This window comes from Grampus griseus, assembly GCF_964374135.1.
Source record: "Grampus griseus genome assembly, chromosome: X".
Lineage (NCBI taxonomy): Eukaryota > Metazoa > Chordata > Mammalia > Artiodactyla > Delphinidae > Grampus > Grampus griseus.
Genome location: NC_138999.1, coordinates 88,144,942 through 88,289,120, shown reverse-complemented (window position 1 = coordinate 88,289,120; position 144,179 = coordinate 88,144,942). Strand labels below are relative to the sequence as shown.

Sequence of the window (144,179 nt, the reverse complement as noted above, 5' to 3'; positions counted from 1 at the left end):
TACCCATTCTCATACCTGCACTGTTGTGGTGAAATTTTCCTCTCCTTGCTTTGTTCCAGTGGTGTTAAGCCTTAAGCAAACAGCAGGCCATCCTATGGATAAGTAAACATACAGGAGAAATTAAGTCTGAGTGCTTGGTTGACAGGCAGACACCCTGATCCCTGATGCAAATATCTCTTTCTGTTTAAGTGTCTAATTTGTCTGATGTTTCCTGTCGCTTGATTCCTGCTCTCAGGTCTTCTCCGCCCATTCACAGCCCAATCCACACCTACCCCAATAGTCCTAATACTCCTGCAGGAAATGAGAAACGGGTTCTGCAGCAGTGTGCAAATCAGAAAGAGAGTAAGACATGTGAATCAAAGACACCCAACTGGATCAAAAACACCTGTCAATCTTCCTCTGTAGCTGCCCCTTGCATTGCCCCACTTTGCACAAACCTCCAGAGATTTAAGGCAGTCTTTTCCTTCTTTCCTTCTTTGCAAAAGTAACCAGCCTTAAAGCAGACCTATGGACCAAAGATAAAAAGGTTAAGACAATCAGAAGACCATGATAGCAACTAAGCGCTTGATGGACAGACCAATATCAAGGATAGGACTCCATATACTGTCTTTCAATATTCAGAGTCCTCTTAGTAGAATATTCTCATTTTATCTTGGCCCTCTATTTCAGCATTCCAGATAACAAACATCTCTTGACGTCATATTTTTCGCATTGCTCCCTTCTCCAATTCTGAGGATTCACCACTAGGTGCACCACATCCTTTGCCTTGCGCATTATAAATTGGGGGAAGGGCGCCCGCATATTCTAGAAAACAGGTTGTGCAGTGGTACTTGTATTTATAATTTGTCCCACCCTCACCTCCCAGTCCATCTTTTCCACCCCCAATTTTGGATGGAGGTGAGGGAGGAAGGCCAGGAAGTGTGGAGAAACCGGGTGGACAGGAGAATTTTAAGAGGCATTCCTGGATGCCTGACCTGCTCTGGTCGCAGTCACCCCATCCCAATTCGGGTGTCCAGTCACTGGTTGCTGCCCACCCTCACCCCCCATCCCCACACAACTTCAGAAATATAGGCCGTTTTCCCGTCCCTAGTTTTTCTCAAGCCTCTCCTGTACAGATGCACCCTGTGGCCTGAAATCGCCAGACCTACCGCGCACACAGGACATTCTGGCATCAAAGAGGCGCCTGTGGGAAGGGACAGCACCCGGCACGCGGGGTCCCACAGACCCCTTTCCAGAATCAGGGCCCGGGCGGGCGGCCCCCCGCGCCCTCCCGCTTGTCAGCCGGCTCCGACCGCCACCCCCGGCGGCCTCCCCAACGCCCCCAACCCGGCTCCCCTCCGCCATTTCGCCCGCAGCAGCCTCCCCCACAGCCCTCTCCTGGCACAGGCACCGTCGACGGCGGGGCGCGGGCGCCCAGAAAGCCCGCCGGGGAGCGGCCGCGCCGTTCGCCTCCCCAGGATCCGAGGGAAACCCTGTGGCCAAGACTTCGCGCCCCAGGACCGGTCCCCGCCGGTCGCCGCCCCCTCAGCGCCAGGGGTCCCCCAACGATGCGCACCTCTCTCAGGGACCCGCTACGACCCGGTTGCCTCCCCCTCGTCAGGCTGTCAGGGTCCGCGGGGCAGGGTGTGAGCCGCTCGTCGCCCCCAAGACACCCCCACTTGCCTTCGCAGGCGCAGGGTCCCGATGGTCGGCCTCCCCGTCCTGTCGCAGCTCCTCACTCGGATTCCCACCGCTCGCCGTGCGGGCAGAATGGCAAAGAGGCGTCCTGCCCCCCGCGCGGCTGCGCCAAACCCGGCAGGGGCTACGAAAGCTGCGGCACCAACCGCTCGCGGCGAGGGTGTCGGGAAGGGGGCGGAGGGATACTGCACGAATGGGCTCGACGCCCCCTCCCAGACCCACCGTAGTTCCGACCCAGAAAGGGGCGGGGCCTGGAGGAGTCCCGGCCTCAGGGGCGGGGCCACGCCGGCCCTCCACCGCCCCCCGTCGGGCGACCACCCTTCCCATCCCGCACACTTCTGGCACCGCAGCGTGTGGGGCCAGTGGGCGGTGGGCAGTGGGGGCCGGGGTTGGGAGGGTAGGGAGGGGCCGCGCTGGAGGGAGCAGCGGATGGATACAGATCGTCCCGGGGTGTGTGTGTGTGTGTGTGTGTTGTGTGTGTGTCTCTGTGTGTGTCTGTGTGTGTACCGGCCTGATCGGAGTCCGCCCCCCTACCCTCCCCCATCGCGCGTGCCATCCTCCCTGGGCGCCAGCGGCAGAGGAGCTGTGAGGACGGCCCTGCCTGGGTCTGCTTTCCACCTTCTGGGGCCGCGGGCGGGAGGAAGGTGGGAGGCGGCGCCCGTGGAGGCCGAGCCACTGCCCCTCTTCTAAGGGAAGGCAGCCCTAGATAGACCTCTGGCCTGAGGAAACAAACCACCTGTCTGCGCCAGTGTCGTCATCCTGTCTGCCACACTGCCATTTTCTCAGTCGCAGTGGTAGCACGGTAGCACACTTTGCCATTTCGCCGCCCCCGCAGTTGCCCAGGAAAGAGGGCCTTTCCCTCTCAGGACACGCACCGGCTCAGACAGTCCTCCCTGTCTCTCATCCCATAGCCAGGTGTCAGGCACCAGGTAGGGCCGGTCCTGGCTTCTCTCCCCGGGTTCTGTCAGGTCTTCTCCTGCAGTTGCCTCCAAGCGCTCATCATCTTTGGCAGGGTGGGAATGTGGCAGGGATTAGAACCAACTGGGATCTCACACACTTGCCATACACACCAGTCTACTTTCCCCAGCCATTCTTTGGAGGACGACCCACCAGGCACCCACTTCCCTAAGACAGAAACCTGCTGGCCCTTGAATCCTCTGATTCCTGCACTCCTATATCCTTCCTGTAGTCTCCAGCCCCTCCTTTCTGTGCTCCATGGGGCAAACAGCAACCCTGGTTAAGCACACCTGTGGTTGAGCACAAACCTGCTGGCACTGTTGCCCGTTTTAAAACCCACCTAAATGGCACCCTCGCTGTTGTAAGCTGAATAAAGGTCCCCCAAAGATGTTCATGTCCTGTTCTCCTGAACCTGTAAATATGTGATGTTACATGGCAAAGGAGAATTAAGGTTGCAGATGGAATTAAGATTGCTAATCAGCTGAATGTAAAGTAAGATTACACTTCTGTATCTTGGCCAATGCCATGGCAAGGCTACTTTAAATGTGGAAGAGGTAGGCAGAAGAGTCAGTGTCACAGTGAAGTTGCATGAGAAAGACGCCACAAGTGGACGGGATATCACTAGTTTTGAACATGGAAGGAAACTAGAGGCCAAGGACTGCAGGCAGACCCAGAAGTTGGAAAAGGCAAGGAGACAGATTCTTCCTAGAACCCCTCGGAAGAATGAAGTCCTCCTATCACCTTTATTTCAGACCAGAGAGACCCTTTTCCTATTTCCAACCTTCAGGACTGTAAGATAATATTTTATTGTTTTTGTTTTTTTAAGCCAGCAAGATTGTGGTAATTTGTTACAGCAGCAGTGGGAACCGAATTCACTCACCATTCTGATAAAGTCCATTCCCCTTCACTTTCTTGAATTGGGCTTCAGCCCCTGGGAGGATCAATCTGGGCGCTCATCTCTCACCACTATAACCACCCTCTTAAGCGCCTTCTCTCTTTTCTAAAGAAGAGAGATTTTGCAATCATCTTTGAGGTTCGTCTTGGAGAGAGTCCCTATTTACTGAATATCATGGATGCTTACCAGGATGAAAAGGGAACCTTATTCTTACCATGAATTTTCATATCAGCTTTTACTTGTTATTAGATATTTATTATAACTGTACAATATTTAGGTGATAGAGAAAAAACCTAGAGATGATTCTATACTATATCTAGAGACAACAGATGTCAGTTTTCAGAGGAAAGTCTTTCACTGTGCTCTTTCAATGGCCTTAGCTGAATTGTGGATTTTCTTTGTTCCAAAGTATACTCTCTTGGGTGAATGCCAGGGTGGAAGAAGGGAGTCTGAGCTCTTCTGGGATCTGTGCGTGTGCATGAATCTCTTTGCCTCTCTGAACTGTTCTTTCCGCATCTGAAAGTGTCTGGTGCCTTTTTTTCCTCTGGTGCCTTTTATTTGTTCAACAAATATATATGAATATGTACTTTGTCATAGGCACAAACAAAAAAGAAAGAAATCTCTGTTCTCGTGGAGGTGACATTTATTTGTAATTTCATTCTTATTAATTTCTTGTCTAAAAATTTACAGATTTATCCAAAGTCATACCAGCAAGCTTATCTGACAATTCTGGATATTGTGAAATCTTGATTCCAAGATACTTTCTGACAGAAGAGTGAATCTACCACTAGCTGACAGATTATACTGTGAGATTTTGAAATACCTGTTGGACAATTTATTGTTAATTCATTTAGAGAACAAACACTACGACTCATTAACATTTATTGAACTGAGAAAAGTCCTATTTTAAGCTCTTTATGTGTATTAGCTCACAAAACTATTGGACATTATGGACTACTATCAAAATAATCTGTTACCTTCATGTAACAGGGAAGGAAACCAGCTCGGATGAGTTGTTTCATCTTTAAAGTCAGAGGGAAAAATAAAAGAGTAAAATATTAAAAGGATGCTGACCTATGTCTGTCTGACTGGTAGGCACTATTTACTTCATTCTAAAATGGATTCCAGTCTAATAGATTCTGATGGCCAAGGTTCCACTCCCCTGTGTCTCCAACAGACCTGTGTAACCCTGACTTACCCCTGAAATCTAAATCTCAGAACCAAATAACCCCCAAGCATTAAGCCCAGGATACAGATGCAGCTGTGTTATATCATACCTACAGCTCTGCCCCTCACCCCACCCCACCTCCTACATACTTATGCACGTGAACTTTCACACTAGCATATTCCTTGCCTATGCAACACACATGATCTACTCCTCTTCCCTCTTAATCACCATGGACACAGACCTGTTTTTGTCTATTAAGCTTAACTTGGCTATATTCTGTTGTTTTAATTTGCAATTCCATAATGACATAGAATGTTGAGCATCTTTTCATATACTTATTTGCCATCTGTATATCTTTTTTGGTCAATTATCTGTTCAGATCATTGACCTTTTTTTAAAACGAGATTGACTGTTTTCTTATTGTTAAATTTTAAGGGTTCTTTGTATATTTTGGATACCAGTCTTCTATCAGATGTTTTGCAAAGTTTTCTTCTCAATCTCCACTTGTCTTTTCATTCTATTAATAGAGTATTTTGCAGAGAAGGTTTATTTTTAATGAAGTCCAACTTACCAATATTTTCTTTCTTGGATCACACTTTTGATGTTGTATCTACAAAGTCCTTGCCAAACACAAAATTACCTAGATCTTTTACTATGTTGTCTTCTAGGAGTTTTATAGTTTTGCCTTTTACATGTAAGTCTATAATTCATTTTAAGTTAGTATTACTGAAAGATGTAATGTACGAGTCTAGATTTTCTTTGCATGTAGACGACCAGTCGTTCTAGCATCATCTGTTGAAATGATTATCCTTTCTCCATTGAATTACCTTTGCTCTTCTATCAACAACTGGTTGAATATATTTGTGTGGGTCTCTTTCTGGTCTCTCTCTTTTGTTGCATTGATCTATTTGTCTTTTCTTTTGCCAGTACCACACTGTCTGGATTACTGTGGCTTTATGGAAAATATTGAATTTGGGTAATGTCAGTCCTCTGACGTTCTTCTCCTTCAATGTTTGCTATTCTTGGTCTTTTGCCTTTCAAGATAAACTTTATAATCTGTTTGCTGATATCCATAAGATAACTTGCAGGGATTTTGATTGGGATTGCATGGAACCTATAAGTTGGGAAGAACTGACATCTTGACAATATTGAGTTTTCCTATACTTGCACATGAAAAAGCTCCACATTTATTTAGATCTTTGATTTCTTTCATCAGTGTTTTGTAGTTTTCCTCATATAAGCATTGTACATAATTTGTTAGATTTTGCCTAAATATTTCATTTTTTGGTGCTAATATAAATGGTATTATTTTTAATGTCAAATTCCATTTTTTCAATGCTGGTATATAAGAAAATTTGAATTTTGTATATTAAGCTCGTATCTGGCAACAGTGCTATAATTGCTTATTAGTTCCAGGGTTTTTTTGGTTGATTCTTTGAGATTCCTACAGATATGATCATGTCATCTTTGAACAAGTAGTTTTAATTCTTCCTTCCCCATCTGTACATTTTTATTTATTTTTCTTCTCTTATTGCAACAGCTAGGACATCCTGTGTGATATTAAACAGGAATGATGAGTGGGGACATCCTCTCCTTGTTCCTAATCTTAGCAGAAAAGCATCTAGTTGCTCAGCCTTGTGATGTTAGCTGTAGGTTTTTTTGTAGATGTTCTTCATTAAGTTTAAGGAGTTTCCTCTATTCCTAGTTTTCTCACTTTTTATCATGAATGGGTGTTCAATTTTTCCAAATGCTTTTTCTGCTCTAAATGATCATAGTTTTCTTTGTTAGCCTTTGATGAGATGGATTACATTAATTGATTTTCAAAATTTGAACCAGCATTGTATACTTGGAATAAATTCCACTAGGTTGTGGTGTCTAATTCTTTTTATACATTGTTGGGTTTTATTGGCTAACATTTTGTGAGGATTTTTATACCTATGTGCATGAAAGAAACTGGCCTGCAATTTTTCCTTTTTGTAATGTATGTGCTTGGTTTGGGTACTAGGTTAATGCTGTTCTCATAGAATTTGGGGGGGGGAATTATTCCCTCAACTTCTATTTTCTTTAAGTGATTGTGTAAAGTTGGTATAATTTCTTCATTAAATGTTTGATATAATTCACCAGTGAACCTGAGTCTGGTGTTTCCTCTTTTGTAAGGTTAATCATTGATTCAATTTCTTTAATAGTTATAGGTATATGCAGAGTACCTATTTATCCTTGTGTCAATTTTGGTAGATGTGTCTTTCAAGAAATTGTAATTCTTCTAGGTTGTCAATGTTTTGGGACAAAGTTGTTCATAATATTCCATTATTATCCTTTTAAGGTCCATGGGAACATTTCTGGTGTTAGCAATTTGTGTCTTTTCTCCCTTTTCTTAGTTAACTTGGCTAGAGGCATATAAATTTTATTAATCTTTCAAAGAACCAACTTTTGGTTTTATTGAATTCCTCTACTGGTTTCCTGTTTTTAATAGCACTGATTTCTGCTCTAATTTTTAAAATCTCTTTCCTTCTGGTTACTTTGGATTTAATTTGCTCTTCTTTCTCTAGTGGCTAAGGTGGAAAATTCAGTTATTAATTTTAGATTGTTTTTCCTTTCTAATACATTCATTCAATGCTATAAATTTCCCTCTAAACATCCCACAACTTTGATAAATTTTCACAATTTTTTTTAGAATATTTAAAAATTTCTCTTGAGAGTTCTTTGACCCACGTACTATTTAGAAGTGTGTTGGTTAATCTCCAAGTGTTTTAGGGTTTCCAGTTATTCTTCTGTAATTAATGTTTAGTTTAATTTCATTGTGAACTGAGAGCATGGTTTGAATGATGTCTATTCTTTAAAAAATTTTAAGGTATGTTTTATATCCCAGGATGTGGTCTATCTTGCTGAATGTTCCATGTGAGCTTGAGAAGAATCTGTATTCTGCTGCTTTGGATGAACAAAACAGAATACACAAAAATTTATAAATATTAACTACGTACTGTTGATTGATGGTGCTGTTCAATTCAAGTTTGTTTTTACTGATTTTTCTACCTTCTGAGTCTGTCAATTACTGATAGTGTGGTGTTGAAGTCTCCCACTATAATAGTGGATTTGTCTTTTTTCCTTCAATTCTGTCCGTTTTTGCCCTATGTATTTCTGTACTTTTTTGTCAGGTGCATACACATTAAGGATTGTTATGTCTTCTTTGAGAACTGGGCCACTTATCAGTATGTAATTCCCCCTTTCTCCTGGTAATGTTCCATGCTCTGCATCCTGTTTTATCTGAAATTAATAGAGCTACTCTGGCTTTCACTTGTTTAATGTAAATTCATTTAATGGTATTTCTTTCTCCATCCCTTTATTTTTAATCTATTGGTGTCTTTATATTTCAAGTAGGTTTCTTTTAGACTACATGTAGCTGGATCTTATTTATTTAATCCACCCTGACAGTCTATCTTTTTTGATTGGTGTTAAACCATTGACATCTATGATCATTGATACAGCTGGATAAATACCTACCATATTTGTCACTGTTTTCCATACGTTGCCCTTTTTCTGTTTTTGTCTTATCTTTTTCTGCCTTCTCTGTTTTAAATTGTACATTTTATATGATATCATTTCTCTCTTCTCTTAGCATATAAATGATACTTCTAATTTTACTTTTCTAGTGGTTGCCCTAGAGTTTGCAATATTCAAGGCCACTTTCAAATAACACCATACTGTTTCACAGGTAGTGCAAGTACTTTACAACAGAGTATTTCTAATTCCTCCCTCTTATCCCTTATAACATTACGTGTCATTCATTTCACTTATCTATAAGCTGTAGTCACCACATACACTGTTGATATGCTTATTTTGAACAAACTGTAATCTGTTAAATCAACTATGAATAAAAAGACTTCATTTCACCTTCATTTATTCCTTCTCTAACACTCTTCCTTTTTTCAATAGATATGAATTTTTGATCTATATACATTTCCTTCTCTCTGAAGAATTTTGTTTAACATCCCCTGCAGGACAAGTCTACTGGGGACAAATTCTCTCAATTTTTGTTTGACTTAGAATGTCTTTATTTCTCCTTCACTTTCAAAGAATAACTTTACCTGAATACAGAATTCTAGATTGGTATTTTTTTTCCTTCAACACTTAAACATTTCTCTCCACTCTCTTCTTGCTTCTATGGTCTCTGAAGAGAAATCTGATATAATTCTTGCTCCTGCTCCTCTATAGGTAATGTGGTAGGTTTCTCTGGTTTTTTTCAACATTTTCTCTTTGACTTTGATATTCTCCCATCTGAATATAATAGCCTAGGTATAGATATTCTGGGTTTTATCCTGCTTCATGTTCTCTGAGCTTCCTAGATCTATGGTTTGAAGTGTGTCATTAATTTTGGAAACTTCTCAGCCATCATTACTCAAATATTTCATCTGTTTCTCTCTTTTCTGTCTTTGTGGTATTTCTATTACATGTATGTTACACCTTTTGTAACTGTCCCACAATTTGTGGATATTTTGTTCAGTCTTTTTCACTCTTCTATCGCTTTGTATTCTCTTTTGGAAGTTTCTACTGACATTTCTTCAAGCTCATTGACTTATTCTCAGCCATGTTCAGTCTATTGAGGAGCCCATCAAAAACATTCTTCATTTCTTTTACACTGTTTTTGATTTCTAGCATTTACTTTTTGATTCTTTCTTAGGGTTTATAGCTCTGTGTTTATACTACCATCTGTTTTTGCATGTTGTCCACTTTTTCCATTAGAGCATTTAGCATATTAACCATAGTTGTTTTAAATTCCTGGTCTAATTCCAAAATTTCTGCCATATCTGGATCTGTTTCTGATGCTTGCTCTGTCTCTTGATACTGGTGTGCTGGGGTTTTTTCTTTGTTCATTTGTTTTGTTTTTGTGAGATTTTTTGGCTTTTAGTATGCCTTGTAATTTTTTGTTAAAAGGTAGACAGTATGGGTTAAAGAAACTGAGGTAAATAGGCTGTTAGCATGAGGTTTTATGTTTATCTGGCTAGGAGTTAGGCTGTGTATACTGTTTGCTATAGCTCTATGTGTCAGAGGCTAAATATTCTGTTGTCCTTGTTTTAGTTTCTCCTGTTGTCTTTGGGTTTCCCTAGAGACTTTTTAAAACAGAAATGTGACCTTGCCGAGGCTGGGGAGGCATCTTGGTACTGTATGTGATACAAATGATGCCCTTACAAGGATATCACATCTAGCTTTTATCTTAATATTTAGAAAGGAATATGCAAACATCACAGAACCATGTTTCCCAAATATTATTCCATTGAACATGAGGCCATCAGGATGTTAAGTGGCATTCCATTTTTTAACGTGGTCTAATGAAACTGGGAAATGTTATAGAAGACCCTGAAATATTTTGATTAAAATGATGTGAAAGACCTGTGAATAGAGTTTAAAAAAGAAGAGATTTTTTAGGAGTAAAATAAAGCTGAGGGGAAATGTAAGTAGTTGGAGGGTTATTATAAGCTAGATATACCACAGCTGCCTTATCTGCATAAAGTCTTAAATTGACATACTGCAGCAAGAGAGAGATGGGTCAGAAATGGACTGCATAGTGAGGTTGTGAGAGAAAAATATTAACTTATTATTGTAAGAGAGCATATCATCTTCAACTCTGGACACATGATAGGAAAGGCAAAAAACCATTTAAGGATGATTTATGTGTCTTGCTGCCTGAAGCTGCCAGGAAGGTAACTCTGAATTTCTTTCTCACTCCAGAATTCCATGACCCTAGTCCTGTAGATCCTAGGATGCGGGGTAGAGACGTTTTCTTAAAGAAGGTCTGAGATGTACACTTCCTTCAGCTTTAATCTGCTCTTATTAGACATGAGCCTTATTGATGTGGTTGGAAGGTGTGGGGGGAATGGGAAACATTCTATGGTTCTATTATTTGGTCTCAGTGTTTCAGTGAGCCTTTGTCCCTGGTTTGTGACATTCACAAGTGCTTCTCAGTTTTTTTCTTTTTTAGGTGAGACAGGAGGTCTATAGGGGGCTAGTGTTGTGTATTTTCCTCTAGTCTGTGAACTCACAAGTGTTTCTTACCATTTTTTTCCCCTCAAGGCAAGATAAGAAATGCTAGATGGGGCTGGAATTGAAAAAAAAAGCCTTTCCCCTAGTGGGATAAGGCTCTAGTAGTTTTTTTCCCATTCAGAGCAGGCAGTTGTCATGGCGAATGCTCTGAGTGTATTTCAAAATGTTTGCTCTTCCCATCCTCCTGCTGTATCCATGAGGGAATACTTCTTGGCTCTTCATCATGAGAACTGAGTGGTTTTCCTGGAGGTCAAATCCACAAAAGCTCCTGTAAGACTGTGACACACAGAATTTCTCACTCCCTTGATGGTCCACACTCAGCCTCCAGCAATTTATCAAAATTACCATTTAAGTGTTCCTACCAGTTTTGGTTCCAGTGGATTCTACTCCAGGTAAGCAGATCTCAACTATGACTCTGAATTTGTCTGTTTCTCCAGATTTTGTAGTGGTGGTTTGGTCTATGATCTTAGTTATCTGATGGGTCCAAGAAAAGCCAGGTATTTTCAGTGTTTTCAGATTTTTCTTGTTGTGACTTTGGGAGTCACGACTTCCAGGCTCTTTATATATTGCAACTGAAACCAAAATTTTGGATGGAAGACTTAACTTATGCTGTTTGAAGATGTGTTGACAGCTATTTCCCCTCAAGTCTCTGTATACCCTTTAACTCATTCCTCTTCCTTATTCAAGTACTTACTCAAATTGACCACTGAATAAGTGTTATTTGCACCACCATAAAGGAAGTGACAGAAGGTGATAGTAATTTTTTATTTTACAACTAAGAGTTATTTAACAGAAATTATTTGAACCAGGAATTCTACTTCTAGGAGTATGCCCTAAAGAAATAGTTAAGGATGTGCAAGCCAGTTTAGCTACCAGTGTATCAGTCCTCTGCTATCCCTTCAACTATGGGATGATTGTAGAGAAGAAAAATATCACAGAGGGAGTGCACTGAAGGCATAGATGGAAACAGAAAAACTGAGATAAGTGGTCTAGACAGCAGCAAACACAAACACCTACACGATCCACAGATCTGTTTTTCAAGATCTGTTCTCAGTATTCTGGAATTCATCCAGGTGATCATGTGGGGTATAAAAGGGCAAAAACAATAACTTGACTGAAATAAATAAAAACAAACAGGTGAAATGTACCATTTAGTGACAGAAATTTACTATAGGAATGTTCAACACAGAATTGTTTTTAATAGGAAAAAATAGAGATAACCTAAATATATGAGTATAGGAAATTTGTTAATTGTGGCAAGCTTGGTAGATGGGATTCTATGCCAACAATAAATGGAAGTGTCTGTTTCAGAAACACCTTGTCAGCATTGGGCTTTATCCAACTTTTATTTTTGTCAATATGCTGGGTAAAAAATGGAATACTATTATTTTGATTTGTATTTCTACGATTGTGCAGAAGCATATCAGGGCATACTACATTAAGGTAGCAGTAACAAATGACCCTCAAATCTCAGTAACTTAAAGCAACAAAAATGTATTTCTGTTCATACTACGTACCCAACACAGGTTGGTTGGGGCTACACTTACTAAGATTAAAGTGATGGAACAGTCACTATATGGAACATTGCTGGTTACCATGGAATAGGAAAAGACAGATCATGACAAATCACACAGTGGCTATTAAAATTTTACCCCCAGAACTGACAAAAATTTTTCTGTTATGTTCCACTAATTAAAGCAAGTTATATGGCCATAGCTGTGTTCAAAAGGAATGGGGAAGTGCAAGACTAAGTGTCTGAAAATTACACAGAAGGAAATCTTGGTTAGATTGCCATATATGTTCTAACTAGTGTTTCTAGTATATTCTATCTTTTCACTTGCTTATGGTAATTTACAACAGCTTTATTGAGATACAGTCTACTTACCATACAATTCACCAATTTAAAGTGTACGATTCAATGGCATTTAATATATTCAGAATTGTGAATGCATCATCAAAATCAATTTTGGAACATTTTCATTAGCCCAAGAATATACCCTGTAGCCCTTAGCTATCAGACTCCTTGCCCCTATTCCTAAACCAGAGACAACAACGAATCTGCTTTCTGTCTCTGTAAATTGGCCTTTTCTGGACATTTCATATAAATGGAATCATGTGATATGTGGTCCTTACTAGCTTCTTTCACTTATCACTTGTAACATGTATCAGTACATCATTGTTTTATTGCTGAAAATTATCCCATGATATAAGCAGGCCACATTTTATTTATCCATTTATCAGCGATGTATATTTGGGTTGTTTCCACTTATTGACTATTATGAATAATGCTGTTATGAACACTTGTGTTCAACATTTTGTTTGGACATATGTTTTCATTTCTCTTAGCTGTATACCCAGGAGTAGAATTGATGGAACGTATGGTCACCTTTTGAAGTTACTGTTTCCCAAAACAACCACACCACTTTACATTCCCACCAGCAGTGTATGAGGATTCCAGTATCTCCCTATACTTTCTAGCACCTTTTATTATCTGTCTTTAGTATTATAGTCATCCTAGTGGGCGTGAAATGGTACCTAACTGTGGTTTTGATTTTCCTAATGGCTGATGATGTTGAGCATCTTTTCATGTGCTTATTGGCCACTTTTATATCTTCTTTGGATAAACGTCTATCCAGGTCCTTTGACCATTTAAAAATTGGACTATCTTTTTATTATTGATTTGTACCTTTATTATTGAGTTGGAACCGTTTTTTATACATTTTAGATCCAAGTCCCTTACCAAATGTATGATTTGCAAAATTCTCTCCAATTTTGTGGGTTGGTGTTTCATTTACAATCTTGATTGTGCCTTTTGAAGCACAAAAGTTTTTAATTTTGATGATGTCCAGTTTGTCTATTTTTCCTTCTGTTGCTTGTGCTTTTCATGTCATATGTTTGAAACTACTACTTAATCCAAGGTCACATAAATTTATACCTATGTTTTATAGTTTTAGGTCTTACATTTAGGACGTTGATCAATTTTGAGTTTTAAAATATGGTGTGAGGTAGGGATCCAAATTCATTCTTTTGCATGTGCCTATCCAGTTGTGTCAGCATCATTTGTTGAAAAGACAATTCTTACCCCATTGTATGGTCCTCGAATCCTTGTCAAAACTCAATAAATATAAAGATTTATTTCTGGACTCTCAATTCTATTCCACTGATATGTGTGTGTGTGTGTATGTGTCTGTGTATATATATATATGTCTACCCTATGTCAGTACTGCACAATCCTGATTATTGTAGCTTTGTAATAAGTATTGAAATCTCACAGTGTAAATCCTCCAACTTTGTTCTTTTTAAAGATTATTTTGGCTATTCTGGATCCCTTGCACTTACACATAAGTTTTAGGAACAGCTTGTGAATGCCTGAAAAAAAACAGAGCTGTAATGTGGTAAGGATTGCATTTAATCCATAGATCAATTTGGTCAGTATTGGTACCTTAACAATACTAAGTTTTCCAATCCATGAACACAGGATGTCCTTCCATTTCTTTAGTTCTTTAATTTCTTTCAACAATCGTTTGTAGGTTTTCAGTGTACAAATCTTACACTTTTTTGGTTAAATTTATTGCTAAGTTTTTTATTCTTTTTAATGGTATTGTAGTTGTTTTTAAAATTTTATTGGTTTGCTCATTACTACTGTATAAAAATACAACTGTGTTTTGTATGTTGATATTTTATGTGAATTTGCTCAACTTATTGGTTTTAATGGTTTCTTAGTGGATTTCCTAGGATTTTCTAAATATAAGATTAATTCACCTGCAAATGTTTTGGTATTATGAATCATGTCAACATTATCAGTTAACTTTATCAATCTTTTTTTTAATGCCCCCATTGATTTCTATCTAACCAGCCATGGCATTTTCTCTCACCAAGAATTTAAGTAAAAAAAATTCTCCTGGTACTTTTATGTTTCAATATTTGCATTTAAATATTTGAACTAATTGCAGTTTATTGTGGTGTAATGTATTTTATGTTATTTATCTCCAAATAGGTTGCCACTCTACCAAATTGTGGTAAAATATACATGACATAATATTTATTACTTTAGTCATTTGTAAGTGTATAATTCAATGGCATTAAATACATTCACAATGTTGTATAATCATCACTACTATTTATACCAAAACATTTTCATCATTCCCAACAGAAACACTATACCAAATAAAAAATAACTCCTCTTTTTCTCCTCCCCTAAGCTCCTGGTAAACACTATTCTACTTTATGTCTCTATAGATATGCCTATTCTAGGTACCTTACACAAGTGGAATACTATAATATTTGTGCTTCTGTGTCTGCCATATTTCACTAAGTATAATGTCTTCAAGGCCAATCCATGGTTTAGTACATACCAAAATTTCATTCCTTCCTATGGTTAAATAAAATTCCATTTTATGTATATACCATATTTTGTGTAACCATTCATCCACCAATGGGCTCTTAGGTTGTTTCCACCTTTGGCTATTGTGAATAATAATGGTAGAACACTGGTGTATACATATTCCAAGTTACTGCTTTCAATTATTTTGGGTATATAGCCAGGTGTGGGATTGCTGGGTCATATGATAGTTCTATGTTTAACCTTGTAAGAAGCTGACAAACTGTTTTCCACTGCAGCCATGCTATTTTACATTCCACCAGCAATGCACAAGTGTTCTAGTTTCTCCACATCCTTGCCAATGCTTGCTACTTTAGTTTAAAAAAATTATAGGTATCCTAGTAGGTGTAAACTGGTATCTCGTGGTTTTGATTTGCATTTTACTCATGACTAATGATGCTGAACATTTTTTCACATGCTTATTGGCCATTTGTTATGTTCTCTGGAGACACGTTTTAAGTCCTTTGCCCATTTTTAAATTGGGTTGTTTGCTTTTTTGTTGTTTAGTTTTAGGAGTTCTTTATATATTATGGATATGAATCACTTTTAAGATATACCATTTCCAAATATTTTCTCCCATTCAGTAGGCTGTCTATCCACTTCCTTGATAGTGTCTTTTGATGTACAAACGTTCTTAATTTTGATGAAGTCCAATTTATGTATTTTTGTTGTTGTTGTTGCCTGTGCTGTTTGATGTCATATCCATGAAATTGTTGTCAAATCTAGTATCATTAAATTTTCTCAAATGTTTCTTCTGAGAGTTTTACAAGTTTAGCTCTTAAGTTTAGGTCATGGATTCATTCTGAGTTATTTTTTGTATATGGTGTAATATAAGGGTCCAACTTAATTGTTCTGTATGTGGATGTCCAGTTTCCCTGCACCATTTATTCAAAAGACTGTCCCTTCTCAATGGAAGGGTCTTGGCATCCCTTGTAGAAAACCAATTGACTACTGATTTTCCGTTTATATCTGGGGTCTCTATTCTATTCCATTGGTCTATGTGTCTGTCCTTATGCAACTACCATACTGTTTTTTTTTTAAATTTATTTTTGGCTGCATTGGGTCTTCATTGCTGCACATGGGCTTTCCATACTGTTTTAATTACCATAGCTTTGTAGTAAGTTTCAAAGTTGGGAAGTATGAGTCCTCAATTTATTTTTATTTTTCAAGACAGTCATGGCTATTCAAGGCCCCTTCCAATTCCATATGAATCTGAAGATCAGCTTTCACATTTCTGCAAAAAAAAGGCTCTTTGAATTTTTACTGCTTTGAATCTGTAGATCACTTTGGAAAGCACTGACATCTTAACAATGTTATGTCTTCCTATCATGAACACAGACTCTCTATCCATTTATTTAGGTCTTCTTTAATTCTTTCAGGAATGTTTTGTAGCTTTCAGCAAGCAAGTCTTTCAGCTCCTTGGTTAAATTATTACAAAGTATTTAATTATTTTAGATGCTATTGTAAAAGGAATTCTTTCTTAATTTCCTTTTTGGATAGTTCATTGCTTCTGTATAGAAACACAAGTGATTTTTTTGAGTGTGTTTTGTACCCTACAACTTTGCTGAGTTGGGATTGTTAGCTCTAATAGCTTTCTTGTGGATTATTTGGGATTTTCTGTATAAAAGATCATATCAGGGGCTTCCCTGGTGGCGCAGTGGTTGAGAGTCCGCCTGCCAATGCAGGGGATACGGGTTCGTGCCCGGTCTGGGAAGATCCCACATGCCACGGAGCGGCTGGGCCCCTGAGCCATGGCCGCTGAGCCTGCGTGTCAGGAGCCTGTGCTCCGCAACGGGAGAGGCCACAACAGTGAGAGGCCCGCGTACCATTAAAAAAAAAAAAAAAGATCATATCAGCAGTGAATATTGATAGTTTTACCTCTTCTTTTCCAATTTGTATGTCTTTTCTTTTTCTTGTCTAATAGCTCAGGCTAGAATTTCTAGTACAATGTTGACTTGCAGCAATGAAAGTGGGCAATCATGTCTTATTCTTGATTTTAGGGGAAAATCCTTTAGACTTTCACCATTGAGTATGATGTTAGCTGTGGAATTTTCATAAATACTTGTTATCATGTTGAGAAAATCTCCCTCTATTCCTAGTTTTCTGAGTGTCTTTATTATGAAAGGGTATTGGATTTTGTCAAATGCTTTTTCTATATCAATTGAGATGATCATTTTGTCTTCATTTATATTAGTGTGATGTATTACATTGGTTGATTTACTTATGTTGAAACACCCTTGAATTCCCGGGATAAATCCCATTTGGTTATGCTGAATAATCCTTTTAATATGCTGTTGGATTTGCTTTGCTAATATTTTGTTGAGAATATTGGTATTATAGTTATAAAGGATATTAGTTTGTAATTTTATTTTCTTGTGGTATCTTTATCTGGCTGTGGTATCAGGGTAATGCTGGCCTCACAGAAAGAGTTTTAGGAAGTGTTCCCTTCTCTTCAGTTATTTTGGAAGAAGTTGCAAAGGACTGGTGTTAATTCTTCATTAAATATGTAATAGAATTCACTGGTGAAAGTAACTGGTCCAGGACTTTTATTTGGGGGAGGTTTTTGACTACTGATTCAATCTCTTTATTTGTTTTAGGTATACTGAGTTTTTTTTATTATGGTAAAACCCACATAACATAAAATTTAACATCTTAACCATTTTTCAGTGTACAGTTGAATAGGGTTAAGTATATTCACATTATTGTACAAAAGATCTCCAGAACTTTTTCATCTTTCAAACCTGAAACTCTACCCATTAAACAGTTCCTCTTTTCCCCTTCCCCTAGCTCATGGAAACCATTATTCTATTTTCTGCAGCTATGCTTTGACTACTTTAGAGACATCATATAAGTGGAATCATATAGTATTTGTCTTTATGTGACTGGCTAATTTCACTTAGCATAATGTCATTAAGGCTATTTCCATATTGAAGCATGTGACAGGATTTCCTTCCTTTTTAGTGCTGAATAAAATTCCATTGTATGCATATACATATTTTGTTTATCCACTCATCCTTCAATGGACATTTTGGTTGCTTCCACCTCTTGGCTATAGTGAATAGTGCTGAATTCGTTCATTGGTTCTATCAGTGTTTGTGTGTATGTAATTTTTAGCATTTTCTACATATAAGATCAAGCCATCTACAGAGAGAATTTTACTTCTTGCTTTCCAAATTGAATGCCTTTTATTTCTTTTTCTTGCCTAATTCCTCTGGCTAGGACTTCCAATACTATGTTGAATAGAAGTGGTGAGAGTGGGTATCCTTGCCTTGTTGCTGATTTTAGAGGAAAAGCTGTCAGGCTTTCACCACTGAGTGCAATGATAGTTGTAGGCTTTTCACATACGACCTTTATTATGTTGAGGAAGTTTCCTTCTATTTTTAGCTTATTGAGTGTCTTTGTCATGAAAAGGAGTTGAATATTTTAAAATTCTTTTTCTGCATCGATTGATATGATCATGTGGTTTGCTTTATAGTTCTATTTTTAACTTATCATGAAATCATCTAATTATTGCAGTTTCATGATAAACACCTATTTTAAATTCAATTTCACATTTTGAATTTAAGGTCTGTTTAAGGTAGTATTACACTAGAAAAGGAATGAAATAATAAAAGATACTAGTGAAATTCATGGTACACTCTAGTTTTCATGATCACTACCAAATTATGTCTGTGCATTTTGTCACTTTAACCTAGTGCCTTGCATGGTGCTAATCACAGTGTCACTACTTGATAGAAGATGAGAATTCCTGGGCAGAATCTCTTAGATAGCAGTTCTTCACGCATGGAAGTAATGTCCTCAGTTGCCTAGAAGGGTACACACTCTGAGTACACTTTCTTCTTAACAGTTTTTGCCTTCCCTTTCAGAGTCTAATGACAGCAGCTGATAGGAGAACCTAACCCTTTGCCTTCTTGGTATGATGCAGTCTAGGTTTAGAGAATGTGAGGCAATTCTTGTGACATTTATAAAATTATCCAGAAAGGAGGAAAGCAATTGATATCTAACATTTGGATATGAGCCTTATTAGGTGGACACACTGTCCCTTCTCATCAGCATCTGCATTTCCCTTTAAAAGCTCCCAGAGCTCCCCATTATTGGTGGTTTAGATGCTACCTATAGCACTTATTAGTGCTACCAGAAAGCTAAACTGTCACTCACTTTTAAAATATTAATATGGAAAAATAAACAGAGGCTAATGTATTAAGCTGTGATAACCAACCCATAGACATATTTTATCTTGTCACACTTGTCTACCTAATTTCCTAATGAGGGATTTCTAAAAGTGAAAGTGCTGAGGCCAAAAGTTTGGGCCTCCTCTGTTCATTGATACTTACCACAAATTACTCCTGATTAAAATTCATACAATATTACAGTCCTTACAGCAAGGTATTGGCATGCCTGTAAAATTAAAATTCCTCTAATTTTATGTACTCAATAATTTAAATGAAAAACCTTACCACTGTGAACCTCACCAATAGATGAAAATCAGTATGTTTCTTTTATTACATGTGAATTTAAAGATACTTTTAATACTTTATTTGGCAATCTTTATTTCTTGTTTTGTGACAAATCTCTTCATGGTCTTTACTCATTTTGAGACAGGAGGTAGATGGGTCCCCCCAGGGTAAGGAATTGGAGATTCGTTCCCTGTGGACCGATACTCCAAGATGAGTATAGCAGGACAATCGAGAGAGGAGGCTAGAAGATAAGGGACCACATATTTCTCATCCTTGAAGTCAAGGAGACCTTCCCGACTAGAAAGCTCCTTGGAGGTCAAAAGGCAAGTGATGCTAAGCTACCCATAGGCCTCTTTGGTGGAATCCATCTTGGCTGAGAGATGCATGTGCACACATGGGAGGATCCTGAGATATACCAAATACGTACTCTAAACCAGGCAAATCAAAATGATTGGCCAAAGGAAACATGGAAGAAATGCCCCATATAAGTGATTTAAACTACCATGAGGGCATGACTCTCTGAGTCTGTCTGTGCGTCTATCTACACATACTGTACACTTTTTCCTCCTAATAAACACTTTACCTGTGTCACTGCTTTCCATCTCTGTGGGAATTCTTTTCTGCAAAGCTGAAGGGCCAGGGCCTTGTCACCGACCAGTGGTCTAGCGGTTAGGGTTTGGCACTTTCGCCATTGTGGCCTGGATTGGATTGCCGGTGTGGGAACCAAAACCCTGCTTCAAGCTGCTGAAGGCCGAGGCCACCAGAGATCATATTTGTTGCCGAAACCTGGGACTTCAAGGTAAACTGTGGGCTTCACCCAGCTGAGGCTTGAGGGCTCTGACTTTTGCACTTGCTTTCTTTCTTTCACTCTCCGCTTTGCATTCTTTTCAAGACCTGCAGGGCATAACCTCTGTCTGCCTGCAGTGTTATGGCTTCCTCCAACATTGGGGGTGGCAGGGGGATTCCCCAGGCTGTGCAGATTAAAATAACGCTTGGGTGACAGCTGACGCTGTCCTTTGGGACCTGGTGGAAATGTGATTTCCGACCGTGCAGGAGCCCCAGGGGTCTCTCTCTCTTTCTCTCACTCTCCCTCTCTCACTGCCCCGTATGGAACACTCCATTATGCTTTTCCTTCCCACTTTACTCACACAAGAAGGTCTCTTTCTCACTTCATATCTCTGTGCCCTTTTAGGGAAGGATTTCCTGGATATCATTCTTAAATGATTCCTGGGCCCTACCACTGCCAAACCCAGTGCTGCTGTGTCAGACAAAATTGTCAGACAATTCCCAATTCTATCTTAGCTGCCAGACAGGACAAAGGATTTGGGGTTCTTCTGCTGTCTAGTCTCTCACCTCACTCAACACCTGGAAATTTACTATGAGAATTTCTCCATCTCCTGCCCTTCAAGCCTTAAACCCCATGCCACCTTCCATAGCACTCAACTCCAATTTCTCCAAGGGTTCTTCTTCGCATCTATTGGACCCCCTTTAGTCCAGGCCTTGGCAGCATACACACTGCTACGGACAGCCTATTGGGCTGGCCGCCATCCAGAAGCCCGAATTATAAATTTTGTAGATGCTCAGTCATGAGGAATACACCCCAGCATAGGAAGACATCATAGGATATAAGCTCTATAGCCATGGGATCTCTCCTAAGGAAAGTCCTGGCAACCGGTCTGCATTAGTTCAAATGTCCTCCCCTGGTTACGTGGGGAGACACCTTGGGCAAGGTACCACGGAAGACCAGAGACGTCTAGTCAGAAATCGATGAGGAGTAGAGGATGCTTGAAACCCCATCAGGTTCAAAGGGAATTTGGGGGATGCCCTGAACCCCTTCAGGTTAAAGCCTCCTGGTAAATGTTTCTGGGACGCCGGATTCCATTTCTAGGAGCGCTCTCTTGTAGGTTACTCAACAAGCTCTCTTGTAGGTTACTACAACCTCTCTTGTAGGTTACTCAACAGGGCAGGATCCACCTCCAAGCCAGAAGGAATACCTCTGGAGTGTATCCTTAAGAATTGGAATTTTTTTTTGGGGGGGCCCTGCATTGGGTCTTTGTTGCTGTGCGTGGGCTACTCTTTGTTGTGGTGTGTGGGCTTCTCATTGCAGTGGCTTCCCTGTGGAGCATGGGCTCTAGGTGCGCAGGCTTCAGCAGTTGTAGCGTGTCGGCTCAGTAGTTGTGGCACACAGGCGCCAGAATGTGCAGGCTTCGGTAGTTGTGGCACGTGGGCTCAGTCGTTGCGGTGCGTGGGTTCTAGGGCATTCAGGCTTCAGTAGTTGTGGCATGCAGGCTCATTAGTTGTGGCTCATGGGCTCGAGAGCTCAGGCTCAGTAGTTGTGGCACATGGGCTTAGTTGCTCCATGGCATGTGGGATCTTCATGGACCAGGTATTGAACCTGTGTCCCCTGCATTGGCAGGCAGACTCCTAACTAATGCACCACCAGGGAAGTCCTAGAAATGGAATTTTTTTAAAATAGAGGGCTAAGAAAGGAAAAACTTAAGTTCTACTGTAACAGTGCCTGGCCTTTGTATAAGTTGGGGAATGGAGAAAAATGGCCTGAAAATGGGTCTCTAAATTATAATATTGTTCTACAATTAGGTCTTTATTGCCACAGGATGGGAAAGTGGACTGAGGGTTCCCTATATTCAGGCTTTCACGGTCCTTTACCAAAATCCCGCCCTATACAGCTCTTGTAATTCAAAACCTGGGGAACCAGAACTCTCCTGACATTTTAGACGATCCCCTTCTAAGCTCTCCCGTCTCTCAGGGGGGAAACCTAGCTCCTCCTAAGGCTGATAATATCCCTACTTCTCCGGAGCCACCTACTTCTCTCGGTCCCTCTGACTGATCCCCAAATCCACCTCCCTATATCCCTCCATACCCTGTGTTAGTCAGGAAGGTCTCATTGACTTCGAGAATGAGAAATATGTGGTCTCTTATATTCTATCTGGGCAGGGCCCAGCCTCCTCTCTCGATTGTCCTGCTATTCTCATCTTGGAGTATCAGCCCACAGGGAATGAATGTCCAGTTGCTTACCCTGGGGAGACCCATCTACCTCTTGCCTCAATTTTGCTTTAAATATCCTCATATGTTCCTTAAGATTTGTGCTTCCCCCTCCTGGTGCTGAGATGGATACCTAGGTTGGTTAAATCCAAGCATTGTGGTCTTCTCATTGTTACTGCAAAGCTGCTTCAGGAGGCACTTGTGCATAAGCTCTTGTCAATTACTAATCACTAGTAAGTCAACTAACTGTGGCTAAAGCCTGAAAGATGGTCCTTGACAAAAACTAGTGCCCATCCTTTGTGAAATAATGTCAGGATGGCTACATTCTTCACTCCCCCATGCCTTATTATTCAATTGCAATTTATGTCCTGTAAATTGGTAGTTTTCTTGGTGCCACTTATGAAATTGAATTAAATTGGGACATTCTATTTAAGTCAGCATTTCCAGTTATAAAAATTTATCCTAATGAAACAGTAAAGGATGTTCAAAACTAATTAAAATTGTCATCTTTGAAAATCACCAGCTTAATTCATCTGTTATAACCCAGAATTTAGAAATGGCAGGGGCAGGGCAGCAATAAAGTTGCAAGGGGAAAGAGAAATTCTTTAGACATCACCAGATATGCAATGTGCGCACACATGCACGTGCACACACACACACACACACAATCATACATACACACATATATACACAGTTCTGTAGGTTCTGTTACTAAAATCATAAATTTGGGGACAGAAGAAAGAGGGCAAATTTCTTAATTCTTTGGTAAGTTGAGTCAAATGATATATATGAAAAATATACTTTAAGAAATAAAAATAACTAAAAGGATGTTAGTATTAGTTTTCTATTGCTCATGTAACAAATTACCACAGACTGGGTGGCTGAGAACAACAGATATTTATTCTCTCCCAATTCTGGAGGGCAGAAATCCCAAATAAGTATAACCAAGCTAAAATCAAGGTGTTGGCAGAACTGTGCCAGAGGCTCTCAGGAACAATCTCTTTCTTGCCTCTTCCAGCATCTGGTGGCTGCCAGCATTCCTTGGCATGCCCCAATCTCTGCCTCTATAGTCACATTGCCTTCTCCTCTTCTGTGTCTGTCTTCTCCTCTTTTGTGTGAAATATCCCTCTGCATCTCTCTTAAAAAGACATTCTGATTGCACTTAGAGCCATCTCTACTAATCCAGGATAATCTCCCCATCTCAATTTCCTTATTCAAATCCCAAAATAACCTTTTTTTTTTTTTTTTGCCATGTAAGATAACATTCACAGGTTCCAGGAATTAAGACATGGATAACTTTCAGGGGGCAACTTTTAGCCTACCACAATGTTCACTGCTGTATATTTTATTATAGGGAAAATGATAAACATCCTAGATGGTCAACAATATGAATTGGTTCAATCATGTCACAGTCATAGGATAGAATGCTACATGAGCATTAAAATTAGTTATATTATTAAAATGTAAAATATAAAATAAGTTATATTGCTAACTGAAAAATTTTTCTATCAAACTCCACAAAAATTAAAAATACAAAGAACAGCCCATGCTTGCAAAGGTGTGAGGAACTAGACACTAATACATTTTTGGCAGGAATATATTTACAATGTTTGGAAGATTTATTTGAAATAAATAATATACAATTTTCAGGCTTTTTGGTAAAAGTTTTAGGTCTAGGACATCATGTAGATATACTCCCTCCTCAAGTTGCAAATTGTATGGGGAAAGTTGATTACTGTAGCTAGTTTGTAAAAATCAGAAAGAAGCACAATGTCCCTCACCCAGAAACAAATGGAAAACTAGGCAATCTTTAAAAAGAAGAGATTAGATTTGTAACTGCAATAGACTGGCATGATATATTAAGTGAAAAAGCATGGAAAGATAGACTAGATGTATTGTTAATCCAAAAATCAGCCCAAGATATTTTGTATAGAGAGGTAGAAGGAGAGAAGACACAGGGGATGTATGCATCTGTGTTGCTGGAATTAATTTACAACAAATGTTTAACACTTTTGTAGCCAGAAAGAAGTGATTGAGTTAAAAACCTGAAAATATGAGTAATATTGTGATGTATATTGACAAGGCTAGATCTCACCCTCCTGAAGATAGTTTCCTTGTCTACAAAATGGAAAATCTCATAACATTTTCCTGAAGATGTAATGACATAATGTGTTTGTTAGGGTCAACCCAATGCAAATTTGATCCCAAGACGTTAATGAAGTTGTGGTAAAATATGTTTATTACTGTTCGGTTGTAAATATTTTATAACCTCCATATTGACCTCTTTAATCCATTGATTATTTTGAAGTGTGCCTAAATTTCAAAACACTTTTTGTTGTTGTTTCTAGTTGTCATTTTGCTATTGATTTCTAACTTCTTTGTATTATGGTCAAAGAACATAATCTATAGAACAACTCTTTGAAATTTGTTGAGATTTGATTTGTAAACTTTTGTGTGGTCAGTTTCAGTAAATGTTCTAGTTTTGTTCTAAAGAATGTATATTCTGGCAATTGCTAACAATTGCAGTGTTTTATATGCATGCTTTAAATTAAGCTTATTGTATTGTTGAAACTTCTGTGTCACTTGTTTTTTTTTTGTTCCGTAATCTAACACTTAAAATCTTTAAATCTTCCACCATGGTGATGGACATATCTATTTCTCCATGTAATTCATTGAATATTTATTTATATATTTTGAAATTGTTATTAAGTGATTACAGAATGTAATTGTTATGCATTCCTGATGAATTAGATATTTTATCATTATGAAGTTACCATTTTTTTTTTTTTTTTGCGGTACGCGGGCCTCTCACTGCTGCGGCCTCTCCCATTGCGGAGCACAGGCTCCGGACGCGCAGGCCCAGCGGCCATGGCTCACGGGCCCAGCCGCTCTGCGGCACGTGGGATCCCCCTGGACCGGGGCACGAATCCGTGTCCCCTGCATCGGCAGGCGGACTCTCAACGACTGTGCCACCAGGGAAGCCTCTGAAGCTACCATTTTGATGAAGTTCTATTTTTCAGAGTTTAATAAAGCTACACCAGAAATTTTTGATTAGCTAGCACGACATGTAATTTTTTATACTCTTAGTTTCAATCATTCTGTACCCTAGTTTTAGATATGTTTCTTGCAAACAGGATATGATTAGATTCTTTTTGTATCCAGTCTGAAAAATCTTTGTCCTTTGAGTGTTAATCTTGTTACATTTTTGTAACAAATGACCTATTTAAATGTATCTTCCGTTTTATTTTGTGCTTTCTACCTTTCTAACCTCATCTACTTTTCTCCCCTCTGTCTTATGAATTGACTTGAGTATTTTTCCTCATTCCATGTTTTAAGAATCTGCTACTTCAAAAGTTACATACTCGATTTCTACTATGTTAGTGGTTACCCTACACATTTTTATTAAAAAATAAAATAAAATGAAGAACTCTTAATGTTCCTCCCAAACTCAAAACATTTTAAACTCTAATCACCTCCTCCCAACTCACAATCTTGTATTGTCATTTATTTAATACTTTACTATGTTCTCATCTTGCAAGATATTCTTTTTAAGCCAATGTTTCTTTAGATTTACACATATTTACCACTTCTGCTGCTTTTCATTCTTACTGCATCTCAAAACATCATCCTTTCTGCCCAAAATACAATTTTAAAATTTCTTTTTGTGAACTTACTTTTGGAAAATATCTCTATTATTATTTATCAGAAATGCCTTTATTTCAACCTCATTCTTTTCATTAAATTTTTAATGAACATTTAGAACATACATAAAGATAGAATAAGAAAATAAACACCTATATACAGACCTCGGTTCAATAAATAAATATTTTCTTTTACAGTTTTGTCTAAACCTTTCAAAGTAAATTATACCATGTCAACCTAAATAATTTACCATGCATCTTCATACTATAAGAACATTCTCCTACATAATCAAAATACCATCATTGCTATAATAAGATTAACTATAATTCCCCGTATCTGATCCCCTCCATATTTAAATTTTCCCAGTTGTTCCAAAATGTGGTATACAGCAGTTTTACAAACCAGGTTCCAATCAAGGATCACATACTCTATTAGTTGCTGTTACATTTCTTAAATCTCATTTATCTACAACAGTTTGTCCTGTTGAACTTTTTTCATGACACTGACCTTTTGAAGAGACTGGGCTGTTTTTTTTTTTTTCGGTACATGGGCCTCTCACTGCTGTGGCCTCTCCCATTGCAGAGCACAGGCTCTGGACGCGCAGGCTCAGCGGCCATGGCTCACGGGCCCAGCCGCTCCGCGGCATGTGGGATCCTCCCGGACCGGGGCACGAACCCTCATTCCCTGCATCGGCAGGCGGACTCTCAACCACTGCGCCACCAGGGAAGCCCTGGGCTGATTGTTTTAAATAAGGTCCTACATTCAGAATTTGTCTCACTGAATATTTATGACATTGTTTCACTTGTTTTCTATGCCCTATATTTCCTGTTACCTATGAGTTAGCTCCAATGCCTAACATCATGTAACTTTTTCCTCTAATTCTCTAAGCACTCTAGATTGACAGTTTTGTTTCTTTCATTATTGCTATTGAGAATTAGCTGCATGTATAATTGGTATTTCTTTGAAGGAAATTTATTTTTATGTAGCTCCTATTAATATTTTCTGTATGAGTTTAACGTATACAACTTTACTATGATGTGTTTAGGTATGTATATCTTTCTCTTAAGTTGCTTTAAATTTACTGGGATTTCTGAAGACGTGGTTTCTATTTTTCATCAATTCTGAAAAATTTTGAGTCACTGTCATTCCTTCTTTCCCTTCTATATGACGTGTTCTGTCTCTTAATGCTAACTGTAGAAAAATGTATTCAAAAACCTCCCAACAAATAAAAGTCTAGGACCAGACAGCTTCACTAGTGAATTCTACCAAACATTCAAAGAAGAATTAATACTAGTCCTTCTCAAACATTTCCAAAAAATACGAGGAGGGACTCTTCCAAGCTCATGTTCTGAGGCCAGTATTCTCCTGATAACAAAACCTGACGGGGCACCACAAGAAAAGAAAATTAGAGGCCAATATCCCTGATGACTATAGATGCAAAAATCCTCAACAAAATATTAGCAAACCAGATTCAACAATACATTAAAAGGATCATACACTATGATCAAGAGGGATTTATTCCAGGAATGACAGAGTGGTTCAACATCTGCAAATCAGTCACTGTGATATACCACATTAACAAAATGAAGGATAAAAATTATATCATCACCCTAATAGACACAGAGAGAGCACTTGACAAAATTCAACATCCGTTTATTGTAAAAAACTCTCAGCAAAGTCAGTATAGAGGGAATGTACAGCAACATAATAAATGCCATATATGACAAGCCCACAGCTAACATCATAATGGTAAAAAGCTGAAAACCTTTCCTCTAAGATCAGGAACAAGACAAGGATGCGCACTCTCACCACTTCTACTCAACACGGTATTGGAAGTCCTAGCCAGAGCAATTAGGCAAGAAAAAGAAATAAAAGGCATCCAAATTGGAAAGGAAGAAGTAAAATTATCACTATTTGAATTTAACATAATATTATATATAGAAAACCCTAAAAACTCAATCAAAAAACTGTTAGAACAAATAAATTCAGTAAAGTGGCAGGATAAAAAAATCAACACACAAAAATCTATTGCATTTCTACACACTAATAATGAACTATCAGAAAGAGAAATTAAAAAAAAAATCCCAGTTACAACTGCATCAAAAAGAACAAAATACCTAGGAATAAATTTAATCCAGTAGATGAAAGACCTGTATATTGGAAACTACAAGACATTAATGAAAGAAACTGAAGAAGATACAAACAAATGGAAAGACATTCCATACTCATGAATTGGAAGAATCAATATTGTTAAAATGTCTATACTACCCAAAGTAACCTACAAATTCAATCAAAGCCCTGTCAAAATTCCCATGGCATTTTTCAGAGAAATAAAACAAATAATCCTAAAATTTGTATGGAACCACAAAAACCAAATAGCCAAAGGATCTTGAGAAAGAAGGGCAAAGCTGGAGGCATCACACTCTCTGACTTCAAACTATATTACAAAGCTATAGTAGTTTAAACAGTATGGTATTGGCATAAAAACAAGACACATAGATCAATGGAACAGAATAGAGAGCCCCAAAATAAACCCATGCATATATGGTCAATTAATTTATGACAAACAAGCCAAGAATATACAATGGTGAAAGGTGTTGGGAAAACTGGACAGCCACATGCAAAAGAATAAAACACAACCACTATTTTACACCATACACAAAAAGGAACTCAAAATGGATTAAAGACAAATTTAAGACCTGAAACCATAAAACTCCTAGAAAAAGCCATAGGCAGTTATGGTCTTTGACATCAATCCTAGCAATATTTTTCTGGATATGTCTCCTCAGGCAAGGGAGACAAAAGCAAAAATAAGCAAATAGGACTTCATCAAACTAAAAAGCTTCTAGACAGCAAATTAAACCATCAACAAAATTAAAAGGAAGCCTACAGAATGAGAGAAAATATTTGCAAATCATATATCCAATAAGGAGTTAATACACAAGATACATAAAGAACACATACAATTCAATACCAAAAATGAAACAATCTGATTTAAAGATCTGAGTACACATTTTTCCAAAGCAAACATACAGATGGCCAAAAGGTACATGAAAAGATGCTCAACATCGTTAATCATCAGGGAAATGTAAATGAAAACCACAATAGACATCACCTCACACCTGTTAGAATGGCTTTTCTCAAAAATACAAGAGATAAGAAATGTTGACGAGGATGTGGAGAAAAAGGAAGCCTTGTGCACTGTTGGTAGAATTGTAAGTTGGTGCAGCCAGTATGGAAAATAGTATGGACATTCCTCAAATTACTACAAATAGCACTACCATATGATCTAGCAATTCCACGTCTGGGTATTTATCTGAAGAAAATGAAAACGCTAACTCAAAAAGATATATGCCCACCCATGTTCAGTGAAGCATTATTTATAATAGCCAAGATATGGAAACAACCTAAGTGTCCATTAGTGGATGAACGAATAAAAATTATGGTAAATATATATACACAATGGACTATTATTCAGCCATAAAAATAATGAAATATTGCCATTTACAATAAAATGGATGGACCTCGGGCATTATGCTAAGTGAAATAAGACAGAACGATAAAGACAAATACTATATGATCTCTCTTATATGTGGAATCTAAAAGGGAAAAAAAACCCCAAGCTCATTGATATGCAGATCAGTTTGGTGGTTGCCAAAGACTGAGGGTGGGGAGTGGGAGAAATGGGGAAACGGGGTATACATTTATTTTAAAATTTCAAAATAGTGATATTAAAACAAGATCACTCAGAAAATTCACCTGAAAATTATCTTAAAATAAATTGTGAAAAATTTAAATTTACAAAAAAGTAGAGAAAAGTTGTAAAATTATATATCAAATACCATGTGTACCATATATTTGCTATGACACATATGTAATAATTCTTTCATATATTTTTAAGGTAATAACATTTATGGATACAATCAGGGACTCACCCCCATCCTTCCCCCTTTCTTACTTCCTCCTTCCTCAGAGGTAACCACTATACCGAGTGTGTGTATATTACTCATTTGCATGTTTATACATTACTACATACGTATTATTTATAAATATATAGCATTACTTTTAATTTATATATATATTCTTGTTTGAAATTTATCCATATTGATTGTCAAAACGATCCTAAAATTCCAAAATCTGAAGTTCCTGGGAGTTTTGACAAGTTAGAACACTTGGTCCTTGAACATAACTTCCTAATGTGTGTTTGATGATTTTTCACTGTGAGGTTCATATTTTATTTGAAGCTTCATCTGTGGAAATTCTTTAAGACCTAAGGAAAATGTAGTTTTCCCCAGGGATTTGTTTGAGCAATGTACCTGGGTTCACTCTGCTTTGGGGACCTCAGAATTGTCTACATGGTATTTACTAGACCACCCAAATACTTTGACATAGAACTTCAAATCTCTGTGTGAGTTGGCTTAAGAGTAAAATTTCTCATGGTAGTGATGTCACTGAAAATGGTGGAGCAGGAAACTTCAAAACTTTATCCCTCCATCAAAGGAAGAATTAAGGTGGCAAAAATTGTCAGAATCAACTGTTTTAGAACACTGTAATCTAATAAAAAATTATAATAACCAAGGGAACATTTAATGAGTAAAAAAGTTGCTAACTTTCAGGAAGAAATTGTTGTGGCATTTTAACTTACCACCTACCATCCTACACTAAGTAGCTCAGAGGCAGCCATATGGATGGCTGCCTGTGTTTCTGGTGAAACTTTCTGGAGCCAGAGGGCAATATAGAACTTATTCTCAAATAAATTTATTTTTGTGATTTGACCCATCTGGAGGTTTCCAGAGGGGCTGTCTAAGGAGTTGCCTTTTTTTGCCTGATGTGGAACTTTCTCAAGGAAGAAGTGGCCAATCAGGCAACACTTGAAATCATTTATAGGTAGACCTACTGCTGCAGTCTCCTGGGACAAGAGATAACAGAAGGGGTAAGCAACAGACAGACCAAAAAGCCTGGAAAGGAGACACATGGGAGAATAAGTACTTTTAAAAGCACCCACATATAATAGAGAATCTATAAAGCCACACACATGTTCAGGGAGAGATGCATACTCAGAAAATACTGATAAGATTCTAAGATTTCATCTCCAGCTGATCTTTTGGTTCATGCAAGCAGGAAGTGAAGGATGAAGCAAAATGTAAATTGCAGATCTAAGCACTGAAAGAGTGCCCCAATACAGCCAATCTGTAAGGACTTGGTGAGTGTCTTTTAAAGTTTTTTTGGCCCCAGATATTTAAGAAAGTATCTGGAAAATCACTAGTTGGCCACTAAGATTACAGAACAGAGATGTTAGTGACCAAAAATTTTTAAAAACTACAGTTTCTAAAAATAGTTTTGAAGAGTCACTAAACAAACAAAACTTACAACACACAACAAAGTGCACCAACAAACTCTGGAGAGGGGAATGAACCTGATTTATAGAGTTACCACGTAATGATATTCCAAATATCTAGTTTTCAACAGAAAATGAGGAATACAAAGAAATAAGAAAGTATGGCTCATTTACAGGAAAAAAAAATAATATAAACAGTCTCTGAGTAAGCCAAGACATTGGACTTACTGAAGAAAGACTTACTTTTTTTTTTTTTTGCGGTATGCGGGCCTCTCACAGCTGTGGCCTCTCCCGTTGCGGAGCACAGGCTCTGGACGCGCAGGCTCAGCGGCCATGGCTCACGGGCCCAGCCGCTCCGCGGCACGTGGGATCCTCCCATACCGGGGCACGAACCCGTGTCCCCTGCATTGGCAGGTGGACTCTCAACCACTGCGCCAGCAGGGAAGCCCAAAGACTTATTTTTTAATGTCTGAAACATTTATATTAACATATTTCCATACAAACAACCCAAAGAAAGTTCAGTATTAGTTGTTTTTGTTTGTTTGTTTTTTTATACTGTAGGATCTTATCAGTCATCAATTTTACACACATCAGTGTATACATGTCAATCCCAATCGCCCAATTCAGCACACTAAACAAAGACTTTAAAGCAACTATTTTAAGTATGCTCAAAGAGCTAAAGGAAACTATGAGAAAAGAACTAAAGGAAATCGAGAGAATGATGTCTCAACAAATAGAGAATATCAATAAAGAGATAGAAATTATAAGAAGGGAACATAAAAATTCTGGAACAAAAAGAACAATACTCAGAATTAAAAGTTCATAAGAAGGTTTTAAGAGCAAATTTGAGCAGGCAGAAGAAAAAAATCAGCAAACTTGAAGATAGTTCAACTGAGATTATTCAGTCTGAGAAGAAAGTAAACAGAATTTTAAAAAATGAACACAACCTAAGATGCCTGTAGGAGACCTTGAAGCACACCAACATACACAGAGTGGGAGTCACAGGTAACAAGAGAGAAAAAGGAACAGAAATAATATTTGAAAAAAATGGCTGAAAATTTCCCACATTTTGACACTTGACATCAATCTACACATTTAAGAAGCTCAATGAACTCCAAGTAGGAAAAACTAAAGATATCCTCACCTAGACATATTATAATTAAACTGCCAAAATGCAAAGACAAAGAAAATCTTAAAAGTAGCAGCAAAGTAGAAGGAATTCTCAATGAGAAAAATACTCAATTTCTCATAAGAAATATGGAGGCCAGAAGGCAGTCATATTTAAAGTGCTGAAAGAAAATACTGTCAAAAGTTATAAACGTGTCAAACTATACTTCAAAGAGAAGGAGATAGGGCTTCCCTGGTGGTGCAGTGGTTGAGAGTCCACCTGCCGATGCAGGGGACATGGGATTGTGCCCTGGTCCGGGAAGATACCACATGCCGTGGAGCGGCTGGGCCTGTGAGCCATGGCCGCTGAGTCTGCGCGTCCGGAGCCTGTGCTCCGCAACGGGAGAGGCCACAACAGTGAGAGGCCCGCATACTGCAAAAAAAAAAAAAAAAAAAAAAAAAAAAGGAGACATTAAGATATTTCCAGATAAACAGAAACTAAAAGCTTTTGTTGTTAGTAGATCTGCCCTACAGGAAATGCTAAAGAGAACACTTCATGTTGAAATGAAATAACACTAGAAAGTAAGTATATAGGTAAACATGAAAGGCATTACAAAGGTATTACAATATTTTTGGTTTGTAACTCCTATTTTGATTTAAAATACAGAAAAAAAATCATAAAAATATGTTAATGGACTCATGAGGTATACAGATATAATTTGTAACAATGACAACATAAGGGGGGGTTACAGCTGTATAGGAATAGAAACTTTGTATATTATTGAAACTGAGCATTAATTCAAACTAGACTGTTATAAATTTAGGACATTAATTGTAATCCCCAAGTTAACCAATAAGACAATAACTAAAATATATATAGAAAAGTAAATAAGAGAGAAATCAAAATGGTAGACAAGAAAAAGTTCAAATATAAAGAAGGCAGTAATGGCGGAAGTGAAGAACAAGAAACATATGACATACTGAAAACAAAAAGCAAAGTAGTAGAAGTTAAGTCCTTCATTTGTAATTGCATTCAATACAAATAGATTAAACTCTCCAATAAAAAGGCAGACATGGCAAAATGGATTTTAAAGAAAGGAAACATGATCCAACTATATTTTGTCTACAAGAGACTTCCTTAGATCCAAAGACATAAATAGGTTGAAAGTGAGAGAACAGAAAAAGGTTATTTCATGCAAAGTTATTAAAAGAGACCTGAGGTGGCTATGCTAATATCAGAAAATATAGGCTTTAAGACAAAAATTGTTACCAGAGACAATGAAGACATTATATATTGGTAAAAGTTTTAATCCATCACAAGATGTAAACAATATAAACACATATACACCTAAAACAGAACTCCAGAATATATGAAGCAAAAGTTGACCAAATTGAAGGTAGAAATAGACAGCTCTGCAATAAGTTACAGAGACTACTATGAACAACTATATGCCAATAAAATGGACAACATAAGAGAAACAGACAAATTCCTAGAAACATACAATCTTCCAAGACTGAACTAGGAAGAAATAGAAAATATGAACAGGCTGATAACCAGTAATGAAACTGAATCAGTAATAAAAAAAAATTCCCAACAAACATAAATCCAGGACCAGATGGCTTCACAGGTGAGTTCTATCAAACATTTAGAGAAAAGTTAACACCTATCCTTCTCAAACTATTCCCAAAAAACTGCACAGGAAGGAAAGCCTCCAAACTCATTCTACTGATACAAGGCCAGCATCACCCCAATACAAAAACCAGGAAAAGATATCACCAAAAAAATTACAGGTCAGGGACTTCCCTCGTGGCCCAGTGGTTAAGAATCTGCATTCCAATGCAGGGGATGCAGGTTTGATCCCTTGTCTGTGAACTAAGAGCTCACAGGCTGTGGGGCAACTAAGCCCATGCCCGCAACTACAGAGCCCACGTGCTCTGGAGTCTGTGCACCACAACTACAGAGCCCATGCACTCTGGAGCCCATGTGCCACAACTAGAGAGAAGCCCATGCACCACAACTAGAGAGAAGCCCATGCACCACTACAGAGAAGCCTGCATGCTAAAATGAAGAGCTCACGTGCCACAATGAAAGATCTCACATGCTGCAACTAAGACCCGACTAAGCCAAAAATAAGTAAATAAAATAATAATTAAAAAAACTACAGCTCAGTATTACTGATGAACATAGATGCAAAAATCCTCAACAAAATATTAGCAAACCAAATCCAACAATATATTAAAAGAATGATACATCATGATCAAGTGAGATTTATCCCTGGGATACAAGGATGGTTCAATATCTGCAAATCAATCAATGTGATACATCATGTTAACAAATTGAGGAATAAAAGCCATATGATCATCTCAATAGATGCAGAAAAAGCTTTTGATAAAATGCAACATACATGTATGATAAAAACTCTCCAGAAAGTGGGCATAGAGGGAATATACTTCAACATAATAAAGGCCATATATGACAAACGCACAGCTAACATCATACTCAATGATGAAAAGCTGAAAGCATTTCCTCTAAGATCAGTAATAAGACACGGATGCCCACTGTTGCCACTTTTATTCAACATAGTTTTGGAAGTCCTAACCACAGCAATCAGACAAGAAAAATAAATAAAGGAATCCAGATTGGAAAAGAAGAAGTAAAACTGTCACTGATTGCAGATGACATGATACTATACATAGAAAACCCTAAAGATGCCATCAAGAAACTATTAAAGCTCATTGATGAATTTAGTTAAGTTGCAGGATACAAGATTAATATACAGAAACTCTGTTGTATTTCTATACATTAACAATGAACTATCAGAAAGAGAAATTAAGGAAAAATACCATTTACAATTGCATGAAAAAGAAGAAAATACCTGGGAATAAACTTACCTAAGGAGGTAAAACATCTGTACTTGGAAAACTATAAGACACTGATGAAAGAAATTGAAAATGACCCAAACAGAAGGAAATATATACTATGTTCATGGATTGGAAGAATTAATATTCTTAAAATAACCATATTACCCCAGGCAATCTACAAATTCAATGCAATCCCTAACAAAATACCAATGGCATATTTCATAGAACTAGAACAAATAATTTTAAAATTTGTATGGATTCACAAAAGACCCTGAATAGCCAAAAGAATCTTGACAAATAAGAACACTTCTCAACTTATTTTATGAGGTCAGAATCACTATAATAGCAAAACTGGACAAAGACATCAAAAGAGAAAGAAACCACAGGCCAATATTCCTGATTAACATGGATGCAAAAATTCTCAACAAAACATTAACAAACCAAGTTCAACATCACATTAAAAGGACCATACACCCTGACCCTGACCAAGTGGGATTTTTCCCTGGGATGCAAGGATGTTTAATATATATACAAATGAATTAATATGATATACCACATTAACAGAATGAAGGATAAAAATCACATGATTATCTCAATAGATGCAGAAAAAGCATATGACAAAATTCAACATCTTTTCAAGGTAAAACAATTAATTAGGTATAGAAGAAACTTACCTCACCACAATAAAGTATATATATGACAAGTCCACAGCTGACATCACACCCAGTTGTGAATGGTTGAAAGTTTTGCCTCTATGATCAGAAACAAGACAGGAGTGCCCACTCTCACCATTCCTATTCAGCACAGTACTGAACATCCTTGCCAGAGCAATTTGGTGAGAAAAAGAAATAGAAATAATCCAATTTGGAAAGGAAGATATGAATTGTCTCTGTTTGCAGATGACAAGATCTTATATGTGGAAAACCCTATTGCCTTCCCAAACAATCTGTTAAAACTAAAAAATAAATTCAGCAAAGTTGCTGGATACAAAATTAATACACATTTCTCAAAAAATCAGTTACATTTCTCTATACTAACAATCAACTATCTAAAAAGAAAATTAAGAAACCAATTCCATTTACGACAGTATCAAAAAGAATAAATTATTTCAGAATAAACTTACCCAAGGAGGTGAAATACTTGCACACTGTAAACTATAAAACACAAAGGAAAGAAGTGAAAGCAAACACAAAAATGTAAAGACATCCTAAGTTCATGGACTGGAAGAATTAATATTGTTAAAATGTCCATGCTCTCCAAAGTGATCTACAGATTTAATACCATTCCCATCAAAATACCAGTGGCATTTTTTCCCTACAAAAAAAGATAAAACAATCTTAAAATTCAAATGGAACCACGAACGACTCCAATATAGCCAAATCAATTTTGGGCAAGCAGAAAAAAGATGAAGGATTCACACTTCTTGATTTCAAAATATATTACAAAACTACAGTAATCAAAACGTTATATTAGCATAAATACAAAAAGACCAATGAAAAAGAAAAAACAGATGAGAGTAAACATAAACATATCTGGCCAATTGATCCTTGACATGGGTACCATGAATAATACAGTGGGGAAAGGATAGTCTCTTTAATAAATGATGTTGAGAAAACTGGGTATCTATATGCAAAAGAATGAAATTGGACCCTTATCTCACACCATACATAAAAATCAACTCAAATTGGGTTAAAAACTTAAACATAAGACCTGAAACTGTAAAACTCATAGGAGGAAACAGGGGGACAGCTTCTTGACACTGGCCTTGGCAATGATTTTTTTAGATATGAAACAAAGAATACAGGAACTAAAAGCAAAACACACAAGTGGAATTACATCAAACCAAAAAGCTACTGAACAGCAAAGAACCAATTACCAAAATGAAAAGGTAACTTATGGAATGGGAGAAAATATTTGCAAATGATATATCTGACACTAGCTTAATCTCTAAAATATATAAGGAAATTCTACAACTCAATAGCAAAAACCCCCAAATAACCCAATTAAAAGTTGGGCTAAGGATTTGAATAGACATTTCTCCAAAGAAGATATAGAAATGTTCAACAGATTTCTGTATATTATTCTTGTATCCTGCTACCTTGCAGAATTCATTTATTAATTCGAATAGCTTTTGTGTGGAAAATATAAGGTTCTTTATATAGAGTATTATGCCATCTGCAGTAGTGATAATTTTACTTCTTCCCCTCCAATTTTGATAAATTTTATTTCATTTTCTTGTCTGACTGCTGTGGCTAGGACTTCCAATACTATGCTGAATAGAAGTAGTGATGGCAGGTGTCCTTGTTTTGTTCCTAAATTTAGCAGGAAGTCTTTCAGCTTTTCACTGTTGAGTATGATGTTGGCTGTGGGTTTGTCATAAATGGCTTTTATTATGTTGAGATATGTTCCTTCTATACCCACTTAGCTGAGAGCTTTTATCATGAATAGATGTTGAATTTCATCAAATGATTTTTCTGTGTCTATTGAGATGATCAAACAACCCAATCAAAAAAATGGGCTGAAGACCTAAATAGGCATTTCTCCAAAGAAGACATACAGATGGCCAACAGGCACATGAAAATATGCTCAACGTTGCTAATTATTAGAGAAATGCAAATCAAAACTACAATGAAGTATCACCTCACACCAGTCAGAATGGCTATCATCAAAAGTCTGCAAATAATAAATGCTGGAGAGGGTGTGGAGAAAAGGGAACCCTTGTACACTGTTGGTGGGAAGGTAAATTGGTACAGCCACTATGGAAAACAGTATGAATCTTCCTTAAAAAACTAAAAATAGAGCTACCGTATGATCCAGCAATCCCACTCCTGGATATATATATCTGGGAAAAAATGAAAACTCTAATTAGAAAAGATACACGCACCCTAATGTTCATAGCATCACTCTTTACAATAGCTAAGACATAGAAACAACCCAAGTGCCCATCAACAGACAACTGCCTTAAGAAGATGTGGGGTGTGTGTATGTATACACAATAGAATGTTACTCAGCCATAAAAAAAGAATGAAATATTGCCATTTGCAGCAACATGGATGGACCTAGAGAATATTATACTTAGTGAAGCAAGACAGAGAAAGACAAATATATCACTTACATATGGAATCTAAAAAAATAATAGGAATGAATCAATATACAAAACAGAAACAGATTCACAGAGATAGAATACAAACTTATGCTTACCAAATGGGAGAGGGAGGGAAGGAGGGACAAATTTGGAGTATGGAATTAACAGGTACAAACTATCATACTTAAAATAGATAAGCAACAAGGATTTACTGTATAGCACAGGGAATTATATTCATTATCTTATAATAACCCATTATGAAAAATAATCTGAAAAAAGTATACATATATAAGTGAATCCATTTTCTGTACACCTGAAACAAACACAATATTGTAAATCAACTATATTTCAATAATTAAAAAAAATGGCCAACAGGTAATATGAAAAGGTGCTCAAAATCACTAATCATGAGGGAAATGCAAATCAAAATCACAAAGAAATACCACCTCACACCTGTTAAGAGGGCTATAATTTAAAAAAAAGATAACATTTGTGAGGATATGGAGAAAAGGGAACTCTTGTACACTGTTGATGGAAATGTCGATTAGTGCAGCCACTATGGAAAATAGTATGGAGTTTCTTCAAAAAATTAAAAATAGAACTGCCATAGAATCCAACAATCTCACTTCTGTGTACACGTCCAAAGGAAATGAAATCAGGGTCTCAAAGAGATATCTGTACTCCCAAGTTCATCACAGCGTTATTCATAGTAGCCAAGACATGGAAGCAACCTAAATGTCCATTCATGAATGAATGGATAAAGAAAATGTTGTATATACATACCATAGAATATTTTTCAGCCTTCAAAAAGAAAGAAATCCTGTCACCTGCAACAACATGGATGGACCTGGAGGATATTATGCTAAGTGAAATTAGCCAGGCACAGAAGGTCAAATACTATACGATACCACTTATATGAGGAATATAAAATAGTGAATCTCATAGAAACAGAGACTAGAATGGTGGTTTCCAGAGGCTGCAGGGAGGGGGAAATGGAGAGGTATTAGTCACAGGATACAAAGCTTGTTATACAAAATGAATAAATTCTAGAGACCTACTGAACAGCAAAGTGCCTATAATGAACAACACTGTATTGTATACTGAAAAATTTTCTAAGAGGGTAGATCTTATTTTAAGTGCTCTTATCACACACAAAAGTAACAAAGAGGGCTGGAAGAAACTTTTGGAGGTGATGGATATGCTTATGGCACAGATTGTGGTGATGGTTCCATGGCTATATAATTATCTTCAAACTTATCAAGTTGTACATATGAAGTATGCACAATTTTTTTTTCTTTTTTTGCAGTACGCGGGCCTCTCACTGTCGCGGCCTCTCCCGTTGCATAGCACAGGCTCCGGATGCGCAGGCTCCGGATGCACAGGCTCCAGACGTGCAGGCCCAGTGGCCACGGTCCACGGGCCCAGCCGCCCCGCGGCATGCAGGATCCTCCCGGACCGGGGCACGAACCCACGTCCCCTGCATCGGCAGGTGGACTCCCAACCACTGTGCCACCAGGGAAGCCCTATGCACAACTTTTTATATGTCAATCATACCTCAAAGAAAGATAAAAAAATAAATCATCTTAATACACCACATTAAGAGAATGAGGGAAAAACATCACAGGATCTTAGGAATTAATAGAAAAAATCATTTGATAAAATCCAGTGCATTGGACACCAGGAACTCTGGTCTGAAGGGCTGGGTGTGAGGCCTCTGCACACAGCTCACTGTGAGCCAGTGAAGCTAGACTCAGCACGAAGGAAAAGAAAGAGCTGACTTTCCAAGATGGTGGAGGAGTTGGAGGACATGGAGTTCATCTCTCCCCACAAATGTATCAAGAATACATCTACAAATGGAACAATTCACACAGAGCACCTGCTGAACACTAGCAGAGGACTTCGGACACCTAAAAGGACAAGAAAGATTCCCCATGTAACCAAATAGGACAAAAGAAAGAAGAAGTGAGAAGGAAGAGGAGAGGAAGCAGGATGGGACCTGCACCCCTGGTGGGGAGCTGAAGGTGAGGAGAGGTTCCTGCATCTGGGGAAGACCCGTCGCTGGCAGGAAAATCAGATGGGACAGAGGGGAGATTTGAGGACTCGGAGGAGAGCCCAGCAACTGGTCTGTGGCAGGCAGGACAGAGTGAGACCTACACAGATGGTCCGTGCCACAGCCCTGTGCACCCCAGCCTGAGATGGGTGCCCACCAGTGTGCACAGGGGCTGGGTGCTGGAACGTGGGGTTTGGAGAGCAGACCCAGGGTGGGGACTGCTGATTGCTGTGAGGAGACAGCCTGAGGGGATGGAAATGAGGAGCTATGTAACTGGGAATGCTTGTAGAGGAAGCCCGGACCACCACAGAAGTGAAGTGCCACTGTTGAGTGACACACAAAAGGTGGGGCTGTATTGCAGCCTCTCTTCTCACGTGCCAAACCCTGCCTCCACAGGCACTACGGAGGGCTCCCACCAGGGCTGGCTCACACGCCCCTGCCATCGCCTCTTCCCCACCACCCCCGGCCTGGGCAACCTGCTCGCCCCAATCGCTGCCTGACAGGCTCCTTCCTGCCTGACAGGCTTGTGTGTTCTGACAATCTCTGGAGCAGACTCTGGTGGGAGGAACGCATGCAGAGGTGGGGCTGAAACCACAGCTGAGCCCCAGGGACCACGTGACTAAGGAAGAAGAACTGAAATCTCTCCTCGTGGCTGTGCACACCAAGGAGTTACATCTCTAACGGCTTCCCAAATTCAGCACCTGCAAAACACCTGAAAGGATAACAAGTGTTCCTGCAGCTGGGATGGGTCTGGCTTTAGCAGGTTTTGTGGGCTTTGTGAACACGTATATGTGGTGGTTGGGCCAGGCCAGAGTTTGAGCTGCCTCCATAGCTCCCACAGTGGGTCCAGGTGCATGACTACTGCAGTCCTGGGACCTGACCTCAGTGGACCTGCGCTGGTGGCCTGGTGAAAACAAAGCCTGAGAGTCACCAGGGCCAATTACCGGCATACCCAAAGGTAAGGTGGGACTGAGAGCAGTGCTAACAACGGTGGACTTTGTGAGCCTGCACAACGGTGAAAGGGGATAGAAGAGAGCACATTCATAGGTGAACAGCTCCAGAGAAGGAATACTCAGTGGCTTCTCTCCCAGTAGGAGTGCTCAAATCCCACCTACCTTGCACCACAGATCAGGATCACAGCTAAGAAACAGATCTGGGGGTCTCTACTCCACCAATAGGGAGCAGACACCATCCCTGACAGGGCAGTGATAACCACAGGGCAAAGGGGAGGGCCTGCTCAATATCCATGGCAGGCTCTGGTCACCACAACAGCAGTCAAACCTCCTATCAAGGGGATAATGGCACAAGCCTCTGGATCAACCTCACCCACTAGGGAACAGACACCAGAAGCAAAAGGAACTACAATCCTGCAGCCTGTGGAAAGGAGGCCAAAAACACAGTAAGTTAGACAAAATGAGATGACAAAGAAATAGATTGCAGATGAAGGAGCAAGGTAAAAACCTACAAGAACAACTAAATGAAGACGAGATAGGCAATCTACCTGAAAAAGAATTCAGAATAATGATAGTAAAGATGATCTAAGATCTCAGAAAAAGACTGGAGGCACAGATAGAGAAGACAGAAGAAGTGTTTAACAAAGACCTAGAAGAACTAAAGAAGAAGCAAACAGAGATGAACAATACAATAACTAAAATGAAAAATACACTAGAAGGAATCAATAGCAGAATAACTGAGGCAAAAGAATGGATAAGTGAGCTGGAAGACAGAATGGTGGAAATCACTGCCACAGAAGAGAATGAAGAAAAAACAATAAAAAGAAATGCGGACAGTCTCAGAGACCTCTGGGACAACATTAAACATACAACATTCGAATTATAGGGGTCCCAGAAGAAGAAGAAGAAAACGAGAAAGGGCCTAAGAAAATATTTTAACAGATTATAGTAAAAAACTTCCCTAACATAGGAAAGGAAATAGTCACTCAAGTCCAGGAAGCGCAGAGAGTCCCATACAGGATAAACCCAAGGAGGAATATGCCAAGACACATATTAATCAAACTCACAAAAATTAAACACAAAGAAAAAAATCTTAAAAGCAACAAGGAAAAAGCAACAAATAACACACAAGGAAATCCCCATAGGGTTATCGGCTGATTTGTCAGCTGATACTCTGCAGGCCAGAAGGGAGTGGCAGGATATATTTAAAGTGATGAATGGGAAAAACATACAACCAAGAATACTCTACACAGCACGGCTCTCATTCAGATTTGACAGAGAAATCAAAAGCTTTACAGACAAGCAAAAGGTAAGAGAATTCAGCACCACCAACCCAGCATTACAACAAATGATAAAGGAACTTCTCTAGGCAGGGGGAAAATAAGGGGGGGGGGCAAAAATAGAAATAAGAAAACCCCAAATGGGAAAGCTCACAGGAAAATGCAGACATACAATAAAAGCAGGAAATCATCCATATACAAATATAATATCAAAACCAGCAACCATGAGAAGAGTAGAGTATGAATGCAGGAAATGGGAATTGCATTTGAAAGCAAGCAACCAGCAACTAAAAACGACCTTGAATATATATAGACTGTTTTATCAAAACCTCATAGGATATGCAAATCAAAAAGCTACAGCACATTAAAAAAAAAAAAAAGCTACAGCACGTACACACACATCAAAAGAAAAACCAACCCAAACACAACACTAAAGATGGTCATCAAACCACAAAATAAGAGAACTAAAGGGGAAGGGAAGAAAAAAAATCTACAAAAACAAACGCCAAAAAACTAAGAAAATGGAAATAGGAACATACATATAAATAATTACCTCAAATGCAAATGGATTAAATCCTCCAACCTAAAGACACAGGCTGGCTGATGGGATACAAAAACAAGACCTGTATACATGCTGTCTACAAGAAACCCACTTCAGACCTAGGGACACATACAGACTGAAAGTGAGGGGATGGAAAAAGATATTCCATGCAAATAGAAATCAAAAGAAAGATGGAGGAGGAATACTAATATCAGACAAAATAGACTTTAAAGCAAAGACTATTTCAAGAGACAAAGAAGGACACTACATAATGATCAAAGGATCAATCCAAGAAGAAGATATAGCAATTGTAAATATTTATGCACCCAGAATAGGAGTACCTCAATATATAAGGCAAATACTAACAGCCATAAAATGGGAAATTGATAGTAACACAGTCATAGTAGGGGACTTTAACACCCCACTTTCACCAATGGACAGATCATCCAAAATGAAAATAAAGAAGGAAACACATGCTTTAAATGACACATTAAACAAGATGGACTTAACTGATATTTATAGGACATTCCATCCAAAAACAACTGAATACACTTTCTGCTCAAGTGCTCATGGAACATTCTTCAAGATAGATTATATCTTGGGTCACAAATCAAGCCTTGGTAAATTTAAGAAAATTGAAATCATATCAAGTATCTTTTCCGACCACAACGCTATAAGACTAGATATCAATTACAGGATAAAAACTGTACAAAATACAAACACATGGAGGCGAAACCATATGCTACTAAATAACCAAAAGATCACTGAAGAAATCAAAGAGGAAATTTTTAAAATACCTAGAAACAAATGACAATGAAAACAAGACAACCCAAAACCTATGGGATGCAGTAAAAGCAGTTCTAAGAGGGAAGTTTATAGCAATACAACCAATCCTATGTCAAGAAACAAAAACAATCTCAAATAAACAACTTAACCTTACACTTAAAGCAATGAGAGAAAGAAGAACAAAAAAAACCAAAGTTAGCAGAAGGAAAGAAATCATGAAGATCCGATCAGAAATAAATGAAAGAGAAATGAAGGAAACAATAGCAAAGATCAATAAAACTAGAAGCTGGTTCTCTGAGAAGATAAGAAAAAACCAATAAACCATTAGCTCGACTCGTCAGGAAAAAAAGGGAGAAGACTCAAATCAATACAATTAGAAATGAAAAAGGAGAAGTAACAACTGACACTGCAGAAATACAAAGAATCATGAGAGATTATTACAAGCAACTATATGCCAATAAAATGGACAACCTGGAAAAAATGGACAAATTCTTAGAAAATCACAATCTTCCAAGACTGAACAAGGAAGAAATAGAAAATATAAACAGACCAAACATAGGCACTGAAATTGAAATTATGAGTAAAAATCTTCCAACAAACAAAAGCCCAAGACCAGATGGCTTCACAGGCGAATTCTATCAAACATTTAGGGAAGAGCTAACACCTATGCTTCTCAAAGTCTTCCAAAATATAGCAGAGGGAGGAACACTCCCAAACTCACTCTACGAGGCCACCATCACCCTGATACCAAAACCAGACAAAGATGTCACAAACAAAGAAAGAAAACTACAGGCCAATATCACTGATGAACATAGATGCAGAAGTCCTCAACAAAATACTAGCAAAAGGGAATCCAACAACACATTAAAAGGATCGTACACCATGATCAAGTGGGATTTATCCCCGGGATGCAAGGATTGTTCAATATCTGCAAATCAATCAGTGTGAAACACCACATTACTAAATTGAAGAATAAAAACCATCGTCTCAATAGATGCAGAAAGCTTTTGACAAAATTTTGACCAATTTATGATAAAAACTCTCCAGTAAGTGGGCACAGAGGGAACCTACCTCAATATAATAAAGGCCATATATGACAAACCCACAGCAAACATCATTCTCAATGGTGAAAAACTGAAAGAATTTCCTCTAAGATCAGGAAAAAGACAAGGATGCCCACTCTCACCACTGTTATCCAACATAGTTTTGGAAGTCCTAGCCAGGGCAATCAGAGAAGAAAAATAATAAAAGGAATCCCAATTGGAAAAGATGACATAAAACTGTCACTGTTTGCAGATGACATGATACTATACATAGAAAATCCTAAAGATACTACCAGAAAACTACTAGAGCTTATCAGTGAATTTGGTAAGGTTGCAGGATACAAAATTAATACACAGAAATCTCTTGCATTCCTAAACACTAACAATGAAAGATCAGAAAGAGAAATCATTTACCCCATTTACCATCACATCAAAAAGAATAAAATACCTAGGAATAAACCTACCTCATGAAGCAAAAGAACTGTACTCAGAAAACTATAAGATACTGATGCAAGAAATCAAAGATTACACAAACAGATGGAGAGATATACCATGTTCTTTGAAAAAATCGATATTGCCAAAATGCCTAAACTACCCAAAGTAACCTAATATTCAATGCAATCCCTATCAAATTACCAATGGCATTTTTTATAGAATTAGAGCAAAAAATTTTATAATTTGTATGGAAACACAAAAGACTACGAACAGCCACAGTAACTTCGAGAAAGGAAAACAGAGCTGGAGGAAACAGGCTCCCTGACTTCAAAATATACTACAAAGCTACAGTAATCAAAACAGTATGTTACTGGCACAAAAACAGAAATATAGATCAACGGAACAGGATAGAAAGGCCAGTGAGAAACCTACTCATCTATAGTCACCTAATCTATGACAAAGGAGGCAAGAATATCCAATGGAGAAAAGACAGCATCTTCAATAAGTGGTGCTGGAAAAACTGGGCAGCTACATGTAAATGAATGAAATCACAATACTCCCTAACACCATACATAAAAATAAACTCAAAATGGATTAAAGACCTAAATGTAAGGCCGGATACTATAAAACTCTTAGAGGAAAACATCAGAAGAACACTCTTTGACATAAATCACAGCAAGATCTTTTTTGATCCACCTCTTAGAATAATGGAAATAAAAATAAACAAATGGGACCTAATGAAACTTCAAAGCTTTTGCACAGCAAAGCAAACCATAAACAAAATGAAAAGACAACCCTGAGAATGGGAGAAAATATTTGCAAATGAAGCAACTGACAAGGAATTATTCTCCAAAATATACAAACAGCTCATGCAGCTCAATAAAAAAAAACACCCAATCAAAAAATGGGGGGAAGATCTAAGTAGACATTTCTCCAAAGAAGACATTCAGATAGCTAAGAGGCAGATGAAAAGGTGTTCAACATCACTAATTATTAGAGAAATGCAAATCAAAACTACAATGAGGTATTACCTTACACCAGTCAGAATGGCCATCATCAAAATATCTACAAACAGTAAATGCTGGAGAGGGTGTGGAGAAAAGGGAACCCTCCTACACTGTTGGTGGGAAGGTAAATTGGTAAAGCTACTATGGTGAACAGTATGGAATTCCTTAAAAAACTAAATATAGAGCTACCATATGATCCAGAAATCCCACTCCTGGGCATATATCCAGAGAAAATGATAATTCAAAAAGATACACGCACCCCAATGTTCACTGCAGCACTATTTACAATAGCCAGGATATGGAAGCAACGTAAATGTCCATCAACAGAGGAATGCATAAAGAAGATGTGGTACATATATACAATGGAATATTACTCAGCCATAAAAAAGAATGAAATAATGCCATTTATAGCAACATGCATGGACCTAGAGATTGTCATACTGAGTGAAGTAAGTCAGACACATAAAGACAAATATATGAAATCACTTATATGTGGAATCTAAAAAAAGGGTACAAATGAACTTATCTACAAAACAGAAATAGTGTTACAGATGTAGAAAACAAACTTATGGCTGTCGTGTGGTAAGGGGAGGGATAAATTGGGAGATTGGGATTGACATATACACACTACTGTATATAAACCAGATAACTAATAAGGACTTGTTGTATAGCACAGGGACCTCTACTCAGTACTCTGTAATGGCCTATATGGGAAAGGAATCTAAAATAGAGTGGATATATGTATATGTATAACTGATTCACTTTGCTGTACACCAGAAACTTAAACACAACATTGTAAATGAACTGTACTCCAATAATTTTTTTTTAAATTAAAAAATATGCCAGTATCACATCTAATACAAATACCACACCTAATGCAATATTCCCTAATAAAAGTATCATTGTTAAAAAAACATCCAATGCATTGCCATGATAAATACACTGAATAAACTAGGAATAGAAGGGAACTTCCTCCACATGATAAAAGCATTTATGAAAAACCCTCAGCTAACAACATACTTAAGGATGAAAAACTTATAAGGAAACTCCTAAGATCAGAAACAAAAGAATATCTATCTTCACCACATCAATTCAAAATTGAAATGGAAGTTCTATCCAAGCCAATTAGGCAAGAAAAAGGAATAAAAGTCATATAAATTGGAAAGCAAGAAGTAAAACGCTATTTGCTGATGAATGATCCTGTACATTAAAAAATCCAAAGAATCTACAAGAAAGCTACGAGAGCTAATAAACCAATTCATCCAAATTATAGGGCATAATATCAACACACAAAGAATAGTTTTGTTTCTGCATGCCTGCAATGAATAATCTGAAAAGGAAATTAAAGTAATTTAAATTTCATTTAAAATAGCAACTAAATAAAATCTTTAGAAATTAAATGAAGGAAGGAGATGCAAGATTCATACTCTGGAAAGTAAAAAACACGACAGAAAGAAATTAAATGAGACCTAAGTATTTGTGAGACTCCCCATGTTTATGATTTGAAGACTGAATATTGTTAAGATGGCAATACTTTCCTTATTGATATATGGATTCAATGCTATCTCTATGAAAATGCCAATGACCTTTTTTTAATATATGGAAAAACTAAACCTCAAAATCCTATGCAACAGCAAGGGTCTCCAGATAGCCAAAACAATCCTGAAAAAGAATAAAATTGAAAGTCTTACATTTCCCAATTTCAAAACTTACTACAAAGCTACAGTACTTAAAACAGTATGATATTGGCATAAGAATATACATATAGACCAACGAAATCGAATTGAGTATCCAGAAATAAACCTACACATTAGTGGCTAAAACAATTTCAAGAACAATGCCAAGAGCATTCAATGGGAAAGAACAGTCTCTTCAAAAATTATGCCAGGACAACTGAATATCCACATGTAAAATGATGAATTTGGATCCTTGCCTCATACAATACACAAAAATTAACTCAAAGTGGATCAGTGACCTGAACATAAGAGCTAAAACTATAAAACTCTTGGGCAAAAGACAGAGATAATTCTTCATGACTTTGTATCTATCAATGGTTTCTTAAATATGACATGAAAAGTACAAGCTTCAAAAGGAAAAAATAAATTGGACTTTAACAAAATCTTTTGTGCATCAAAGGATGTTATCAAAAAATGAAACAACAACTCACTGTTGGGAGACAATATTTGCAACTCATGTATTTGATGAAGATCCACTGACCAGTACATATAAAGAAAGTCTACAACCCCCAAACAAACCCAATTAATAATAGGCAAAGTACTTGAATAGACATTTCTTCAAATAAATATACAAATGGCTAACAAGTGTACAAAAACCTGATCAACATCAGTAGCCATTAGGAAAATCCAAATGAAAACCACAATGAGATACAACTTCACACTAACTAGGATGCCTATATTAATAATTTTTTTAAATGGCATTTAATAAGTATTGTTGAGAATGTGGAGAAAGTGGAACCCTTGTACATTGCTGATGGGAATGTAAAATGTTACAGTCACTGTGGAAAAGAGTTTGGCCATACCTTAGTAAATTAAACATAGAATTACCATATGACCCACCATATGACTTCAATATATCTGAGGTGTTAAAATTTCCAGGGGTGGGTATGGGTAATGGGGAAAATATTGTCTAAAAAGCCTCCTTAGAAGGGTAAGAAATACAAGGTATTATAATTTCAAAATGGCTTTTTTTCAATTAGACCAGTGAATGGCAAACAGTGACATCTTACAATTTCAAGTATTTATTGGCCATTATTATATTTGTGATTGGGTGATATGGCTTTTTAAATTCCTTATAAATTTTTGGAGGTAGTAGTGTTTATTGATTTACAAGAGCTTTTACATAATATATTAGATGTACTAACAGTTTGACATACATATTGTTATATGGACACTATTTTGTGCAGCCAAATCTCTTAATCTCTTGTATTTTCCCCTTTTACTGTCATATGTAGGGAGTCCTTTACCATGCCAGTATTATGTAACTTTTTAAATAGACTTCATTTTTGGGAGCAGATTTAGGTTCACAGTAAAACTGAACAGAAGGTACAGAGATTTCCCATATGCCCCTTGCCCCCACACATTAGCCTACCCCATTATCAACATCCCCCCACAAGAATGGTACATTTGTTACAACTGATGAACCTATATTGACATATCATTATCACCTAAAATCTATAATTTACATTAAGGTTAACTATTCATGTATATTATATGGGTTTGGATAAATGTATATTGACATGTATCCACCATTATAATATCATACAAAATGTTTCACTGCCCTAAAAGTCCTCCGTGCTCCACCTATTAATAACTCTCTCCCCCTTAACCCATGGCAATCACTGAAATTTTTACTGTTTCCACAGTTTTGCCTTTTCCAGAATGTCAAATAGTAGTAATTATATATTACGTACACTTCAGATTTACTTCTTTCACTTAGTAATATGCATTTAAGTTTCCTCCATGTCTTTTCATGTCTTGATAGATTATTTCTTTTAGTAATGATAATTTTCCATTGTCTGGATTTACCAAAGCTTATTTATCAATTTACCTGGACACCTTGGTTGCTTCCAAGATTTAGCAATTATGAATAAAGCTGCTATAAACAATCTTGTGCAGGTTTTTGCGTGGGCACAAGTTTTCACCTGCTTTGGGTAAATTCTAAGGAATATGATTGCTGGATGATATGGTAGGAGTATGTTTTTGTAAGAAACTGCCAAACAGCCTTCAAGAGTGTCTGTACCATTCTGCATTCCCTGTAACATTGAGCAAGAATTCCTGTTCCTCCACATCCTCAACAGCATTTGGTTTTGTCAGTGTTCTGGATTTTGGTCATTCTAATAGGTGTGTAGTAGAATCTCATAATTGTTTTAAATTGCATTTCTCTGATAAGATACGATGTTGAGCATCTTTTCATATGTTTATTTGCCTTGTATATCTTTTTTGGTGAGGTGTCTGTTAATTGGGTTGACCCATTTAATTGGATTGTTTGCTACTTACTGTTGAGTTTTTAGAGTTATTTGTATATTTTGGGTAATAGTCCTCTATCAGATATGTTTTTTACAAATATTTTCAACCACTTTGTGACTTGTCTTCTCATTCTCTTGACAGTGTCTTTTGCAGAGCAGAATTTTAAAATTTAACGAAGTCCAGATTATCAATTATTTCTTTCATGGACTGTGCTTTTAGTGTTGTATCTAAAAAGTCATCACTAAACCCAAGGTCATCTAGATTTTCTCTTATGTCAGCTTATAGGAGTTTTATAGTTTTTCATTTAAAATTTAGCTCTGTGATCTATTCTGAGTTAATTTTTGTGAAGGATATAAAGTCTGTACCTAATAGATTAAGTTTCTTGCATGTGGATGTCCAGATATTTCAGCACCATTTATTGAGGAGACTAACTTTTCTCCATCCTATTGCATTTAGCCCTTTGTCAAAGATCAGTTGACTATATTTATGTTGGTATATTTCTGGACTCTCTACCCTGTTCCATTTATCTATTTGTCTATTCTTTTGCCAGTATCACACCATCTTGATTACTAAGTCTTGAAGTCAGGTAATATCAGTCCTCTCACTCTGTTCTCCTTCAGTATTGAGTTGGCTATCCTGGGTCTTTTGCTTCTTCATGTAAACTTAATATCATATAAACTTGCTAGGATTTTGATCGGGACTGCATTGAACCTATAAATAAGGTTGGGAAGAACTGACATCTTGACAGTATTGAGTCATCCTACCCATAAACGTTGAGTGTTTCTCCATTTATTTAGCTCTTCTTTGAATTCTTTCGTAGGAGTTTTGTAGTTTTCCTCATATAGATCTTACACATATTATGTTAGGTTTATACACAAGTATTTCATTTTTTAGGTGCTGACGTAAATCTGTAATTTCAAGTTCCACTTTTTCATTGTTGGTGTTTAGGGAAAAAATGGACATTGTAATATTAATCTTGTATCCTGCAACTTTGCTATAATCACTTATTAGTTTCAGAAGCTTTTTGTTGATTCAGATTTTCTACGTAGACAATGATATCATTTGTGAACAAAGAAAATATTTTTTTTTCCTTTTTGGCCATGGCATGTGACTTGTGGGATCTCAGTTCTCTGACCAGGGATTGAACCCAGGCCATGGCAGTGAAAGCCTGGAGTCCTAACCACTAGGTCATCAGGGAACTCCCCAGTTTTATTATTATTATTTTTTGCTCTAAATCTGTATCCCTTTTATTTCCTTTTCTTGTTTTATTGCATTACCAAGGACTTCCAATATGATGTTAAAAGCAGTGATGAAAGGAAACAGCTTTACCCTGTTCCTGATCTCTCTGGGAAAGGTTCTAGTTTCTCACCATTATATATGATACTAGCTGTAGACTTTTTGTAGATACTTTTTACCAATCTAAGGAAGTTCCCCTCTTTTCTTAGTTTGAAAGTTTTTATCATGAATGGGTGTTACATTTCTATCAAATGCTTTTTTCTGTATATACTGATATGATCATGTGATGTTTCTTTTTTAGCTTGTTGATGTGATGGATTACATTAATTGATTTTTGAGACTTGAAGCAGGCTTTCATACATCGAAAAATCCCACTTAGTCATGGTATATAACTTTTTGTACAAAGATCTTGATTTACTTTTGTAACAAAGGAGAAAGGGTTTTTAAAAAATTAACCCATCTGATTGTTTTAGGTGTATGTTTTGGGTGGGAACCTCGGCTTATTTCCTATCAATAGTTAATCTGTTGTCACAATATGTCTAGGATATTTCATTCCATTCTCCTCTCATTCAGAATGTCACTTTATCTACTGTTTCTGCAATGAGCCTGTATTTTCATGACTTCTGCATTTAAATTCTTCACCTTATTCCATATATTAGTAACAATCTTTCTAGTAAACAAATTAAGAATACCAGAGCTGGTGGACTTCTAAATGGAGTTTTTGCTTCCCTCTGAAGAGATCAGATTTTTGTCCACATATCCTATAATGAAATATTCCATGTCAATACTCTTGCTAAAGTGAATATATGAACTATTTTTCAATAGGTGGCAAACTGTTTGTTACCAGTTTGCAAAGACATAACTAGCTTTCATCAAAATGTAAACGTACTCATAGCTACTTTCATCAAGAAAATTTTGCTACAAAAATAATGTGTGCTTTGATGTAGTCCATTCAAATTTTGGCACAAATTCCTTGTTTTCATTTTAAACTGGCACTTTGGGTAGCATCACTCAAGAATGATCATATGAAAGTAACATCAGCAAGATGGTGAAACAGGTGGTCCCTGGATTCGGTCACCCTCTCAGAAAGGCAACTAGCATTTATCAGAGACAAGACACTTTTGTGAATATCCCAGAACCTGGGGGTGAGGCTGAAGCATGCCCTTGGACAAAAAAAAAAAAAAAAAAAAAAAAAAGGCCAGAAAAACTACATTAGAAAAGATAGACGAGCAATTTCACTTTCATTGCATTGCCCCACCTCCAGACCAGCAGAATGCCACACTGAGGGTCCCTCTGGGTTTATGGCTACTCTAGCATGAAAAAGAGAGCTCAAGGTGGACATCCAGCTTCCCCAGCAGTGTTAGACAATTCCTGGGAGTCCCACTTCAATCTTACTTCATAGGTATCACTAGGGGAACCAGTGGGCCTAGACTACAGGGGATCTGCTAGAGATGAAAAGGGGGTGACGCTCATGGCAACCAGCAAGCAGATCTTGGAAGACTGTATTCCAACTGGCAGCAGCTCCTGTGCAGAGAGCTCAGCCATCTGCAGAACCGTGCCAGTGGACTCAAGTTGGCAAGGAGCTTGGCTGGCAGTTCTGCCTGGTTTAGGTCCTCAGCCAATAGGCTGTCCCCATGGAGTCCATCATATGACCTCACTTGGACAGAGTGGCAAGCCAGTAGCTCTGCCCAACTTCTAAGCATAGTCTCCAGTCCCACCCAACCAGTAAGCCTGGCTAGGGACCCCAAGCAACTACAGAGCCCATCCTATGGCCCACTGAGGCAGTGAGTCAAGCCAGCAGTCCTACCCAACTTTGGAGCATGGCTTCCAGTCTCTCCTGAGCTGGGTGCCCAAACAGCAACCTCAGATTACAGCCAATGACCCCCATCCAGGCAGAGAGCCAAACCAACAGCCCCATCAAACTACAGAATATAGCATCTGGTCCCGCTTGACCAGGGAATATAAGCTGTGACACCATGTGGCCATGGCACACAGTCTATAGCTCCACACAGACAGAGAGCCAAGCTGAATTCCCCACCAAATTGTTGGGCATAGCCTCCAGCCCTGCCCAATCAGGAAGCCTGGCCAGAGGTCCTGGACTGTGGACCACATTCTTCAGCCCCACTTGGGCAGGAAGCCAAGCAAGTAACCCTGCCCAACTGTGGAGGATAGCCTCTGCCTCACGCCACCCTCCTCTAAGTGGGGAACCTGAATAATAACCTTGGACAGCCACAGAGCCCATTCTACAGGACTATACTTGAATGGGTGGTCAAACCAGCAGCCCCACCTAACTGTGGAACAGGGCTTGCAGCTTCACCCAACAAGGGTGCCTGGGTAGCAACCCTGCTCAGCCATAATGTCCAGCCTATGGTACTGCCCAATTGGTGAACACAGCCTACTGCCTCATATGGGTAAGGAGCCTAACCATCAGCTCTGCCTAATCATGGAGCATCTACCATTGCCTCACTTGTCTAGGGAGAACAGAAAGCCATCCCACCCAACTGCACAGCACATCCTACAACCTCACAGAACTGCAGAGTATAGCTGGTGGCCATGCCAGACTAGGGAGCCTGGGCAGGTACCCAACTGGAGAGCCTACCCTATGGCCCTGGCCAACTGTAAGGCAAAGCTTGTGGCTTTTCCTGATTATAGACAGCCTGAGGCCTGGTCTAATCATGAAACCCAGACTACTGGCCCACCTGACTCTAGAGCCCAGCTAGCAGGTATGTCCAACCAGGGAGCCCTGACAGCAGCCCTGCCCTAACATGGAGGCCAGCCAGCAGGCTTAACTGACCATGGAGCACAGCCACTGGTCACCACTCCCCTGATCTCAGAGTATGGGAGGTGGTCCTGCCAAACTAGAAACCCTGATAGCAAGCCCTCTCTGCCCATGGACACTGTAAGTGATACATCCAGAACCCCAAACTGGACTGACTGACTGATAAACAACTTTCCCTGCTAAATTGAATCTGTAAAGGTTAGAAGAAGAGACCATTTCCTCAGTTACACAGATACCAACATACGAACACAAGGATCATGAAGGATCATGTAAACATGACACTACCAAAGAAAACTAATAAAGCTCCAATAACTGACCCTAAAAAAATGGAGCTCTAAGAAATGACTGATGACAAATAATTCAGAATAATCCTCTTAAAGAAGTTCAGTGAACTACATGAAAACACAACTGGAAAACTGAACAAAACTAGGAAAACAATACATGAAAATAATTAGAAATTCCACAAAGAAATACAAACCATTAAAAACAACAACAGAAATCCTAGAGCTGAAAAATACAATGACTGAACTGAAGAATTCAATATAGAGCTTCAGCAACAGACTTGATGAAGCAAAATAAAAAATTAGTGAACTTGAAGACATGTCATTTGAAATTATCAGGTCAGAGGAGCAAAAAGAAAAAAGAATGAAAAAGAGAGAAGAAAGCATACAGGACTTAAAGAACACCTTAAGGTGAAACAATACATCTGGGATTGTGGGAATCCCAGAAGAAGCGAGAAAGAAAGGGACAAATGTTTATTTAAAGAAATGATGGCTGAAAATGTCCAAACTTGGGGAGAGAAAAGGACATTGAGATTCACAAGGCCCAAAATTCCTTACATAGGATGAACATGAAAAGGGCTACACCAAGATACATTATAATTAAATTGTAAAAAGTTAAAGACAAAGAATTTTGAAAGCAAAAGGGAAAAGAAATTCGTTACATACAAGGGAGTCCCATAAGATTATCAGTGGATTTTGCAGCAGAAACCTTACAAGTCAGGAGAGTACAGGAAGATACATTTAAAATACTGAAAGAAAAAAGTCAACCAAGAGTACTATATCCAGCAAAGCTGTCCTCAGATATAAAGGAGAGATAAAGATGTTCCCAAACAAACAACTGATGAGGGAGTTCATCAGCACTACACTTGGCTTCCAAGGAATGCTAAAGGGAGTTCTTCAAGCTGAAAAGAAATGGTACCATTTAACAGTGTAAAACATATGAATGAGTAAAACTCATTGCTGAAGGTACATATTCAGATTCTCTATTACTGTAATGGTGATGTATAAAACACTTTCAACTCTAAAATTTTTTTAAAAACCTTATATATATGACAGCAAGAGAAGAAAGGAAGAGACTACAAAAGCCAGAAAACAACAGAATGGCACTGGTAAGTCCTAACCTATCAATATTATTTTAAAGAGAAATGGATTGAATTCTCCAATCAAGAGACACAGAGAACATAGGCAAAACATTTTCTGACATAAATCATAGCAATACTTTCTTAGATCAGTTTCCCAAAGCAAAAGAAATAAAAGCCAAAGTAACAAATGGGCTCTAATAAAACTTATAAGCTTTTGCACAGCAAAGGAAACCATAAACAAAAAGAAAAGACAACCTACAGACTGGGAGAAAATATTTGCAAATGATGCAACCAACAGGGGATTAATCTCCAAAATATACAAACAGCTCAAACAGCTCAATATAAAAAACAAACAACCCAATCAAAAATTGGGCAGAAGGGCTTCCCTGGTGGCACAGTGGTTGAGAATCTGCCTGCTAATGCAGGGGACACAGGTTCGAGCCCTGGTCTGGGAAGATCCCACATGCCGCGGAGTGGCTGGGCCCGTGAGCCACAACTACTGAGCCTGCGCATCTGGAGCCTGTGCTCCGCAACAAGAGAGGCTGCAATAGTGAGAGGCCTGCGCACGGCGATGAAGAGTGGCCCCCGCTTGCCACAACTAGAGAAAGCCCTCGCACAGAAATGAAGACCCAAGACAGCCAAAAATAAATAAATAAATAAATAAACAAACAAACAAATAAATAAATAAAATTGGGCAAAAGACCTAAATAGACATTTCTCCAAAGAAGACACACTGATGGTCAAAAGGCATGTGAAAGGGAATACTCAACATTGCTAATTATTAGCAAAATGCAAATCAAAACTATAATGAGATATCACCCCACACCAGTCAGAATGACCATTATCAAAAAGTCTACAAACAGGGGCTTCCCTGGTGGCGCAGTGGTTGACAGTCTGCCTGCCGATGCAGGGGAGCAGGGGACACGGGTTTGTGCCCTGGTCCAGGAAGATCCCACGTGCCGCGGAGCAGCTGAGCCCATGAGGCATGGCTGCTGGGCCTGCGCGTCTGGAGCCTGTGCTCCGCAACAGGAGAGGCCACAACAGTGAGAGGCCTGCGTACCGCAAAAAAAGAAAAAAAACAATTGGGCAGAAGACCTAAATAGACATTTCTCCAAAGAAGACACACAGATGGTCAAAAGGCAGGTGAAAAGGAATACTCAACATTGCTAATTATTAGCAACATGCAAATCAAAACTATAATGAGGTATCACCCCACACCAGTCAGAATGACCATTATCAAAAATTCTACAAATGGGGGCTTCCCTGGTGGTGCAGTGGTTGAGAGCCCACCTGCTGATGCAGGGGACATGGGTTTGTGCCCCGGTCTGGGAAGATCCCACATGCCGCGGAGCGGCTAGGCCTGTGAGCCATGGCTGCTGAGCCTGCGTGTCTGGAGCCTGTGCTCTGCAATGGGAGAGGCCACAACAGTGAGAGGCCCGCATACCGCAAAAAAAAAAAAAAAAGGTCTACAAATAATAAATGCTGCAGAGGATGTGGAGAAAAGGGAACACTTGTACACTGTTGGTGGGAATGTAAACTGGTACAGCCACTATGGAGAGCAGTATGGAGGTTCCTTAGAAAACTAAAAATAGAGCTACCATATATTCCAGCAATCCCACTCCTAGGCATATATCCAGAAAAGGCAAAAATTCTAATTTGAAAAGATACATGCACCCCAATGTTCAAAGTAGCACTACTTACAATAGCCAAGACTTGGAAGCAACCTAAGTGTCCACTGACAGATGAATGGATAAAGAAGATGTGGCATATATATATACAATGGAATATTAGTCAGCCATAAAAAAGAATGAAATATTGCCATTTGCAGCAACATGGATGGACCAAGAGATTATCATACTAAGTGAAGTAAGTCAGACAAAGACAAATATCATATAATATAATTTATATGTGATATCTAAAAAATGATATAAATGAACTTATTTACAAAACAGAAACAGACTCATAGACACAGGAAACAAACTTATGGTTACCGAAGGGGAAAGGTGGGGAGGGATAAATTAGGAGTTTGGGGTTAACAGATACACACTACTATATATAAAATAGATAAACAACAAGGTCCTACTGTATAGCTCAGGGAACTATATTCAATATCTTGTAATAACTATAATGGAAAAGAATCTGAAAAAGAATATATATAAATAACTGAATCACTATTCTGTACACATGAAACATTTAAAAAAACATAGAATGGCTGAATGGATTTAAAAAAATAACAAGATACAATGATATGCTACCTATGAGAGATTCACATTAGCTCTAAGGACAGACATATGCTGAAAGTGAATGGATAGAAAAGATATTCCAAGCAAATGGGAACAAAAAGAACAGAGGTGGCTATACATGTATCAAGCAAAATAGACTTTAAGTTAAAAGTGCTTACAAGAGACAAATAAGACCATTATATAATGAAAAAGGGGTCAATTAATAAAGATGTAACAGTTGTAAATATGTATGCACCTAACATCAGAGCACTTAGTATTTAAAGCAAATGTTAACAGAATTGAAAGGAGAAATAAACAGCAATACAATAATAGTAGGTGACGTTACTACTCCACACTTAACAATGGATACATCATCCAGGCAAAAAATCAATTGGGGAAAAGCAAATTTGAACAACAGTATAGATCAAATGTACCTACCACACATATACAGGACATTCTATACAACAGCACAGAATACACATTCTTCTCAAGTGTACATGGAACAACCTCCAGGAAAGATCATATGTTAGGCCACAAAACAAGTCTTAACAAATTCAAAATTATTGAAATCATACCAAGAATCTTTTTCTACCACAATGGTATGAAACTAGAATTCAATAACAGGAGGATAATTGGAAAATTCACAAATTTGTGGAAATTAAATAACACATTCCTACTCCTGAACAACCAACGAATCAAAGAAGAAATCTAAAAAGAAATTTTAAAAATCTTGACACAATGAAAATAGGAACACAATATACCAAAACTTATGGGAGGCAGCAAAATTATTTCTGAATGTTTATAGTTATAAATTTTCATTTTAAGAAAAAAGATAGATCTCAAATAAACAACCTAACATTACACTTCATAAAACTAGAATAAGAACTAAGCCTAAAATTAGCTGAAAGAAGTAAATAATAAAGATTAGAAAAGACAGAAATATCTGCAATAAACAATAGAAAATATCAAAACTAAGAATTGTGTTTCAAAAGACAAACAAAATTGACAAACTTTTAGCTAGACTAACCAAGAAAAAAAGAAAGGACTCAAATAAATAAAATTATAAATGAAAGAGGAGACATTACAACTGATACCACAGAAATACAAAGGATCATAAGAGACTACTATGAACAATTATACACCAACAAATTGGATAAACTAGATGAACTGCATAATCCCTACAAACATGCAACTTACCAAGACTGAATCATGAAGAAATAGAAAATTTGAACAGACTAATAATGAGTAAAGAGATCAAATCAATAATCAAACACCTCTCAACAGATAAAAGCCCAGTACAAGATGGCTTCTGTGATGAATTCTACCAAATATTTAAAGAAGAATTAATGCCAATATTTCTCAAAAATTGAAGAGAGGGAACACTCCCAAACTCAATTGATGAGGCCACCATCACTGTCATACTGTCAAAGTGAAAGAAGGACACTACAAGAAAATAAAATTAGATGAGTTGAAAAAGAAAATATATATGTATAACTGAATTACTGTGCTGTACACCTGAAACTAACATGACATTGTAAATCAACTAGACTTTAATTAAAAAATCAAAAAAATAAAAAACAATAAAACTATGCCACAAAAATATTTTTAATTAAAAAAAAAGAAAATTACAAGCCAATATCCATGATGAAAATACATGCAAATGCAAATATTCTGAACAAAATGCTAGCAAAATGAATTCATTGAAAGGATCATATTCCACGATCAAGTGAGATTTTTATCTCTGAGATGAAAGCATGCTTCACCATATGCAAATCAATAAATGAGATCCACTACATTAACAGAATGAAGGATAAAAATCATATGTATCTTAATAGATGTAAAAAAAAGTATTTGAAAAATTTCAACACCCTTTCATGATAAACTCTCAAAAATAGGGTATACAAGAATGTACCTCAACATAATAAAGGCCATACATGAGAAGCTCATAGCTAATATTATAGTCAATGGTGAAAGCATTTCCTTTAAGATCTGGAACAAGACAAGCGTGCCCACTCTGACTACTCCTATTCAATATAGTACTGGAAGTCCTAGCCAGAGAAATTAGGGAATAAAAAGCAACCCAATTGGAAAGGAATAAGTACAACTGTCTGTGTTTGCACATGAAATAAACTTATATTTAGAAAAACCTAACGACTCAACCAAAAAACTGCTGGAAAGAATTCGGTAAAGTTTCGGGTTACACAGTCAACACAGAAAAATCAGTTGTGTTTCCATACACTAACAACAAACTATCTGAAAAATAAAGAAAGAAAACAATTGCAATTACAATACCATCAATAACAGTAAAATTCTTAGGAATAAATTTAAATAAGTGAAAGATCTGTATATTGAAAGCTATAAGACTTCGATAAAAAGAAAGTGAAGAACAAATGAATAAATGGAAATATATCCTGTGTTCATTGATCAGAATAATTAATATTGTTAAAATGTCCATACTGCCCAAAGTGATCTATAGATTTAATGAAATCCCTATCAAAATTCCTATAGAATTTTAAACAAAAAACAATCCTAAAATTCGTATGGAACCACAAGCAACCAGTGCAGTCCTAAAAAAAAGAACAAAACTAAAGGAATTACACTTTGTAATTGCAAACTTTATTACAAAGCTATAGAATCATAACACTATGGTACTGGCATAAAGATGTAGACCAATGGAACAGAATCGACAGCCCAGAAATAAACCCACACATATACAGTAAACTAATATTTGACAAGAAAGCCAAGAAAAATCAATGGGAAAATATAGTCTCTTCAATACATTGTCCTGGGAAAAGTGGATATTCATATGCAAAAGAATGAAACTGAACCCCTACCTTACACCACTCATAAAAATTCACTTGAAATGGATTACACCCGAAACTGTAAAACTCCTAAAAGCAAACATAGGGAAAAGGCTCCTTGACATTGGTCTTGGCAAAAAAAATTCTTTATATGACACCAAAATCACAAGGAACAAAAGTAAACAAGTGGACTACATCAAACTAAAAAGCTTCTGCACGGCAAAAGAAATGACCAACAAAATGAAAAGACAACCTACAGAATGGGGAAAAATATTTTCAAAACCTGTATCTGAAAACAGTTTTATATCTAAAATATATAAGGAAATCATATAACTGAATAGTAAAAATAATAATAATCTGATTTTAAAATGGGTAAAGGACCTGAATAGACAGTCTTCTACAAAAGAGATACAAATGGCCAACAGTTCCATGAAAAGATGACATCACTAATGTCATGAAAAGATGACATCAATAGTCATCAGGGAAATGCAAATCAAAACCACAGTGAGGTATCACTTCAACCTGTTAGAATGACTATTATCAAAAAGAAAAGAGATAACATGTGTTGATGAGAATATAAAGAAAAGCAAACTTTTATACACTGTTAGTAGGAATGTGGGTTAGTGTAGCCATTATGGAAAACAGCATGGAGGCTTTTAAAAAAATTAAAAATAAATTACCACATGATCCAGTAATCCCACTTTTGGGTATATATCCGAAGGAAATGAAATCACCATCTCTAAGAGATATCTATTCTACCATGTTCATTGTAGCATTATTTACAATAGACAAGACATGGAAACCACCTAAATATGCACTGACAGATGAATGGATAAAGAAAATGTTATATATATATATAAATATGTATAACATTTATTTACATATATAAATAAAATTCAGCCATGAGAATAAAAGGAAATTATGCCATTTGACATGGCAACACAGAGACATATTCTTTGGCCTGGCCAACACACTTTTCCATTTTGAAACTCGAAGAGAATTTCAAAGGAGTTATATGAGAATATTAGTACCCCTCCACCTCAATCAATATAATATGATATTAAAGATAAAATGGTAAAATTAATTGGAGAGGAGTCATGTATGAATTATGGATATTACATTTCAGATAACCCACAGTGTTTGTTAGTTTGTTATAAACTGCAAAAAGCAAACCTGTATGCTTCTAACACCAGAGAGAATTTACCTCAGAAACATATTTGAAGATAACTCCATATATTACAAAAGAGACATGAGAAATTGTTGGAGTAAGGGCATATTATCTAATAAATGATACTGGTATTATGTGGAAAGAATCCATTTCCATTTCCCTCTACATATCAGAAGCCAAAATTCATTCTAGGTAATTAATTGTTTCTTTTTCTTTATCCTCCCACCCCTTTTGATATATTTAAGGTATGTAATCTTAGTGGAATTTGTTCACATGTACTGTGATATAACATTACTTGTTTTCCCAAATGATTAGCTAATTATTCTAACACCACTCACCAAATGTGTAGAAAAGAGTTATTAGCACAGCAGACCTGAGATTGCTAGTCTTATAAAGTCCTTACACGGTTGGCCTTTGGCTGGATTCTGTTAACCTGGATTTAAAGAAGGTTCCCACCATTCCCAGAACAGATAAGATTGGCTCACTGTACCTAAACTCTTTGTGCAAACAATATGGTTTATGCTGAATAACTTCTTTCCTTCTGGGAGTCTGGAATTTCGGTACATGCTAGGCAAAGGGTACCCCAGCCTCCCCCAAATCTTGGGCACTGAGTATCTAATAAGCTTCCTTGATAAATAACATTTCACACATGTTGTCATCAATTGTTGTTGGAGGAATTAAGTGTATTCTGTGGGACTCCACTGGGAGAAGGCTCCTGGAAGCTTGCACCTGGTTTTTTTAGAACTTTGCTCCATGCGCTTTTTTCCTTCACTGATTTGGTTTTGCATTCTTTTGTAATAAATCATAGCTGTGAGTACAACTGTATACTGAACCTTGTAAGTCCTGCTAGCCAATCACTGAACCTGTGAATGGTCTTGAGGATCCCTGACACACTGAATCTTTCACTTTTCTCCATGAATCTGAACTGTCACCCTACTATAAATGCCCACATATACGTGGCAATATAAGGGCTCTCTATCTGTATTCCATTTAACTTTTCCTGAGTAGTTCTACTCTGTTTTACCAACAGATTTGACAAAATTTTAAAAATTCTTTGTGGGGCAAATACTTTCCAACTTCCATATTATTTTTCTTTCAAAATTCCCTGAACTATTCACAGGCTTGTGTGTATATACAAATCAATAAGGAGTTCTTGAACCTTTAGGAACCTCTAAACCAAGAACCTCTAAAAGGCAAATGGGAAAAGCCTACACATATTCTGCTCACAAAAAGAAAACCAAACTGGCTAATAAACATCTGAAAGTAGGTTTAATCTCATTAATAATATCAAAACAACAATGCAATACCATGTTCCCCAATTCTATTAGTACAAGACTTAAAAATTTTGCTACTAGGGTTATAGACCTATTAAAAACTGTATCTACTAAGCTCACTATACAGTTCTAAGAGAAATTATCCAGCCTACAGCCCCATACCAAAGGAAGAAGTCCTTGCTTGACTCTTGAGTAAGGCACGACAACTCGACGAGCATTGGACACCTGTAGGTGACAGTTCATGGAGCTGATGAAAGGCATCACGAGTGTCACTATGAAGGGGGTAGATGGCCTTCTAGAAAATCTCTGAAGAATGGATAGGCCTTTGACAGACATTATAGGGGGCTGGAGATGACTGGTAGGAAGGGACAAGTGAGTGAGAAAGTTGACCCCTCCAGGTGCAAGGAACTGTGTGAATAAGCTGTGGTGAAGATAATGTCTGTGAAAGCCTATTTTGTGTTACCTGTAAAATGCTATATAATGTATGTTCTGCCATAAAAGAATGTCTTTTTAAAGACATTCTTTATGTTATACAAACTCTTCCTGAGACTAGAAAAAGAACAAAAACTATCCTAACTCATTTAATAAGACTAATATAACTTTGAAACTATGGTGAGAAAACTACAGCATAAAAAAATAAAATCATAGACCAATCTCACTCATGAAGAATAATGAAAAAACTGGCAAGTTGAATCTAGCAGTATATTAAAAAACAGTAAAAACAACAAAAAATACTGTGATAGAATGTCAAGGAGATAGGCATATCCACAATTACAGTCAGATTTCAGCACCTCTCTCTCAATAACAAGTACAGACAAAATAAGGAAACACATACAAAAGAAGACCTAAACAAGTTTATGAACCAACTAGACCTAACTGACATTTATAGAACAGTTCACAGGACAACAGAAAAATACACATTCTTTTCAAATGCAATTGGAATATTTACCAAGATAGACCATATTCTGGGCCAAAAAGGAAGACTCAATAAATTAAAAGGATTCAGGCCACACAAAGTAAGTTCTCTGACCACAATGATACTGTGGTCAGCACTGTAGAAATACATAACTGAAACATATCTGGAAAAGCCTCAAATACTTAGGAACTACATAGCCTACTTCTAAATAACTCTTGGGTCAAAGAAGAAACTAAAAAAGAAATTAGTATGTAATTTCCATTGAAGAAAAATGAAAACACAACATATTAAAATTTGTGGGATACAGCTTAAGCATTATTAGAGGGAATTTTACAGTACTAAAAAACCTACCTTAGAAAAGCAATGGTCTCAAATTAATGACCTCAGCTTCTATTTCAAGTAGCTAGAAATAAAATAGTAACAAACACAAAGTAAACCAAAGAAAAAAAATAAGAGCAAAACCCAATGAAATAGAAACAAGAAAAACAATAAAGAAAACCAATAAAACTAAACACTAGTTTGTTGAGGTCAATAAAATTGATAAGCATCTAGCCAGAATGATAAAGGAAAACAAAAGACACGATTACTAACATTAGGAATGAGAGAGATGACATCACTAGATAATTTACAAATATCAAAAGGATAATAAGAAATTTATTGGCAAGGCTGAAGGTAAACAGACAACCCATAAATTGCTGACAGGGATGAAAATCTGTAATACCCCTTTGGAGGGATACTTCAGAGTATCTAATAAAACTACATATGAAGTTACCATTTGATCAACCATCCCCACTTCTAGGAATCTACCCTGAAGATATACCTCTAACCATACAAAAATTACAATTGCACAAGATTATTCTTCCAGCAGTGTTTGCAAGAGCAAAATATTGGAAAAAAAATGCCCATATATAGGAGAGTAATTGAACCAATTATAGTAGTGACACATAATGGAGGAATATGAATCTGTAAAACAGAAATGAAAAAGATTGCTATGTACTAATTGGCTTCAAATCTGTAAAATGTGCAAATACTGAGGTTAATGGGATTAGTAAAATTTATTTTTTTCTAACTATACTCTCCTAAAAGGACTTTGGTATCTTGTGGATACCTCCTAAAGCTGAGCTCTGACCAAAATGGATTACCACAAATAAGGGAATGCCACCAAGGATAGATGCAAATCGCCAAGTCTAAAGCACTGGCCAGAAAAAAAATACAAGGAAAAGAGCAAAGGGACAGCGGAGGTGAACTTGTGAGAATATTCATAAAGCAGTTTGTAGGTGGTTCCCAGAAGGACCCTCCTCTGAGGCCCAAGACTGAAAAGGGAGGGAGCCTCAGATGGAGCAGGTGGAACAATGACCCTTGTGTCTCTAGATGGGAACTGTTGAGGGCACAATGGGACTAAGCTCTTTCAGAATCTCACATCCAGGTCAGACCCCCAGGATGCTGCTGCCTGGCTTGAGATCCAGGAATCCTCTTGAGGGTTGAGAAGCTTGCTTATAACCCAATGAGAAATCCTATGTGAAGGGCCCAAAGCATCTAGGTTTCCTCCTTGTGAGTGTGTTGTCTCTCCCCTTCCCTAGAGCTGCCCAGATTGAGGTTCATTCCTCTCTTGCATCTCCAGGCAGCTGGAACCTTAGAGTAAAGGTCAGTCCTGTTGCCCTCTCATTACTCCCACCTCACTCCCGCCACTAACTTGCCCACAATATTGAGCCCAGCCATCCCGGCTGTCTGACAGACAGACAGAAGAGTGAGTGCCAACTAGGTGGGAGGAACGGAGTGTAGCTCACAGTTCGTATCCTCACACCTGCGTTTCCTGATCCAGGGCCACCGGTGTTCACAAATTGTCACTTCACCGTTTCCTCTCTCTGGGCTCCCCTGAAGCCAACTGCTTCCACGTGTCCACCTCTCCCACCCACACAGAGAAACAGTCACGCAGCGCTGGGCGGGGAGATGAGGGTGGGGTAGGGGCTTGCAGAAGGCAGGAGGGAGCGCGAGGCTCCGAGACACTTCCTCTACCCGGACCTAGTCTCACCACCTCCCACGGATGCCAATATCCGGCGTCGAGCCCACCTCCTCTAGCAGCGGCCGATGCTTCCCTCCACGTATGCCTCCCGCAGGATGACTTCCTGCCTCTTCAGCTCCTGGACAAAAACAGACCCTGGCTAAGACGCTCGCGATTGGCTGAGGGATTGTGTCCTCAGCCAACAAAGGCCATAATTCTGGGCGCCTGAGGGATTAGCTTTCAGGCTAGTGCAGCATGGAGAGACACCCGCCCACGCATCCACCATCACGTCCGACCACTCCTCTCACTGCCGTCTGTCAAGCGTCAGGTGCAAGTCTTTCCCATCCCTTTTCAGTGCGACACACCTCCACGCCGGTCTAAGTGAGAGTGCGGTCACGTGACCCACAGTTAGCCCCACGTGACCGCGCACTCCGTAAGTCTGCTGCAGCCCTGCAGCACGCAAGGTACAGTCTTGTGCCTCTGGGGTTGAGCTGCTTGCTAGAACAATCTGAAGCTCCTGATGGGGGTGAAGATAGAGAGCTGAAAGGAAGGCTGGATTCGGAGCCAAAGCTTCCAGCCCTAAGCCTGGGCCTTGCTCTGTGGGAGCACAGGGCTGGCGAGGAACACCCCACGAGGAGTTTGGAGACCAACTGACTTTTAATATTCTGTGCAAAACTCGGGCGACGTATTAAAACACACACAGGATCTGTCTTGAAAAATACTGATAGCCAAAACAAACATTCAATCTCCAATTTCCACCACCAGGACGAACTCTGTTAGCACTTGTGGTTTGTGAATGGAGGCAAAACTGCCACTTTGCCTTACTTCCATAAACCTTGCAGCCTAGAATCCGGTAGGAAAAAAGCACTTTGCACCCTGAGACAAACGAAAAGTGAATAAAACTTTGTATATTTCCCTTTAGCCTGGACTACCCCCCACCCCAAACCAACTTTATCCCTGACTTTTGCTCCTATCTGAGGATACGTTATTACTTTTGTGAATCCGAAAAATGTGTACCATAAACTCAGAAACTTTGGAAAGTTTACAGCTTACTCCCTTTAAATTATGCAGTTTTATTTAGCAAGCCAGTGCTTCTGAAGTTGTAGTCTCTCACATTTCTTTATTCCTTTGACATGTTTTACATGGTTGCAGGATTTTCCATAATCAAATATTATATTTGCATAAATTCAGTCCATTTCACACATTTTGGGGGGAGAGGGATCATCTTTCCATGTATGATACCAGTCTTTTCTATTTCACCAAATACAGAAAGTATCAGAGCTTTTCTTAGCCAATTTTAAAACGTATATATCATCACTTTTAGTGGCTGTATGCTATTACCTTAACACTTTCCATGGCACCACCATGAAGAAATGGTCTTCCTGACAGTTAAATTTGTGTGCTTTCTGGTCTTATTCTTTGAACCTTTAAGCAAGATCAAAGAAACACCCATACTTTGAACTGCAAAATACAACTTCTCAGCTCTTCAAAACTTACCTTATCCTCTATATCCCTTAATACACTCCTCCCAGCCACTCCAGACAGACTGAATACCTCACTCCCATAGGAACACTTTTTCCAACTCCAAGTTTTTCTTCACAACATCCAACCTCTTCCTTACATTTCAGAGCCCAAATTAATTGGGTCCTTCTTCTCTGAAGCATACCCTGAGTAGCAGCCCATGGTGACATTTTCATTTAAAGATGCGAGAATAGCTTTTTCAAGGAGCATTATTATTCATACGTTAATTACCTCTGTGTTGTCATATGTTATTTTTGCATCTATATTTTATGTTCACAGAGAAGGGTGATTTCTGCCAACTTTAACACAGAACTTTATTGAAAACCCAACATGATTCAAATAGACATCAATAACACTAGAACAGCAATCAGAAGGGTAGCTTACTTATAATAGCTCAGTTCACTATAAACCTAAATGGTAAATTCACAATCTAGACAAAAACAAGTATCAACAAATGTGCTTTCAGTTTTAATATTCGTTTGGCATCAGAAGATTGATCCAGCTCATACACAGAGTTTGGCAAAGTCAGTATCAGCATTAAAGTGTACATTACAACACAGAACCAACTTTGAAAACTAAAGCATTATTCAAGGACCATAACTCAGGAACATAAGGACAATCAGAGGCAAGTGATTAATCATACTCATTCTTTTGTTCTGCCTCAGGGTCATTCTGATCATCTGTTTTGCCTTGCAGTTCCTTAGCAAATTTCTCAACTTCATGGAATGCAGAAATAAATGGCTCAAGACTGAAATCATCATCAGTGAACCACAATGCCTCTTTTTTAATATTGTTACCAATATTCTCAAGCATTGCTAGAACAACCTGAACATTGTCATTTGTCTCTTTCCTGTTAAAAAGGCCCATAAATTCTGACACTGCTTCAGCACTGAGTATTTCTTTTGTCATGACAGGATTTTCAGACAAATTCAGTAGCATTTTCAGAACATGAAATCTGGTTTTGGTATTGCCCGTGGCTAATAAGGAGAGAAACCCAGATATATACTTGGCAACCAGTGTGTGATAGTCAGTAGTTGTAGTGAGGTGTCTAACCATCTTTATTCCAGATAACTGCTCAGGGGAATCCAACCTATAAGCAAGAGTTTCCTCACACACTTGACATACGTATGTCTGAATCATGTTTAGATTTGGATAAGGTGGAGCCAAGTGAATCATATTTTCCGAAAACCTTGTCTTAACTCGGGAGGAGGGATAATTGAGCAAGGTTTTAGTAAGTGAAACAACACCTGAATCGCGAATGAAATAATGAGTAAATTGAGAAGCACTCCTCATACCCATTGCAATTTTAGATATTTCATGAATAAAAGGATCTCGAATTTTGTCCATTAATAGAAGGAGTTCTTCAAACTCTTCAGGACCAATTTTAAGCTCACACTGTATGCAGCTGCAGAACCAACTCTCAGGCTCTGCACTCTCCCTCGTCCTAAGATGTTCTTGAATTTCCCTGACTGACCGGTAGGACAGATCATACTGAAATGGGAACTCAGGGTCAGGCTTATCAGGCTGAAGCAAAGATTCCTGCTCTTCCCCTTCTAGGCTCAGTTCCATGTGCTTGGGCTTTCCTCCAAACATTTCAGAGAACAGAAATGCTGCTTCTTTTGAAAATCTAAAGGGGCTTGGGGATGGGAAGCCAACACTACCCCATGGGCCAGGCTTGAACTGAACAGTAACCTCCTCCCAGTTCTGGGGCCTGCGTAAAGCATCAGGCTCCTGCTCAACTGAACATCTGGACCTGCAAATGGCCCTGTACACAGGGCTAGGATTTGATTCAAAATGGGCCTCATCTCCTGCCCAGAACCAGGACCCCACTATGGCCTCATCCTCCTCAGCTACTGTCCTTGACTCATAGTTGGTTCCATTACCAGTCCTGTTATTGGCCTCATTTTTAGCTCCAAACCAGGACCCAACAACTGCCCCTTCCTCATTTTCTGGCCTGTATTCAGAGGTGGCCACAGTTTCAGTCTCATTAATGGCCTTGTCTCCAGACCAGAACCAGGACTCAACAATCATCTCTTCATCATCCTCTGGCTTATATGCACAGCATGTTTCTGCTTCTACATTGATTTCTTTTGCATCCCAGAACAAGGATCCAAAAGTGCTTTCCTCTCCAGACCTTGATGTGGTCTCTTCTATTGCCTGGGGTCCAACGTCTATATTATATTCTTCAGCCCAGAACCAGGACCCAATAATGATTTCCTCCTTTTCAGTGCCATGCTTGGACTCAAAACTATCCCCTGCCTCCAGACTGGCTTCTTCTTCAGCCCAGAACCAGGACTCAACAATGACTTCCTCCTCTTCAGCTTCTGGACTGTATTTGCTGCAAATGTTAGCCTTGTTCCTAATGGCCTCTTCCCTGGCCCAGAACCAAGACCCAACAAAATGTTCCTCTTCAGCTGCCAGCCTGTCCTCTTCTCTAGCCTCTGCTTCTGTTTCAAGCCTGTCTTCCTCCCCAGCCCAGAACCAAGAATCAATAATGTCTTCCTCTTCAGCATCTGGCCTGGATTCTTCTCTATCTGTAGCCCCTATAATGGCTTTATCCCCTTTCCAGAACCAGGACGTGATCATGGTCTCCTCCTTGGTTGATGCCTTGGCTTCTTCTTTAGCCCTATCATCTATACTGCCCTCTTCCACAGCCCATAACCAGGGCCCTACAGTGGTCACTGGCCTTGTATATTTTCTGGACCAGAACCATGAATCAACAGTGTCCTGTTCCTCCTCTGGCCTAGACTTCCAGCTGCCTCCATTGGCAGCAAACATACAGGGATGTTCTCCTGACCAGAAGTCAGACTCAGTATTGATCTCTTCAGCAGTTGTCATAAATTTACATTGGGTACCAGTGGCATACTTCATACTGATCTCTTCAGTGGTCCCAAACCAAGATGATATAATACCCTTTTCCTTGTCCTCCAGGCTAGACTTGTTGCTGACTTCAGCCCTCCCACAAGCTTCTACTCCAGCCCAGAACCATGACCCAATAATGGGCTCCTCTTCTTCGGTCTCTGGCATAGTGTTACAATTGACTTCAGCCCCAGAATCCATCTGGGCCTGGTTTCCAGCCCAAAACCAGGATTCAAATATTGTCTCTTCTTCAGCTCCTGGCCTGGCCTCTTCTCTAAACTCAGGCTCTGTATTGATTTCTTCTCCAGCCCAGAACCAGGGACCAATGACCTCTTCTTCCTCAGACCTTGGCCTGGACCCACAGCTGGCCCCAATACCAGCTTCCACACTGACCTCATCACTGACCCAAAACCAAGACCCAAAAATGGTCTCTTCTTTAGCCTCTGGGTTGGTTTCTTCATTAGCCCAGAAGCAGAAACTGGCAATGACCTTTACTGTATCATCTGCTGGCACAGATTTGGAAGTGGCATCAGCCTCAGTTTCCACACTGGTCTTTTCCCCAGTTCCAAGCATAGAATTGCCAATAGGCTCCTGCTCAGTCTTTGGTCTGAATTTACCACTGGCCTCAGTCCCCATACTGGCCTCTTCTTCAGTCCAGAACCAACTGCCAACAATGGACTCATCTTTCACTTGAGAACAGGACTTGACAGTGGCCCCACCCACTATGCTGGACTCTTCTGCAGCCCAGAACCAGGCCCCAGTGAGGAACTCTTCCTCTGACCTGGCTTCTCGCTTTGTCCTGGCTCTGGCCTTGATTTTGGCCTCTTCCTTTGCCATTGCTCTGGCCCTGACCTCTTTCTTGGACTTGGGCCTAGACAAGTTATTAGCCTTTTCTCCAGGCCAGAACCAGGACTCTTTTTTGACTATATCCATAGAGCCAGACATGAAATCAATGGAAGCTTCTCGCTTGGCCCTGTGCCTGGCCCTGACATCGGCCCCTTTCCTGGCTCTGGGTTTGTACCTGGCCTCCTCTCCAGCCCAGAACCAGGATTTTACATTGTCCTCACATTCAGACCCAGAATTAGATTCAGAGACTTCTTTCTTAGATCTAAACCAGGACCTACTATTGGTCTCTTCCCTGCGCTTAGACCAGACACTGGTCTTTTCTCTGGCCCAGAACCAGGATGCCTTAATAGATTCATCCTCAGAACCAGAACTGGATGCAACATAAAGCTCCCGACTGGTTTTGGGCCTAGGCATGGCCTCTTCTTTGGCCATGTGCCTGGACCTAGTACTGGCCTTTACCCTGTCTCTAGGATGAAGCCTTGTACTGACCTCTTCTCTACTCCAGAACCAGGAGCTCACAGAGGATCTATCCACCCATCTGAAATCACAATTGTGAGAAGTCTCTTTTTTGGATGTAGGCCTGGGATGGCACCAGGAACCCATATTGGTCTCCTCCTCTGACTCAAACAAAGGCTGGATACCTGATTGGGACTTGACCTTGGTGCCAGGAAAGGACTCAGCATCCATACAGACCAGTTCCCTATCCATAGACCAGATCTTAGTTTTAGCAATTGACCCTGACTCAGTACTGATCAGTGGCCAGGATATAGCATTGGTTTGGGACACTTCCTCTGTCTTCAGTAGTGCCTCAGCATCAAACTCAGTCTTGGCCCATGAATAAGTTTCATCCATTGACCTTGCCCCAGTGATTGCCTTGGCCTCACTCTTAGGATGTGTCCCAACTACTGCCATGGTCTCAGTTTTGGGCCTTGCTCCAGGCATTACCTGGGCATGGGTCCTTACCTTGGGTCTGACCACCGCTGGGACTTCATTCTCTCTCTCAGCCCCACTCCCAACTTCTTCTCCAGGCTTCTTTTCAGGCTTGGCCTGGATGCCAGGCTCAATCTCAGCCCCAGTCATAGTACAAGTTACAGAGAAGACATGATTAAATACTGCTATCCCAGTCTCAGCCTCTACCACAGACCTGTCACAGTTTTCTATCTTCACACTCTAATCTTTTGATGATTCAGGTGATACAGTTGGAAACAAAAGTTAGAGTCAATCACCAGTCCAGCAGTCAATCAGCCTCCTTCCCAATCTCAGCCTCAGCCAATAATACAGTCAGAGTGAAGATAAAGCACAACCAAGCTGGGAGAGGATGGATGATTCTTGGGTGGGTGTAGACCTGTTGAGGGTGGTGGTCAGCAGCAATTCCAACACCACCAGAGCTGCCACTGGAAGTCAATCTAGGAAGCGAGAATGACGTGGGGCTTTAAGTCTATTCCAACTGTGTCACTCCATGAAGACTCACATAGAGAGACTGGACCTCAAATGCTTGATGGGAGAGTTAGGCTATTAGAAGTCTCTCTATCACCTTCATTTTTTCTACAATTTTTATCCCCAAAGCTGTCATATTACTTTGCCTGTTATTAAACAGGTATGAAAACGGTGGTTAAGTATCTTGGCAATGGGAGAGGCTGAGGAGCCCCCAGGCCAGACCCTAATCACTCTTGGACCTATGTTGGTCTTCTCTACCACACCCAAAAGTTGTACCCATTCCCATACCAACCTGCACTGATGTGGCACAATTTCTTGCTCCTTTCCTTGATCCCAGTGGCGTCAAACTCTACAGCAGCCTGCATATCCTGGGTACAAGTAAACATATAGCAGAGAATGGAGCCTGACTGCTAGATAGACAAGCAAGAACTCTGACCCCGATACAAACATCTCTCTTTCTGTTTAAGGGTCTAATATGTCTAATGTTTTCTGTCTCCTGGTTCCTACACTTAGGTCTTTTCCTCCCATTCACGAATCAATCCACACTTACCTCACTATTCCTAATATCTCCTGCAGGAAATGGGCAAGGGGTTCTGCGGCAACGTGCAAATTTGACAGAGAGTAGGAGAGGTGGAGGAGGCCCTGAAACCACTTGGATCAAAGAACCTGCCATGATAATACTGGGTAGCTGTCTCCTGCATCGCCCCTCTTCGCACAAACCTCCAGAGATTTGAACCAGACTCCTCCTCCTTTCTTTCCTTGCAGAAGTGACCAGCCTTAAAGCAGGCCTATGGAAAAACAGATCAAAAGGTAAGAGGGTCAAGAAATAATGGTAGCAGCTGAGTGCTTGGTAGACAGACAAACAACAAACATAGAAGTACCCAAGTCATCTTTTAACATTTACAGTCCCGTTGGTTAGAATATTTTCTTTTAATTTAAGCCCTATGGATCAGGCTTCTGGATAACTCATCTTCACATCACACTCTTCCTCTTACTCTCTTCTCCAACTCTAAAGATTCACTACTTGGTGTTCACATCTCTTGTACTATACAACATAGATTGGGGTAAGGACGCTCGCATATTCTAGAAAGCAGGTTGTGTGGTTGTACTTGTATTTACGACTTCTGTCCCACCCTCACCTCCCAGTCCATCTTTTCCACCCCCCATCTTGGATGGAGGTGAGGGAGGAAGGCCAGGAGGTGTGGAGAAACCCGGTAGAGAGGAGAATTTTAGGAGGTATTCCTGGATGCCTGACCTGCTCTGGTCGCAGTCACACCATCCCAATTCGGGTGTCCAGTAAATGGCTGCTGCCCACCCTCACCCCCCATCCCCACACAACTTGAGAAATACAGGCCGTTTTCCCGTCGCTAGTTTTTCTCAAGCCTCTCCTCTACAAATGCACCCCGGGGCCTGAAATCGCCAGATCTACCGCGCACACAGGACACTCTGGCATCAAAGGGGCGCCTGTGCGAAGGGACAGCACCCGGCACGTGGGGTCCGACGGACCCCTTTCCAGAATAAAGGCCCGGGCGGGCGGCCCCCCGCGCCCGCCCGCTCGGCAACCGGCTCCGACCGCCACCCCCGGGAGCCTCCCCGACGCCCCAACCCCGGCTCCCCTCCGCCATTTCGCCCGCAGCAGCCTCCCCCACAGCCCTCTCCTGGCACAGGCACCGTCGACGGCGGGGCTCGGGCGCCCAGAAAGCTCGCCGGGGAGCGGCCGCGCCGTTCGCCTCCCCAGAATCCGGGGGAAGCCCTGTGGCCAAGACCTCGCGCCCCGGGCCCGGTCCCCGCCGGTCGCCGCCTCCTCAGGGCCAGGGGTCCCCCGGCGATGAGCACCTCTCTTAGGGACCCGCTCCAACCCGGCTGCCTCCCACTCATCAGGCTGCTAGGGTCCGGGGGGCAGGGTGTGAGCCGCTCGTCGCCCCCGAGACACCCCCACTTGCCTTCGCAGACGCAGGGTCCCGATGGTCGGCCTCCCCCTCCTGTCGCAGCTCCTCACTTGGATTCCCACCGCTCGCCGTGCGGGCAGAATGGCAAAGAGGTGTCCCGCCCCCCGCGCGGCTGCTCCAAACCCGGCAGGGGCTACGAAGGCTGCGGCACCAACCGCTCGCGGCGAGGGTGTCGGGAAGGGGGCGGAGGGATACTGCACGAATGGGCTCGACTCCCCCTCCCAGACCCACCGTAGTTCCAACCCAGAAAGGAGCGGGGCCGGGAGGAGTCCCGGCCTCAGGGGCGGGGCCACGCCGGCCCTCCGCCGCCGCCTGTCGGGCGACAACCCTCCCGGCCCCGCACACTTATGGCACCGCAGCGTGTGGGGCCGGCGGGCGGTGGGGCACTGGGAGCCGGGGTTGGGAGGGTAGGGAGGGGCCGCGCTGGAGGGAGCAGCGGATGGATACAGATCGTCCTGGGGTGTGTGTGTGTGTGTGTGTGTGTTGTGTGTGTGTCTCTGTGTGTGTCTGTGTGTGTACCGGACTGATTGGAGTCCGCCCCCCTACCCTCCCCCATCGCACCCGCCATCCTCCCTGGGCGACAGTGGCAGAGGAGCTGTGAGGACGGCCCTCCCCGGGTCTGCTTTCCACCTTCTGGGGCCGCGGGCGGGAGGAAGGTGGGAGGCGGCGCCCGTGGAGGCCGAGCCACTGCCCCTCTTCTAAGGGAAGGCAGCCCTAGATAGACCTCTGGCCTGAGGAAACAAACCACCTGTCTGCGCCAGTGTCGTCATCCTGTCTGCCACACTGCCATTTTCTCAGTCGCAGTGGTAGCACGGTAGCACACTTTGCCATTTCGCCGCCCCCGCAGTTGCCCAGGAAAGAGGGCCTTTCCCTCTCAGGACACGCACCGGCTCAGACAGTCCTCCCTGTCTCTCATCCCATAGCCAGGTGTCAGGCACCAGGTAGGGCCGGTCCTGGCTTCTCTCCCCGGGTTCTGTCAGGTCTTCTCCTGCAGTTGCCTCCAAGCGCTCATCATCTTTGGCAGGGTGGGAATGTGGCAGGGATTAGAACCAACTGGGATCTCACACACTTGCCATACACACCAGTCTACTTTCCCCAGCCATTCTTTGGAGGACGACCCACCAGGCACCCACTTCCCTAAGACAGAAACCTGCTGGCCCTTGAATCCTCTGATTCCTGCACTCCTATATCCTTCCTGTAGTCTCCAGCCCCTCCTTTCTGTGCTCCATGGGGCAAACAGCAACCCTGGTTAAGCACACCTGTGGTTGAGCACAAACCTGCTGGCACTGTTGCCCGTTTTAAAACCCACCTAAATGGCACCCTCGCTGTTGTAAGCTGAATAAAGGTCCCCCAAAGATGTTCATGTCCTGTTCTCCTGAACCTGTAAATATGTGATGTTACATGGCAAAGGAGAATTAAGGTTGCAGATGGAATTAAGATTGCTAATCAGCTGAATGTAAAGTAAGATTACACTTCTGTATCTTGGCCAATGCCATGGCAAGGCTACTTTAAATGTGGAAGAGGTAGGCAGAAGAGTCAGTGTCACAGTGAAGTTGCATGAGAAAGACGCCACAAGTGGACGGGATATCACTAGTTTTGAACATGGAAGGAAGCTAGAGGCCAAGGACTGCAGGCAGACCCAGAAGTTGGAAAAGGCAAGGAGACAGATTCTTCCTAGAACCCCTCGGAAGAATGAAGTCCTCCTATCACCTTTATTTCAGACCAGAGAGACCCTTTTCCTATTTCCAACCTTCAGGACTGTAAGATAGTATTTTATTGTTTTTGTTTTTTTAAGCCAGCAAGATTGTGGTAATTTGTTACAGCAGCAGTGGGAACCGAATTCACTCACCATCCTGATAAAGTCCATTCCCCTTCACTTTCTTGAATTGGGCTTCAGGCCCTGGGAGGATCAATCTGGGCCCTCATCTCTTACCACTATAACCACCCTCTTAAGCACCTTCTCTCTTTTCTAAAGAAGAGAGAATTTGCAATCATCTTTGAGGTTCGTCTTGGAGAGAGTCCCTATTTACTGAATATCATGGATGCTTACCAGGATGAAAAGGGAACCTTATTCTTACCATGAATTTTCATATCAGCTTTTACTTGTTATTAGATATTTATTATAAGTGTACAATATTTAGGTGATAGAGAAAAAATCTAGAGATGATTCTATACTATATCTAGAGACAACAGATGTCAGTTTTCAGAGGAATGTCTTTCACTGTGCTCTTTCAATGGCCTTAGCTGAACTGTGGATTTTCTTTGTTCCAAAGTTACTCTCTTGGGTGAATGCCAGGGTGGAAGAAGGGAGTCTGAGCTCTTCTGGGATCTGTGCGTGTGCATGAATCTCTTTGCCTCTGTGAACTGTTCCTTCTCCTTCTGAAAGTGTCTGGTGCCTTTTATTCATTCAACAAATATATATGAGTATCTGCTTTTTCCTAGGCACTGGACATGCAGTAGGAAAAAAAAGACACCGGAAAGAAATCTCTGTTCTCTTGAGTTTACATTTACTTGTGTTTTCTATTTAATTTAGATTTCTATCCTACAAGTTTATGGTCATACCAATGCAAGCTTCTCTGGTAATTTCCAGGTGTTGGGATATTGATCCCAAAATATTTACTGGCAGGGGAGTGGATCTACCAAAGCTGACTGATTTTACTGTGAGACTTTGAAATATCTTTTGGACAATTTTTTCTAAATTCATTTACAGAAGACACTATTGCTGTTAACATTTATTGAACTGGGAAAAGTCGTATTTTAAGCTTTTTATGTGTTAGCTCTTTATGTGTATATATCAGATAGATTAAGTGTCATCTTTAAAATCAGAGAGCAAAGAAAAGATTTAAACAAGACGCTGACCTATGCCTGTTTGTTAAGTAATATTATATTTACTTCCTTGTAAAATGGATTCTCGTGTGATTGCAACAGCCACAGTTTCACTCTCCAGTGTCTCCACTAGCACCTGTGTAACCCTGACTAGCCTCTGAAATATAAATTTCTGAAGTGTAAGTGCTGGGCATTATGCTTTTTGATTTAAGTGCCTGACATTAAGCTTTTGATTGCCAAGGCATCCATTTCAAAAGAAAACCATCTTGAATAATCATATTATGGGCTGTAAGACATAGCTACCAGCAAAAGGACCTGAGAAGGAACTAGGCCACTCCCAACTCATTTAGTTCCCTCTTTCAGAAAGACTTGGTTAACCTAGACAACTGATTCCTTGAGAGATCCTGCCTTTTCCTTCCTGAGACTACTATCTGCTCTTGTGCTTTAAATTAGCCAATAAAGACAACCTGACAAACCCTAGGCTCCCTACAGTGGGACCCTAATAAAAGCAGAGCCCCAGCTTCGTGTTCTCTCTGTCTCCCTGTCTCTCTCTCCCCCCAAATAATTCCCCCACCAGTAAGCCTGGGATACAGAAGCAGCTGTGCTGCTGCACTATACCCACCCCACCTCCCACATACATGCACATGAACTTTCACACTAGCATATCCCTTGCCTGTGCAGCTTGAGTGATCTACTCTTGTCTCTCTCAGTCATCGTGGTCATGGACATAGTTTTGCCCATTTAGCTTAATTTACCTTTCTTCTGTCCTTCATGTTCCTCAGGCAAACTTTCCCTCTGGGATCTCCCTTTTGTTCAAGGTTGATCCAAACCCTATGTATTCTTAGAATATATCCATTCTCATATTCCCGAGTTTCAGGAGCTTTACACAGGAACTCAAGTCCCTTGCAGGTGGGACCAACAAGGCTGGGTCTTGTAAACTATGAAACTGGATCAATAGATGTCTAGTTTCAGTAGAGACTGAAGAACCTCTAGGAAAGATCTAAACTGTGTCTATCACTTGAGACAAAGCACATCTAAAGAACTTGTGGGGAGGCCTGACCCCAGAATATTTTCAGGTTATATTTGGAGTGGGTTCTTCTTTAAGAGAATTTATGCTGAAGGAAAACAGAGCCAGGCACAGTGACCTCAGCCCAGGAACAATGCCTTTTCATTAGTGGAATATAGCTATTCTAATGGCAGCACTGGGATTAGGACTCCTATTTTTGCCTCTTCAAACATATGCCTTCAACTGTATGTCTGTTACAACAAAGGCAGGTTCATAAGTTATCATGAAAAGCACAGTTTGCAAAGAAATTATAATATTCTGTTGTGCAGATCCCACTTATAAAGTATAACCTAAAGAGAGGAAAACATCCTCCTCTCCAACATGGCTTTAAAGTTTAGAGTAGTACTCAACTCTAACATGATGAGGACTCTGGGTATGGGTAGTGGTTGGACGAATTAGAGGGAGCAATTGGAGGGACTTAAGTGCCTCACAGTAAAACTTACTGTGGCAACCACACATGGAAAAATCGTGTGAAAACCATCAAAATTTAGGACATGGGAAATACCCCTTGAGGATTTCTAGAACTAAAGGGGCTGGTGAGGTGAGTTCATGGTTATTAACTTTGCAGGGAGAAGAAATCCTGAATTTCCACAATGCCAGCGAATATTGGTAGTTAATTGAACGTTAAAGTAACTTTTCAAAACAGAAAAAATATGTGATGGGGCATCACTGTGGTCTGCGTCTAGCCAGCAAAATGGGAAAAAAAGAGTAGAGGTAGTCCACCTGCTTCTTAAATTCCATGGTAAAGAAATGCCTACATCATTTACACTTACATTTCATTGATTGGAATTCAATCACCATTTGTTGAAAATCCCGTCCATTCACAAACTGTGCTGGGACAACTAGATATCCACATGCAAAACAATAAAATTGTCTCAGCAAACTAGGAATAGAGTAGAACTTCCTTGACTTGATAAAGAACATATACAGAAACACCACAGCTAACACCATACATAATGGTTAGGAACTAGCTTTACCATTAAGATCAAGAAAAGTCAAGGATGCCCCCTCTCACCACTCCTTTTCAAAACTGTACTGGAATTCCTAGCTAATGCATTAAGACCAGAAAAGGATATAAAAGGAATACAGATTGGGAAGAAGAAATAAAACTGCCTTTGTTTGCAGATGATGTGTTTGTCTATGTAGAAAATCAGAAAGAATATCCAAAAAGATTGGAACTAATAAGCAACTCCAGTAAGGTTAGAGGATAAGGTTAATATAAAAAAAGGCAATTGCTTTCCTATATGACAGCAATGAACAAGTGAAGTTTGAAATTAATAACACAGTACCTTATATATTAGCACCCTCAAAAATGAAGTACAAAAAAAAAAATGAAGTACATAGAGGAGATCGGGGAAGATGGCGGAAGAGTAAAACGCAGAGATCACCTTCCTCCCCACAGATACACCAGAAATACATCTACACGTGGAACAACTCCTACAGAATACCTACTGAACGCTGGCAGAAGACTTCAGACCTCCCAAAAGGCAAGAAACTCCCCACGTACCTGGGTAGGGCAAAAGAAAAAAAGAAAAAACTGAGACAAAAGAATAGGGACGGGACCTGCACCAGTGGGAGGGAGCTGTGAAGGAGGAAAGGTTTCCACACACTAGGAAGCCCCTTCGCGGGTGGAGACTGCGGGTGGCGGAGGGGGGAAGCTTCGGAGGTGCGGAGGCAAAGCGGAGAGATTCCCGTACAGTGGATCGGTGCCGAGCGGCACTCACCAGCCCAAGAGGCTTGTGTGCTCACCCGCCGGGGCGGGCGGGGCTGGGAGCTGAGGCTCGGGCTTCGGTCGGAGCGCAGGGAGAGGACTGGGGCTGGCGGCGTGCACACAGTGTGCAGGGGGTTAGTGCAGCACGGCTAGCCGGGAGGGAGTCCGAGAAAAAGTTTGGACCTGCCGAAGAGGCAAGAGACTTTTTCTTCACTCTTTGTTTCCTAGTGCACGAGGAAAGGGGATTAAGAGCGCGGTTTAAAGGAGCTCCAGAGACGGGTGTGAGCCGCGGCTAACAGCGCGGCCCCCAGAGACGGGCATGAGACGCTAAGGCTGCTGCTGCCCCCACCAATAAGCCTGTGGGCGAACACAGGTCACTATCCACACCTCCCTTCCGGGGAGCCTGTGCAGCCCGCCACGGCCAGGGTCCCGGGATCCAGGGACAATTTCCCCGGGGAGAACGCACGGCGCGCCTCAGCCTGGTGCAACGTCCCGCTGGCCTCTGCCGCCGCAGGCTCGCCCCACACTCCGTGCCCCTCCCTCCCCCCGACCTGAGTGAGCCAAAGCCCCCGAATCAGTGGCTCCTTTAACCCCGTCCTGTCTGAGCGAAGAACAGACGCCCTCCGGCGACCTACACGCAGAGGCGGGGCCAAATCCAAAGCTGAACCCCGGGAGCTGTGCGAACAAAGAAGAGAAAGGGAAATCTCTCCCAGCAGCCTCAGAAGCAGCGGATTAAAGCTACACAATCAACTTGATGTACCCTGCATCTGTGGAATACCTGAATAGACAAGGAATCATCCCAAATTGAGGAGGTGGACTTCGAGAGCAAGATTTATTATTTTTTCCCCTTTTCCTCTTTTTGTGGGTGTGTATGTGTATGCTTCTGTGTGAGATTTTGTCTGTATAGCTTTGCTTTCACCATTTGTCCTAGGGTTTTATCCGTCCGTTTTTTTCTTAATATTTATTATTTTAATAACTATTTTATTTTATCTTACTTTATTTTATCCACTTTCTTTTTCTTTCTTCCTCCCTCCCTCCATCCCTTTCTTTCTTTCTTCTTTCTTTCTTTCTTTCTACATTTTCTCCCTTTTATTCTGAGCCCTGTGGATGAAAGGCTCTTGGTGCTGCAGCCCAGAGTCAGTGCTGTGCCTCTGAGGTGGGAGAGCCAACTTCAGGACCCTGGTCCGCAAGAGACCTCCCAGCTCCACATAATATCAAACAGTGAAAATCTCCCAGAGATCTGCATCTCAACACCAGCACCCAGCTTCACTCAACGACCAGCAAGCTACAGTGCTGGACACCCTATGCCAAACAACCAGCAAGACAGGAACACAACCCCACCGATTAGCAGAGGGGCTGCCTAAAATCATAAGTCCACAGACACCCCAAAACACACCACCAGACGTGGACCTGCCCACCAGAAAGACAAGACCCAGCCTCATCCACCAGAACACAGGCACTAGTCCCCTCCACCAGGAAGCCTACACAACCCAATGAACCAACCTTAGCCACTGGAGACAGACATCAAAAACAACAAGAACTACGAACATGCAGCCTGTAAAAAGAAGACCCCAAACACAGTAAGATAAGCAAAATGAGAAGACAGAAAAACACACAGCAGATGAAGGAGCAAGATAAAAACCCACCAGACCTAACAAATGAAGAGGAAATAGGTAGTCTACCTGAAAAAGAATTCAGAATGATGATAGGAAAGATGATCCAAAATCTTGGAAATAGAATAGAGAAAATGCAAGAAACATTTAACAAGGACCTAGAAGAACTAAAGATGAAACAAGCAACGACGAACAACACAATAAATGAAATTAAAAATACTCTAGATGGGATCAATAGCAGAATACCTGCGGCAGAAGAACGGATAAGTGACCTGGAAGATAAAATAGTGGAAATAACTACTGCAGAGCAGAATAAAGAAAAGAGAGTGAAAAGAACTGAGGAAAGTCTCAGAGACTTCAGGGACAATATTAAACACACCAACATTCGAATTATAGGGGTTCCAGAACAAGAAGAGAAAAAGAAAGGGACTGAGAAAATATTTGAAGAGATTATGGTGCAAAACTTCCCTAATATGGGAAAGGAAATAGTTAATCAAGTCCAGGAAGCACAGAGAGTCCCATACAGGATAAATCCAAAGAGAAACACTCCAAGACACATATTAATCAAACTGTCAAAAATTAAATATGAAGAAAACATATTAAAAGCAGCAAGGGAAAAACAACAAATAACACACAAGGGAATCCCCATAAGGTTAACAGCTGATCTTTCAGCAGAAACTCTGCAAGCCAGAAGGGAGTGGCAGGACATATTTAAAGTGATGAAGGAGAAAAACCTACAACCAAGATTACTCTACCCAACAAGGATTTCATACAGATTTGAAAGAGAAATTAAAAGCTTTACAGACAAGCAAAAGCTGAGAGAGTTCAACACCACAAAACCAGCTTTACAACAAATGCGAAAGGAACTTCTCTAGGCAAGAGACACAAGAGAAGGAAAAGGCCTACAATAACAAATTCAAAACAATTAAGAAAATGGGAATAGGAACATATATATCGATAATTACCTTATATGTAAATGGATTAAATGCTCCCACCAAAAGACACACATTGGCTGAATGGATACAAAAACAAGACTCATATATATGCTGTCTACAAGAGACCCATTTCAGACCTAGAGACACATACAGACTGAAAGTGAGGGGATGGAAAAAGATATTACATGCAAATGGAAACCAAAAGAAAGCTGGATTAGCAATTCTCATATCAGACAAATAGACTTTAAAATAAAGACTATTACAAGAGAAAAAGAAGGACACTACATAATGATCAAGGAATCGATCCAAGAAGCAGATATAAGAATTGTAAATATTTATGCACCCAACATACAAGAACCACAATATATAAGGCAAATACTAACAGCCATAAAAGGGGAAATCGACAGTAACACAATAATAGGGGATTTTAACACCCCACTTTAACCAATGGACAGATCATCCAAAATGAAAATAAATAAGGAAACTCAAGCTTTAAATGATACATTAAACAAGATGGACTTAATTGATATTTATAGGACATTCCATCCAAAAACAACAGAATACACATTTTTCTCAAGTGCTCATGGGAACATTCTCCAGGATAGATCATATTTTGGGTCACAAATCAAGCCTTGGTAAATTTAAGAAAATTGAAATTGTATCAAGTATCTTTTCCGACCACAACACTATGAGACTAGATATCAATGACAGGTAAAGATCTGGAAAAAATACAAACACATGGGGGCTAAACAATACACTACTTAATAACGAAGTGATCACTGAAGAAGTCAAACAGGAAATCAGAAAATACCTAGAAACAAATGACAAAGGAGACATGATGACCCAAAACCTATGGGACGCAGAAAAAGCAGTTTTAACGGGGAAGTTTATAACAATACAATCCTACCTTAAGAAACAGGAAACATCTCGAATAAACAACCTAACCTTACACCTAAAGCCATTAGAGAAAGAAGAACAAAAAACACCCAAAGTTAGCAGAAGGAAAGAAATCATAAAAATCACATCAGAAATAAAGGAAAAAGAAATGAAGGAAACGATAGCAAAAATCAATAAAACTAAAAGCTGGTTCTTTGAGAAGATAAACAAAATTGATAAACCATTAACCAGACTCATCAAGAAAGAAAGGGAGAAGACTCAAATCAATAGAAACAGAAACGAAAAAGGAGAAGTAACAACTGACACTGCAGAAATACAAAAGATCATGAGAGATTACTACAAGCAACTCTATGCCAATAAAATGGACAACCTGGAAGAAATGGACAAATTCTTAGAAATGCACAACCTGCCAAGACTGAATCAGGAAGAAATAGAAAATATGAACAGACCAATCACAAGCACTGAAATTGAAATGGTGATTAAAAATCTTCCAACAAACAAAAGCACAGGACCAGATGGCTTCACAGGCAAATTCTATCAAACATTTAGAGAAGAGCTAACACCTATCCTTCTCAAATTCTTCCAAAATATAGCAGAGGGAGGAACACCCCCTCACTCATTCTATGCGGCCACCATCACCCTGATACCAAAAGCAGACAAGGATGTCACAAAGAAAGAAAACTACAGGCCAATATCACTGATGAACATAGATGCAAAAATCCTCAACAAAATACTAGCAAAAGAATCCCACAGCACATTAAAAGGATCATACACCATGATCAAGTGGGGTTTATTCCAGGAATGCAAGGATTCTTCACTATATGCAAATCAATCAACGTGATACACCATATTAATAAATTGAAGGAGAAAAACCATATGACCATCTCAATAGATGCAGAGAAAGCTTTTGACAAAATTCAACACCCATTTATGATAAAAACCCTGCAGAAAGTAGGCATAGAGGGAACTTTCCTCAACATAATAAAGGCCATATATGACAAACCCACAGCCAACATCATCCTCAATGGTGAAAACCTGAAAGCATTTCCACTAAGATCAGGAACAAGACAAGGTTGCCCACTCTCACCACTATTATTCAACACAGTTTTGGAAGTTTTAGCCACAGCAATCAGAGAAGAAAAGGAAATAAAAGGAATCCAAATCGGAAAAGAAGAAGTAAAGCTGTCACTGTTTGCAGATGACATGATCCTATACATAGAGAATCCTAAAGATGCTACCAGAAAACTACTAGAGCTAATCAATGAATTTGGTAAAGTAGCAGGATACAAAATTAATGCACAGAAATCTCTGGCATTCCTATACACTAAGGATGAAAAACCTGAAAGTGAAATCAAGAAAACACTCCTATTTACCACTGCAACAAAAGGAATAAAATATCTAGGAATAAACCTACCTAGGGAGACAAAAGACCTGTATGCAGAAAATTAGAAGACACTGATGAAAGAAATTAAGGATGACTCAAATAGATGGAGAGATATACCATGTTCTTGGATTGGAAGAATCAACACTGTGAAAAGGACTGTACTATCCAAAGCAATCAACAGATTCAATGCAACCTCTATCAAATTAACACTGGAATTTTTCACAGAAGTAGAACAAAAAATTTCACAATTTGTATGGAAACACAGAAGACCCCGAATAGCCAGAGCAATCTTGAGAACGAAAAACGGAGCTGGAGGAATCAGGCTCCCTGACTTCAGAGTATACTACAAAGCTACAGTAATCAAGGCAGTATGGTACTGGCACAAAAACAGAAATATAAATCAATGGAACGGGATAGAAGCCCCAGAGATAAACCCATGCACATATGGTCACCTTATCTTTGATAAAGGAGGCAAGAATGTACAGTGGAGAAAGGACAGCATCTTCAATAAGTGGTGCTGGGAAAAGTGGACAGGTACATGTAAAAGTATGTGGTTAGATCACTCCCTAATACCATACACAAAAATAAGCTCAAAATGGATCAAAGACCTAAAGGTAAGGCCAGAAACTATCAAACTCTTAGAGGAAAACATAGGCAGAACACGCTATGACATAAATCACAGCAAGACCCTTTTTGACCCACCTCCTAGAGAAATGGAAATAAAAGCATAAATAAACAAATGGGACCTAATGAAACTTAAAAGCTTTTACACAGCAAAGGAAACCATAAACAAGACGAAAAGACAACCCTCAGAATGGGAGAAAATATCTGCAAATGAAGCAACTGACAAAGGATTAATCTCCAAAATTTACAAGCAGCTCATGCAGCTCAGTAACAAAAAAACAAACAACCCAATCCAAAAATGGGCAGAAGATCTAAGTAGACGTTTCTCTAAAGAAGATATACAGACTGCCAACAAACAGATGAAAGAATGCTCAACATCATTAATCATTAGAGAAATGCAAATCAAAACTACAATGAGATATCATCTCACACCAGTCAGAATGGCCATCATCAAAAAATCTAGAAACAATAAATGCTGGAGAGGGTGTGAAGAAAAGAGAACACTGTTGCACTGCTGGTGGGAATGTGAATTGGTACAGCCACTATGGAGAACAGTATGGAGGTTCCTTAAAAATCGACAAATAGAACTACCATATGACCCAGCAATCCCACTACTGGGCATATACCCTGAGGAAACCATAATTCAAAGAGTCATGTACCAAAATGTTCATTGCAGCTCTATTTACAATAGCCAGAAGATGGAAACAACCTAAGTGCCCATCATCGGATGAATGGATAAAGAATATGTGGCACATATATACAATGGAATATTACTCAGCCATAAAAAGAAACGAAATTGAGCTATTTGTAATGAGGTGGGTGGACCTAGAGTCTGTCATACAGAGTGAAGTAAGCCAGAAAGAGAAAGACAAATACCATATGCTAACACATATATATGGAATTTAAGGGAAAAAAATGTCATGAAGAACCTAGGGGTAAGACAGGAATAAAGACAAAGACCTACCAGAGAATGGACTTGAGGATATGGGGAGGGGGAAGGGGAACTCTGATGATGTGGCGGGGGTGGCATGGACATGTATCCGCTGCGAAGCGTGGAGCAGATGACTGGTGGGGGGCGGCTGCATAGCGCAGGGGGATCGGCTTGGTGCTTTGTGACCGCCTAGAGTGGTGGGATGGGGAGGGTCGGGGGGATGCGGGAGGGAGGGGATGTGGGGGCATGTGTGTGTGTATGGCTGATTCACTTTGTTGTGGGGTGGAGGCTGACGCAGTGTTGTGGAGCAATTGTACTCCAATATAGATGTTAAAAAAAAAAGAAAATTTTAGGTCAGTAAATTTTTTACTGATTCCCCCCCAAAAAATGAAGTACATAGGTATAAATCTAACAAATATGTACAAGATCTATATGAGGAAAATTAGAAAACTCTGATTAATGAAATCATACAAGAACTAAATAAATGGAGAGATAGTCCATGTTCATGGATAGGAAGACTCAATATTGTCAAGACTAGTTCTTCCTAACCAGCTCTTCCTAAACCAAAGCATAGCAAGTTATTTTGTGGATATTGACAGATACCAAAGTTTATATGAAGAGGCAAAAGACCCAGAATAGACAACTCAGTATTGAAGGAGAACAACAGAATCAGAGGACTGATATCACTTGACTTCAAGACTTACTATAAAGTTACAGTAATCAAGATGATGTGATATTGGTGAAAGAATGGACAAACAGATCAATGGAACATCATCAGAAGAGAGAGTCCAGAAATATACCAAAAAAACACAATCAACTTATCTTTGACAAAGGGTCAAAGACAACAAAATGGAGCAAAGACAGTCTTTTCAACAAATGGTGCTGGAGTAAATGAACATCCACATGCAAAAAACTGAATCTAGACACAGACCTTACATCCTTCACGAAAATCAACAGAAAATGGATGATAGACCTAAATATGAAATGTGAAACTATAAAACTCCTAGAAGATAACATAGGAGAAAACCTTGATGATGTTCAGTATGATGATGTCTTTTTAAAACAGCTTTATTGAGATATAATTGATATATTAAAAACAATATATTTAATGTATACAATTTGGTTAGTTTGGACATAGGTATACACTTATGAAACCATCATCACCATCAAGATAATAGACATATCTATCACCTCTAATTTTCTTTGTGCCCATTTGTTGTTGTTGTAAGAACACATGAGATCTACCTTCTTAACAAAATTTTAAGTGCACAACACAGTATTGTGAACGATGCACTATGTTGTACAGCAGATCTCTAAAACTTATTCATCTTGCATAACTGAAACTTTATACCCATTCAACAACACCCTATTTCCTCTCCCCCAACCCCTGTTAACCACTATTCTCTCTTCACTGAGTTTGACTATTTTAAATACCATGTATATGTGGAATCATGTAGTGTTTGTCCTTCTCTGACTGCCTTATTTCACTTAGCATAATGTTTTACAGGTTCATTCATGTTGTCACAAATGGCAGGATTTCCTTTTTTAAGGCTGAATAATATTCACTTCTGTGTATATACCACATTTTCTTTATCCATTCATTTATCAATGAACATTTGGGTTGTTTCCATATCTTGGCTGTTGTGAATAATGCTGCAATGAACAAGGGAGAGCAGAAATCCTCTTGAGATCCTAATTTCCATTATTTTGAATATATACTCAGAAATGGAATTGCTGGATCACACGGCAATTCTATTTTTGTTTTTTTGAGGGGCTTCCATACTGTACCCTATAGTGGCTGCACCATTTTACATTCCTAGAGCAGTGTCTAAGGGTTCCAATTTCTCAAAATCCTTGCTAACATTTGTGATCTATTGTTTTTCTGATAATAGCCATCCTAACAGGTGTGAGGGGATATCTCATTTTGGTTTTGATTTGCATTTCCCTGATAGTTAGTGATGTTGAGCACCTTCTCATATACCTGGTGGCCATTTGTATGTCTTCTTTGGAGAAATGTCTACTCAAGTCCTTTGCCTTTTTTCCTTTTTTTGGCTATGAAGTTGTAGGAGTTCATTACATATTTTAGGTATTAGTCGCTTAGATATATGGTTTGCAAATATGTTCTCCCATTCTGTAGTCTGCCTTTTCATTCTGTCGATTATTTCCTTTGTTGTGCACAACATTTTAGTTTGATATGGTCTCATTTGTCTATTTTTGCTTTTGTTGCCAGTGGCTTTGGTGCTATATCCAAGAAATCACTTCCAAGACCAACATGTTGTTGTTGTTGTCTTTTTACTGAGGTATAGTTGATTTACAATACTACATGTTTCAGGTGTACAACACAGTGTTTCACAATTTTTAAAGATTATACTCCATTTATAGCTATAATAAAATATTGGCTATATTCCCTGTGCTGTACACTATATCCTTGAAGCTTATTTATTTTACACATAGTAGTTGGTACCTCTTAATCTCTTACCCCTATCTTGTCCCTCCCCACATCCCTCTCCCCACTGGCAACCACTAGTTTGTTCTCTATATCTGTGAGTCTGTTTCTTTTTTGTTATATTCACTAGTTTGTTTTATTTTTTAGATTCCACATATACATAATAACATACAGTATTTGCCTTTCTCTGTCTGACTTATTTCACTAAGCATAATACCCTCCAAGTCCAATCATGTTGTTGCAAATGGCAAAATTTCATTCTTTTTTATGGGTGAGTAGTATTCCATTGTGTGTGTATATATATATATATATATATATATATACCACATCTTTTTTAAAATTTTATTTTATTGAAGTATAGTTGATTTACAGTGTTGTGTTAATTTCTGCTGTACAGCAAAGTTATTCAGTTATACATACATTCTTTTTCATATTCTTTTCCATGATGGTTTATCACAGGATATTGAATATAGTTCCCTGTGCTCTACAGTAGGACCTTGTTGTTTATCCATTCTGTATATAATAGTTTGCATCTGCTAATCCCAAACCCCCAATCCATCCCTCCCCCACCCCCGCCTCCCCCTTGGCATCCACAAGTCTGTTCTCTATGTCTTTGCGTCTGTTTCTGTTTCGTAGGTAAGTCCATTTGTTCAACATCTTCGTTATCCATTCATCTGTTGATGGGCACTTGGGTTGCTTCCATGTCTTGGCTACTGTAAACAGTGCTGTGGTGAACACTGGGGTGCATGTATCTTTCAAATTAGAGTTTTTGTTTTTTCCGGATATATACTCAAGAGTGGAATTGCTGGGTCTATGGTAGTTCTATTTTTAGTTTTTTGAGAAACCTCCACACTGTTTTCCATAGTGACTGCACCAATTTATATTCTCACCAACAGTGTATTATGGTTCCCTTTTCTCCACTCTTCACCACCATTTGTTATTTGTGGTCTTTCTGATGAGGTAGGAGGTGATATCTCATTGTGGTTTTGATTTGCATTTCTCTGATGATTAGAGACACTGAGCATCTTTGATGATGACAAGCGATGTTGATTAGTGCCTGTTGGCCATCTATATGACTTCTTTGGAAAAATGTCTATTCAGGTCTTCTGCCCATTTTTTAATTGTGTTGTTTGTCTTTTTGATACTGAGTTTTATGAGCTATCTATATACTTTGGATATTAACCCCTTTATCGGTCATATCATTTGCAAATATTTTCTCCCATTCAGTAGGTTGTTGTTTAGTTTTGTCATCCTCTATGCTTTTATCTAACAATTTTACAGTTTCAGATCACATGTTTAAGACTATAATCCATTTTGAGTTGATTTTTGTAGATGTTAGGACTCTAACATATCTTTTGGGGAAACACAATTCAACTCATAACAAATGATTAAAGTTTTTGGAAATAGTGGTGATTTACAACACTATGAATGCAACTGATGCCACTTAATTATCCACTTAAAATAGTTAAAATGGGTACATATATACAAAATGCAATATTACTCAGCCATAAAAAAGAACAAAATAATGCCATTTTCAGCAACATGGATGGACCTAGAGATTATCATACTGAGTTAAGTCAGACACAAAGACATATATCATATGCTATAACTTATATGTGAAATCTGAAAAAAAGGGTATAAATGAACTTATTTAAAAAACAGAAGTAGAGTCATAAATGTAGAAAACAAACTTATGGTTTCCAGCGGATAAGGGGGAAGGATAAATTGGGAGATTGGTATTGACATATACACACTACTATATATAAAATAAATAACCAATAAGAACCTGCTGTACAGCAAAGGGAACTCTACTCAATACTCTGTAATGGCCTATATGGGAAAAGAATATTAAAAAAAAGAGTGGATATATATATATGTATAACTGATTCACTTTGCTATACATCTGAAACTAACACAACATTGTAAATCAACTATGCTCCAATAATTTAAAAAAAATTAAATATAGTTAAAATGGCAAATTTTATGTCATATATTATAAAAAAAGACATCATACCTTCTCTTCTCTCCTCAAACCCCAATTACCTCCTACCTATTCCTCAGTCTCAGATGATAACCTTGCTTCTTATTTCATTGAAAAAATAAAAGCGGTTTGAAGAGAACTTCCACAAACTCCTACTGCCATATCTACTTGCATCTGTGCCCATAAATTCTGCCTTTTCTGATGTTCTCTGAATGAACTGTCCATGCTGCTATCTAAAGCTTGCCTCTCCATTTGTCCATTGGATGATATCCCAACTCTCCTACTCAAGGTCATTGTTCCAAAATTGTCGTCTTCTCTCTTTTATCCTAAAATTTTCCCTCTCTCGTGGAATATTCCCATCAAGATTAAAACATACTGTACTATCTCCTATCTTAAAAACAAAATTCTCTCTTTACCCCATATCATTCAATAGCTATTACCCCATTTCTCAGATTCCTTTTGCTACACAATTCCTTAAAACTGTGGTCTTCAGTTACCATATCAATGCTGTCTCCTCCTTTTCTCTTGAAACCATGCTAATCTTTTATCTCCAACATCCAATGAAGTTTCACTGATCCATTGAAATTGCTCTTGTCAAAATTGCTGATGATGTCCATGTTGGTAAATCCAATAATCAGTTCTCGATCCTCATCTTGACCTACCATCCTAGTGACCATACAATTTATCATTCAAATTGGAACATTTCTGAGAGTGAAAAAGGATTTTGTTAACAATTATTTCTGTACAACAGACATAAACTGGGACTTTCCTGGGAAAATAGGGATATTCTGTCACCTTACCTATCAGCAATGTTAGGCAGGGTTGAAAACTTCCTTCTTGAAACATCTTGACTTAGCTTTCAGGATACCATACTCTCCTGGTTTTTCTCCTACCTTACTGGCTACTCCTGACTGCACATTCTTAGCTTTCTTTTTTCAATTTTGCTTTTACTAGTTCATTATCATCTCCTATATCTCAATATTGAAATGCCCCAGAGCTCAATCTTTGGACTTCTTCCCTTACTACTTACATTATCTATATTCCTTAGTGATCTCATCCAGTTTCATGGCTTTAAATACCATCTATACCTTGACACTCAAATTTCTATCTCTAATCTGGAACTCTTTCAACATTCCGAGACACATATATCCAACTGCCTACTTTTCATCTCCATGTATACATATAAAAGGCATCTCAAACTCAGCATGTCCTAACCTGAGCTCATGACCTTCTCCCTAAAACCTGCTCTTCCCATTCTTCATTCATCTCAGTAAATGACAGCTTTATTCACTCAGTTGCTCAGCATCAGAATCATCAATTCCTCTCTCTTACTTTGCTTTCAATCCATGCATAATATCCACTGGATTTACCTCTAAAATATATGCCAAAGCTGGACACTTATTACCATTTCCACAGCTAACATCTTAGTCCAAGCCACTATCATCTCTGACCTAGACAACTGCAATTACTTCCTAGCTTTCAATTGGTCTCCCTGTTTCCATTCGTGTTTCCCTAGGGTTCATTCTTTACACAGCAGACAGGATTATCCCTTAAAAACATAAGTTGTATCACACTGCTCCCCTTGTCAAAATCCTCTAATGGCTTCCCATAACACTTAGAATAATATCTAAACTTCTTTCCATGGCCTACAGTATCTCACAAGATCTGGCCCCTGGCTACCACTTTACACTTCTCTCCAACCACTCTCTCTTTGCTTACATTTGAGCCACACTGGCCTCCTTGCTGTTTCTTGAATAATCTAATCACATCTCTACCCAAGGAACTCTACATTTGTTGTTCCCACTGCCTAGAATACTTCTTCTGAAGATAGCTTCATGCTTCATTCCCTCAGTTCTTTCATGTATTTACTCACAGAGAACTTCTCTATCTCATCCAAAATAGTATCCTCCCTTCCAATATCCTCTATCCTCATACGCTGTTCTACTTTTCTCCATAGCATTTATCACTACTTAATATTACATTACATATTTTATATATTTACTTTCTTATTATCTGTTTCCCTTCATCCCTAAATGTAAGCTATATGAGGATGACACTTTATTATTTTCTATGCTATATTCCCAGGACCTAGGAACAGTTCCTGGCACATAATAGATTGCTTAATAAATACTTGCTGGATATATAAATGCCTCCAGAACACTGGGGTGTCTCTTCTGTTGATTATATAAATCATATCAGTTTACACTATGATCTTAAATCTGAGAGTTATTACACTTTTATGTGCTTCTATCACTGACCAAGCTAAGAGGCACCCCATTAAACATCTTTAGACTAATTAGTTTGTTGGAGATAATATTTTTTGTTGCTAAAGGTGAAAGTACCCCACCCAGTGTTTTTTTATTCTGCCATCTAAAGCAGATAGAAAGTTAATGTATACACACTACCACACTGGAATTGGATATAATACTGAAAAAGGGCTATTGGTTTGTTAGGATTTATAAAATTTGGAATTTTAAAGAAACGTCCACAAAATTCTATATATTAACCATAAATATGGGTCTTCTGTTTTCCCAAACTGATGTAAGATGCCAAGCCAATAAATAAAAGTTTGAGGATGTATTAGTTTGCTGCGGCTGCCATAACAAAATATCACAAACTGGGTGGCTTAAACAGAAATTTATATTCTCACAGGTATGTAGGCTAGAGGTCCAAGATCAAGGTGTCAGCAGGTTTTGTTTCTCCGGAGGCCTTTCCCCTTAGATTTCAGATGGTCACCTTCTTGCTGTGTCCTCGTGTGGTCTTTCCTCTGTGTGCATGCATGTCTGATGTCTCCCTGTGTGTTCAAATTTCCACTTCTTATAAAGACACCAGTCTAATGGCCTCATTTTAACTTGATCACCTCTTCAAATGCCCTGTCTCCAAATATAATCACATTCTGAGGTATAAGAGGTTAAGATATTAACATATGAATTTGGGGAAAGGGGAACAATTTAGCCCATAACAGAGGGTTATCATGATAAAGAGAAAGTTAAAATGAACCCCTATCATATGTACAGGAAGTCCACCACAGAACAGGTTTCCAAGTTGTTTAGTTCATTGTGAGGTGAAATGTACAGAATGGTAAAATTTCACAACTCTGCTTTGGAAAGGAAACCTGGGGAGTTTGACGTCCATCTGTTTTCACCTTATTATAATATACCCTTGTGTGAACTCATGGGTGATGACTCGATGGATGTCTGTCAAATATGTCCAGATAATACTAAAAACTCAAAATATATGAATAGCCTATTTTACCACAGTATCTACCCATCTGGAACTTGCTTTACTGTTTCTGTGACCACTGCCTTTACTGTAAGTTGTATGGTAGACTGAATAATGCCCCTCCCCTCCAGATGTCAATATCTTGATCCCTGGAACTTGTCAGTATGTTACCTTACATGCTAATGTAAATAAGTTAAGGATTTTGAAATGGGAAGATTATCCCGGGTTATGAAGATGGGCAAATGTAAGTACAGGATCCTTAAAAGAGGGAAGTAAGAAGGTCAAAGACAGAAGGAAGAGATGGGACAATGGAATCAAAGTTTGGAATGATGCAAGGAAAGGACCATGAACCAAGGAATGTAGGCAGACTCTAGAGGCTCAAAAAAGACAAGGAAATGGATTCACCCTTCATAGCCTCCAGAAGGAATCAGCCTTGCCAATATCTTCACTATATCCCAGTGAGACTAATTTTGGACTTTTGACCTCCAGAACACTAAAATAATAAATTCATGTTGCCTTAAGCAACCATATTTGTAGTAATTTGTCACAGGACCAATAGGAAACTAAGAAAAGTGGTCTCTGATTTTAAGCAGTAGAGAGAGATACTAGAACTCTTCTTTAGGGAATTACCTAGGTGAATTGTTGAGAATATTAATATTAAGCACATCGCAAAGTCCCTATCCACTCTGCCCTAACCCTACTGCTGTATGTCCTAAATCATAAGGCTGTAAAACAACAGCTGATAAGACCTTTCTGGAGTTTAAGGGGATTATTTAGAATTTAGGAAATAGCACCAAGGCCTATTTTCAAGCTTAAAGATCTCAAGCTTGTTTACTGCTCTGTGAGGAAAGGTGAACTCATAAGTATTATTTTGTGATAACAGTGGCAGATAAAAATAAAGTAGGTGGAAAAACTCAGCATACGGTCTACAAGTGTATGATTACTAACTAGTATGTTCCCTAATGCCTATTGAATCCTTTGAGGAGTAGCAACAGCCCTTCTTTTCCTAAGTCCTGACTAGCCTCTCCTATTCCTGGAAAAAGCTATTTGTAATTTTTTAAAAGGTACAGAAAAGCATACATGATATTATCAAAGTTTTTAAAGAGATGCTATAACTGCTAGCATCCTTTGAATAGCAAACTATAATAGCATTTCCCAAACATTCAATTTATGGTATTTTTCCCTGCAAGGATTAATGATGATTAATTATTTCCAACTAACATATAAATATGGTGGTTCTGGATCTCTGATACACAGAGTTTACGAAAGTGATGAGGTTAAAAAGTCTCCACATTGTGTTTACTACCAGAATCTAAGATTCATTTGCATCTTTGACAATGCAGCTTGCTAAATAAAAGAGCCTCATAATCAAAATGAACAGACTAGACCAGAAACCATAAAACTCCTAGAGGAAAACACAGGCCGAACAATCTTTGCCATAAATCGTAGCAGTATTTTTTGGATCTGTCTCCTAAAGGAAAGGAAATAAAAGCAAAAATAAACAAATGGGACATAATTAAACTTAAAAGCTTTTGCACAGCAAAGGAAACCATTCACAAAATGAAAAGAAAACCTACTAAATGGGAGAAAATATTTGTAAATGATATGACCAATAAGGGGTTAATAGCCAACATATATTATAAACAGTTCATACAGCTCAACATCAAAAAAACAACCCAGACTTCCCTGGTGGTCCAGTGGTTAAGACTCCATGCTTCCACTTCAGGGGGCACAGGATCGATCCCTGGTACCCCTGGTTGGAGAAGTTCCACATGCTGCGTGGTGTGGCAAAAAAAAAAAAAAAAGTTAAAAAATTTTTGAAACATTAAAAAAATATTTTTAAACTTTAAATTTTTTTTTAAATTTTAAAAAAATTAAAAAAAACAAACAACCTGATTAAAAAATGGGCAGAAGACCTAAATAGACATTTTCCCAAAGAGGAAATGCAGATGGCCAACGGACACATGTAAAGATGCTCAACATTGCTAATCATCAGGGAAATGCAAATCAAAACCACAATGAGATATCACCTCACACCTGTCAGAATGGCTATCATTAAAAAGAACACAAATAGGGGCTTCTCTGGTGGCACAGTGGTTGAGAGTCCGCCTGCTGATGCAGGGGACACGGGTTCGTGCCCCGGTCCGGGAAGATCCCACATGCTGCGGAGCGGCTGGGCCCATGAGCCATGGCCGCTAAGCCTGTGCGTCCGGAGCCTGTGCTCCGCAACGGGAGAGGCCACAACAGTGAGAGGCCCATGTACCGCAAAAAAAACCAACAAAAGAAAACCACCAACAAAAAAAAAGAACACAAATAACAAATGTTGGTGAGGATATGGAGAAGAGGGAGCCCTCGTACACTGTTGGTGGGAATGTATTGTAAATTGGCATAGCCACTATGGAAAACAGCATGGAGGTTCCTCAAAAAACTAAAAATAGAACTACCATATGACCCAGCAATTCCATACCTGGGTATATATCTGAAAAAAACAAAAACACTAATTCAAAAAGATACATGCACCCTAATGTTCACAGTAGCATTGTTTACAATAGCCAAGACATGGAAACAACCCAAGTGCCCATCAATAGATGAATGGACAAAGAAGATGTGATACACAAACACACACACACACACACACACACACACACACACACAATGGAATACTACACAGCCATAAAAAAGAATGAAAATTTGCCATTTGCAGCAACATGGACAGACCCAGAGAGTACTATGGTAAGTGAAATAAGTCAGAGAAAGACAAATACTGTGTGATCTCTCTTATATGTGGAATCTAAAAAATAAATTAGTGAATATAACAAAAAATAAGTAGACTCACAGATATAAAGAACAAACTAGTGGTTACCAGTAGGGAGAGGAAAGAGGGGAGGGGCAATATTGGGGTAAGGGATTAAGAGGTACAAACTATTACGTATAAAATAAGCTACAAGGATATACTGTACAGCAAGAGAATATAGCCAATATTTTATAATAACTATAAATGGAGTATAATCTTTAAAAATTGTGAATCACTATAGTGTACATGTGTAACATATAATATTGTACATCAACTATACTTCAATAAAAAAAATGAACAGAGACCATGTGGCTCTTGCTAAAAATCCACAAATGCAATCAATATCAAAATTCCAAAGACCTTTTTAGCAGAATTGGAAAAACAGATTCTCAAATTCACATGGAATTGTAAGGGGCCTCAAATAGTCAAAACAACCTTGAAAAAGAACAACTTTGGAAGACTCACAATTCTTAATTTCAAAACATACTACAAAGCTACAGTAATCAAAACAGAGTGGTACTGGCATAAGAATACATATATAGATAAATGGAATATATTTGAGAGTCCAGGCATAAACTCCTACACCTATGGACAACTGACTTTTGTTTTTGTTTTTGTGGTACACGGGCCTCTCACTGTTGTGGCCTTTCCCGTTGCAGAGCACAGGCTCCGGATGCGCAGGCTCAGTGGCCATGACTCACAGGCCCAGCCGCTCCTTGGCATGTGGGATCTTCCCAGACCAGGGCACAAACCCATGTCCCCTGCATCGGCAGGCGGACTCTCAACCACTGTGCCACCAGGGAAGCCCAGACAACTGACTTTTGACAATGGTACCAAGACCATTCAATAAGAAAATAAATGTCTTTTCAATAATTGCTGCTGGGACAACTAGAAAGCCACATGCAAAAGAATGATGTTGGACCCCTACCTCATACCATATATAAAAAATAACTCTAGGGAATTCCCTGGTAGTCCAGTGGTTAGGACTCTGAGCTTTCACTGCTGATGGGTTCAATCCCTGGTTAGGGAACTAAGATCCCACCACAAGCCATGTAGCATGAGCCAAAAAAAAAAAAAGACGACAAAGAAAAAAAGTTGTTCTCAAACTTGTATTTTTTAAGAAGGACATTATGTTACCTACATGGCCCTGTGACTAGGGGACTTATGACTAAGATAATATCTACCAAGAAATGTTCAGTAGCATGAAAGAACACTCAAAAAACCATAATACTGAGACTTATGGGTTTCAGTCTGACATGTAAAGAGCTTAGAAGTCATCATTCCCTTTGTCACTGTAAGAAAAAAACTGAACAAACTGAAAATCAGTATCTTTTAGATCCACCAGAGAATTGAGGTCACAGGACAAGCCAATGCCCCCCAAACTAAAAAGAGAAGTGGATACTGAGAACCATAGGTTACTGAGGGCAGAAACTCACTGCTCTCAGTGGGCTCTCATGAAGTTTAAATGTTTCTATTAATACTGGAGTCAGTACTGGAACACTTATACAGTAATTGATGAATTGCTGGAGGCTCTGTGTGATCTAGTTTTAGAATTAAAATTAGAATTTAGAATTTAGAATTCTAATTTAAAATTAGAATTTAGAATTAAAAAATCCCTCCTGAGAGGGGTCTCCATACTTTCATGAGTTTTACCATCAAGAGCCCTGCCAGGTTCTCAAGGTGAAGAGTGGAGAAATATATCCTTGTTCCTCTAGTAGTTGGAGGGAAAAAGTAACCATCTGAAATATACCCAGAGCATTCTGTTCTCCTTAATAAATGCCTGCTTCCCCCAAGGGAAATTATTTTACCAGAGCCTAACTGAATTGAGTTTTACCAGAGCCTAACTGACCTAGGGGAATGAAACACCGAATTCCAGCCCCTGTTAGCATTCAATGTGAGGGAAGGGAAATACTTATCTCCAGTCCCCTCTAGCCTTCCTGTACCACCTAATGGGGAGCACAGAGCTGAGAAGCACGTATAAAGGTAGCAGCACAGGGGTACAGGTTCACTATAGGACTAAGACCTAATCATAAGACTATAGAAAAATTCCCCTTGTCCTCACACTTTATTACCACAGCAATTAGGCTCCTGTATACTAACAAGGTATTACAGCTGAAACAACTATAAGTCTCAGACCCTATAGAGGAAGGATTCTCTAAGGAAGCCAAAGACAACAGAGCGGGAAAAAGCAAGGACACTAGAGTAAATTTTAGTCTCTGACACCTACAACTACAGCAAACATTAAACACAGTCTAACAACTCCTAGACAGATAAACATAAAACCTTACACTAAAGGCCTATTTCAGTTCTGTTGCCCAATATATTCTGTCTGGCTTTCAACAAAAATTTACAAGGCATGCTAAAAGGAAAAAACAGTCTGAAGAGAGAAAGCAAGCATCAGAATCAGACTTAGATATGGCACGAATTTTGGAACAATCAAACCAGTATGCTAAAGGCTCTAACAGAAAAAGTGGACAACATGCAAAAGCAGACGGGTAATGTAAGCAGAGAGATGAAAACCCTAAGAGAGAATCAAAATGAAATGCTAGACATTAAAAACACTCTAACAGAAATGAAGAATGCATGTGAAGAATACCTTCATCAGTAGATGAGACATGGCCAAGGAAAGAATCAGTGAGCTTGGAGATATGCCAATAGAAATTACGCAAACTAAAAAACAAATAGAAACAAGAATGAAAAACAAAGAACAGAATATTTAAGAACTGTGGGACATTACAAAAGTTGTGCTTTCTGTGTGTAATTGTAAGCTTTTAGCAGTTTCTCTTCTATCTCTGGGCCTCAATGGGGGGCAGAAACTGCTTTGAATTCCTGAAGAGGCCTGTATGGCAAAATAAATATATCAAAAATAACTTTTACCATTAAAAAAAAAAGTTGTAACATATAAATAATGGGATAACAAAAGGAGATGAAAGAGAGAAATAAACAGAATGCCTATTTGAAATAATAATGGCTGAAAATTTTGTAAAATTAATGATAGATGCAAATTACAGAAAGGAGCTCAGAGAACACCCTACAGAATAAATATCAAAAAAATCTACACTTAGGCATATCATATTCAAGCTTTAGAAAATCAGACAAAAGAAAATCTTCAAAGAAGCCAAAGGAAAAAATGCCTTACTTATAGGAGAATAAGGAAAAAATTACATTGGACTTCTCTTCAGAAACTATACAAGCAAAAAAAGAGTGGAGTAAAATTAAATTTAGAGTGTTGAAGAAAAAAACACACTGACCTGGAATGTTGTATCAAGTAAAATACTCCTTCAAAAGTGAAGAAGAGATAAAGATTTTCTCAGGTAAATAAAAATTGAGAGAATTTATTCACAGTAGACTTGCCTTGTAAAAAGTGTTAAATTCTTCATAAAGAAGGAAAATTATATAGGTGTGAAACCAAGATCTATCTATGTGAAGAAAGGAAGACAATTTGAGAATGAATAGATGAACTTAAAAGATATTTAATTTTTCTTATTCCTGATGATCAAATAACAGTTTGTTCAAAATAACAATAGAAACAATATATTCAGTGATTACTGTATATAATTGAAATGAATGGTAACAATATTGTAATGGTTGGGAGAGAGGAACTGGGAGTATATTGTAATAAAGTATGAGAACTACGCAAGCAGTATAGTATTATTTGAAACTGGACTTAGACTAGTCACCAATGTAAATGACAAACTCTAGAGCAACCACTAAGAAAATTTTAAAACACATACATAATTAATATGCTAAGAGAAGAGAGTAAACAGAATAAAAGATGCTCAATTAAAACAAGAGAAGGCAGAAAAAGAGTGGAAGACAAAAGATGAAACAAAAACATGGCAATGAACAGAAAATAGTTACAAATGTGATAAATATTAATGCAATATAATCACTTTTGATACGAATGGTATGAATACACCAATTAAAGGGGAGAGACTGTCAGGATGGATTAAAAAATGATTTCTGACAGGAGACCTTCAAGATGGTAGAAGAGTAAGACAAGGAGATCACCTTCCTCCCCACAAATACATCAGACATACATCTACATGTGTAACAACTCCTACAGAACACCTGAACACTGGCAGAAGACCTCAGACTTCACCGAAGGCAAGAAACACCCCACGTACCCAGGTAGGCCAAGAGAAAAAAGAAAAAACAGAGACAAAAGAATAGGGATGGGACCTGCACCACTGGGAGGGAGCTGTGAAGGAGGAAAGGTTTCCACACACTAGGAAGCCCCTTCACTGGCAGAGACGGGGGTGGTGGCGGGGAGGAAGCTTCAGAGCTAGGGAGGACAGCTCAGCAACAGGGGTGCAGAGGGCAAAGCAGAGAGACTCCTGCACAGAGGATCGTGCTGACCAGCACTCACCAGCCCAAGAGGCTTGTCTGCTCACCTGCCAGGGTGGGTGGGCAATGGGAGCTGAGGATCAGGCTTCAGAGGTCAGATCCCAGGGAGCGGACTGGGGTTGGATGCATAAACACAGCCTGGAGGGGGCTAGTGCACCACAGCTAGCCGGGAGGGAGTCTGGGAAAAAGTCTGGACCTGCCTGAAAGGCAAGAAACCATTGTTTTGGGTTGCATGAGGAGAGGGGATTCAGAGCACCACCTAAATGAGCTCCAGAGACAGGTGCAACCTGCGGCTACCAGTATAGACACCAGAGAATGGCATGAGACGCTAAGGCTGCTGCTGCAGCCACCAAGAAGCCTGTGTGAAAGCACAGGTCACTATCCACACCTCCCCTCCTGGGAGCCTGTGCAGCCTGCCACTGCCAGGGTCCTGTGATCCAGGGACAGCCTCCCCGGGAGAACACACAGCACACCTCAGGCTGTTGCAATGTCATGCCGGCCTCTGACGCCACAGGCTCACCCTGACCTCCATACCCCTCCCTCCTCCAGGCCTGAGTGAGCCAGAGCCCCCAAATCAGCTGCTACTTTAACCTCGTCCTGTCTGAGTGAAGAAGAGACACCCTCAGGCGACCTACATGCAGAAGCGGGGCCAAATCCAAAGCTGAATCACAGGAGCTGTGTGAACAAAGAAGAGAAAGGGAACTCTCTCCCAGCAGCCTCAGGAGAGGTGTATTAAAGCTCCACAATCAACTTGATGTACCCTGCATCTCTGGAATACCTGAATAGACAACAAATCATCCCAAAATTGAGGCAGTGGAGTTTGGGAGCAACTGTAGACTTGGGGTTTGCTTTCTTCTTCTAATTTGTTTCTGGTTTTATGTTTATCTTAGTTTAGTATTTAGAGTTTATTATCATTGGTAGATTTGTTTACTGATTTGGTTGCTCTCTTCCTTTTTCTTAATATGTAGATAAGTTTATATTTTTCCTTTTTCTGAGTGTGTATGTGTCTGCTTCTTTGTGTGATTTTGTCTGTATATCTTTGCTTTTACCATTTGTCCCAGGGTTCTGTCTGTCCTTTTGTTCTTTTTTTAAAATTACTTTTTACTTTTTCTTTACTTTTAAAAACTTTTCTATTTTTAATTTTAATAACTTTTATTTTATTTTATTTTTCTCTTACTTTCCTTCTTTTTTCTCCCTTTTCTTCAGAGCCATGTGCCTGACGGGGTCTTGGTGCTCTGGCCAGGTGTCAGGTCTGTGCCTCTGAGGTGGGAGAGCCGAGTTCAGGACATTGGTCCACCAGAGACCTCCTGGGCCACGTAATACCAAATGGCAAAAGCTCTCCCAGAGATCTCCAACTCAATGCCAAGACCCAGCTCCACTCAATAACCAGCAAGCTACAGTGCTGGACACCCGATGCAAAACAACTAGCAAAACAGGAACACAACCCCAAACATTAGCAGAGAGGCTGCCTAAAATCACAAGGTCACAGACACCCCAAAACACAACACGGGACATGGTCCTGCCACCAGAAAGACAAGATCCAGCCTCATCCACCAGAACATAGGCACCAGTCCCCTCCACCAGGAAGCCTATACAATGCACTGAACCAGCCATAGCCACTGGGGACAGACACCAAAAACAACAGGAACTACGAACCTGCACCCTGCAAAAAGGAGACCCCAAACAGAGTAAGTTAAGCAAAATGAGAAGACAGAGAAACACAGCAGATGAAGGAGCAAGGTAAAAACCCACCAGACCTAACAAATGAAGAGGAAATAGGCAGGCTACCTGAAAAAGAATACAGAGCGATGATAGTAAAGAAGATGCAAAATCTTGGAAACAGAATGGAGAAAATACAAGAAACCTTTAACAAGGACCTAGAAGAACTAAAGAGCAAACAAACAGTGATGAACAACACAATAAATAAATTAAAAATTCTCTAGAAGGAATCAATAGCAGAATACCTGCGGCAGAAGAACGGATACGTGACCTGGAAGATAAAATAGGGGACATAACTACTGGAGAGCAGAAAAAGAAAAAAGAATGAAAACAATTGAGGACAGCCTTAGAGACTTCTGGGACAACATTAAACACAACAACATTTGAATTATAGGGGTCCCAGAAGAAGAAGAGAAAAAGAAAGGGACTGAGGAAATTTTTGAAGAGATTATAGTTGATAAATTCCCTAATATGGGAAAGGAAATACTTAATCAAGTCCAGGAAGTGCAGAGAGTCCCATACAGGATAAATCCAAGGAGAAACACGCCAAGACACATATTAATCAAACTATCAAAAATTAAATACAAAGAACAAATATTAAAAGCAGCAAGGGAAAAACAACAAATAACATACACGGAAATCCCCATAAGGTTAACAGTTGATCTTACAGTAGAAACTCTGCAAGCCAGATGGGAGTGGCAGGACATATTTAAAGTGATGAAAGGGAAAAACCTACAACCAGGATTACTCTACCCAGCAAGGATCTCATTCAGATTTGATGGAGAATTTAAAACCTATACAGACAAGCGAAAGCTAAGAGAATTCAGCACCACCAAACTAGCTATACAACAAATGCTAAAGGAACTTCTCTAGGCAGGAAACACAGAGAAGGAAAAGACCTACAATAACAAACCCAAAATAATTAAGAATATGGTAATAAGAACATATGTATCGATAATCACCTTAAATGTAAATGGATTAAATGTTCCAACCAAAAGACACAGCTGGCTGAATGGACACAAAAACAAGACCTGTATATATGCTGTCTACAAGAGACCCACTTCAGACCTAGGGACACACACAGACTGAAAGTGGGGGGATGGAAAAAGATATTCCATGCAAATGGAAATTAAAAGAAAGTTGGAGTAGCAATTCTCATATCAGACAAAATAGACTTTAAAATGAAGACTATTACAAGAGACAAAGAAGGACACTACATAATGATCAAGGATCATTCCTAGAAGAAAATATAATAATTGTAAATATTTATGCACCCAACATAGGAGCACCTCAATACATAAGGCAAATGTTAACAGCCATAAAAGGGGAAATCAACAGTAACACAATCATAATAGGGGACTTTAACACCCCACTTTCAGCAACGGACAGATCATCCAAAATGAAAATAAATAAACACAAGATATAAATGATACATTTAACAAGGTGGACTTAATTGATATTTATAGGACATTCCATCCAAAAACAACAGAATACACTTTCTTCTCAAGGGCTCATGGAACATTCTCCACGATAGATCATATCTTGGGTCACAAATCAGGCCTTGGGAAATTTAAGAAAATTGAAATCGTATCAAGTGTCTTTCACGACCACAACGCTATGAGACTAGATATCAATTACAGGAAAAAGTCTGTAAAAAATATAAACACATGGGGGCTAAAGAATACACTACTTAATAACCAACAGATCACTGAAGATATCAAAGAGGAAACCAAAAAATACCTAGATACAGGGGTGGAGCTTCAAGATGGCGGAAGAGTAAGACGTGGAGATCAACTTTCTCCCCACAAATACATCAGAAATATATCTAAAGTGGAACAACTCTTACAGGACACCTACTGAATGCTGGCAGAAGACCTCAGACCTCCCAAAAGGAAAGAAACTCCCCAGATACCTGGGTAGGGCAAAAGGAAAAAGAAAAAACAGAGACAAAAGAATAGGGACAGGACCTGCACCTCTGAGAGGGAGTTGTGAAGGAGGAAACGTTTCCACACAGTAGGAGGCCCCTTCGCAGGTGGAGACTGCGTGTGGCGAGGGGGGAAGCTTTGGTGGCATGGAGGAGAGCGCAGCAACAGGGGTTCAGAGGACAAAGCGGAGAGATCCCCGCACAGAGGATCACTGCCGACCAGCACTCACCATCCCGAGAGGTTTGTCTGCTCACCTGCCGGGATGGGTGGGGGCTGAGAGCTGAGGCTCGGGCTTCGGTAGGTTGCCAGGGAGAGGACTGGGATTGGCTGCATGAACACAACCTGAAGAGGGCTAGTGCACCACAGCTAGACGGGAGGGAGTCCATGTAAAGGTCTGGCAGTGCAGAAGAGGAAAGAGACTTTTTCTTGCCTCTTTGTTTCCTGGTGCGCGAGGAGAGGGGATTAAGAGCACCACTTAAAGAAGCTCCATAGATGGGCGTGAGCCCCGGCTATCAGCACAGACCCCAGAGACAGGCATGAGACGCTAAGGCTGCTGCTGCAGCCACCAAGAAGCCTGTGTGTAAGCACAGGTCACTATCCACACCTCCCGTCCCAGGAGCCTGTACAGCCTGCCACTGGCTGGGTCCCGTGATCCAGGGACAGCTTCCCCGGGAGAACACACAGTGCGCCTCAGGCTGGGGCAACGTCTCGCTGGCCTCTGCCGCAGGCTCGCCCTGAACTCTGTACCCCTCCCTCCCCCCGGCCTGAGTGAGCCACAGCCGCCGAATCAGCTGCTACTTTAACCCCGTCCTATCTGAGTGAAGAACAGAGGCCCTCAGGTGAGCTACATGCAGAGGCAGGGCCAAATACAAAGCTGAACCCCAGGAGCTGGTGCGAACAAATAGAAAGGGAAATTTCCCCCAGCAGCCTCAGGAGCAGTGGATTAAATCTTCACAATCAACTTGATGTACAATGCATCTGTGTAATACCTGAATAGACAACAAATCATCCCAAATTGAGGAGGTGGACTTTGGGAGCAACGATATATATATATATATATATATATATATATATATATTTCCCTGTTTCTCTTTCTGTGAGTGTGTATGTGTATGCTCCTGTGTGTGATTTTGTCTGTATAGCTTTGCTTTTACCATTTTTCCTAGGATTCTGTCTGTCCTTTCTTTTTCTTTTTCTAGTATAGATTTTAGCAGTTGTTGTCATTGGTGGAATTGTTTTTTGGTTTGGTTGTTCTCTTCTTTCTGTCTTTTTTTTTATTACTTTAGAAAAAAATTTAATAATTATTTTTTATTATAATAACTATTTTATTTTACTTTATTTATTTTATCATATTCGTTGTTTCCTTCTTTTTTTCTCCCTTTTATTCTGAGATGTGTGGATGACAGGCTCTTGGTGCTCCGGCCAGGTGTCCGGCCTGTGCCTCTGAGGGGGGATAGCCGAGTTCAGGACATTGGTACACCTGAGACCTCCCAGCTCCATGTAATATCAAATGGCGAAAATCTCCCAGAGATCTCCATCTCAACGCCAAGACCCAATTCCACTCAACGAACAGCAAGCTATAGTGCTGGACACCTGAAGCAAAACAACTAGCAAGACAGGAACACAATGATATTCATTAGCAGAGAGGCTGCCTAAAATCATAATAAGGCCACAGACACCCCAAAACACACCACCGGACGTGGACTTGCCCACCAGAAAGACAAGATCCAGCCTCATCCACCACAACACAGGCACTAGTCCCCTCCACCAGGAAGCCTACACAACCCAATGAACCAACCTTAGCCACTGGGGACAGACACCAAAAACAATGGGAACTATGAACCTGCAGCCTACGAAAAGGAGACACGAAACAGAGTAAGTTAAGCAAAATGAGAAGACAGAGAAACACACAGCAGATGAAGGAGCAAGGCAAAACCCCACAAGACCTAACAAATGAAGAGGAAATAGGCAGGCTACCTGAAAAAGAATTCAGAGTAATGATAGTAAAGGTGATCCCATATCTTGGAAAAAGAATGGAGAAAATACAAGAAACCTTTAACAAGGTCCTAGAAGAATGAAAGAGCAAACAAACAATGATGAACAACACAATAAATGAAACTAAAATTCTCTAGAAGGAATCAATAGCAGAAGAGGCAGAAGAACAAATAAGTGACCTGGAAGATAAAATAGAGGAAATAACTACTGCAGAGCAGAATAAAGAAAAAAGAATGAAGAGAATTGAGGACAGGCTTAGAGACCTCTGGGACAACATTAAACACACCAACATTCGAATTATAGGGGTCCCAGAAGAAGAAGAGAAAAAGAAAGGGACTGAGAAAATATTTGAAGAGATTATAGTTGATAAATTCCCTAATATGGGAAAGGAAATAGTTAATCAAGTCCAGGAAGCAGAGTCCCATACAGGATAAATCCAAGGAGAAACACGCCAAGACACATATTAATCAAACTATCAAAAATTAAATACACAGAAAAAATATTAAAAGCAGCAAGGGAAAAACAACAAATAACACACAAGGGAATCCCCATAAGGTTAACAGCCGATGTTCCAGGAGAATCTCTGCAAGCCAGAAGGGAGTGGCAGGACATATTTAAAGAGATGAAGGAGAAAAACCTACAACCAAGATTACTCTGCCCAGCAAGCATCTCATTCAGATTTGACGGAGAAATTAAAACCTTTATAGACAAGCAAAAGAAAAGCGAATTCAGCAACAACAAACCAGCTTTACAACACATGCTAAAGGAACTTCTCTAGGCACAAATCACAAGAGAAGGAAAACACCTGCAATAACAACCGAAAAAAATGGTAATAAGAACATACATATCGATAATTACCTTAAATGTAAATGAATTAAATGATCCAACGAAAAGACATAGACTGGCTGAATTGATACAAAAACAAGACCCGTATATATGCTGTCTACAAGAGACCCACCTCAGACCTAGGGACACATACAGACTGAAAGTGAGGGAATGCAAACAGATATTCCAGGCAAATGGAAACCAAAAGAAAGCTGGAGTAGCAATTCTCATATAAGATGTAAGACTTTCAAACAAAGCCTATTACAACAGACAAAGAAGGACACTACATAATGATCAAGGGATCAATCCAAGAAGAATATAAAACAAGTGTAAATATTTATGCACCCAACATAGGAGCACCTCAGTACATAAGGCAAATACTAACAGCCATAAAAGGGGCAATCGACAGTAACACAATCATAGTAGGGGACTTTAACACCCCACTTTCACCAAGAGACAGATTGTCCAAAATGAAAATACATAAGGAAACACAAGCTTTAAATGATACATTAAACAAGATGGTCTTAATTGATATTTCTAGGACATTCCATCCAAAAACAGCAGAATACACATTCTTCTCAAGTGCTCATGGAATATTCTCAAGACTTGCAAAATTTAAGAAAACTGAAATCGCATCAAGTATCTTTTCCGACCACAACATATGAGACTAAATATCAATTACAGAAAAAAATCTGTAAAAAATACAATCATATGGAGGCTAAAGAATATACTACTTGATAACCAAGAGATCACTGAAGAAATTAAAGAGGAGATCAATATATACCTAGAAACAAATGACAATGAATACATGACGACTCAAAACCTATGGGATGCTGCATAAGTAGTTCTAAGAGGGAAGTTTATAGCAATACAATCCTACTTTAAGAAACAAGAAACATCTCAAGAAAACAACCAAACCTTACACCAAAAGACATTAGAGAAAAAAGAACAAAAAAGCCCCAAAGTTAGCAGAAGGAAAGAAATCATAAAAATCACATCAGAAATAAAGGAAACGATAGCAAAGATCAATAAAACTAAAAGATGGTTCTTTGAGAAGATAAAATTGATAAACCATTAGCCAGACTCATCAAGGAAAAAAGGGAGAAGACTCAAATCAATAGAATTAGAAATGAAAAAGGAGAAGTAACAACTGACACTGAAGAAATATAAAGGATCATGAGAGATTACTACAAGAAACACTATGCCAATAAAATGGACAACCTGGAAGAAATGGTCAAATTCTTAGAAATGCACAGCCTTCCGAAACTGAACCAGGAAGAAATAGAAAATATGAACAGACCAATCAGAAGTAATAAAGTTGAAACTGTGATTAAAAATCTTCCAACAAACAAAAGTCCAGGACCTGATGGCTTCACAGGCAAATTCTATCAAACATTTAGAGAAGAGCTAACACCTATCTTTCTCAAACTCTTCCAAAATATAGGAGAAGGAGAAACACTCCCATACACATTCTAAGAGGCCACAATCACCCTGATACCAAAACCAGACAAAGATGTCACAAAGAAAGAAAATTACAGGCTAATATCACTGATGAACATAGATACAAAAATCCTCAACAAAATACTAGCTAACAGAATGTAACAGCACATTAAAAGGATCATACACCATGATCAAGTGGGGTTTATCCCAGGAATGCAAGGATTCTTCAATATATGCAAATCAATCAATGTGATAAACCATATTAACAAACTGAAGGTGAAAAACCATATGATCATCTCAATAGATGCAGAGAAGCTTTTGACAAAATTCAACACCCATTTATGAAAAAAACCCTGCAGAAAGTAGGCATAGAGGGAACTTTCCTCAACATAATAAAGGCCATATATGACAAATCCACAGCCAACATCGTCCTCAATGGTGAAAAACTGAAAGCATTTCCACTAAGATCAGGAACAAGATAAGGTTGCCCACTCTCACCACTATTATTCAATATATGTTTGAAAGTTTTAGCCACAGAAATCAGAGAAGAAAAAAAATAAAAGGAATCCAAACAAGAAAAGGAGAAGTACAGCTGTCACTGTTTGCAAATGACATGATACTATATAGAGAATCCTAAAGATGCTACTAGAAAACTACTAGAGCCAATCAATGAATTTGGTAAAGTAGCAGGATACAAAATTAATGCAAAGAAATCTCTTGCATTCCTATACACTAATGATGAAACATCTGAAAGAGAAATTAAGGAGACACTCCCATTTACCATTGCAACAAAAAGAGTAAAATACCTAGGAATAAACCTACCTAAGGAGACAAAAGACCTGTATGCAGAAAACTATAAGACACGGATGAAAGAAATTAAAGATGATACAAACAGCAGGAGAGATATACCATGTTCTTGGATTGGAAGAATGAACATTGTGAAAATGACTATACTATCCAGAGCAATCTACAGATTCAATGCAGCCCTATCAAACTACCACTGGCATTTTTCACAGAACTAGAACAGAAAATTTCACAATTTGTATGGAAACACTAAAGACCCTGAATAGCCAAAGAAATCTTGAGAAAGAAAAGCGGAGCTGGAGGAATCAGTTTCCCTGACTTCAGACTATACTACAAAGCTATAGTAATCAAGACAGTATGGTACTGGCACAAAAACAGAAATATAGATCAATGGAACAGGATAGAAAGCCCAGAGGTAAACCCACGCACATATGGTCACCTTATTTTTGATAAAGGAGGCAAGAATATACAGTGGAGAAAAGACAGCCTCTTCAATAAGTGGTGCTGGGAAAATGGACAGCTACACATAAAAGAATAAAATTAGAACACTCACTAACACCATACACAAAAATAAACTCAAAATGGATTAAAGACCTAAATGTAAGGCCAGACACTATTAAACTCTTAAAGGAAAACATAGGCAGAACACTCTATGACATAAATCACAGCAAGATTCTTTATGATTCACCTCCTAGAGAAATGGAAATAAAAACAAAAATAAACAAATGGGACCTAATGATACTTAAGAGCTTTTGCACAGCAAAGGAAACCATAAACAAGATGAAAAGACTACCCTCAGAATGGGAAAAAATATTTGCAAATGAAGCAACTGACAAAGGATTAATCTCCAAAACTGACAAGAAGCTCATGCTGCTCAATATCAGAAAAAAAAAAAACCAACCCAATCCCAAAATGGGCAGAAGACCTATATAGACATTTCTCCAAAGAAGATATACAGATTGCCAACAAACACATGAAAGGATGCTCAACATCATAAATCATCAGAGAAATGCAAATAAAAACTACAGTGAGATATCATCTCACACCAGTCGGAATGGCCATCTTCAAAAACTCTACAAACAATAAACGCTGGAGAGGGTGTGGAGAAAAGGGAAACTTCTTGCACTGTTGCTGGGAATGTAAATTGATACAGCCACTATGGAGAACAGTATGTATGTTCCTTATAAAACTACAAATAGAACTACCATACGACCCAGCAATCCCACTACTGGGCATATACCCTGAGAAAACCATAATTCAAAAAGAGTCATGTACCACAATGTTCATTGCAGCTCTATTTACAATAGCCAGGACATGGAAGCAACCTAAGTGTCCATCAACAGATGAATGGATAAAGAAGATGTGGCAGATATATATAATGGAATATTACTCAGCCATAAAAAGAAACGAAATTGAGTTATTTGTAGTGAGGTGGATGGACCTAGAGTCTGTCATACAGAGTAAAGTAAGTCAGAAAGAGAAAAACAAATACCATATGCTAACACATATATATGGAATCTAAAAAAAAAATGGTCATGAAGAACCTAGGGGCAAGACGGGAATAAAGACACAGACCTCCTAGAGAATGGACTTGAGGATACGGGGAGGAGTAAGGGTAAGCTAGGACAAAGTGAGAGAGTGGCATGGACATACACTACCAAACGTAAAATAGATAGCTAGTGGGAAGCAGCCGCATAGCACAGGGAGATCAGCTCAGTGCTTTGTGACCACCTAGTTGGGTGGGATAGGGAGGGTGGGAGGGAGGGAGACACAAGAGAGAAGAGATTTGGGGACATATGTATATTTATAACTGATTCACTTTGTTATAAAGCAGAAACTAACACACCATTGTAAAGCAATTATACTCCAATAAAGATGTTAAAAAATAAAGAAGTGAAGGAAACAATAGCAAAGATCAATAAAACTAAAAGCTGGTTCTTTTAGAAGATAAACAAAATTGATAAACCATTAGCCAGACTCATCAGGAAAAAAAGGGAGATGACTGAAATCAATAGAATTAGAAATGAAAAAGGAGAAGTAACAACTGACACTGCAGAAATACAAAGGATCATGAGAGATTACTCCAAGCAACTATATGCCAATAAAATGGACAACCTGGAAGAAATGGACACATTCTTAGAAAAGCACATCCTTCTGACACTGAACCAGGAAGGAATAGAAAATATAAACACACCAATCACAAGCACTGAAACTGTGACTAAAAATCTTCCAACAAACAAAAGCCCAGGACCAGATGGCTTCACAGGCTAATTCTATCAAACATTTAGAGAAGTGCTAACATCTATCCTTCTCAAACTCTTGCAAAATATAGCAGAGGGAGGAACACTCCCAAACTCATTCTATGAGGCCACCATCACCCTGATACCAAAACCAGACAAGATGTCAAAAAGAAAGAAAACTATAGACCAATATCACTGATGAACTTAGATGCAAAAATCCTGAACAAAATACCAGCAAACAGAATCCAGCAGCACATTAAAAGGATCATACACCATGATCAAGTAGGGTTTATCCCAGGAATGCAAGGATTCTTCAATATATGCAAATAAATCAATGTGATACACCATATTAACAAACTGAAGGATAAAATCCATATGATAATAGATGCAGAAAAAGCTTTTGACAAAATTCCACACCCATTTTTTATAAAAACCCTCCAGAAATAGGCGTGGAGGGAACTTACCTCAACGTAATCAAGGCCATATATGACAAAAGCACAGCCAACATCGTTCTCAATAGTGAAAAACTGAAAACATCTTTTCGTGGTGTCCTTGTCTGACTTTGGTATAAGGGTAATGCAAGCCTTGAGTTTGAGAATGTTTCATCCTCTTCCATTTGGGGGAAGAGTTTGAGAAGGACTTGCATTAATTCTTTTTTAAATGTTTGGTAGAATTCACCCGAGAAACTACATGGTTCTGGGCTTTTCTTTATGAGATTTTTGTTTACTGATTCAACCTCCTTACTTTGGTGATGTCATGTTTCCTTTGTTGGTGTCAAATTTCCTTGATTTTTCTTGTTCCTTGAAGTCTTGCATTGCACTCTTTGCATTTAAAGTAGTAGTCAACTCCTTCAGTCTTTACTAACTTAAGGAGAGAAATACATTCCTTCAGTCCTTCTAGGGTTTCTAAGGCTTTCACAGACCTTTTATGGATATGACTGCTTCTCACTTCTTACTCCTGCTTGTGGCAGAATTCATAAATTTGTATACTTCTTTCAATCCTCCAGTGCACCAGACTGGGTGTTGACAGCCTCCCTTTTGCTTTCCCAAGGGCAAAGCTAAAGCTAAAGAGGCCAAATTTGTGGCCTCTCCATGGCTCTCACATTCAGGTTAGCCTTCTGTGCATGCTCACAAGCCATCTACCAGAGCTTGCTCTTGCTGCCTTTGAGAACACACAGTGGGCCACAGGGTGGAGGTTTGTGGGGGTGAGGCAATCAGGGTTCTGGGGGTGCCAGTGGGACAGTTGTAGGGATCCACATGTGAGATGTCCCAAGTGGCTTGTGGGCTGGCTTCTTGATAGAGTCTGTGAAGCAGTTAGTAGGATCTATGTCCCATTAGTGCCCTCCAAGAGTCCTATATGTCACTCTCTCAGCCTCTTCCCACTCCCAGTCATGCAGCTGATGACTCGGTACTCTGAAAGGGATGAGAGAGAAATGGGCCTCTTGGCCGTGTCCCACACAGCTGGGAAAGCCAGGCACTCCTTAACACACTTTCACTCCTCCCCCCATCCCTGCAGGAGAATTCACTGGCCAAGAAAGTGTCTCTTGGAACTGAGGGGTATTGCTTGGGGGAGGGGTGGTGCAGGTAAAGTCAAAATGTTACTCCTTCCCTCTCCAACGCATCCAAACTCAAATATATATATTATATATTTGTTTGTTTCCTCCAACAGCATGCTGGACCTTCTCTGCTGGAAACCTAGAATTCCATAAAGGCTTTCTTGTCCATGGGTGATTGTCTCATCCGTAGGTGATTGACAGTGTTCTTCAGGGGCTCCCAGACCATGGCTGAGAGGGACTGGGACCAGCACATGGGCCACTGCAGGGTCCGCAGCCAGGACTGAGATCTGTATGTGTATTACCTGAGGCACGAGTGAGTGAGACTCCTTCCGGGTCCTGTGGCATATGGTGTTGGATCCCACAGCTTTCACAAAGGCACTTTTATTTGTAGATGGATGCTAAATTGTTATTGTTGAACGGGGCATATGTTCGAGGAATGTCGTATTTGGCCATGTTGCTAACATCACTTCTGGCAATGAGTCCTTAAACACCAAAAGCATGATCTATGAAAGAAAAACCTCTTAAGTAGGACTTTATTAAAATTAAAAACCTCTGCTCCCTGAAAAATATATTTTTAAGATAATGAAAAACCGAGCCAGAGACTGGGAATAAATCTCTGCAAAATACATATATAATAAAGGACTGATATCCAAAATATACAAGGAATTCTTAAAACTAAACAACAGGAAAACAAATACCCATTTTAAAAAATGGGCAAAAAGTCTGATTAGACACCCATTTCACCTTAATGGCTCTAAAGTGGATTTTAGGAACTGAGGACAGAGACCAAATATTATAACAAAAGATGCTCCAATTGCCTTATCACTCAGGAAATTCCAAGGGTTTTGGGAGCTGTGAGCCAGGCACCGTGAATGGAGACCAAATATATACGAGAAATATATTTTGATCATCTTTTTTTTTTTTTTTTTGCGGTACCTGGGCCTCTCACTGTTGCGGCCTCTCACTGTTGCAGCCTCTCCCGTTGCGGAGCACAGGCTCCGGACGTGCAGGCTCAGCGGCCATGGCTCACGGGCCCAGCCGCTCCGCGGCATGTGGGATCCTCCCGGACCGAGGCACGAAACTGTGTCCCCTGCATCGGCAGGCGGACTCTCAACAACTGCGCCACCAGGGAAGCCCTATTTTGATCATCTTAATGACAAAATATATTTCTTATAAATCACAATATTGCAGTCCACCTCTTGGTCTTTGAACACAGATCCCTTATAGCAAAACAATAAAAAATGTCAAAAGATATGGCACATTACTAGAATCTCATTCAATCACTAATAACTATTGAGTCCATTATGAAATCTTATGAAAATGTCTCCCAGGGCAAGGCCACTCAGGTTTGCAGGCTTCTATTCAATCTTGTCAGTTTCCAAAAGCAGGAGTGATCCCAGCAATATATGGCTTCACCCTTTCAGTGATCTAGTATAATTTAGCCGAGAGGCAATATCATCTTTTGCTCTGGGCCTCTTTTGAGATGTTGATGTAATACTGGATTTCTCTCATTACATAACCCATTTATTCATTTTCTAACCCACAGCTACTATTTTTCATTCTCTCCACTTACACCCAAACTTTTCCATCTTTGGAAAGGACATTAGGTTCAGTCACTGTACTGGTCTAGATGGCAGGCAGCAATACTAGTCTAGCAAGTCCCACCCCCTCAGCTCACTTCTAGTCAGATAAGGTAAGGTAACACAGGTGCAGAAGTTACACAGGTGAGCTATGTTTATCACCAGGCAATATAGCTGCATTCACTGTTAATCCTAATTTTCCCAGATTGGGTGAAGGCATATCCTGCCCCAACAGGCCCTTAGGAATTCTGACATAAAAGTAAATAGTTTCTTGCTTAGGAATCATCCCTGTTTCATGCCCTTGTAGTTGCAGCCCTGGTCCTGTGACCATTGTATCAAGTGGTGGGGAAAAGAAAAAGTTGAGGTGATACAGAGAAGACAGAATACCAACATTTTCCCCACCCCCTCTTCCCCTGATCCACCAGAAAAACAGAAATCTATCCTGTGGGGATACTCTTTTAGCCCCACTCATGTTCAGCTTGAGTGTGAGCACATACTCGTGAAGGCATGTAAGCCAGCCCTTCATGCCTTTATTCCCCACCCACCCACCACCCAGCCCTTCATGCCTTCATGCCAGCCCTTCAAGCCAGCCCTTCATGCCTTTATTCCCCACCACCCACCATAAAGCCCTTCATGCCATTATTCCCCACCCACCATAAAGCCCTTCATGCCTTTATTCCCCACCCACCCACCACCCAGCCAATATTTTAACTGCCCATTCCAATTCTCTATCAAACTATGACTCTAAGGAGGTTATTTTTCTGACCACTGCTGGACATCATGTGATGTAGAGTGTGTTTGTTCCTTGGTCTAAAGAAATGATTCTCAACCGTCCAAATTTGTGCAATATCTTTTGTTATAGTACTTTTGAGCATTTGCATCTACCACTGGGTAGGCAAAGCCCAGTGCAGAGTCAATGTCTGTTCCTATATTCCTGTCAGGACTCATTTGTAGCCTCCCAGGACTACAAGCATTAGTCTGACTTGTCAGCTCTAATCAGGGCCTCCCCCAAATCCCCAAGGAATCTGCCACATAGCCATCTGCAGTCTGTCTCTTTTGCTGGCATACGGAACAGTTCTTACTGGCATTGCCTCAGAGGATGCAAGAGAAATATGTCTAGATTCGGTCCATCTTTGCACTGCTGCAACTAACTCCCCCAAGTCCACTCATTTCATGGACCCAGGTGGCCACATCAAGGAAGCATATCAAAATGTCCACTTAGTGGTTCCAATCACCTTCTGAACCTTGGAAGGGGGTTCTTCTGATGGGCATCAACATGTCCTACTTTAATGTACCCCTTAAATTCCCAGTGATTTCCATGAGGCTGTGCCCTATTAAGGCCATCCCTTTAACAGTCCAGTTTTCCATTGCCTAACTACCTGACCATATGGCCAGGCCATGGGCTACTGTCCATGTGTAGGTAAAAACCCAAACATAAGGGCTTTTGCCATTGCCCAATTCTTCCACCACTGCTAGGAAAACAGCATGCAATTCAGCACACCAGGATGATCTGTTTTTACCTTCTTCAATCAGAGTGGTGACTTTCCAAACATTTCCAAGATATTGTCTGTTCACCATGGAACTGCCATCCACAAGCCAAGCAGCTCTTTGTTGGTCAGTTAAGGGCTCTTTATAGGGCACTGTCCAAGTTACAACAGAATCCAGTAGCTCCTCACACAGTTCCAGAGTCAGTCCTTGGTGAAAAGAGGCTCGCTGCTCTCAAGAGTATCTCCCCCTTGCATCTCCCAGGCAGCATGTTCCTTTATAAACCATTTCCATTTTATTATGGAACTCTTCTGGGCACTGCCATCCCCATAATCCTAGATATTATGGCTATTTCAAGTTTCAAGATCACTTTATGTCCTTCAGTCACAGTCTTAGGGGTAGCTTCAATTAATCACTGATTGCAAGGTAGTAAATGCCCCTCAAATGGAAATTCTCTAGTCCAAAGTGCCAGTAGTTGTTGAGGTGCTCACAGCTCTTGCCATATGCCCCAGTCTATTCTATGCCTCACATAGGGCTATCACACAGCCTACCAGCACCTCAGCCTCTACTCCATGCTGTTTTGGCTCGGGCAATCTTACTGGTTCCCATTTAGCATGTCCAATTAAAACTGCTTGAAGGGTAGATTTACATGCCTTCTATTTATAATACTAGGTATGGGAAACATTCACCAGTCAGTTATAATGTCCATCCCCACAATACAATCAGGTAAAAAAAGAAAAAAAAAAAAAGATGCAACCACTTCACATAAAACCTGTTTAAATATGCCAATTCTCCTACAAACTTTTACCTTAATTTCATCAACCCTTACATTCCTAACGGTAGCCTCCACTAGGACTTCATCAATAGGTTTTGGTTTTACAATACTAGGTAAGGGAGGTGTTCCCCAGCCAGACATGGTTTCCATTCCCAGAAAACATTCAGGTAACATTCCAACTTTCATAATTTAATTAACCGTTACACTTTTATGTTCTCTCAGTTGAACTGTAGCCCGAGTCAAGGTTTCACCAATGGATTTTGGTACCACAGTTCATAGGATTCCTGTATCAAGGAGTCCTGGAAACTTTTCTTCACCCCGACTATTTTACCCAAGCTTGTGCAAAAGGTTTTGGATCCTTAGGAAGGGGTAGAGCCAAAGGACTCTATAAGTCATATAAAGTCTTATGTATAAGACTTATATAAAGTCTTATATATCTTAAATCTTATATAAATATAAGATTTGTCAATCTTATATTAATTGTCTTACCCCTTGCCCTAAGTGATTGGTCAGATCTCTCATTGTAATTTCTGCTTTCTGGCTTTCAAAATTTCTCCAAATTGTGGTAAACAGAGCTGACTTCTTTGGGGTCCTTTAATGTTGGGGGGCCAGCAAGTCCTTTGGTACTGCTGTATTAAAATCTCTGTTTTAAGCCCACCAAGATCTGTTTTATTCACTCTGCTTCTTAATTATCATCTAAAGATTTCCACCCTGCTGGGATGAGTCCCATGACTCTCCTTTTTCTTTCTTCTTTGTTCCACTCCTATCAACATTTGCTTTATTCACCTTATTCCTTAACAACTGTTTAAAATTTCCTACCCTGCTAAAACTATTCTCTTGATTCTCTCCTCTGCTGTCTCCATTCTCTTGTTAATAACCTAATATTTTTATTAGCATCTATTAAGACCATGAGGGGAAGCTGAGACAGCAAATTCCATAAGGCTTCTTGAACAATCCCTCGGTTTTGCAGCAGTAAGGTTACAATGGGGTATCCATGTAAAAGAAGCCCTTTAACCACAGCATCTACCATGACCTGGATAACAAGTATATTCATTGGGTGAATATCCTGGTCATCATAAAGCCAGCCCCACATGGCTTGCATACAAAGCATATCAGCTGCTTCATCTGGGGTGTTCCGCTTGGCATTCATAGAGGAAGATGGACAGCCCCCTTCTCAGGTAAACAGACCTTACAGTGGTCTTTATACCATCCACCAGGCTAGTTGTTCCTTCAGAAATAACCTCCTGTGTGTCTGGATCACACATAGCCATCTGTGATTGTTCTATAGTCATCTGTGCAACCTGTACCAACCCAAACATGCTCTTTCATTCTGCAGCACTCAAAACCAAAGACACAGCTCCTAAATTAGTCACTCACAACTTATTTCAGTAAAGGTTCCTCAGTAAACTGATGATATCAATCTACCAAATAAAACAACTCTTTCACACTATGTCCTCTGGTTTCAATAGTTTCTTGGTTTTTTCCTCACCCTACAATGACTACCTTCTTGGTGACCAGAGGTTTTAGAGGTACTTTCTGTTGCCCCTGCATAATTTTTACCTTGGAGTGGGGGCAGCTGTGAGGCTAGTGGTTGAAGCTCAGACTCACTGAAATCTGAGCTTGGTCTAGCATCAGGGTCTGATCCAGCACTCTTTTACTTTTAGTTTAGCTATTAACAGATAACAATTACCAAGGGATTGTATATTTTACCTCATTCTTATTAGTCTGCATTTCCTTATTCATTCAGTGAGACAACTCCCCAGGAGTTGGAGTTGATGAAATAAAATTCATATTTTATGGCAAGACAAGAAAAATTTAAACATAAACTTTTTCTCTGCCCCTTTGGGCTTCCTCCCTCTCCTCTAGTGTGTATTGTGCATCTGCACTAACCAGACCTCCCTAGGAGATAACCTTCCTTCTTAATCTTGTAAGGGGTCATGATGGCCCCCTACTCACTTTGTACATGCAGATCCGGATTGTGTAAACTGTCAATACATCACTTGATATATAATCCTTTGTCTCAAAAATGTATATAACTGTACTTTGACCTCTAACAGGTGGAACAGTCCTCAGAGCTTTCTGAAAGTCTGCCTTCCTAGTTATAATCCTCAGGTTGTCTCAAATAAAATTTTCTATTTCTTTCTTAGACTGACTGTCAATTTTTCATCAACAGATCTATCCCTAAATTCCATTGGTAACTTTTACCCTTAGTAATGGATTGTAGCACAGCTGTTGCTCCATACCATGCACGACCATGAATCAAAGGTTCCTTAACCCCCACCCTTTCATCCTTTCTTTTCCCAAACTACATGTTTATGTGAGCCAGGGCTTTCTAGCAAATCCCACTTCTCTGACACCAACTAAAGTGGTTCTGAACCCAATTCCAATCTGTGTGTGTCGGGGTGTTGGGGGGAAGATAGTTTCCTACAACAACAACAATTCTCAAATGCCAGCAAGGTGTCCTAGGATTAAACTTAATTATGACACTATCTACCCAGAGAGAGCATCAGAGTCCACAGGTCAGGGGCTCAGTCCCACAAGACTGCTCTCCACTTCAAATGTCAATCTCAAGCCCAGGTTGTTACTTGCGCTTCTGACCGACCAACTACAGACTGGAGGTTTCCACGACTCCCTCCTTGGACTTCAGATGCCAACTGCGAATCCAGGTTGCTACCTGTACGGCTAGACAGCTACCACCTGGCTATAAATTAGAGGTTCCTATGGCTTCCTCCTTGATTTCAATTAATTTGCTAGAGTGGCTTACAGAATTCAGAGAAACATTTTACCTACCAGATTACTGGTTTATTACCAAAGGATGTAATTCAGAAACAGCCAGATGGATACATAGGGCAAGGTATGGAGAATGGGTACAGAGCTTCCATGCACTCTCCCAATGCTCCACTGTTCCAGAATCTCCCCATGTTCTCCAACTCAGAAGCTCTCCAAACCCCATCATTTTGGGTGTTTACGGAGGCTTCAATACATAGGCATGATTGATTAAATCATTGGCCATTGGTGGTTGATTCAACTTCTAGCCTCTCTCCCCTCCCAGGAAGTAATAGGAGGGGTTTCGACTGAATATTACGACCTTCTAATCACAGAGTTGGTTCCTCCGGCGACGGACACCATCTTTGGTGCTTTCCAAAAGTCACCTCATTAACATAAACCCAGTTGTGGTGGAAAAAGGCTTGTTATGAGTAATAAAACACCTGTTTCACCATAATGGCTCTGAAGTGGATTTTAGAAACTGAGGACAAGAGACCACATATTATGACAAAATGGCTCCCATTGTTCTTATCATTCAGGAAATTTCAAAGGTTTCAGGAGCTGTGAGCCAGGAACCATGGATAGAGACCAAATATATATGAGAAATATATTTTGGTCCTCTGAATGACCAATTATATTACTTATATATCACAACATCACAGAAAGCTTACTACAATAACTACAGCAATCTAAACAGTATGGTACCAACATAAAGATAGACATATAAACCAGTGAAACAGAATAAAGAGCCATGAAATAAACCCTTGCATATGTGGCCAAATGATTTTTGACAAGGGTACCAAGATCATTCAATGGTAAATGGACATTCTTTTCAAGAAATGGTATTGGGAAAACTGGATATCCACATGCAAAAGAATGGATTTGGAGCTTTACCTTATACCACATACCAAAATTAACTCAAAATGGATCAATGACAAACTCAAGAGCTAAAATTTTGAAACTCTTAGAAGAAAATATAGGAAAGAACTTTATGGCATTGAGTTTGGCAATGATTTCTTGGATAGGACACCAAAACATAAAAAAAGATAAATTGGACTTTGTCAAAATTAAAAACTTATGTGCATCAAAAGACCCTTTCAAGACAGTGAAAAGGCAAGCCATAGAATGGGAGAAAATACTTGCAAATCATAATATATGATAATGGATTAATATCAAGAATATTTAAAGGACTCCTAAAACCTAACAACAATAACAAAAAAGCCAAACAACCCTATTTTTAAGGATTTATTTTTAAGGGCAAAGGCCTCAGATAGACATTATTTTCAAAAAAGATATGTAAATGGCCAATAAGCACATGAAAAGATGCACAACATCACTAGTCATTAGGGAAATACAAAGCAAAACCATGAGATACCACCTCACACACATTAAGATGGGTATTATCAAAACACAGAAAATAACAAATGTTGGCAAGGATGTGGAGAAATTGATACCCATGTGCATTTTTGATGTGAATGAAAAATGATTCAGCCACTGTGGAAAACAGTATGTCAGTTCTTCAAAAAGATTAAACATAGAATTACCATATGATGTAACAATTCCACTTCTAGTTATTTACCCAAAATAATTGAAAGCAAGGGCTCAGACAGGTATTTTTACCACCAATGTTCTTAGCAGCATGATTCACAACAGCCAAAAATTGGAAACAACCAAAATGTCCATTGACAGATGTATAGATAAACAAAATGTGGTATATACAAACAATGAAATGTTATTCAGTCTTAAAAAGAAGTAAAATTTTGATACATGCTACAAGGATAAACTTTGAAAATATTATGCTATATGAAACAGCCAGACAGACACAAAGCAACAAATATTATAGATACATTCTAGATACATTGTATCTAGATTTGTCAAATTTGTAGAGATAGAAAATAGAATAGTGCTCACAAGGGCCTGATCAGAGTGGGTAGTGGGAAGTTATTGTTTAATGGATACAGAGTTTCAGTTTGGGATGATAAAAAAAAGTTCTGGAGATTGATATTGATGATGGTTAAATGACAGTGTAAATGTACTTAATGTCACTGAATTATACACATAAAATTGGTTAAAATGGCAAACCTTATATGTTATTTTACCATAAGTTTTTAAAAACCATAGAAATGTACAATACAAAGGGTGAACCCTAATATACACTAAGGACTTTAGTTAGTAATAATGTATCAATATTCATTCATCAACTGTAACAAATATATCACACTAATGCAAGAGGCTAATAATATGGGAAACTGTGTGTAGGGAAAGGAGGTGGTGGAGAAGAAGTAGTAGCATAGGGCTTCCCTGGTGGCGCAGTGGTTGAGAATCTGCCTGCCAATGCAGGGGACATGGCTTCGAGCCCTGGTCTGGGAGGATCCCACATGCCGCAGAGCAACTAGGACCGTGAGCCACAACTACTGAGCCTGAGCGTCTGGAGCCTATGTTCCGCAACAAGAAAGGCCGTGATAGCGAGAGGCCCGTGCACTGTGATGAAGAGTGGCCCCCGCTTGCCGCAACTAGAGAAAGCCCTTGCACAGAAACGAAGACCCAACACAGCCAAAAATAAATAAATAAATTAAATTTAAAAAAAAAGAATGGAGGGCAATGTCTACACTATATACTGAGTCCCCTTAAAAAAAAAAAGAAGTAGTAGTATAGGGGAGCTCTCTGTACTATCTGCTTAATTTTTCTATAAACCTAAAACTGCTCTAAAACATAAAGTCAAGTAATTTTTTAAATGCCAGTATTATTGCATTTTTGGTTTGTTATTACTTGTTTTTATTCCAGTGTATTTTATTTATTCATTTATTTTTATTAAAGTATAGTTGAGACAATATTATGTTAGTGTCAGGTGTACAACATAGTGATCCAACAATTAAGTACATTATGAAATGATCACTACAAGTCCAGTAACCATCTGTCACCATACAAAATTATTACAGTATTATTGACTCTATTCTTTATGCTGTATATTACATCTCCATGACTTATTTTATGACTGAAAGTTTGTTATCTCTTAATCCTCTTCATCCACTGTCCCATAATCCCCACTCCCCTCCCCTCTGGCAACCACATATTTGCTCCCTGTATCTGTACGTCTGTTCATGTTTTTCCAGGGTTTCTTTTTGTTTTCTTTTTCTTTTTTCTTTTTTGGCCATGCAGTTTACGGGATTTCAGTTCCCTGACCAGGAATTAAACCTGGGCCACAGCACTGAAATCCCAGAATCCTAACCACTAGGCCACCAAGGAACTCCCACTGTTTCCATTTTGTTTTGTTTGTTTTGTTTTTTAGATTCCACATATAAGTGAGCTCATATGGTACTTGTCTTTCTCTGTCTGATTTATTTCACTTAGCAAACCATCAACAAAACAAAAAGACAACCTACTGAATGGCAGAAAATAATTGCAAATGATATGTCCAATAAGAGGTTAATAGCCAAATTATAAAGAAATCACACAACTCAATATAAAAAAAGAAAAATGAACAATCCAATTAAAAGATGGGCAGAGAACCTGAATAGACATTTCTCTAAAGAAGACAGACAGATGGCCAATAGACACATGAAAAGATGCTCAACATCACTAATCATCAGGGAAATGCAGGTCTAAACCACAATATCACCCCATACCTGTTAGAAAGGCTATTATCAAAAAGACAAGAAGTAACATGTTGGCGAGGATGTGGAGAAAAGGGAACCCTCATGCACTGTTGGTGGGAATGTAAATTGGTGCAGCCACTATGGAAAAAACAGTATGGAAGTTCCTCAAAAAATTAAAAATAGAACTAGCATACCATCCAGCAACTCCACTTCTGAGTATTTACCTGAAGAAAACAAAAACACTAATTTGAAAAGATATATGCACCCCTATACTCATTGCGGCATTATTTAGAATAGCCAAGATGTGGAAACAACCTAGATGTCCATCAATAGATGAATGGACAAAGAAGATACACACACTCATTAATGAGTAATAACTTTTCATTCTGTCTTGGTGTGTGTATGTGTGTGACATCATCAGTATCGGCATCTGAACCAAATCTGGGATGATAGTGTATTCTGTCTCTGAGGGGTGGCCACAACAGTCCCAAAAAGAAAATATATTTTTCTGTATAGTGGAGCCATGGGTTTCTTGCAGAATGAAGAGAAAGGGAGAGGGAATTAATTGTAAAGCTTTTCACTTAATAGAGTTGTTCATCTAGGCTATCTTTGGTAATTTTAATATTGTATTTCAAAACTTTACTATATATATAATGACATTAATGGATTTATGTAAATTATAAAAGTTCCTACCATTGTTCTTGGTATACCAGAAAAATGACATTACTTTAACAGGAGGCTCAAATGGAAAAGGCACAACCTTTGAGCCATTTCCTCTTGTTTCTTATCCTCTTGAGATTTATACACCAAGGGGTGACAGCCACAGAAGTTTTTGTTTTTCATACCAGACTAGTTTTGACTCAGAAGAAATTATCTGTTATGAAAACTTAAGAATGATAGTGTGCCCCTCCTCTAAAAGCTTTTTTGTACTTGGTCACTGGCTCGCTGAGGGATGAATCATTAGTTCTGGATGAGGATTTCTCACCTAAGGTGCTTCAGAGAGCCTGAAGTCCCATGTGGCTTGAATGCAGGTGGGATATAATGGGGACAATGAAAATATGCTGAAGGATATAGAGCCTTGAAAGACTTGCTAGGGAATTTGGTGATATTTTATAGATGGATTCCCCTGAAAGTTCCTCATTTAAAATTGAGGGTGGGTAAATAAATAAATAAATAAATAGATAGATAGATAGATAAATAAATAAATAAAATTGAGGGCCCAGCAAAGGGTCGGTAGGTGCAAATAGTCCAGTTGTGTTGCAGGAAGATTCCCTGCTTTACTTGATGACAGGAAAGATGAGAAATCTACACTGATTTTTACCCCCAGCCAGCAACATATTGAGACAAGTAACATCTGGATCAGCCCTGATACTACATGGGCTTGCCTGAATTATTTTTCCAGAAAAGGACATGAAACAAGAGATGAGCAATGGGGTTTTGACTTTGAGTACACCCCAGGAACAATTTGGGAACTGACTATGTCTTCCATAATTCCTACTCAAGGACAGACCATCAGCTTCTTGCTTTGATACAATACCTACATACCCCAAACTCACCCTTCTCTTTAACTAATGGAAAATTTCACAGCCATCAACTGATTAAGTGTGTGCTCCACAGGGCATTTGAGACACAGAATATTTCCAAAGGGTCTGGTCCAATTGTACTGTGAAGATCCCCAATTCTGAAAGCAGTACCCACAGCTAGAATTCCAGACTATGGGAGTTTTGTGGATTAAAAACTAAGTTATAAAGAATGCCAAAAATCATCTAAGTTGCAACTGTATGTTGCAAAAAGCCTACCTACATTTTTTCACCCTTAATGCACAAACGTGGCTGGTTGTCTTTCATTTTAACTCCTAGATATACAGAAGATAGATTCAGATTTGACCTCAACAGATATTAAACTAAAGATAGCTGCTAAAACTAGGGATACATGACATCTTGTTGAGATTTGTAGGTTTAGGCCTTCCCCCAAACACATAAAAAGTTAGGAGAGAGAGGAAGCTCAATAGAAAGACCAGTAATTGTACACTGTATTTCTCAATACCCAATTTCCCAATTCTGGGCAGTTAAGGAAAGAGGAATGATAACAGCAAAGGAGACAGAGGGTAGGAGAGGCAGAGGTGACCCCAGATCCCAATCTAAACTCTGGCATTCTATGCCACAAACTCTTAACCAGAACTTAGCTTTTGTTAGGTATAAACAGGAGGAGCTGAGGTAGTATAGACAACATGGCTTCAGCTCTGTAAACTGTACAAATAAATAGGATAGTGGGATTAGGGGAAGTAATTTCTTCCTAACCACACACTCCTAAAGGACTTTGGTCTGCTGTGGCTGCCTCATAGAGCTGAGCTCTAATCAAAAGGGATCAGCACAAACAGGGCACTGTCATCAAACGTAGGTGCAAATCACCAAGTCCAAAGCATTGGTCAGCAAACAAAAGCAAATATGAGAGCAAACAGTCATAAAGATGGGGCAAATGAGATTTTCTATGAAGCAATTTTTTTAGTTAGACCCTAGAAAGGCCCTCCTCTGAGACCCAGGAATACGGGGAGTGGGGGAGCCTCAGATGAAGCAGTAAACTTGGTACCCCAAGATGGGGCACCTGGATGTTGAGGGTACAGTGGGACTAGGTCCTTTTAGAACCACACTTCCATGGCTTTGCTAAATGGGAATGAAAACCAGGAATTTTCCTGGAGGTTAAAAAGCTTCAAGATATCCTGATAAGACATCTTATGTGAAAGGCTGAGCACAAGTTCTGGGACTCAAACTGGAATGAAAGCATCTGTGTTCCTTTACTCCTAAGTCTATGTCTTCACCCCTTTCCCCAGGTCTGCCCAGATGTCAGCCAGTAGCACAGTCCTATCTTCTTGTGTACAGAGTGATTCTACTCTTTGAACATGCTGAAACTAAAAGATCTTTCAATGTAAACTTGTTTTGTTTGTACCCCACTACAGACGCAGACAGTGCTCTTTATTATTCTGTTACTTGTGCTTTATCCCTCTGACTAGACTTCAACTGAAGAACTAGGACAATGTTTTCACCAGTTTTAGCATGCAACTTTATTTACATGTAAATGAAGTATTAAATGAATACACTTATGTCAATATAAAGCACAGAAGTATAGTTTACTCAGGATGAATAAGTTCATTATTAGGTCATATTGCAGAAATACTAAAAATATCTTAATTTATATAGCACAGTAAAAATCAACAAACATTCAAGCTCTCAAGATCATTTGGTATCCATAAAACTGCCTCCTTCAATCAGCACAGATGGCATAAATATTGAACTTATAATATGCATTCATTTCATATTACAACACCAAAAAGTTATTCAAGGCTTTGTGAGAACATACGGCTATTCAGAGTTTGAGTATTAATCGTATAACTTTATCTCTCACCTCAGGATCACTGTGCTCTGCTAAGTCTTGTAGTTTCTGACCAAACTGTTTTGCTTCCTGGAATATGGAAATAAGTTCAGATTTAGTGAACTCTTCCTTGGTAAATAGCTTCACCTTCTTTTTGAATTGGAAATTTATATTCTCAAATATTTCAATGGTATTAAGAATATTGGCCTTTGACTCATTTTTGTTAAACGGCGCAACCAGTGATGACAGTACTTTGGCACTGATCAGTTCTCTTGTATTGGCTTGATTTTTAGACAAGCGCGAAAACACTTTTAAAACATAAAACTTGGTTTTGCCACTTCCCTTGTTTAACAAGGTGAGGATATCTGGAATGTAATTGACAATCATATGGTGGTCCTCAAATTTTACACTCAGCTGCACTAATAATTTTAGTCCAGCCAATTGCTCAGGGGAGTTCAAAGGAAAAGAGATTATGTCCTTACAAACTTGGTTTACATATGACTCTCCTGTTTTTGGTTCTCCAGAAGACTCAGAGTTGTCATCCACCATATTTAAAGTTCTAGGGTGTTCTTTAACATTGGGATTATTGACCAAGTTTTCAATCATAACAGTAATACCTACATCATGAATTATATCTTGGGTAAATGGATAAGCAGGACTGATACCCATTATCATTGTAGCTATTTCATGAATGAAAGGATCCCTAGTTAACTTAAGTAGGGCAACGAGTTTATCAAACTCTTTAGGCTCTAAACTAAAAACATGTGATTTGCAGCGGCAGGCTTTTGGATTGGGCCCATACTTTTCCCTATACTTAACCTGTTTTTTGAGCTCAGCTAAGGTCTGGAAGTAAGGCCCATTATAGGGTGGGATCTTGGTCAGAGGCCGAATCCCCAGAGGAGTTTCAATCAAGGTCTCAACCAGAGTCCAGTTCCCTTCTGGAGGCAAGGATCGCTCCCCTCCCTCTACTGGGACTAGGACACAAAACCTGGCCCTTGACCATGCTGCCGCTTTTTGCTTTATAGTAAGTTCGGGTTTGGGCTTGGGCTTGGGCTTTTCCTGGATCTTACGTGGAGGCTTATACACTTGAAAAGGGGTCTCTTCTTCAGGCCAGAACCAGGATCCTACACTAGGCTCTTCTCCAGTCCAAAACCAAGAGCAGACATTTTCTTCAGCCTCATCACTGGACTCAATTACAATACCAGCTCTGTCCCCCACCCTCAACTTGATGCTGGCCTCTCTCCTTCTCTGGGACCTGGACCCAATATTGTCTTTACCATCAGCCTTAGCAAAGGACCTGATATTGACTTCACTTCCAGCACCAGCCTTGACTTCATACTTGGTCACAGCACTGACCCTGGACATAGGCATGGCCTTTGACTTGGTTTGGGACACTATACCAGGTTCTGTAGGGGGGTCTGCCTTAGTCTCAGCCACAACTCTAGTCTTAGTTTTAGCTTCCATCTTGCTCACTTCCCTTGTCAAGGCACGGCCTCAGTGTAGGTCACTGCCTGTATCCTGGCCATTGCTCCATCCCCAGGCTTGGCCTGGGTCACTGGTCCTGTTTCCGATTCTGTCTCAGCCACTGCCTTGGCATGGATCTTAGCCTTGGCTCTAGTGTTGGCAGGGCCACAGATTCCAGCTTTCAGGCCAGCCCCAGCCCCTCCTCTGCCCTTGCCTTAGCCTCGAAGCCAGTCATGATCCAAGTTAAAGGCAAGGCCAAGTTATGTATCCCCACCCCCGTCTCAGCCTTGACTGAAGGTCTCTCCCAAGTTGGTGTTTTCATACAAAGTCCAGTTGTCACTCAGCCCCCTTTCCAACTATAGGCTCTGCCAGTGATATAAACAACGTGCAGAGGAAGCTCACTCAGGGAAAGGAAGGATGGCTGTGTGCCTGAGCGCAGCCCTGTGGAGGGTGGTGGTCTTCAGCCACTCCAAGGCCACCAGATCTGCCACTGAAGTTGGACCTAGGGGTGGAGGAAGGAAATGGGGCTTTGAGTCTTTTCCAACTTTTTGCTCATGTTGATTAGCACAGAGAGACAGGAAAATATGAAAATTCAGTGCTAAGTGTAAAAGGTAGATAATTAGCAAACTCCTTCTCCCTTCATTTCATGCTCCCTACTGTAGTTGCAACTACTGTAGTTGCAACTGATCTTTTTTCCAGACACAAAACAGAGTATGGAGAGTGGAAAAGCTGAATGGGAGTGAGAGACTGAAGATTCCCTAGACTGGCTCTCTACCCCTACCACACCCAAGCAGATCTCCACTACTTCATCCTACAGGTCTACTGAGGAAGTCTCCACATACACTAACCTTCTCTGATCTGGAGTAATTTTCTCCTCCTTTCCTTGCTTCCAATGATGACAAGCCCTACAGCAGACCTAAAGGCAGATCTATAGACAAATAAACAGGAGGATTGGAAACTGATCTCTTGGTAGACTGACTTTGGTCCCTGGTCCCTATATATGTAGTTTGTCTAGTGTTTCCCTCCTTCTGGTCCCTTCCCCCATTGCCTGCTTCAGGACTGCTCCTCCTCTCTGTTTCCCACTATTTTCCACTTCAGTGACTGCCCTGGCACTTCCCTGTTTCAAAAATGGACTGGGGTGAAGCATAAGAATAGGAAAACCAAGTGGGAAGTAATAAAAGCAGGTATTACCCTTCTATACCCCCAAAGCTTAGGAAGGCTCCCAACTAAATCAGCAGGGGACCAAACGGGTTAGTAAACTGGCAAAACAGAAGAGATAGAATTCTCTATCTCAATCACTCTACCCTCACACCAATCTAAACAGATATAGGACACATTTCTCTTCTTCATTATTTCCTAGCTTCAAGTTGGGTTACCATTTACAAGCCTTCACAACAACTGAGAGTTCCACAGACCTAAGGACAGACCTACACGCAAAGATTCACAAATGCAGAGTTAAATAAATAAACAGAGACAATGGAGACCGAGCCCTTGGTAGAGATCAGTACGTAGGACACTGATCCTTTCTGGATACAAGTACCTGACTGCCAAAAATTTCTCTTTCTTCCTCCCCTCCCCCAAATCTCCAAGCTCCTCTGCTCCATTCTCAAAGTCTGACAATTCCCCTGCAGAGACAACTCGAAAATCGCTGCAAGATAGTGGTGGTGTTAGTAGGGATGGAATGCTCAAACCATGGAAATTGGCTTCGAAATCAAAGAAAAGTATGATTTCCAAATTTCATCTAAGTTCTTGTGTTTCCTTTTTCTCCCCAAAGCCTATCATTTTCTTCAACACAATGGGAATAAGGGAGGGCTGTTTGGAAAGCTGGCAGAAAGGAGATCTGGAATTTCCCCTAGATTCCTACCTGCTCTAGTCTTAGCCATCTACCACATCCAAGCACTGACCTCTCTACAGAAATTAAGCCAATTTTCTTTTTCTTATACCCTTTGAGGTTCACTGCCCCCTACCGGTCTTTACAGAAACATAGAGTACCGCAAATGCAGAAACAGACCTACACATATAAACGCATGATACATACTCAACGACCCAATGAAAAGACAGTGGGAGAGACTTGGTTATTAATAGTTAGCCTAGTAACCAGGACAGGAGACCCTTTTCTAATCCAGGGCCTTGATTATCAAACACTTACAACCTCCTTTTACACTCTTTCCCTCCCAGGGCTCCCCAGACCACTGCTCTCACAGACAGCAGCAGCCCCTCCTCCTATTAATGTAATCCACCATTTCTCCGCTAGAAGCCGCTACTACACTCCTTTCCCTCCCCAAACATGGTGGGTGGGGGGAGGGCAGTGTCGGGAAATAAAGCTAGCAAGAGGCAGATCATTTTTAATTTATCATTGCGTGCCGCTCAAACGAACCCTGTCCCTCTCTCCCTCTCACCACCCGCGCCCCATGACCAAGTCACATCTCCCACGTTCATCTCTGACACCCATATCCACACTCCCAAGCAATGCCCGCCTTCTCACTGACCTGCTCTGCTTGGATGAGAGGCAGTTTTCTCATTTCCTTGCCTCGAGGGGTGCCGAACCCTAAGAAAGAGGGACGGACAGTCAGACGGATACAAGGACACGAGACAATGGCGGCGACTATGTTTGGGGTTTGGCCCGGCACGGCAGATTCATGACGAGATACCTGCTTTATCAGATAAAGGGCCGTAACTGGCAAACGACTGTAACTTTCTGGAATTTCCTTCTCCTTACCGCCCCCAGGACGCCTCAGGGACCCGCTCCTAGTGACTCTTAACAGCTACCTTTTCCTCCGCAGACTTTGTCTCTCCACGTCCCCAGAACCAAAACCGAGCAGCTCTAGCGGAGTTGAAGGCGATCCGGCCTCACGGAAGCGGAGTGATACCAGGCCTTTGCATAGTGCCGCTTTCTCTGTCAGCGAGCTCCGTCCCGCCTACCCTGGCTGTTTCGGTACTGGTGTGGGCAGGGGCGGGGTCTGGATTTTTAGAAAGCAGCGCTGGACGGAGAGAAGCCGACTAAACCAAAGGGTCTCGGTATTAGTTCCCCTCTGTTAGGGAGCTCCTCCACCCCAAACCTACAATCTTTTCCCCTGAACTGAAATGTATACGGGTTTCGGGAGGTGACATCAGTGAATCCGCTTCGGCCCGATAAGGCGGACGGATACCAAAATATAGTTGTTACAAATTCCCTTCTCCAAAGCCTGCGGCCTGCCGTAGTGTGTGGGTTGGGGGAGGGGGCCGAGGTAAGAAGGTCAGGAAGGAGGCTCAAGACTGAAAGAGGAAGGTAAATTCTGATCTATTCCAAAAACTATGCGTCACCTTTATGAGAGAAGCCACTTCAAGCTGCCCTTCTCAGCAATCAGCCTTTTGAACTAAAGGGCAGGGGCGGGGCGGGGCGCCTGGAAAGCTGCTCTGGTCCGACTTGCTGATCAATATAAAACACCTTAGTCTTTTCTTGTTCTTCTCCTCTAAGTTTCTCGCCCTTATTGCCTACTGTATTTCTTGCACAGAAATAGTCGAAGGTAAGGTGGGATGAGAATATAGGGAAAGCACAGATGGACGGAGAGAAGCATATTAATACCAAACTACCCCGGTGTATACATAAGGCATTCTTATGCCCTGCCTCCCCTCCTGACGCCCACGATATTTTCTGCACCTAAACACGCAGGAGCCTGAGCATGGGTATGTGGAAAACAACTCTGTACTCATGGAAGAGGATGAATCTCAAATATCTTTGTACTCTTGAGCCACCTCCCACCCCACACCCCCACCGCAGGGTTTCCTTATTTGTCACCTAAAATGGAAGGTGAAGTGGAAGAGAGTTAAGAAAGCAGCACTAAAGTGAGAAGGGATTAAATGCCAAACTATCTCGTTGTGGGGCCCTTTTTACGCCTGACCCACCATATTGCTTGCACAAAAAGTCAGATGAGGTAGAGGAAATATCAGAAAAGGAGGCTGGAAGAGGAGAGGCGATTTGAGGCCAGACCACCTCGGAGGTTCTGGGCAGCCCTCCCCAGTTCTGCTTTCACTGTTCCTGGGACCACGGAGGGGAGGAAGGTGGGAGGCGGCGCCCGTGGAGGCCGAGCCACTGCCCCTCTTCTAAGGGATGACAGCCCTAGATAGACCTCTGGCCTGAGGAAACAAACCACCTGTCTGTGCCAGTGTTGTCATTCTTTCTGCCACACTGCCATTTTCTCAGTCACAGTGGTAGCACACTTTGCCATTGCCATTTCGCCATCCCCACAGTTGCCCAGGAAAGAGGGCCTTTCCCTGTCAGAACCCGCAGCGCCTCAGACAACCCTCCCTGTCTCACCCCACAGCCAGGTGTCAGGCACCAGGTAGGGCCTCACCTGGCTCCTCTTCACTGTCCTCTCTAAGGAAAAAGGGACACTACCCATGCACTTCTCAAGGGAGATCCTAGCTGCTCTCCTGACTTCTCTCACCACTACATCCTGCCTAATGAATGCATATGCTCATTCTCCCTGAATATATATATATATTTTTTTGATTTTCCATTCCAAGTTGAAAAAAGTGAGGGGCCATTGAGTCATGAAAATTCCATGGCACCTTCTGCTGTTTACAGATCAAGGCCTATCTCTAGGTTTGTCTTTGTCTTTGATGTCTGTAACCCCAAGGCTTAGCCTAGAGTCTGCCATATGGGAGATGCTCTGTGTATAATTTTCAATGGAGGAAGGAAGCAAAGATTTTTTAAAAATACATTTTGAAAAGAAACCTGGAGAATCTAAATCACATTTTGCAATGAACATTTGGGAGGATACGCGTAATTTAGATTTGATAGTTTTTTTTTCCTTTTCTGTCTTTTTTTCATGCTTGAAACTATGCCTTACTAAGCTCCTTAATATATAGCAAACCCCTATGAAATCATAAAGAAAAGGCCAGTGACCAACAATCCAGTAGAAAAATAAGCACATATATGAACAGATTGTTCATAAAAAAGACAAATCAACATTTCTTAAATATATGAGAAAATCTTTCATCTCACTGATAATAACAGTGAGAAACAATGATATATTGTTTCTCATCAATCATATTGGCAAAGAACAAGAAGTTTGGAAACAAATTGGATTGGAGAAAAGGTGGGAAAACTGGCATCCTTATACATTGTTAGTGGCTTGCCTCTTTTGGAGGGTAATCTATTGTTAGACAAATATGTGAAAGAGACTTGGAGGCTTACTTGTATGAACTTTTGTGTGTGCTTTTCGAATTTCTAACCTCATATTTATAATAACTATTCAAAAATAAATTTTAACTTAAATAAAATATGCCTTATAATCAGAGGATATTTTAAACACACCACATATTCTTAGAAATGCTCCAAATCCTCAGACTTACACACTTAGATTCTAAACCAGGCCACCATGTTAGTAAAAGACAGTGAGAAAGGCCCACTGGTTGTCTTAGAAATGTTTCCAATTCTGAAATGGCATTAACGAGGGTAGATGGTTTATCCTCCAAATTTGAAGGACAAACTTCCAAGAGGCCCTTAACTACACATTTCTCCTGTAAGATTCACAATCTATTTTACTGGGTAAGTCCATAATAAATGCTGTACGGGCACTATTACTACTATTAAAGATAATTGTGCTTTCCATCGAGGAGACTGTATCTGGATACATATAGAAGTGTGATGTGAAACAGCACTCTTGATACTTAGAAAATATCCAAAGAGCAGAAAGGGTAGCCATTGAAAATAATGATTATGGAAGATAAGCTTTCTATTTTTTAGGCACCTTTTTTGTTTTAGGGTAGTCCCAGATTTTGGTCCTTCCATTGGAGGAAACAAAGAATGGTGAGATAGTTCTCATGATTATACTCTTAACTGAGTTCATATGCTGCTTTAGAAATGTTCTTTGTTCTGAAAATCATTTAACTTCTTTTCTATTGCATTTTTTAAAATTTATTTATTTATTTATTTATTTATGGCTGCATTGGGTCTTCATTGCTGTGTGCAGGCTTTCTCTAGTTGCGGCAAGCAGAGGCTACTTTTCATTGCAGTGTGCGGGCTTCTCATTGCAGTGGCTTCTCTTGTTATGTAGCACAGTCTCTAGGCATGTGGGCTTCCGTAGTTGTGGCACACAGGCTCAGTAGTTGTGGCACACGGGCTTAGTTGCTCCATGGCATGTGGGATCTTCCCAGACCAGGGCTCAAACCCATGTCCCCTATATTGGCAGGCAGATTCTTAACCACTGTGCCACCAGGGAAGCCCTATTGCAATTTTTTTTTTTTGCGGTACAAGGGCCTCTCACTGTTGTGGCCTCTCCCGTTGCGGAGCACAGGCTCCGGACACACAGGCTCAGCGGCCATGGCTCACGGGCCCAGCCGCTCCGCGGCATGTGGGATCTTCCCGGACCAGGGCACGAACCCGTGTCCCCTGCATTAGCAGGCGAACTCTCAACCACTGCGCCACCAGAGAAGCCCTTTGTTGTTGTTTTTTGTTTGTTTGTTTTGGGTTCTTTTTGCACCTATTGCAATTTTTTTAATTGAAGTTTCTGCGAATGTCTATTTTCCCTATCCTTTAACTTATTTTTTATTACCTAAGTTATATATGCTCACAGTAGAAAAATTGGTAATTATAAGAAAAACTTTTAGGAAAGGTATTGCATATCCTAACACTGATAAATACTGCTAACATTTTGGTATATATCCTTCCAGACATATCAGTGGCAGTCTGTGTCTACACAGACACACACATACACATGCATACACAAATAAACATGTCTTCACCAAAAATGATTTCATTATGTTTATTTCACTGTAATCAGTTATCTTTCCAGCAGCATAAAACACGCTATTATTTCTCCTGTTTTATTTTATTTATTTAGTATTTATTTTTTATCATTTTTAACATCTTTATTGGAGTAAAATTGCTTTACAATGGTGTGTTAGTTTCTGCTGTATAACAAAGTAAATCAGCTATACGTATACATATATACCCATATCCCCTCCCTCTTGCATCTCCATTCCACCCTCCCAATCCCTCCCTTCTAGGTGGTCACAAAGCACTGCATTGATTGCCCTGTGCAATGCGGCTGCTACCAACTAGCTACCTATTTTACATTTGGTAGTATATATATGTCCATGCTACTCTCTCACTTCATCCCAGATTATGCTTCCCCCTCCCTGTGTCCTTAAGTCCATTCTCAACGTCTGTGTCTTTATTCCTGTCCTGCTGCTGGGTTCTTCAGAACCTTTTTTTTTTTTTTAGATTCCATATATATGTGTTAGCATACGGTATTTGTTTTTCTCTTTCTGACTTACATCACTCGGTATGACAGACTCTAGATCCATCCACCTCACTACAACTAACTCAATGTCATTTCTTTTTATGGATGAGTAATATTCCATTGTACATATGTGTCACATCTTCTTTATCCATTCATCTGTTGATGGACACTTAGGTTGCTTCCATGTCCTGCCTATTGTAAATAATGCTGCAGTTAACCTTGTACTGCATGACACGTTTTCAGTTATGGATTTCTCAGGTTATATGCCCAGTAGTGGGATTCCTGGGTCACATGGTAGGTCTATTTTTAGTTTTTTAAGGAACCTCCATACTATTCTCCATTGTGGCTGTATCAATTTATATTCCCATCAGAAGTGCAAGAGGGTTCCCTTTTCGCCACACCCTCTCCAGCATTTATTGTTTGTAGAGTTTTTGATGATGGCCATTCTGACCAGTGTGAGGTGCATTTCTCTAATGATTAGTGATGTTGAGCATCCGTTCATGTGTTTGTTAGCAATTTGTATAGCTTCTTTGGAGAAATGTCTATATAGGTCTTCTGCCCATTTTTGGATTGGGTTGTTTGTGTTTTTGATATTGACCTGCATGAGCTGCTTGTAAATATTGGCGATTAATCCTTTGTCAGTTGCTTTGTTTGCAAATATTTTCTCCCATTCTGAGGGTTGTCTTTTCATCTTGATTATGGTTTCCTTTGCTGTGTAAAAGCTTTTAAGTATCATTAGAACCCAATTATTTATTTTTGGTTTAATCTCCATTTCTCTAGGAGGTGGGTCAAAAAGGATCTTGCTGTGATTTCTGTCATAGAGTGTTCTGCCTGTGTTTTCCACTAAGACTTTGATAGTGTCTGGCCTTACATTTAGGTCTTTAATCCGTTTTGAGTTTATTTTTCTGTATGGTGTTAGGGAATGTTCTAATTTCATTCTTTTACATGTAGCTGTCCAGTTTTCCCAGCACCACTTGTTGAAGAGGCTGTATTTTCTCCATTGTGCATTCTTTCCTCCTTTATCAAAGATAAGGTGACCATATGTGCATAGGTTTATCTCTGGGTTTTCTACCCTGTTCCACTGATCTATATTTCTGTTTTTGTGCCAGTACTATACTGTCATGATTACTGTAGCTTTGTAGTATAGTCTGAAGTCAGGGAAACTGATTCCTCCAGCTCTGTTTTTCTTTCTCAAGATTGCTTTGGCTATTCGGGGTCTTTTGTGTTTCCATACAAATTGTGAAATTTTTTGTTCTAGTTCTGTGAAAAATGCTAGTGGTAGTTTGATAGGGATTGCTTTGAATCTGTAGATTGCTTTGGGTAGTAGAGTCATTTTCACAATGTTGATTCTTCCAATCCAAGAACATGGTATATCTCTCCATCTGTTTGTATCACCTTTAATTTCTTTCATCAGTGTCTTAAAGTTTTCTGCATACAGGTCTTTTGCCTCCTTAGGTAGGTTTATTCCTAGGTATTTTACTCTTTTTGTTGCAATGGTAAATGGGAGTGTCTCCTTAATTTCTCTTTCAGATTTTTCATCATTAGCATATAGGAATGCAAGAGATTTCTTTGCATTAATTTTGTATCCTGCTAATTTAACAAATTCATTGATTAGCTCTACTAGTTTTCTGGTAGCATCTTTAGGCTTCTCTATGTATAGTATCATGTCATCTGCAAACAGTGACAGTTTTACTTCTCCTTTTCCGATTTGGATTCCTGTTATTTCTTTTTCTTCTCTGATTGCTGTGGCTAAAACTTCCAAAACTATGTTGAATAATAGTGGTGAGAGTGGGCAACCTTGTCTTGTTCCTGATGTTAATGGAAATGGTTTCAGTTTTTCACCATTGAGAACAATGTTGGCTGTGGGTTTGTCATATATGGCTTTTATTATGTTGAGGTACGTACCCTCTATGCCTACTTTCTGGAGAATTTTTATCATAAATGGGTGTTGAATTTTGTCAAAAACTTTTTCTGCATCTATTGAAATGATCATATGGATTTTATCCTTCAATTTGTTAATATGGTGTATCACATTGATCGATTTGCGTATATTGAAGAATCCTTGCATTCCTGGGTTAAACCCCACTTGATCATGGTGTATGATCCTTTTAATGTGCTGTTGGATTCTGTTTGCTAGTATTTTGTTGAGGATTTTTGCATCTATGTTCATCAGTGATATTAGCCTGTAATTTTCTTTCTTTGTGACATCTTTGTCTGGTTTTGGTATCAGGGTGATGGTGGCCTCGTAGAATGAGTTTGGGAGTGTTCCTTCCTCTGCTGTATTTTGGAAGATTTTGAGAAGGATAGGTGTTAGCTCTTCTCTAAATATTTGATAGAATTCGCCTGTGAAGCCATCTGTTCCTGGGCTTTTGTTTGTTGGAAGATTTTTAATCACAGTTTCAATTTCAGTGCTTGTGATTGGTCTGTTCATATTTTCCATTTCTTCCTGGTTCAGTCTCTGAAGATTGTGCATTTCTACGAATGTGTCCATTTCTTCCAGATTGTGCATTATATTGGCATATAGTTGCTTGTAGTAATCTCTCATGATCCTTTGAATTTCTGCAGTATCATTTGTTATTTCTTTTTCATTTCTAATTCTATTAGCTTAAGTCTTCTCCCTTTTTTTCTCAATGAGTCTGGCTAATGATTTATCAATTTTGTTTATCTTCTCGAAGAAGCAGCTTTTAGTTTTATTGATCTTTTCTATCATTTTCTTCATATCCTTTTCATTTTTTTCTGATCTGATATTTACGATTTCTTTCCTTCTGCTAACTTTGGGGTTTTCTGTTCTTCTTTCTCTACTTGCTTTAGGTGTAAGGTTAGGTTGTTCATTTGTGATGAGTCTCGTTTCTTGAGGTAGGGTTGTATTGCTATATACTTCCCTCTTAGAACTGCTTTTGCTGCATCCCTTAGATTTTTGGGCCATCATGTTTTCATTGTCATATGTTTCTGGGTATTTTTTGATTTTCTCTTTGATGTCTTCAGTGATTTCTTGGTTATTTAGTAGTGTATTGTTTAGCCTCCATTTGTTTGTATTTTTTTACAGAATTTTTCCTGTAATTGATATCTAGTCTCATAGCACTGTGGTTGGAAAAGATACTTGATACGGATTCAATTTTCTTAAATTTACCAAGGCTTGATTTGTGATCCAAGATATGAACTATCCTGGAGAATGTTCCATGAGCACTTGAGAGGAAAGTATATTCTGTTGTTTTTGGATGGAATGTGCTTTAAATATCAATGAAGTCCATAATGTGTATTGTATCATTTAAAGCTTGTGTTTCCTTATTTATTTTCATTTAGGATGATCTGTCCATTGATGAAAGTGGGATATTAAAGTCCCCTACTATGATTGTGTTACTGTCGATTTCCCCTTTTATTGCTGTTAGCATTTGTCTTATGTATTGAGCTGCTCCTTTGTTGGGTGCATGAATATTTACAATTGTTATATCTTCTTCTTGGATTGATCCCTTGATCATTATGTATTGTTCTTCTTTGTCTCTTGTATAGTCTATATTTTAAAGTCTCTTTTGTCGGATATTAGTATTCCTCCTCCAGCTTTCTTTTGATTTCCGTTTGCATGGAATATCTTTTTCCATCCCCTCACTTTTAGTCTGCATGTGTCCCTAGGTCTGGAGTGGGTCTCTTGTAGACAGCATATATAGTGGTCTTGTTTTTGTATCCATTCAGCCAGTCTATGTCTTTTGGTTGGAGCATTTAATCCATTTACATTTAAGGTAATTTTCCATATGTATGTTCTTATTACCATTTTCTTAATATTTTGGGGTTTCTTATTGTAGGTCTTTTCCTTCTCTTATGTTTCCTGCCTAGATAAGTTCCTTTAGCATTTGTTGTAAAGCTGGTTTGGTGGTGCTGAATTCTCTTTGCTGTTGCTTGTCTGTCAAGGTTTTAATTTCTCCATTGAATCTGAATGAGATTCTTGCTGGGTGGAGTAATCTTGGTTGTAGGTTTTTCCCCTTTATCACTTTAAATATGTCCTACTACACCCTTCTGGCTTGCAGAGTTTCTGATGAAAGTTCAACTGTTAACCTTATGGGGATTCCCTTGTATGTTATTTGTTGCTTTTCCCTTACTTCTTTTAATATTTTGATTTGTATTTAATTTTTGATAGTTTGATTAATATGTGTCTTGGCATGTTTCTCCTTGAATTTATCCTGTATGGGACTCTCTGTGCTTTCTGGGCTTGACAGATTTTTTCCTTTCCCATATTGGGGAAATTTTCAACTATAATGTCTTCAAATATTTTCTCAGTCCCTTTCTTTTTCTTTTCCTCTTCTAGGACCCCTATATTTCGAATGTTGCTGCGTTTAATGTTGTCCCAGAATTCTCTGAGTCTGTCCTCAGTTTTTTTCATGTTTTTCTTTATTCTGCTCTGCAGTATTTACTTCCATTATTTTATCTTCCAGGTCTTATCCTTTCTTCTGCCTCAGTTATTCTGCTATTGATTCCTTCTAGAGAATGTTTAATTTCATTTATTTTGTTGTTCTTCATTATTTGTTTGTTCTTTATTTCTTTTAGTTTCTTGTTAATCCTTTGTTGTATTTTCTCCATTCTATTTCCAAGATTTTGGATCATGTTTACAATCATTACTTTGAATTCTTTTTCAGGGTGACTGCCTATTTCATCTTCATTTGTTTGGTCTGGTGGGTTTTTACCTTGCTCCTTCATCTGCTGTATGTTTCTCTGTCTTCTCATTTTCCTAAACCTACTGTGTTTGGCGTCTTCTTTGCACAGGCTGCAGGTTCATAGTTCCCATTGTTTTTTGTGTCTGCCCCCAGTGGCTAGGGTTGTTTCAGTGGGTTGTGTAGGCTTCCTGGTAGAGGGAGTGGTGCCTGTGTTCTGGTGGATGAGGCTGGATCTTGTCTTTCTGGTAGGCAGGATCCTGTCTGGTGGTGTGTTTTGGGGTATCTGTGAACTTATTATGAATTTAGGCCACCTTTCTTCTAATGGGTGGGGTTGTGTTCCTGTCTTGCTAGTTCTTTGGCATGGGGTGTCCAGCACTGTAGCTTGCTGGCCATTGAGTGGAGCTGGGTGTTAGCATTGAGATGGAGATGTCTGGGAGAGCTCTCGCCAATTGATATTATGTGGGGCTGGGGGATCTCTGGTGGTCCAATGTCCTGAACTCGGCTCTCCCACCTCAGAGGCTCAGGCCTGACATCCAGCCGGAGCACCAAGACCTTGTCAGCCACACGGTTTAATCTTCTCAGCATATAATGGATTTGTGAAAACCCACAATGACCAAAAGAACCTCCAACAATCAGCAAATCCTTTCCTTAGCCTCCCAGTGCAGGGTCCTTATTTCTCCTATTTTAAAAACACACTCTCTTGACCCCTCTTCCTCCAAAATTTTCTGCTCCTGCCACTTCTTGCTTCATTGATTTCTCTATTTGTTTATATTTTGCCATTTGACTTTCAAAAAATGTTTAGGTATATTTTAATAACATAGGAAAAATTCTTATGAAATGATGTCAAGTAAAAGAATATATTTTCAAAAATGATTTTGTCCGGAACATATTATATAATTAAAAGGTATGTGCATAGAAAAGCAAAAATCAGCAGTAGTGATTGCATTTATGATCTGGATTATGTGAGGTTTCTTTCTCTATGGTTTATACTCTTCTGTATTTTCTACATTTCTACAGTAAGTATATTATATTCACGATAAAGTCAGTATTACTTTTAAAGGGCTCCACTGTGGATTTTTTTTAATTATGGTAAAATACAGACAGCATAAAATTTACCATTTTACCCATTTTAAAGTGTACAATCCAGTTGCATTAAGTACATCCACAAGGTTGTATAATCATCATCATTATCTAGTTTCACAAATTATTCAGAAATCCTGTACTGTTAAGCCCTCACTCCCATTCCGCCTCCACATGGCCCCTGGCAACCACTAATCTGTTTTCTTTTCCTGTTGCTTACCTATTCTGCCTATTTTATATAAGTGTCATTTTTACTTAGCAGAATGTCTTCAAGATTCATCCATGTTTTAGCTGTATTTTTATTGTGTGAAAAGTCACATAGCATAAAATTCACCCCTTTAACCTGTTTAAAGTGTACAGCTCAGTGGCATTTAGTACAATAAAATTTTGTACAACCATCACCAATACCTGGTTCCAGAACATTCTCATCACCCAAAAAGGAGACACCATATCCAATAAGCAGTCATGCCCCATTTCCCCTTTTCCCTAGCCCTTGCCAAACACTAATCTACTTTCTATATCTATGGATTTTCATATTCTGGATGTTTCATATAGATGGAATCATACAGTATGTGGTCCTTTGTTACTTACTTCCTTCACTTAGTACAATGTTTCCAAGGTTCATCCATGTTGTAGCATGTATCAGAATTTCATTTCTTTTTATGGCTAAATAATATTCCACTGCATATATTCAATATGTACCATATTTTGTTTATCCATTCATCTGTCAATAGATATTTGGGTTGTCTCCACCTTTTAGCTATTGTGAACATTGGTGTACAGGTATCTGTCTGAGTCCCTACTTTCAATTCTTTTGGGCATATACCTAGGAGTAGAATTGCTGGGTCATATATCAATTCTATGTTTAATTGTTTTGAGGGACCACCATGCTGTTTTCCACAGTGGCTGAACCATTTTTGCATTCCTAGCAGCAATACAGAAGGGTTTCTCAACATCTTCTCCAACACTTCCAACACTTATGTTCTGTGGGTTTTGTTTCTTAATATAGCTGTCCTATGGGATATAGAGTGGTGTCTTATTGTTGTTTCTAATTTGCATTTCCCTAATGTTTACTGGTGTTGATCTTTTTTTTTTTTTACATCTTTATTGGAGTATAATTGCTTTACAGTGGTGTGTTAGTTTCTGCTTTATAACAAAGTGAATCAGTTATACATATACATATGTTCCCATATCTCTTCCCTATTGTGTCTCCCTCCCTCCCATCCTCCCTATCCCACCCCTCTAGATGGTCACAAAGCACCGAGCTGATCTCCCTGTGCTATGCGGCTGCTTCCCACTAGCTATCTATTTTACGTTTGGTAGTGTATATATGTCCATGCCACTCTCTCACTTTGTTACAGCTTACCCTTCCTCCTCCCCATATCCTCAAGTCCATTCTCTAGTAGGTCTGTGTCTTTATTCCTGTCTTACCCCTATGTTCTTTTTTTTTTTTTTTTAACATCTTTATTGGGGTATAATTACTTTACAATGGTGTGTTAGTTTCTGCTTTATAACAAAGTGAATCAGCTACACACATACACACGTTCCCATATCTCCTCCCTCTTGCGTCTCCCTCCCTCCCACCCTCCCTATCCCACCCCTCCAGGCTGTCACAAAGCACCGAGCCAATATCCCTGTGCCATGCGGCTGCTTCCCACTAGCTATCTACCTTACTACGTTTGTTAGTGTGTATATGTCCATGACTCTCTCTCGCTCCGTCACAGCTCACCCTTCCCCCTCCCCATAACCTCAAGTCCGTTCTCTAGGAGGTCTGCGTCTTTATTCCTGCCTTACCCCTATGTTCTTCATGACATTTTTTTTCTTAGATTCCATATATATGTGTT

The 144,179-nt window shown here is 39.5% G+C and overlaps 2 protein-coding genes across 3 annotated transcripts; both read right to left on the bottom strand.

The window, feature by feature from the left end:
• Positions 1-68,373: 68,373 nt before the first annotated feature.
• Positions 68,374-132,244, bottom strand: GPRASP1 (G protein-coupled receptor associated sorting protein 1). 2 transcript variants are annotated; one of them, XM_082680616.1, is made up of 7 exons: positions 132,150-132,244; positions 131,870-131,928; positions 129,783-129,882; positions 127,950-128,006; positions 73,837-73,904; positions 73,409-73,484; positions 68,374-73,085 (listed from the first exon to the last, which is right to left on the bottom strand). In XM_082680616.1, exon 7 carries the CDS (start codon positions 72,757-72,759, stop codon positions 68,608-68,610), a length of 4,152 nt encoding a protein of 1,383 aa, XP_082536742.1. In that variant the 5' UTR covers positions 72,760-73,085; positions 73,409-73,484; positions 73,837-73,904; positions 127,950-128,006; positions 129,783-129,882; positions 131,870-131,928; positions 132,150-132,244; the 3' UTR covers positions 68,374-68,607. The 2 variants fall into 2 exon arrangements, with proteins under 2 accessions (XP_082536742.1, XP_082536743.1); XM_082680617.1 differs by lacking the exon at positions 129,783-129,882.
• Positions 127,595-129,579, bottom strand: ARMCX5 (armadillo repeat containing X-linked 5). Its single transcript, XM_082680619.1, is given in 2 exon segments — positions 127,595-129,406; positions 129,409-129,579. Coding segments are annotated over 2 exon segments (1,530 nt in total). The 5' UTR covers positions 129,443-129,579; the 3' UTR covers positions 127,595-127,910.
• Positions 132,245-144,179: the final 11,935 nt, after the last annotated feature.

Coding starts and splice junctions, on each gene's coding strand:
- GPRASP1 (XM_082680616.1), bottom strand. CDS start 72,759: ATGACTGGGGCTGAGATTGAGCCTGGCATCCAGGCCAAGCCTGAAAAG.